Genomic DNA, 120,908 nt, shown 5'->3' with positions numbered 1-120,908 from the left:
TACTGAGTGGAGCTGTGTGTGTGTGTGTGTGTGTGTGTGTGTGTGTGTGTGTGTGTGTGTGTGTATGAGGTGTACTGAGTGGAGCCGTGTGGTGTGTGCGTGTGTGTGTATGAGGTGTACTGAGTGGAGCTGTGTGGGGTGTGTGTATGTATGAGGTGTACTGAGTGGAGCCGTGTGGTGTGTGTGTGTATGAGGTGTACTGAGTGGAGCTGTGTGTGTGTGTGTGTGTGTGTGTGTGTGTGTGTGTGTGTGTGTGTGTGTGTGTATGAGGTGTACTGAGTGGAGCTGTGTGGGGTGTGTGTATGTATGAGGTGTACTGAGTGGAGCCGTGTGGTGTGTGCGTGTGTGTGTATGAGGTGTACTGAGTGGAGCCGTGTGGTGTGTGCGTGTGTGTGTATGAGGTGTACTGAGTGGAGCTGTGTGGGGTGTGTGTATGTATGAGGTGTACTGAGTGGAGCCGTGTGGTGTGTGCGTGTGTGTGTATGAGGTGTACTGAGTGGAGCTGTGTGTGTGTGTGTGTGTGTGTGTGTGTGTGTGTGTATGAGGTGTACTGAGCGGAGCTGTGTGTGTGTGTGTGTGTGTGTGTGTATGAGGTGTACTGAGCGGAGCCGTGGGGTGTGTGTGTGTGTGTGTGTATGAGGTGTACTGAGCGGAGCCGTGGGGTGTGTGTGTGTGTGTGTGTATGAGGTGTACGGAGCAAATATTGCTCCTCGCTCTGACACTGACTGGCACAGGAGACACGGAGGTCTTTATCAGTGGCGTATCACAGCTGCAGCGACGTGAGCAGTCAGCGGCACAGCTGGATGACACCATTCAGCGCCGTGGGAGTGGAAGGGGCCATTATACTGTACCCAGCATCGTGTGTGGCCATTATACTGTACCCAGCATCGTGTGGGGCCATTATACTGTACCCAGCATCGTGTGGGGCCATTATACTGTACAAAGCATCATGTGGGGCCACTATACAGTACGGAGCATCATCTGCAGAACCCAGCGTTCACCCTCCTACCGTGAGTAGCTGGGCTGGTCCCTTCACTGTTCAGACGTGTTAGTACGGGTCATTTAGTATACCTCTCTCTCTTTTAGGGAGAAAAGGTCTCTGCCCCAAAGAACAAACCCAGCCGCAAGTGTGGTGTTTGTGGCTCCCGGCTACCTTCCACTTATAAGAAGACCCTGTGTCAACCCTGTACGGATGACATATTACGTGCTGAACAGCCCTCCCTCCTGGACAGGATTAAAACACTGATGAAACAGGAGGTACAGATCTCCATGGCAGCCTTTTCCGAGCCCCCGGTGTCACAACTTCCCCCCCCCCCCCCCTAAAAAACGGAAAATGGCACCAGTTGAAACCGATTCTGACTCGAGCGAAGTTCATACTTCAGGGTCAGACGATAATTGGGAAAATGAGGGCTCCACATACACCCCTAAACCTGATGGGAAAAGATACTATTTGTCTTTTGAGGATATGGAGGAGCTTGTTTCCATAGTAAGAAACACCATGGAGGTTGAGGAAGTGGAGGAAAAGCATTCAGTTCAGGATGACGTTTGGGGTCTGAAGCCCAAAAGTAAAAAAAGATTTCCTATCCATGAAAATGTTCAAAATCTTATATTTCAGGAGTGGGCTTCCTCAGAAAAGGGCCTTAGCGTTCCTTCAGAATTAAAGAACCGCTTCCCCCTAGAAGGTGACAGTTCTATTTGGGAAGTCCCTAGAGTGGACGTCCAGGTCTCTAAAGTGACAAAAAAAGATGTCTCTCCCATTTGAGGATTCCTCACAACTAAAAGATCCCAGGGACCGTAAAATAGAAAGCCACCTAAAAAAGTCCTGGGAATCCTCTATGAATTTGCTTAAAGCAAATATTGCGGCCAGGGCCCTAGTTCTCTGGCTTCGCAAATTAGAGGAACACCTCTCCCAGAATAAATCCTGGACTCCCTACCTCTCCTTCAAAAGGCGACAGGGTTCTTAGCCGATGCCTCAGGAGAATCCGTTCGAGTGGCTGCTCAGTCCTTAGTCCTCTCTAACTCTGCGAGGAGAGCCCTTTGGTTAAAATCATGAGGAGGTGACATCACCTCTAAAACCAAACTTTGTGCCATCCCCTTTCAGGGACACTATGTGTTTGGGCCAGTCTTGGATGATATCCTTGAGAAGGCATATGATAGGAAAAAATCGCTCCCCGAACAAAAGTTTGCTAGGAAGCGTTTTTTCATCCCCCCACGTGACCCGTCCTTCCAGAAGGAGATCAGGGGAAAAGGTAAATCGGGTCGGAGCTACCCGCAGGGAGGTGGAGGCAGGAATATCCTCATCCCTCAACAGCAACAGACCCCTGATAAACAGTGACTCTCCGGTGGGGGGCTGACTCTCGCAATTTCTCGCCCAATGGCAGTCTATATCCACAAACCAGTGGATCCTCCACACCATACAATTCGGCCTAAAGTTGGAATTCGAGAGTCCCCCCCCCCCCCAATGCTTTAGAATTACCCCGGAACAGTATCCAGACCTCCATGACTCCCTTCTACAAATTCAGGATCTCTTGCGAGAAAAGGTGATTTCTCAAGTACCTCAGGAGGATTTAGGCAGAGGCCATCACTCTTGCCTATTCCTCATAAGGAAGCTCTCCGGATAATGCAGAGTGATCATAAATCTAAAACCTCTGAATCAGTTCATCAGATACAGTACCAGAGGTTCAAGATGGAGTCGATCAGAACGGCAATCCCACTTATCGGACTGGGATGTGTCAAAGACACTAGATATATTCGAGTCCCTATGCTGGATCCCAAATCTCCAGAAGTCGGACCTGCACCCTGCACAAGTAAAAAATTCCTGGGGATTCTCTTAGACTCGGAGAAAAGGGCGTCCTTCCTTCCCGAAGATCGTCAGCGCGACACTTGTCAGAGAATCTCCAGATTCAGACAACAAAGATCACCAACCTTAAGAGTCCATGTCCATTCTGGGGTCCCTAACTTCGTGTATTCAGGCAGTATCCTGGGCTCAGGCACATACACGAACCCTCCAAACTCACGTCCTCCAATACTCACGGAGGTATCGGAATGCTCTATCCAGGAAAATTCCACTTCCCGGACACGTGAAGTCGGCCCTCTCGTGGTGGTTGAAGGCCCGAAACCTTCGGCAGGGGGTAAGCTGGGACCAGCTTCCCCTGAAAGTACTTCATACAGACGCCAGCTGTAGAGGTTGGGACGCCGTGGTGGAAGAAACTTATTTTCAGGAACTATGGTCCCCGGACATAAGTTCCAGATCTTCCAACATGAGAGAATTAAAGGCAGTGGAGGAATCGCTGATAGCCGCTTCATCTCTTGTCCAGGCCCATCATGTCCGTGTCTACTCTGACAACGTAACGGCGGTGGCCTATCTCCAACATCAAGGGGGCACAAAATAATCCAGCCTGAAGTTAGTTGCAGCACGGATATTTCTCTGGGCAGAGAAACACCTGCTTTCAATCTCAGCAGTACATCTGAAGGGCTCGGACAACACCCAGGCGGACTTCCTCAGCAGGAAGGATGTCCATCTTGGGGAATGATGCCTGAACCAAGAAGTCTTCCTATCCCTAACCTTGAGATGGGGGAACCCGGAGGTCGACTTATTTGCAAATGCCCAAAATACAAAATCAAAAACATATTTCTCCCTCGGTCCTATACATGGGGCTCAGGGGATGGATGCCACCAATCCCGATGCTGGCAAAGACCCTGCAGAAGATCCGGTCAGACCAAGTCAAGACAATTCTAATTGCCCCAATGTGGCCGGGACGGAGCTGGTACAGCGTCTTGATGGATATGGCCGAGGAAGGCCCCTACTCCTTCTTCAAAGAACTGACCTCCTTTATCAAGGTCCCCTACTTTACCCAGGGCTCAAAAAGTTGAACCTTGCAGCCTGGCTACTGAGACCGACATCCTGAGAGCCAGGGGCCTCTCGGACAGGGTAATCCAAACTCTCCAAAAGAGTAGGAAACCCGTGACCAATGCCATCTATGGCAAAGTATGGAAGAAGTTCTCTTCCTGGTGTCTTCCCAGTGTACCTGATCCCTTCCACCCCAACATTGCTCAAATCCTAGACTTCCTCCAAAAGGGTTTAGATCTAGGGCTCACCCCAAGTACACTCAAAGTTCAGGTTTCGGCCCTTAGTTCATTTTTTGACGGGACCTGGCCGGTCACCGCTGGATCAGAATTTTCATGACTTTGAGCCCTTGTCTTCATTATCCCTTAAAGTCCTGACGCTTAAGACTGTGTTCCTGGTGGCAATTACCATGGCGAGACGCATAGGAGAATTGCAGGCCCTGTCTGTTCAACAGGCCTTCCTATCTCTGAACTCGGATAGTATAGTCTTGCGCCTAGATGCCGCCTTTATGCCCAAAGTCGTTTCGGATTTTCATAGGGGTCAGATTGTCATATTGCCCTCATTTTGCCCAAATCCTTCCAACACGAAGGAGGACAAATGCCACACCCTGGATGTCCGCAGGGTGGTCCTCCACTACCTGGAACAGTCCAGGCGCTGGAGGATTGACCAGAATCTCTTTATCCAGTTTTCAGGCCAGAACAAAGGAAGGAAAGCAGCTAAGAGCACAATTGCAAACTGGATTAAACAGGTCATCTGCCTTGCATACTCGGAAAGAGACCTCCCTCCTCAGATATCGCTGAAGGCTCATTCCACTCGGTCAGTCTCCACATCGTGGGCAGCAAGAGGGGACGCTTCATCTGAGCTGATATGCAGAGCCGCCACCTGGTCTTCTGTACATACTTTTATCAGACACTACAGACTAAATTTTGACAGGGATCTTACATTCAGCAGACGCGTTCTGCAGGCCGTGGTCCCTCCCTAATGAAATTAACTTTGGTATAACTCCAAGGTGACTGTCGTGGAAGGTGACTAGAGAAAATAGAATTAGTCTTACCGGTAATTTGGAACCTTCCACGACAGCACTAATTTCCCTCCCTATCTGATATTCCTATTGGATGATTCCTGCTCTTTGGTGGTAACTATTCATGCTAGTATGGCCAGAAAAAACACTGGAGACAGCAGGAAGGGAGGGTTATTTAACCTCCTTGTTACCTGTCCCCCATTAGAGCGGGGAAACGACCTCAAAGGTGACCGTCGTGGAAGGTTCCTAGAAACTGAATTACCAGTAAGACTAATTCTATTTTTTGTTTTTAATGTTACTTTTTTTTTCTTTAACGTAATTATCTCTCTCTCTCTCTCTCTCTCTCTCTCTCTCTCTCAATATAATTTTTGTATAAGAGGAAGCTGCAGCAGCAGAAGAGGTGCTTCCAGAAGAAGACCAAAGGGATGGAGAGATACCTGGAATGGGCTCGCAGTTAGTAAGTTTCTTGCATGCATGGTAGAACCACATCATCACACTACACACAACACATAAAAAAACAGATAATTACAGACATCACACTGCACACAACACATAGAAACAGATCATTACAGACATCACACTGCACACACCACATAGAAACAGATCATTACAGACATCACACTGCACACAACACATAGAAACTGATCATTACAGACATCACACTGCACACAACACATAGAAACTGATCATTACAGACATCACATTGTACACAACACATAGAAACTGATCATTACAGACATCACATTGTATACAACACATAGAAACTGATCATTACAGACATCACACTGCCACAACACATAACCCTACATCCAAGCACATAATTTTTAATTTTTTTATTTTTTATAGTCTTCTGATTCTGGTGCTCGATCCAGAGGTGCTCAAAGTGCCTCCCAGGGTTGTCGGCGTGAGCGGCAGGGCGGTCGCCATCGGGTAAGTACCTTTTTCTTTTTTTTCTACTTAATGTTGTTGTTTTGAGTTTATTTTTTTTTGTCTTTTTTAACAGGCTTCACAGCGTGCTCCTGACTCGGATGGTGAGGAGGCCGGGCTAGATATCGACCTCCTCCTCCTGATCCGACAGCGGGAGCCTCTGTGGAATATGGGGGACCACCGCCACGCCAATATCATTGTGACCCATCGGCTCTGGGAGCAAGTATGCCAACAACTTGTGGACAACTGGGAGGACCTCAATGTTCGGGCCCAGAATCAAGCGCGTAAGTATTCACAGTTCAGTTATGTTGCTGGATGTAAAGTGTTGTATACTAACTAATTTGTGCTTTCACTTTTCAGGAGAGAGAATTGTCAATCGGTGGCAGTCAATCAGGGATCACTTCAAGAAGGAGTTCAACAAAGAGATGTGGGCCCCGAGTGGATCTGGAGGACGCAGGAGTAAGTGCAAATATGCAAACGCCCTGTTGTTCCTCCGGTCAACGATGGTGAGCAGAAGGTAAATATTACCCACCCCCTTTAATAAAAAATGTTTACATGTCTAACATCTTTTGGGGGGTTTCAGCCAGGGCCATGCAATATCAATATATTATATATTTTTTTCTCTTTATTCCACAGCACCGTTGGCAGCACTAGGGAGCCTGCAGTGTTGAACCCTTCTGGGGTGATCCCGCAGGAGTCCGCCACCGAGGGACACTTCGACAGTCCCGGCCCATCTGCACCTTCCCAGCCTTCCCTCACATCTGATCCCTCGGTCCCATCCACTAGTGCTGGAGCATCATGGCCGACTGTGTTGCATGAATCTGCTGGTGAGGATATAGCTTTTCCTTTACCCCACCCCTCTGCTGCTGCCACCTCTAGTTCACCTGTGGGTTCTGGGCAGCAGCGCCAGAGGGGTCAGGAAAAGAGCTATACGCCCGAGTTCTGGCATCTGAATGCAGCCATCCAGAACTGTCTCAAACTGTTGTCTGAGCAAACGACCGCAGGATTTAATTTGCTCAGCAACAGTATTCTTGAGTTGCACACACGCCTGGATGGATGCATTCAGATACACGTAAATCTCCAAACCACACCTTTTTGCAGAAATTACTCAAGGGCATGGAGAAGCTATCTTCTGACCAGCAGATGCATGTAATGCAATCATGCCAGTCTGCTCCAGTGCATGTTAGCTCCCAAGCCCTTCCACCCACCCGGTAGTTCCTCCCGCACCTGCCCCCCTCCAGCCACTGCCCCTCCTATACAATACCAACATCATGCCCCGTGCCAGCATCCTGCTCCGTGCCAGCATCCTGCCCCGTACCAGCATCCCGCCGCGTACCAGTTCCCAACCACATCATCCGCACTTCTACACCCTGCCCACTACCACCAGTCTCCTTCAACACCCATCATGCCCCAAACACAATCCTCTTCTCCTCCCACCACCTCTTCTGCCTCCCAATCCATCCACTCCACCCCTCAAACCTTCCAAATTCCCAATACTACTCCCGATTTCATGTCCACCCGTTCTTTCTTTCTCCACCCTTTCACCTGTTTTACCTTCACTACTACCATCACATTCCTCTCTCCACACTCCCAATGTCGGTGTCCCAATTTGACAGCCCATCCAGCATTAGCTCCACCCCACACTATTTAAATTTATAACATTATTTTTGTTTAATAATTTGCTAATAAAAAAAACAGTTTATTGGTTAATAAAAAAACAGTTTATTAGTTAAACATTTTGTCTTTCATTTATTTATAAGGTCTATAAGGTTAAATACATTGGTTAAAACAAGGTAAAATACTGTGGGTAAAGAAGGTAAAATACTTTCGGTAAAACCCAACCAAGTACATAACTTTGGGTAAAGAAGGTAAAATTCTTTGGGTAAAACCCAACCAAGTACATAACTTTGGGTAAAGAAGGTGAAATACTTTGGTTAAAGAAAGTCAATGACTTTTTGGTTAGAAGGTCCAAGAGAAAATTTTCAAACTCTCTCATCCTGCCAGTCTACTCTTCCTTGAGGTGAAATAAAGTATTCAGCAAATTTGTCCCTCATTCTGGAAACTGACACAGAACTTCTATACGTAATGGTCCGATAATCATGCAAGGTGGTTTCTTCAGAGTGGTCATCAATGGAAATATGTTCCTTGCATATCACAAAATTGTGCAGGACCACATAAGCTTTCACCACCTCGTCAACAGTGTTAGTCTTCAGGTTGATAGCGGTCAACAGAACTCGCCATTTGGCTGTCAGAATCCCAAAAGTGCACTCCACCATTCTCCGCGCTCGTGTGAGGCGGTATTTACAAATTCTTTTAGTTGGTGTCAATCCACTACTGGAGTATGGTTTTAGCAGGTGTTCCAATAGTTGGAAGGCTTCATCCCCAACACAAACAAATGGCATTGGTGGTCCAGAGCTTTCAGGCAGCGGTTTTGGGGGTGGAAATTGGAAGGTGTTTCCATAGAGATGACGCCCCATTGCAGACAATTTTAAAACTTGTGAATCATTGGACCGGCCATACATACAGTACGCCCCTATATCCACTTGTATAAATTTGTATTCAGCGATGGCGATGAGCACAATGGAGAAATATTTTTTAAAGTTAAAATATTACGATCCAGATCCAGCAGGTTTCACGATGCGGATATGTTTCCCGTCCACTGCACCCAAGCAATTGGGAAACTGACAGATTTGTTGAAACTTTTCCGCTATTTCAGGCCAACTCTCCATTGTGGGATGTGGTATAAACTCGCCATGTAAAGAGTCCCACAATGCATGACATGGGTGCTTCACAATTCCGGAGACGGTGGAAATCCCAAGTCTGAACTGGAAGTGGAGTGACAAAAGGGATTCTCCAGTTGCAAGAAATCTGTGGAAAAAAAAGGGATAATGAGTACAAAATACCAGCAATAACCTTACAATTATAAGTCAGCTTTAACAGTAGGAGATACAATTAAAATAATTATTAAAAACTACCAGCAACAACATTACAGTTATAAGTGTGCTTTAACAGGAGGAGATACAATAACAATGGCTTACCGAAGAGTCACCATCAGACGCTCCGCCAGTGAAACTGAGAAGCGGCAATACATTTCACTTCTTCGGATGAGGTGTCCAATTCGTTCCACCAATAGATCAAAGTTCTCGGATTTCATCCGCACATATGAGTAAAATGTATCAGGGTTTCCACATAGCTCCATGTACAGTGTAGAATACACCCCACGTGTCATTCTCTGTGCAGAGATGGGGTGGATCCACAAACTACGTCGGCGCAGACGCATGATGCGCTGTCTCTCTCACTCCTCCATAACAATCGCTTTCAAACGATCGCCTCCACGGTGAAATCCACATTAATCTGCAGAATGTTTGCCATCACGTCTTCTATCTTCGTCACTTGCTCCTCTACAACCTGTCACAGATGGGCTGTAGAAACACAGTATATATAGGTTTTCAGTAGCCAATCACTTTTGGGAGCCTCCCATGGGCGGTTTTAAAAACCGGATCTGTAAAAAAAGGATAAAAAAAACCCAGACGAAACGGATGACAAACTGATGAAACGGATCTGGTTTTTGGCTGGTTCCGCTAGTCAGAAAAAATGGATCCGTTTCATCAGTTTTTCACAATTTACGCCGGATCCGTCGCGACGCCGGAATCAGCATGACTGATAGCTGATGTGTGAAAGTAGCCTTAGGAGGTGCTTGTCAGTCTTTTGTATACCGTATAAGATAATGACCACTTGCGCGCTGCTCTGCCTGGGGTCCCTTTTTGCCTCAACAACTTCAACCCTGTGGCTATCTGACTGTCTTCTCTCACTGCTACATCACTAATCTTCACTAAACAGGAAGTGTCATCACTATATCCAACTGCTCTGCACTACACCCATCTATAACTCCTCCCAGTCTGGAAAACCCCTTATGCTAACTATGCTTCTGCTGGGCACTCTCATTCCCTAAGGGTACCGTCTCACAGTGGCACTTTTGTCGCTACGACGGTACGATCCGTGACGTTCCAGCGATATCCATACGATATCGCTGTGTCTGACACGCAGCAGCGATCAGGGACCCTGCTGAGAATCGTACGTCGTAGCAGATCGTTTGGAACTTTCTTTCGTCGCTGGATCTCCCGCTGTCATCGTTGGATCGGTGTGTGTGACACCGATCCAACGATGCGTTCGCTTGTAACCAGGGTAAACATCGGGTTACTAAGCGCAGGGCCGCGCTTAGTAACCCGATGTTTACCCTGGTTACCGTCGTAAATGTAAAAAAAACCAAACAGTACATACTCACATTCCGGTGTCCGTCAGGTCCCTTGCCGTCTGCTTCCCGCACTGACTGACTGCCGGCCGTAAAGTGAAAGCAGATCACAGCGGTGACGTCACTGGAGAGCTGTCTGTGTGACAGCTCCCCAGCGACCACACAACGACTTACCAACGATCACGGCCAGGTCGTATCGCTGGTCGTGATCGTTGGTAAATCGTTTTGTGAGACGGTACCCTAACTCTATGGTGCCCCACTAATCTATTCCCAAGATTATTCTATTCTACTGCTATCCTTCCATTCTATATCTTTCCCTAATCCTATACACAATACATGCAAAGTACATACACATTGCAATAACAGTAAATGAATGCATTAACATTTATAGGGTATGTGCACACGCTGCAGATTTGCCTGTGGATTTTTCTGCACTGAATCCGCATCTCTTGGCAGAAACTGCAGGTGCTTTTTTGGTGCGTTTTTGCGCGTTTTTTATGCTTTTTGAAAGCAAAATAAAGATGTACTATTGAACAAAAAAAAAAAAGATTTGTGATGTCATTTCTTGTCCAACCTCCTCTTTTACATTTGTCCAACCCACACTCCATTATACAGATAGATAGATAGATAGATAGATAGATAGATAGATAGATAGATAGATAGATAGATAGATAGATAGATCTATAGATAGAAGGAATGAGATGGATAGATCTATAGCTAGATATATACATAGATCGATAGATATTATCTATCTATAGATCTATCATCTATCTTATTCCTTCTATCTATTCTATCATCTATCTCTCTAGCTCATTCCTTCTATCTATTCTATCATCTATCTCTCTAGCTCATTCCTTCTATCTATTCTATTATCTATCTCATTCCTTCTATCTATAGATAGATACATAGAAGGAATGAGATAGATAGATAGATAGATAGATAGATAGATAGATAGATAGATAGATAGATAGATAGATAGATAGATCAAAAAATGCAGGAAAATCCAGGTGATTAGATGCAGATTTGTAGTGCAAATTAGCACATTGGTTTCTTCTAATTTACTGTGAAAATGTACCTTGAGAGCTGAGCCTGCTCCATATCAGGTGCCAGCTGTGTCCCATATCTAGCATGTGCTGTTGACAGCAGTGACCAGAGGTGGCACCATTGATGCTGTTTAACCACTTAAATGCTGCAGCAGCCTGGCACAATCATTTAGGCTCCCATGCTGCACAGGAGCCGATGGGTTGTCATGTGCTCCTGGAGCCTAGTGCCAGCAGCTTGATACAACTATGCAGCCCAGTCTGTGATTAGGCTTCATAGGAGATCAGTACTTGCAGTATAGAGTGCAGGTGATAGCAGGTTCATGTCCCCTATAGGGATGGAAAAATACATTAAAAAACTAATTTAAAAGTTGAAATCACCTGCCTTTCACCAATTTAAAAATAAAGAAATTCAAAAGAATAAACATATTTGTTATTGTTGTGTCTGTAAGGCTGTGTGCACACGTTCCGGATTTTTCGCGTTTTTTCGCTATGAAAAAATGCGATAAAACCGCAAAAAAAAAAACCCGCTCACATTAAGCATCCTATTAAAAGAATGCAATCCGCATTTTGTATGCACATACTACTTTTTTTCCTGAGCAGAAACGCATTCCGGAAAAAAGCATAGCATGTTCATTAATTTGTAGAATCGCGGAGATTCCGCACACATAGGAATGCATTGATCTGCCTACTTCCCGCATGGGGCAATGCCCACCATGCGGGAAGTAAGCGGATCATGTGTGGATGTTACCCAGGGTGGAGGAGAGGAGCCTCTCCTCCAGGCCCTGGGAACCATATAATTGCTAAAAAAATAATTAAAATAAAAAATAGTGATATACTCACCTTCTGATGGCCCCCGGAGTCCTCCTGCCTCTCAGCGGTGCACGTGGCGGCTTCGATTCCCAGGGCTATTATACAGTGTGGAGCACTGTGTGGCCATTATACAGTATGGAGCATCATGTGTGGCCCTTATACAGTATTGAGCATTATGTGTGGCCATTATACAGTATGGAGCATCATGTGTGGCCATTATACAGTGTGGAGCACTGTGTGGCCATTATACAGCATTGAGCATCATGTGGGGTCATTATACAGTATGGAGCATTGTGTGGCTATTATACAGTACTGAGCATCATGTGGGGCCATTATACAGTATGGAGCATCATGTGTGGCCATTATACAGTATTGAGCATCATGTGGGGTCGTTATACAGTATGGAGCACTGTGTGGCCATATTTATTTTTTTTTGTTTATAATTATTGTTTATGAAACAGTGTGATCAGCAGTACTAAATGGGTGTGGATATGGGTGTGACTAGTTGTGAAATGGGTGTGGTCAGAGGCGAGGCCTAAAATTTGCCGCGTAGCGCGCCGCAAACTCTATCCCTCTTTCGCTTCTTCAACAGTTAGGAGCAGAGGCGTAGCTAGGGGTTCAGCTCAGGGGGGGCGAAACATGTGAGTGGGCCCCTAACAGGCGGACATATCATTAGTGCAAACTATGTGGCAGCACATGGGCCCAAGAGTTAAGGGGGATTACCTCTCTACCTCTAAATAAGGTGCAATTTTGTATTTTTAGAAGTTCTTGGGCTGCAAAGGGCCCATATATTGTTCTTGCACATGGGCCCTTTTCTGTCTGTGTCCACCTGTGGCCCTTAACCAGGTAACCATGATTGCAACTACGGTGGGTATAGGGGAACCTCAGGAGATGACCGCACTGTTATTGAAAATAAATCTCTACACAATAACCAGCACTGATATTACCGCCATACGGTAATACCATATAGTGGTAGATACCAGTCCTGCATGACATAGAGAGATCACAGTACAGTTATAGATGGTGACTTACAGAGGACGTTCTTTCCGGTGGAGCCATTCACTTTTCCCATCTTTTCCACCTGGCCCAGACTGACAAACTGTGTATACTATTACTTCAACATTTTTCAGTCACCGCTCTGTGTATAGAGAGTGGCGGCTGTAACTGATGCCCCGGGACAGACTGACAGCCGGTACAGAACTATCTGCCACCCAGTAGTTAGGCTTCAATGCTTCATAAGTGCCCACTTAATATTCAGGAGTCCCGCTATGTACAGTAATAATGGCCCCAGCATCGCTGATGAGAGCAGGAGGTCATGTGACGATTTTCTTCTATTGAGAGAAGTCAAACTTGTCTATTCAACACGTGCAAATAGCAAACGTAGTTGCATGACCTCCTGATCACACCAGTGGCCTTATGACGGCAGGTGCACCCCATCATGATTTGGCAGTCTGTAGAGTGACTGCAGACAATTATCCCAAACCTTTAATAACTTAAAAGGAACCTGTCACCCCCCAGGGCCTATTAAGGTAAAAGAGCCACCTTCTTCAGCACTAAGGCTGCATTCTGTGAAGGTGGCTCTTATGTTTTTTATCCCTAATAACGCTGGAATATTCACTTTTATAAATTGTGCGCCATACCTGTATTGAGTCCGGGGGGTACGTTTTCTCCCCCTGACTCAGCCGCCTCGCAGCCTTTCATCATCCCACCGGGCGGCACCTCCTTTCTGTCTTGTGCCGTCACCGGCGCTCTGCAATTATTTCTCGGGCATGCGCAGTGTGCGCTGCCCTGGAACTTATATCAAGTGATGTAAGTAGATCGCACCAGCGGACAGCGCCAGATTCCCAGCCTCGCAGTGTGAATAAATCATAACACACTGTGGGGCGGGATCTCAGTCCAGACGCAATATCAGTACATCAGCTGATGTGAGTTCCAGGGCAGCGCACACGGTGCATGCCCAAAAAATGAGAGCCCAGGCATCGGCACCCGGTGGGATGATGGACGGCTGGGAGGCGGTTGTGTCCGGGGACAAAAGATGTACCCCCCAGATTCAATACAGGTATGGCACGCAATTTATAAAAGTGAATATTTCAGTATTATTAGGGATCAAAAACATAAGAGCCACCTTCACAGAATGCAGCCTTAGTGCTGCTGGAGGTGGCTGGCTCTATTACCTTAACCCCTTCACCCCCGGAGCTTTTTTTTCATTTTCGTTTTTCGCTCCCCTCCTTCACAGAGCCATAACTTTTTTATTTTTCCGTCAATATGGCCATGTGAGGGCTTATTTTTTGCGGGATGAGATGTACTTTTGAATGATACCACTGGTTTTACCATGCCGTGTAACAGAAAACGGGAAAAAAATTCCAAGTGTGATGAAATTGCAAAAAAGTGAAATCTCACACTTGTTTTTTGTTTGGCTTTTTTGCTAGGTTCACCAAATGCTAAAACTGACCTGCCATTATGATTCTCCAGGTCAATACAAGTTCTTAGACACCTAACATGTCTAGGTTATTTTTTATCTAAGTGGTGAAAAAAAATTCCAAAGTTTGCTAAAAAAAAAAAAAAAAAAATTGCGCGATTTTCCGATACCCGTAGCGTCTCCAATTTTCATGATCTGGGGTCGGGTGAGGGCTTATTTTTTGCGTGCCAAGCTGGCGTTTTTAGTGATACCATTTTGGTGTAGATACATTCTTTTGATCGCCCGTTATTGCATTTTAATGCAATGTCGCGGCGACCAAAAAACGTAATTTTGGCGTTTTGATTTTTTTTCTCGCTACACCATTTAGCGGTCAGGTTAATCCTTTGTTTTTATTGATAGATCGGGCGATTCTGAACGCGGCGATACCAAATATGTGTAGGTTTGATTTTTTTTTAATAGTTTTATTTTGATTGGGGCGAAAGGGGGGTGATTTGAACTTTTATATATTTTTTATTTTTTTTATATTTTTAACCACTTTTTTATTTTTATTTTGGCATGCTTCAATAGCCTCCATAGGAGGCTAGAAGCATGCACAACTCGATCGGCTCTGCTACATAGAGGTGACATACAGATCACCTCTATGTAGCAGAAAGGCAGGTGTACTTTGAGCGCCGACCACTGGGTGGCGCTCAAAGCAATCGGCCATCAACAACCATAGAGGTCTCAAGAAGACCTCTGGTTGTTATGGCGATGCACTGCTGACCCCCGATCATGTGACGGGGGTCAGCAGTGCGAGCACTTCCGGCCGCGCGGCCGGGAGCGCTAGTTAAATGCCGCTGTCAGCGCTTGACGGCGGCATTTAACTAGTTAATGGGCGCGGCCGGATCGCGATTCCGCTCGCGCTCAATGCGCGCACATGTCAGCTGTACAAAACAGCTGACATGTCGCAGCTTTAAGGTGGGCTCGCCGCCAGAGCCCACCTTAAAGCAGGGGATCTGCCAGCTGACGTACTATTCCGTCAGCTGGCAGAAAGGGGTTAATAGACCCTGGGGGGGGGGGTGAAAGGTTCCCTTTAATAATTTAATTATAAGCAATGTATTCTTATAACATAGAATGCAGCCTGTGGTTACTGTATTGTTATACTTGTTAGGGGGCAGACAGACGGACGTATTTCTCATGTGAGGATCGCATTGCAATCCTCGGACTGACCGTCGGCTCTCCTGACCTGAGGCTGACAGTTGCGTAGTAATTTATCACGCTGTCAAGCTTATTTCAGGAGAGGTGTCAGGGCCAGTCCGAGGATTGCAATGCGATTTTTGCATGAGTTATACAGTGTCTGTCTGCGCCCTTATGTTAATACTTATCCTTGTTATGGTAATATTAACCTTCTCTGCTATGCTTGTTTTACTAATACTTATAAAAGACCCAGCTCACAATAATAAAAAGCCCCCGACCTCCCCATCTCCAGCCCCCAAGACAGGAACTATTAGGGTATGTTTCCACAGGGCGTATTGCTTGGGTTTTTGCTGGGGATTGGACGCTGTGTACATCCACAGCGTCGAAACCGCAGCTTCCAGATGTTACAGCATAGTTTAGGGGATTTTATGAAATCCCATCTCCACTATGCGTACATAGACGCAGGTGGCAGACCTGCCTAACCGGACATGTGGCGCGTCTTTCTAGACAGCAGCGTGTCTATTTATCTTGTGGAGATGCTCCGTCTCCACAAGATAAATAAAACAGTCTATGAATAGGATGCGGTGATTCCACCTGTGTTCAATGAATATATGCGGAATCACCGCGCGTACAACAGGGGGCGGAGCTTTGGGCAGAGCGGGGTATCTGATGCGTCCAAAGCGCGCCCAATACACCTCGAGGACACATACCCTCACATATGATGGAGTGAATATCTCATAACATTAAACAGTATAATAATAATCAGCCCCCCAGTGCCCCCTCACCCACGTGAGCCCTCACAATACCCTCAAACTCTCCCATTCACCCCCAAGCTCCCTGTCCTCCCCCCCCCCCCCCCCCCACAATACCACCATCCTCTCTCATTCACCGCTACGCTACTGGTTAGGAGGTATGGTACCGCATTTGCCGGATGGCGGCAAGTGCCGCAAATGTCCACAAATCCCATAGGAAATGAATGAGGCCGAACGCAGTGTTGCCATAAGTGATCTGTTATGCTGCAGATGTGGAAAAACTGCCCGATCTCCTGCAAAAGGCGACTTTCACATCAGCGATTTTTGCCAAAGTCACTGCCGATAGTGTCATACTTACCAAAGGGGAGGCAGCACTAAAAGTGCCTAGGGCAGCAGAAACTCTAAATACGGCCCTGTGTGTGTGTATGTTGCAGCTGGCTCTGCTGTGCTTACAGTACAAGGCATTATAACCAGGAGTAGTGGCAGCAGTTAGAGCAATCCAGTGCAGCCTGTTAGTCACAGGCACAGTATGTATATATATATATATATATATATATATATATATATATATATATGTATCCTTTATATACTACAGCAGTTATGGAGTAGAGCCAGGGCCGGACTGGCCATCGGGCAGTTCTGGCAAATGCCAGAAGGGCCGATGGCAGTAGTGGGCCGCTCGAGTGTGCCGCTGTCGGCACACTCCCCACGCTGTCGCGGCACACTCCCGGCCCCACATTCAACTATACCGGCGTCATAGACACCGGTACAGTTGAATGCAATGATGGAGGAGAGAGCGTCTGCTGACGCCCCCTCTCCCATCATTCCCCGCTCTGCCTGCCGCTGACACTGCGGGTGCGCGATGACGTCATATCATCGCGCACCTGCTGTGTGACCGGGCGGGCAGACTGCATCTGCTGAGACCGGAGCAGCGCGGGGCACGAGGAGAGAGGTGAGTAGTGTGTTTGTTTGTTTTTTTTATCAATGATTGATGACTGGATTGTGGAGCTGGGGGGGGCTGCCTGCCTGCCTGCATGCATTACATTCTGTGGGGGCTGCCTGCATGCATTACATTCTGTGGGGGCTGCCTGCATGCATTACATTCTGTGGGGGCTGCCTGCCTGCATTACATTCTGTGGGGGCTGCCTGCCTGCATTACATTCTATGGGGGCTGCCTGCATGCATTACATTCTGTGGGGGCTGCCTGCCTGCATTACATTCTATGGGGGCTGCCTGCCTGCATTACATTCTGTGGGGGCTGCCTGCCTGCATTACATTCTATGGGGGCTGCCTGCATGCATTACATTCTGTGGGGGCTGCCTGCCTGCATTACATTCTGTGGGGGCTGCCTGCCTGCATTACATTCTGTGGTGGCTGCCTGCCTGCATTACATTCTATGGGGGCTGCCTGTCTGCATTACATTCTATGGGGGCTGCCTGTCTGCATTACATTCTGTGGGGGCTGCCTGCCTGCATTACATTCTGTGGGGCCTGCCTGCATGCATTACATTCTATGGGGGCTGCCTGTCTGCATTACATTCTATGGGGGCTGCCTGTCTGCATTACATTCTGTGGGGGCTGCCTGCCTGCATAACATTCTGTGGGGGCTGCCTGCATGCATTACATTCTATGGGGCCTGCCTGCATGCATTACATTCTGTGGGGGCTGCCTGCCTGCATTACATTCTATGGGGGCTGCCTGCATGCATTATATCCTATGGGGGCTGCCTGCATTACATTCTATGGGGGCTGTGCTGCATTATATTGTATGGTGGCTGCCTGCATTACATTCTATGGGGGCTGGCTGCATTCCTTTCCATGGGCCTGTGCTGCATTATATTCTATGGGGCTGGCTGCATTCCATTCCATGGGCCTGTGCTGCATTATATTCTATGGGGCTGGCTGCATTCCATTCCATGGGCCTGTGCTGCATTATATTCTATGGGGCTGGCTGCATTCCATTCTATGGGCCTGTGCTGCATTACATTCTATGGGGCTGTGCTGCATTACATTCTATGGGGCTGTGCTGCATTACATTCTATGGGGCTGTGCTGCATTACATTCTATGGGGCTGTGCTGCATTACATTCTATGGGGCTGTGCTGCATTACATTCTATGGGGGCTGCCTGCATTACATTCTATGGGGGCTGCCTGCATTACATTCTATGGGGGCTGTGCTGCATTATATTGTATGGTGGCTGCCTGCATTACATTCTATGGGGGCTGGCTGCATTCCATTCCATGGGCCTGTGCTACATTATATTCTATGGGGCTGGCTGCATTCCATTCCATGGGCCTGTGCTGCATTATATTCTATGGGGCTGGCTGCATTCCATTCTATGGGCCTGTGCTGCATTATATTCTATGGGGCTGGCTGCATTACATTCTATGGGGGCTGTGCTGCATTATATTGTATGGTGGCTGCCTGCATTACATTCTATGGGGGCTGGCTGCATTCCATTCCATGGGCCTGTGCTGCATTATATTCTATGGGGCTGGCTGCATTACATTGTATGGTGGCTGTGCTGCATTATATTGTATGGGGCTGTGCTGCATTATATTCTATGGGGCTGTGCTGCATTATATTCTATGGGGCTGTGCTGTATTACATTCTATGGGGCTGTTCTGCATTATATTCTATGGGGCAGTGCTGTATTACATTCTATGGGGCTGTGCTGCATTAAATTCTATGGGGCTGGCTGCATTACATTCTATGGGGGCTGTGCTGTATTACATTCTATGGGGACTGTGCTGCATTAAATTCTATGGGGCTGTTCTGTATTACATTCTATGGGGCTGGCTGCATTACATTCTATGGGGGCTGTGCTGCATTACATTCTATGGGGGCTGTGCTGCATTACATTCTATGGGGGCTGTGCTGCATTACATTCTATGGGGGCTGTGCTGTATTACAGTCTATGGGGGCTGTGCTGTATTACAGTCTATGCGGGCTGTGCTGTATTACAGTCTATGGGGGCTGAGCTGTAATGCTGGATACAGCTGTAATTATATGGTATATAGTCGTGTTACACTCCCCTCACTTCTTGTAGCCTACAAGTGTACAAAGATATTATACAGTCACCATGTGACAAGTGGGCCTGTGTGACTTCAAATGCCAGGGCTGAATTTTAGTCCCAGTCCGGCCCTGAGTAGAGCCAGGAGATAGTGGCGTTGTCTGAGTGCATGCAGAGTTTGGAGAGCTGGGACACATTGCAATGTGCAAGATCTGTGAGGCAGAAGTGTGGACACCGACAGGTGGTGAAATCTTTACCTGCATTGTAAGCAGAGCTGCTGGCACACATCTACAGCCCTGACTGTACACTGGCATTGGCATGTGTGGCCATTATAGAGTATTGAGCATCATGTGGGGCCATTATACAGTATGAAGCACTGTATAGCCATTATACAGTATGGGGCATAATGTGGGGCCATTATGCAGTATGGAGTATCATGTGTGGCCAGTATACAGTATTGAGCATCATGTGTGGCCATTATATGGTATGGAGCACTGTGTCGCCATTATACAGTATTGAGCATCAAATGTGGCCATTATACAGTATTGAGCATCATGTGGGGCCATTATACAGCATGGAGCACTGTGTGGCCATTTTTTTCTGTTTAAAATTATTGTTTATGAAACAGTGATCAGCAGTGCTAAATGGGTGTGGTTGGGGTGTAGATATGGGTGTGGCTAGTTGTGAAATGGGTGTGGTCAGGGTGTGGCCTAACATTTGCCACAGCATGCTTGTCCCTCTTTCCCTTCCTCAAAAGTTGGGAGGTATGCTATAACCAAAAAATGCAGGAAAATCCAGGTGATTAGATGCAGATTTGTAGTGCAAATTAGCACATTGGTTTCTTCTAATTTACTGTGAAAATGTACCTTGAGAGATGAGCCTGCTCCATATCAGGTGCCAGCTGTGTCCCATATCTAGCATGTGCTGTTGACAGCAGTGACCAGAGGTGGCACCATTGATGCTGTTTAACCACTTAAATGCTGCAGCAGCCTGGCACAATCATTTAGGTTCCCATACCGCACAGGAGCCGATGGGTTGTCATGTGCTCCTGGAGCCTAGTGCCAGCAGCTTGATACAACTATGCAGCCCAGTCTGTGATTAGGCTTCATAGGAGATCAGTACTTGCAGTATAGAGTGCAGGTGATAGCAGGTTCATGTCCCCTATAGGGATGGAAAAATACATTAAAAAACTAATTTAAAAGTTGAAATCACCTGCCTTTTACCAATTTAAAAATAAAGATATTCAAAAGAATAAACATATTTGTTATTGTTGTGTCTGTAAGGCTGTGTGCACACGTTCCGGATTTTTCGCGTTTTTTCGCTATACAAAACGGGTTAAAACCGCAAAAAAAACACTCACATTAAGCATCCTATTAATAGAATGCAATCCGCATTTTGTATGCACATGCTGCTTTTTTTCCCTGAGCAGAAACGCATTCTGGAAAAAAATGTAGCATGTTCATTAATTTGCGGAATCGCGGGGATTCCGCACACATAGGAATGCATTGATCCGCTTACTTCACGCATGGGGCTATGCCCACCATGCGGGAAGTAATCGGATCATGTGCGGATGGTACCCAGGATGGAGGAGAGGAGACTCTCCTCCAGGCCCTGGGAACCATATAATTGTAAAAAAAAAATAATTAAAATAAAAAATAGTGATATGCTCACCTTCTGATGGCCCCCGGAGTCCTCCCGCCTCTCAGCGGTGCACACGGCGGCTTCCGTTCCCAGGGATGCTGTGTGCGAAGGACCTGGGATGACGTCGCAGTCACGTGACCGTGACGTCATCCCAGGTCCTTCGCACACATCATCCCTGGGAATGGAAGCCGCCGCGTGAACCGCTGAGCAGATCGGGGGCCGTCTGATTATTTTTGTTATTTTTAACATTAGATCTTTTTACTATTGATGCTGCATAGGCAGCATCAATAGTAAAAAGTTAGTCACACTTGTCAAACACTATGTTTGACAAGCGTGACCAACCTGTCAATCAGTTTTCCAAGAGATGCTACAGATCGTTTGGAAAACGCTAGCATTCTGCAAGCTAATTACGCTTGAAAACACTAGTGTTTAGCAGGAATACGCATGCCAATTCCGCATGCGATATACCCGTGGCAGAAGTTGCGGAATTGCCGCGGAAATTTCCGCGGCAATTCTGCAACGTGTGCACTTAGCCTAAAAGTTTCATTTCTGAAGCCATAAAAACATTTAACCCATATGGTAAATATTATAAAACAAAAAAAAACACACTATTTTTCGGTCGTTACTTAAAATATGCAGTATAGAGCAAAACATCTCATATAACCCATGAATGAAAACTGCAGCTCCTTTGGTGAGGCTGAGGCTATGTGCACACGCTGCGGAATGGTGTGCGGATTGTTCCGCATTGTTTTTGGTAAATCTGCAGGTAAACTGCACTGCGGATTTACCGCTGAATTACCGCGGATTTCCTGTGGTTTTTGCGCGGATTCCACCTGCGGTTTTATGCTATGTGCACACGTTCCGGATTTTTCGCCTTTTTTGCGTGTTTTTTCAGCGGCTTTCTGCTGTAAAAATGCTTAAACGCATACATTAAGCATCCCATCATTTTTAATGCATTCTGCAATTTTTGTGCACATTACATTTTTTTCCACGATAAAAACGCATCGCGGAAAAAAACACAGCATGTTCATTAATTCTGCGGATTTTTTGGGGATTTCCTATTTATTGCATTGGAAGCTCCGAAAAAAGCGAAAAATCTGCACAAAAAGCGAGAAAAATACACATGCGGATTTCCTGTGAAAGTAGTCAGGATTTTCTTAGGAAAATTCTGCACACTTTCCTGAACGTGTGCACATAACCTCAGGGTATGTGCACACATTATAAACATACTGAACAACAATCATGTTATTAAACTACGTTGAATCAAGAAGTGTTATTTCTTTTTTTGGGTTAAAAACTTATAGCTTTATTGACATATACAACAACAAATAAAAACACATAGTTAAAATAGTGCCTCTAAACCGCAGAAATATTGTAATAGCAGGTAAGCGTAAGAACTACACAAATCCAGGGAAAATTTCAATCATAACAGTCTCCAAGTAGCATTAAAGTCATGTTAATTAATTAATTAAGGCATGAAAAATATTGATATCCCCAATGGAAAACAATATTGTGTCAGTGACTCATAAAGCATGCTGAGAAAACGCCTCAATGTTATTAATTGTGTTGATTGTTGAAAATTATAACATGAAAGCTATTAAAGTGTTAATGCCTATAAATAATATATAGAGTGTAACAAAACAGCACAACACGTACAGGTTAACACTGATAATACCCCCATCTTAGCAAAACTATGGTTTGGCCCAGGTATAGCGTGCCACTCGGCCATATACAGGGAGCATCACCTATCCAGGTAATATGTGTTTTTAAGTTTCTGCAGCTTAATTCTTTGTGTGTTGGGCAACCACTATTGTCAAACAATGCTGCTATAGAGAACGCTATTCACTGTGTTGTATTGCTCTGGCTTAATGGCTTGTTTGGTTAACACCTACTTTGTATGAGCTTTTGTTAAGGTTGGTGCATTTTCACCATTAAACCTGCATATTCTGATGCCAGTTTTTGTTTGTACATAGTCATCATTTTCCAGATAGACAAATATCCATTCACTGTGCTCTATTTCTCTGGTCTGATGGTGTGTTTTGGGGTTAACACCTATTATGTATAGGCTCCAGTGAAGGTTGGTGCATTGTTACCATCAAACCTGCATATTTTGATGCCGGTCTATGTTTACACACATTTATTATTATTAGACAGACAATATACTCATCATTTACTATCAGTGATGGGCTTTTCTGGAGAGAGGCTCATAGTTTTGCTAAGATGGAGGTATTATCAGTGTTAGGCCGGTTTCACACGTCAGTGGCTCCGGTACGTGAGGTGACAGTTTCCTCCCGTACCGGAGACACTGACACACGTAGACCCATAAAAATCAATGCATCTGTTCAGATGTCATTGATTTTGTGCGGACCGTGTGCGGACCGTGTCTCCGTGTGCCAAACACGGAGACATGTCAGTGTTCGTGGGAGCGCACGGATTACACGGACCCAATAGAGTCAATGGGTCCGTGTAAAACACGGACCTCACACGGACATTCTCCGTCTGGGGTCCGTGTGGCGTGCCGGAGACAGCGCTACAGTAAGCGCTGTCCCCCCCACATGGTGCTGAAGCCGCCATTCATATGTTCCCTGTAGCAGCGTTTGCTACAGAGAAAATATGAATGATAGTGTTTAAAATAAAGATCCATGTGTCCGCCGCCCTCCCACCCCCTGTGCGCCCCCCCGCTGGTCGGAAAATACTCACCCGGATCCCCCGTCGGCAGTCGCTCCTTCCTGGTCTGGCCGCGGCTTCTCTACTGTATGCGGCCGATTACACTCATGAATATGTGGCTCCACCTCCAATAGGGGCGGAGCCGCCTATTCATGAGTGTAAATGAGCGGCCCCACGTGACCGCATACAGTAAGCCGCGGCCAGACCAGGAAGGAGCGACTGCCGACGGGGGATCCGGGTGAGTATTTTCTGACCAGCGGGGGGGGCGCACAGGGGGTGGGGGGGCGGCGGACACATAGATCTTTATTTTAAACACTATTCTTCATATTTTCCCTGCAGCAAACGTTGCTACAGGGAACATATGAATCGCAGCTTCAGCACCATGCAGAGTGGGTACCACACGCTCCGTGTGGTACCCACTCGCCATACGGGCGGCACACGTGTGCCGCAGGTATGGCCTCCGTGAGTTCCCAGGCACACGGACACGGATAACTCCGGTACCGATTTATTCCGGTACCGGAATTATCTGGACGTGTGGGACAGCCCTTAGGGCTCATTTCCACATGCGAGGCACACATCCGTATCTCGCATGTGGAAACCAAGCTCTGGCGCCGGCACTTTGGAGCGGAGCTGTGCAGCTCCATGTGTTCCTATGCGGCCGCACGCTCCGCTCTGGAGTGCCGGCTCCACAGCTTGGTTTCCACATGCGAGATACGGACGTCAGCCTCGCATGTGGAAATGAGCCCTTAACCTGTACGTGTTGTGCTGTTTTGTTACACTCTATATATTATTTATAGGCACTAACACTCTAAGGGCTGTCCCACACGTCCAGATAATTCCGGTACCGGAATAAATCGGTACCGGAGTTATCCGTGTCCGTGTGCCTGGGAACTCACGGAGGCCATACCTGCGGCACACGTGTGCCGCCCGTATGGCGAGTGGGTACCACACGGAGCGTGTGGTACCCACTCTGCATGGTGCTGAAGCTGCGATTCATATCATCCCTGCAGCAACGTTTGCTGCAGGGAAAATATGAAGAATAGTGTTTAAAATAAAGATCCATGTGTCCGCCGCCCCCCCCACCCCCTGTGCGCCCCCCCCCGCTGGTCAGAAAATACTCACCCGGATCCCCCGTCGGCAGTCGCTCCTTCCTGGTCTGGCCGCGGCTTACTGTATGCGGTCACGTGGGGCCGCTCATTTACACTCATGAATAGGCGGCTCCGCCCCTATTGGAGGTGGAGCCACATATTCATGAGTGTAATCGGCCGCATACAGTAGGAGGCGCGGCCAGACCAGGAAGGAGCGACAGCCGACGGGGGACCCGGATAAGTATTTTCTGACCAGCGGGGGGGGCGCACAGGGGGTGGGGGGGCGGCGGACACATGGATCTTTATTTTAAACACTATCATTCATATTTTCTCTGTAGCAAACGCTGCTACAGGGAACATATGAATGGCGGCTTCAGCACCATGTGGGGGGGGACAGCGCTTACTGTAGCGCTGTCTCCGGCACGCCACACGGACCCCAGACGGAGAATGTCCGTGTGAGGTGCGTGTTTTACACGGACCCATTGACTCTATTGGGTCCGTGTAATCCGTGCGCTCCCACGAACACTGACATGTCTCCGTGTTTGGGCTGACCCACACGTCCAGATAATTCCGGTACCGGAATAAATCGGTACCGGAGTTATCCGTGTCCGTGTGCCTGGGAACTCACGGAGGCCATACCTGCGGCACACGTGTGCCGCCCGTATGGCGAGTGGGTACCACACGGAGCGTGTGGTACCCACTCTGCATGGTGCTGAAGCTGCGATTCATATCATCCCTGCAGCAACGTTTGCTGCAGGGAAAATATGAAGAATAGTGTTTAAAATAAAGATCCATGTGTCCGCCGCCCCCCCACCCCCTGTGCGCCCCCCCCGCTGGTCAGAAAATACTCACCCGGATCCCCCGTCGGCAGTCGCTCCTTCCTGGTCTGGCCGCGGCTTACTGTATGCGGTCACGTGGGGCCGCTCATTTACACTCATGAATAGGCGGCTCCGCCCGTATTGGAGGTGGAGCCACATATTCATGAGTGTAATCGGCCGCATACAGTAGGAGGCGCGGCCAGACCAGGAAGGAGCGACAGCCGACGGGGGACCCGGATAAGTATTTTCTGACCAGCGGGGGGGGGCGCACAGGGGGTGGGGGGGCGGCGGACACATGGATCTTTATTTTAAACACTATCATTCATATTTTCTCTATAGCAAACGCTGCTACAGGGAACATATGAATGGCGGCTTCAGCACCATGTGGGGGGGACAGCGCTTACTGTAGCGCTGTCTCCGGCACGCCACACGGACCCCAGACGGAGAATGTCCGTGTGAGGTGCGTGTTTTACACGGACCCATTGACTCTATTGGGTCCGTGTAATCCGTGCGCTCCCACGAACACTGACATGTCTCCGTGTTTGGCACACGGAGACACGGTCCGCACACGGTCCGCACAAAATCAATGACATCTGAACAGATGCATTGATTTTTATGGGTCTACGTGTGTCAGTGTCTCCGGTACGGGAGGAAACTGTCACCTCACGTACCGGAGCCACTGACGTGTGAAACCGGCCTTTGGCACACGGAGACACGGTCCGCACACGGTCCGCACAAAATCAATGACATCTGAACAGATGCATTGATTTTTATGGGTCTACGTGTGTCAGTGTCTCCGGTACGGGAGGAAACTGTCACCTCACGTACCGGAGCCACTGACGTGTGAAACCGGCCTAATAGCTTTCATGTTATAATTTTCAACAATCAACACAATTAATAACATTGAGGTGTTTTCTCAGCATGCTTTATGAGTCACTGACACAATATTGTTTTCCATTGGGGATATCAATATTTTTCATGCCTTAATTAATTAACATGACTTTAATGCTACTTGGAGACTGTTATGATTGAAATTTTCCCTGGATTTGTGTAGTTCTTACGCTTACCTGCTATTACAATATTTCTGCGGTTTAGAGGCACTATTTTAACTATGTGTGTTTATTTGTTGTTGTATATGTCAATAAAGCTATAACTTTTTAACCAAAAAAAAGAACACTTCTTGATTCAACGTAGTTTAATAACATGATCATTGGTCAGTATGTTTATATATTGATTAGAGTGTTACCCATCCCTAGGGAAATGGGGCTGGGTTATATGTTTATATATGTGCACACATTGCAGATTTTGCTGCATATCTGCAGTGGATTGTCCGCTGCGGATTCGCAGCAGTTTTCCATGGAGTTTACAGTACCATGTAAACCTATGGAAAGCAAAATCTGCAGTGCACATGCTACAGAAAAAAATGCGCAGAAACGTAGCGTTGTATATTCCGCAGCATGTCAATTCTTTGTGCGGATTCTGCAGCGGTTTACACCTGCTCCATAATAGGAATCTGCAGGTGTAAAACCGCAGATGGAATCGGCACAAAATCCGCAAAAAAAATTGTGGTAAATCCACGGTAATTCCGCAGTGCGGTATACCTGCGGATTTACCAAAATCAGTCTGGAAAAATCTGCAGAGTAATCCGCAGCGTGTGCACATACCCTCACACCTGCAGATTCCTATTGAGGAGCAGGTGTAAACCGCTGCGGAATCCGCACAAAGAATTGACATGCTGGGGAATATAAACCTCAGCGTTTCCGCACGGTATTTTCTGCAGCATGTGCACTGCGGATTTTGTTTTCCATAGGTTTATATGGTACTGTACAGCTCATGGAAAACTGCTACAGATCCGCAGCAAAATCCGCAGCGTGTGCACATACCCTCACTGAAGAATGGAAAATACTGGATCCTGGAAAAAGGGATGGGAAGATGTAGAGGCTAATGGAAAGGTTGTACTGCCACTGCTGGCATTTCTTAATGGGTAAAGACCTACTTTAAATATGACAGCAGCAGCAGCTCTATCAGAGTGGAGCCCTGTCAGCCATCTTACACCCCAGGCTATCTGTAGTACAGGAATGACTCAGTGTCGCCATAGAAACGGTAAAGGCCAGCACTAGGAAAACACTGCCACTAACAAAGATGGCGACTGCGTCCTCATCAGTATCCAGGTATCAGCCAATCACTACACAGAAGTGAAGACTACCACCCGGTGATGTCAGTCACGTGTTAACATCACGGGAAGCTCCGCCCACGGAAGGGAGTGAGGAGGAGGTAAAGAAAATAGAACCAAAACAAACCGCAGTAAAGTTGTCAGTGAGACTGGAGGACGGACCGGGAAAAGCTGGGACAGGTAACGGGGATGTACAGGCCTGCGGACGGGCGGGTGTTATGGTTGCTGGTCTCATATTCTCTTTTGATGTGATGAAAGATGAGGTATGCCGGTGTAAACTGCGTGTGTGCGCTTCATGCGGATATGGACATTAGGGGGCGCCACTACTGGGTCAGCAGCTCACCCACCCCTGGATAATATGTATAAGAACATGACGGGGAGGCACTTCCTTCCCTGCACCCCGAGGTCCTGACACCCCCAACCCTCCCCCCCGAGCTCCTGACCCCCCTCCCTGATCTCCTGACCCCCCCACTACCACACCCCCGAGCTCCTGACATCCCCCCATCATCTCCTGACATCCCCCTCCCCTGAACTCCTGACATCCCCCTCTCCTGACATCCCCCTCTCCTGACATCCCCCTCTCCTGACATCCCCCTCTCCTGACATCCCCCTCTCCTGAACCTCCCCCCCGAGCTCCTGACCCCCCTCCCTGATCTCCTGACCCCGAGCTCCTGACATCCCCCCATCATCTGACATCCCCCTCCCCTGAACTCCTGACATCCCCCTCCCCTGAACTCCTGACATCCCCCCTCTCCTGACATCCCCCTCCACTGAACTTCCCCCCTGAACTCCTGACATCCCCCTCCACTGAACTCCTGACATCCCCCTCCACTGAACTCCTGACATCCCCCTCCACTGAACTCCTGACATCCCCCTCCACTGAACTCCTGACATCCCCCTCCACTGAACTCCTGACATCCCCCCCCTGAACTCCTGACATCCCCCCCCCCCCCTGAACTCCTGACACAACCCTAACCCCCTGACCCCACACAGGTGACATGTCCGGCCACCTCTGGTATGTTCTCGTGCTGTCGTGGCCAGGGAATGTCCGCTGGCTCCCACATGTCATACGGACAATGTACTGGTCACGTGTAGAGGAATGCAGTTTTGGTATTTCACCTGTCATTATTAGTAATGATATTGAAATGTCCTTATGTAAATGAACCTTGGCTGCAATACCAAAGATGGCCTGCGGAGTTTGTATCTTCTCCCCGTGTTTGCGTGGGTTTCCTCCGGGTTCTCCGGTTTCCTCCCACATTCCAAAGACTGATGGGGAATCTAGATTGTGAGCCCCATTGGCGGCAGCGTCGTTAATGTCTGTAAAGCGCTGCGGAATATGACAGAGCTATATAAGCAAAGCATAATAAATAATAATAAACATGGCACTGTTTTTGGAGTAAAAAAAAAGGTTTTCTTCCTGTTTTGCTTCTGCTACAACCCCCTATCTGCATACCTCCCAACTTTCGAGGAAGGGAAAGAGGGACAAAGTCAAATTTTAGGCCACACCTCTGACCACACCCATTTCACAACTAGTCAAGCCCCAACCACACCCATTTAGCACTTCTGATCACAATGTTTCGTAAACAATAATTGTAAACAAGAAAAAATATGGCCACACATGACGCTCCATACTGTATAATGGCCACACATGACGCTCCATACTGTATAATGGCCCCAAATGATGCTGCGTACAGTGTACTGGCCCCACGTGATGCTCCATACAGTATAATGGGCCAACATGATGCTGCATACTGTATAATGGCCACACATGATGCTCCATACTGTATAATGGCTCCACATGATGATCCATACTGTATAATGGCTCCACATGATGCTCCATACTGTATAATGGCTCCACATGATGCTCCATACTGTATAATGGCTCCACATGATGCTCCATACTGTATAATGGCTCCACATGATGCTCCATACTGTATATTGGCCACACAGTGTTCCATACTGTATAATAGCCACACATGATGCTCCATACTGTATAATGGTCACACATGATGCTCCATACTGTATAATGGCCACACATGATGCTGCATACTGTATAATGGCCACACATGATGCTCTATACTGTATAATGGCCACACATGATGCTCCATACTGTATAATGGCCACACATGTTGCTCCATACTGTATAATGGCCACACATGATGCTCCATACTGTATAATGGTCACACATGATGCTCCATACTGTATAATGGTCACACATGATGCTCCATACTGTATAATGGCCACACATGATGCTGCATACTGTATAATGGCCACACATGATGCTCCATACTGTATAATGGCCACACATGATGCTCCATACTGTATAATGGCCACACATGATGCCCCATACTGTTATGATCCTTAGTGGCTTAGGATCACAAATCTGACCAGCTTAGTAAAGAACATAGGACGAGCTCTGGGGATGTGGTAACTGGACTGACCGCAATCCTGATCCTAACCGTACACACTATAGGCAGCCGTGGAACGTACCTAGAAATCCTAGACGTCTCTTCACAGCCTGAGAAACTACCCCAAGAGGGAAACAAAGCCTCACTTGCCTCAGAGAAATAACCCCAAAGTATAGAACAGCCCCCCACAAATAATAACGGTGAGTAAAGGAGAAAGCACAAACGCAGTTATGAAAACAGATTCAGCAAAGGAGGCCCGCTAATCACTAGATAGACAGAGGACAGCAAAGAGTCTATGCGGTCAGTACAAAACCCTATCCAAAAATATCCACGCTGAGGATGCAAGAACCCCCACACCAACTAACGATCTGAGGGGAGCACCTCAGCACCCTAGAACTAACCAGCGAGCAAAAAATCACATAAAAGCAAGCTGGACTGAACTCATAATATACTGAGAAACGTTTTCAAGGAAATCATGAGCAAAATAAACAAGCAAACTTAGCTTCTCCTAGCAGGAGACTGGTCACAAGGAATATTCAGGAGAGCAATGAATCAGGACTGAATACACCGACAGCAGGCAACAAGTAAAGGTCCAGCTGGCTTAAATAGGCCCCGCTTAGCAGCAAAATGAAACAGCTGAACCAGCCAAGACCAGCCATATCGCTAAAGGCCACCAGAGGGAGCCCAAGAACAAATTCACAACAGTACCCCCCCCCTTAAGGAGGGGTCACCGAACCCTCACCAGGGCTCCCAGGCCGATCCGGACGAGCCAAATGAAAGGCACGAACCAAATCGGCCGCATGGACATCGGAGGCGACAACCCAGGAATTATCCTCCTGACCATAGCCCTTCCACTTAACCAAGTACTGAAGCTTCCGTCTCGAAATACGAGAATCCAAGATCTTCTCCGCCACATACTCCAACTCCCCCTCGACCAAGACCGGAGCAGGAGGATCAACAGAAGGGACCACAGGCACCACATATCTCCGCAACAATGACCGATGGAACACATTATGAATGGCAAACGATGTAGGAAGGTCCAAACGAAATGACACAGGGTTGAGGATTTCCAAAATCTTATAAGGACCAATGAAACGAGGCTTGAACTTAGGAGAGGAAACCTTCATCGGGACATAACGAGAAGACAACCATACCAAATCCCCCACACGGAGTCGGGGACCCACACAGCGACGGCGGTTAGCAAAGCGCTGAGCCTTCTCTTGGGACAAGGTCAAATTGTCCACCACATGGTTCCAAATCTGCTGCAACCTATCCACCACAGAAGCCACCCCAAGGCAGTCAGAAGGCTCAACCTGACCCGAGGAAAAACGAGGATGAAAACCAGAATTGCAAAAGAAAGGTGAAACCAAAGTAGCAGAACTAGCCCGATTATTGAGGGCGAACTCAGCCAATGGCAAAAAAGTCACCCAATCATCCTGATCAGCAGAAACAAAACATCTCAAATAAGCCTCCAAGGTCTGATTAGTTCGTTCGGTTTGACCATTCGTCTGAGGATGGAAGGCCGACGAAAAAGACAATTCAATGCCCATTTTAGCACAAAAGGACCACCAAAATCTAGACACAAACTGGGATCCTCTGTCAGACACAATGTTCTCCGGAATACCATGTAAACGAACCACATTCTGAAAAAACAGTGGCACCAAATCGGAAGAGGAAGGCAGTTTAGGCAAGGGTACCAAATGGACCATTTTAGAAAAACGATCACAAACCACCCAGATGACAGACATCTTCTGAGAGACAGGAAGATCCGAAATAAAATCCATGGAAATATGCGTCCAAGGCCTCTTTGGGACAGGCAAAGGCAAAAGCAAACCACTGGCACGAGAACAGGAAGGCTTGGCCCGAGCACAAATCCCACAGGACTGCACAAAGGAACGCACATCCCGCGACAAGGAAGGCCACCAAAAGGACCTCGCCACCAAATCCCTGGTACCAAAAATCCCAGGATGACCCGCCAACACCGAAGAATGCACCTCGGAAATAACTCTACTGGTCCATCTGTCCGGAACAAACAGTCTCTCCGGTGGACAACGGTCAGGTCTATTGGCCTGAAACTCCTGCAACACCCGTCGCAGATCAGGAGAGATGGCAGACAAAATCACCCCCTCTTTGAGGACACCAGTCGGTTCAGAAACTTCCGGGGAGTCGGGTACAAAACTCCTAGAAAGGGCATCAGCCTTCACGTTTTTCGAACCCGGAAGATATGAAACCACGAAATTGAAACGAGAGAAAAACAGCGACCATCGAGCCTGTCTCGGATTCAACCGTTTGGCAGACTCGAGATAAGTCAAATTCTTGTGATCCGTCAAGACCACCACACGATGCCTGGCTCCCTCAAGCCAATGTCGCCACTCCTCAAATGCCCACTTCATTGCCAACAACTCTCGATTACCAACACCATAATTCCGCTCGGCAGGCGAAAACTTTCTTGAAAAGAAAGCACATGGTCTCATCACAGACCTATCAGAGCTTTTCTGCGACAAGACAGCCCCTGCTCCAATCTCAGAAGCATCAACCTCGACCTGAAAGGGAAGAGAGACATCGGGCTGGCGCAAGACAGGAGCCGAATAAAACCGACGTTTCAGCTCCTGAAAGGCCTCCACGGCCGCAGGGGACCAATTCGTCACATCAGAACCCTTCTTGGTCAAATCCGTCAAAGGCTTAACCACACTAGAGAAATTAGTGATGAAGCGACGGTAAAAATTAGCAAAACCCAAGAACTTCTGAAGACTCTTCACAGATGTAGGTTGAGTCCAGTCATGAATAGCCTGGACCTTGACTGGATCCATCTCAATAGCAGAAGGAGAAAAAATAAAGCCCAAAAAGGAAACCCTCTGGACTCCGAAGAGACATTTAGAGCCCTTCACAAACAAGGCATTGGCACGCAGGACCTGAAATACCATCCTGACCTGCTTCACATGAGACTCCCAATCATCAGAAAAGACCAAAATATCATCCAGGTACACAATCATAAATCTATCCAGATACTCTCGGAAGATGTCGTGCATGAAGGACTGAAACACAGAGGGGGCATTAGAAAGCCCAAAAGGCATCACCAAGTACTCAAAATGGCCCTCGGGCGTATTAAATGCTGTTTTCCATTCATCGCCCTGCTTTATGCGCACAAGATTATACGCACCTCGAAGATCTATCTTGGTGAACCAACTGGCCCCCCTAATCCGGGCAAACAGATCGGACAACAGTGGCAAGGGGTACTGAAATTTGACCGTGATGATATTTAGAAGGCGATAATCTATACAGGATCTCAGAGAACCATCCTTCTTGGCCACAAAAAAGAACCCCGCACCCAAAGGAGACGAGGACGGGCGAATATGTCCCTTCTCCAAGGACTCCTTTATATAACTCCGCATAGCGGCATGTTCAGGTACAGATAAATTAAAAAGTCGTCCCTTAGGGAACTTACTACCAGGAATCAGGTTTATGGCACAATCACAATCCCTATGAGGAAGTAGGGCACTGGATTTGGGCTCATCAAATACATCCTGGTAGTCCGACAAAAATTCAGGGACTTCAGAAGGAGTAGAAGAAGCAATTGACACCAAAGGAGCATCGCCATGAATTCCCTGGCAACCCCAACTTGACACAGACATTGCTTTCCAATCCCGAACTGGGTTATGAGCCTGCACCCATGGCAGACCCAATACAACAACATCATGCAAATTATGTAGCACCAGAAAGCGAATCACCTCCTGATGTGCAGGAGCCATGCACATGGTCAATTGAGTCCAGTACTGAGGTTTATTCTTGGCCAATGGTGTAGCGTCAATTCCCTTTAGTGGAATAGGGAATTGTAAAGGCTCCAAGATAAAACCACAGGGCCTGGCAAAAGACAAATCCATCAAATTCAGGGCAGCACCTGAATCCACAAAAGCCATAACTGAGTAGGATGACAGAGAGCAAATCAAAGTAATAGACAAAATGAATTTAGGTTGTACAGTACCAATGGTGACAGACTTAGCGAAGTTTTTTGTGCGCTTAGAGCATGCTGAGATAACATGAGCAGAATCGCCACAGTAAAAGCACAACCCGTTCTGACGTCTGTAGTTTTGCCGTTCAACTCTGGTCAGAATCCTGTCGCATTGCATAGGCTCAGGTTTCTGCTCAGAAAATACCGCCAGATTGTGCACAGGTTTGCGCTCCCGCAAACGCCGATAAATCTGAATGGCCAAAGACATTGACTCATTCAGACCCGCAGGCGTGGGGAACCCCACCATAACATCTTTAAGGGCTTCAGAAAGACCCTTTCTGAAAATCGCCGCCAGGGCGCACTCATTCCACTGAGTGAGCACTGACCACTTCCTAAACTTCTGGCAATAAACCTCTGCTTCATCCTGACCCTGAGAGAGAGCCAGCAAAACCTTCTCTGCTTGGTCTACCAGATTAGGTTCCTCATAAAGCAATCCAAGCGACAGAAAAAAACGCATCAACATTTAGCAGTGCAGGATCTCCTGGCGCCAGAGAGAATGCCCAATCTTGAGGGTCGCCACGTAACAAAGAAATAACAATTTTAACTTGCTGAACAGAGTCACCAGATGTGCGAGGTCTCAAAGAAAGGAATAACTTACAATTATTCTTAAAGTTCAAAAACCTAGATCTATCTCCAGAGAACAGCTCAGGAATAGGTATTTTAGGCTCTGACATAGGACTGCGGATTACATAATCCTGAATGCCCTGTACCCTTGCAGTGAGATGATCCACACTAGAAGACAGACTCTGAATGTCCATATCAGTAGCTGCATTCAGAACCACCCAGAGATTAAGGGGAGGAGAGAAGCTGAACACAGTGCAGAGGAAAAAAAAAAAATGACCTTAGGATTTCTCTTCTCCCTCTTTTGCTGCATTAACACTTTAAGGCCTGCTGTACTGTTATGATCCTTAGTGGCTTAGGATCACAAATCTGACCAGCTTAGTAAAGAACATAGGACGAGCTCTGGGGATGTGGTAACTGGACTGACCGCAATCCTGATCCTAACCGTACACACTATAGGCAGCCGTGGAACGTACCTAGAAATCCTAGACGTCTCTTCACAGCCTGAGAAACTAACTACCTGTAGAGGGAAACAAAGCCTCACTTGCCTCAGAGAAATAACCCCAAAGTATAGAACAGCCCCCCACAAATAATAACGGTGAGTAAAGGAGAAAGCAAAAACGCAGTTATGAAAACAGATTCAGCAAAGGAGGCCCGCTAATCACTAGATAGACAGAGGACAGCAAAGAGTCTATGCGGTCAGTACAAAACCCTATCCAAAAATATCCACACTGAGGATGCAAGAACCCCCACACCAACTAACGATGTGGGGGGAGCACCTCAGCACCCCAGAACTAACCAGCGAGCAAAAAATCACATAAAAGCAAGCTGGACTGAACTCATAATATACTGAGAAACGTTTTCAAGGAAATCATGAGCAAAATAAACAAGCAAACTTAGCTTCTCCTAGCAGGAGACTGGTCACAAGGAATATTCAGGAGAGCAATGAATCAGGACTGAATACACCGACAGCAGGCAACAAGTAAAGGTCCAGCTGGCTTAAATAGGCCCCGCTTAGCAGCAAAATGAAACAGCTGAACCAGCCAAGACCAGCCATATCGCTAAAAGCCACCAGAGGGAGCCCAAGAACAAATTCACAACACCATACTGTATAATGGCCACACATGATGCTCCTTACTGTATAATGGCCACACATGATGCTCCATACTGTATAATGGCCACACATGATGCCCCATACTGTATAATGGCCACATGATTCTCCATCTACTATATAATTGTCTAAGGGTACTTCCGTCTGTCTGTCCTTCTGTCTGTCTGTCTGTCGCGGTTATTCGTTCGCTGATTGGTCTCGCCAACTGCCTGTCATGGCTGCCGCAACCAATCAGCGACGCGCACGGTCCGGAAAAAAATGGCCGCTCCTTACTCCCCGCACTCACTGCCCGGCACCCGCATACTCCCCTCCGATCACCGCTCACACAGGGTTAATGCCGGCGGTAACGGACCGCGTTATGCCGCGGGTAACGCACTCCGTTACCGCTGCTATTAACCCTGTGTCCCCAACTTTGTACTATTGACGCTGCCTATGCGGCATCAATAGTACAAAATGTAATGTTAAAAATAATAAATAATAAATAAAAAAACCTGCTATACTCACCCTCTGTAGTCCGCTGAGCCGCTCGCGCAGCCCGCCATCTTCCGTTGCAGGTTGCGGTGGCAAAGATGGTATGGCAGAAGGACCTGCCATGACGTCACGGTCATGTGACCGCGACGTCATCACAAGTCCTGCGCGGAAAGGACCTGACGTGACGTCACGGTCATGTGACCGCTACACGGTCATGTGACCGCGACGTCATCACAGGTCCTGCGCTCAGACCAACCCTGGGAACGGAAGCTGCCGTGGACTACAAGGGGCCCTCGGAAAGGTGAGTATATGTTTATTTTTTATTTTTTAACCTGTGACAAATGGGGCAATATACTATGTGACTGGCCAATATACCACGTGGCTCTGTGCTGTATACTACTTCGCTGTGCAATATACTACGTGGCTCTGTGCTGTATACTACGTCGCTGGGCACTATACTACGTCGCTGGGCAATATACTACGTCACTTGGCAATATACTACATGCCTGGACAATATACTACGTGGCTGGGCAAAATACTAGGTGGCTGGGCAATATACTAAATACTACATGGCTGGGCAATATACTACGTGGCTGGGCAAAATACTAAATACTACGTGGCTGGGCAATATACTACGTGGCTGGGCAATATACTACGTGGCTGGGCAATATACTTCGTGACTGGGCAATATACTACGTGGCTGGGCAATATACTACGTGGACATGCATATTCTAGAATACCCGATGCGTTAGAATCGGGCCACCATCTAGTACTGTATAATGGCCACACATGATACTCAATACCGTATAATGGCCACACAGTGCTCCATACTGTATAATGGCCACAAAGTACTTCATACTGTATAATCGCCCCACATGATGCACAATACTGTATAATGGCCACATAGTGCTCCATACTGTATAATGGCCACACAGTGATTCATACTGTATAATGGCCACACATGATGCTCAATACTGTACCATGGCCACACAGTGCTCCATACTGTATAATGGCCACGCATGATGCTCAATACTGTATAATGGTCACACATGATGCTTCATACTGTATAATGGCCACATATGATGCTCAATACTGTATAATGGCCACACATGATGCTCAATACTGTATAATGGCCACACATGATGCTGAGTACAGTATAATGGTCACACATGATGCTGCCTACAGTATAATGGCCACACAGTGCTCCATACTGTATAATGGCCACACATGATTCTGCGTACAGTATAATGGCCACACATGATGCTTCATACTGTATAAGCGACCTGCTGCAGCTTGCAGTGTGCACATAGATGGACCTGCTGCAGCTTGCAGTGTGTATATAGATGGACCTGCTGCAGCTTGCAGTGTGTATATAGACGGACCTGCTGCAGGTTTTTGGAGGAGATGTGTCCCTGTTCTGGGGGTCTGTGATGCTCTGGGAGGTCTGTGATGCTCTGGGGGGGGTCTGTGATGCTCTGGGGGGGGTCTGTGATGCTCTGGGGGGGTCTGATGCTCTGGGGGGGGGTCTGTGATGCTCTGGGGGGTCTGTGATGCTCTGAGGGTCTGTGATGCTCTGGGGGTCTGTGATGCTCTGGGGGATATGTGGTCCTCTGGGGGTCTGTGATGCTCTGGGGGTCTGTGGTGCCCAGGTTGTAGCACCAGGCTGCTGGCTGATGTCGATGAGCATGGCAGATAAGAAGTGCCGCTTATTGCTAGATATATTGGTAATTGGAGACAGTAGGTCTGCTGCAGCACCAGGGTAATTACGGTAATGCAGGAGCAGAGGCAACAGAGTGTGTGAGCCCAGGCACACGGACACTGCCATCTGAGCAGTAAAGTTCCTGGTGTGCTCTCGGCCAGGGAGTGGTGAGCTGTCAGCTGTGATGGAGCGCAGACAGTGCACTTAACTTTCCAGCAGCAGCAGCGTGTGCTGAGTGCAGGAGCCTCCCCTCTCGCCTCTCTTGTAACTTACCCTCCTCATCCTCCCTCCGTTCTCTACCATCGAGGAAATAAATCAGGGAGGAAGCGGAGAGAGGGAGACTGGAGTGGAGATCTCTTCCCAAAGTGTCTCTGATGGCGGCTGATCAGACCTGGCTGCGAGAGTAGCTGTGCTCAGCCTCTGCACGGTCACTGCCTGGAGTTTATTCTTCGCTGCTTCCATCCCATCCCTGCCTAATACAAGGGGGTGTGTCGGCTGCTTCTGCTGTGTGCGGGAGAAGCAGAGTCCCGTGCAGGACTGCGGGGCACAGCCTCAGAATCGGGACAGTCCCGCAGTATGAGGGACGGTTGGGAGCTATGCCTATCTGGCATATTCATACACTTCACCAGTCACATCTGGAGACCCCCAGCTCACTCCCGAGGACCACCCGCCTGCCCTAGTTTAGATGCCGCTGAATCTGGCTGGTTGTAGCGTAGTTTGTCCAGAGGGGGGGAGGCAAAGCCTCCAGGACGATCATGTGACTTGTTTAAATCTGTTTTTCAAATGATGCGGAAACAGAATTGTTGTAGTGACGATCTGAGAACATTCTCCCCTCTGCTATAAAGCAGCTTCAGCTCTTGTCAGGCTCTGAAGACATTTTTGTTATTCCTTAAACCTGTGTCCATGTAATGCAGTGTAAGTGCAGTAATACATTCACTCATCGCCATCTTCCTTTTCTAGCGCCACTTCGGTCCTTTTTTATAGTCACATGACTACAATTCCGGCTCACATTGACCCTCCTTAGGCTACTTTCACACTAGCGTCGGTACGGGGCCGTCGCTCTGCGTCAGCCCGACGTACCGACGCATACTGTGCAAAAAATGCCCGACGTGGGCAGCGGAAGCAGTCTTACGACACTTCCGCTGCCCCATTGCAAGGTCCGGGGAGAACGGGGCGGCATTTCGGCCGTTCATGCGCGGTCGAAAATGGCGGTCCCGACGCACAAAAAAAGTTACATGTAACATTTTTTTGTGGCGGCGGTGCGCCAAAACACGGCGCAACCGTCGCACGACTGTTGTGACGTGTGGCACTGCGTCGCAATGCGTTGCTAATAAAAGTCTATGGAGAAAAAAACGCATCCTGCGGGCAACTTTGCTGGATGCGTTTTTTATCCACAATGACGCATTGCGATGTGCAGTGCACGACGCTAGTGTGAAAGTAGCCTTAGACTTACATTGTAAAAGTGACCTCAGGCTCGCACAATGCGCAGTGTTACCCGACAAATTGGAATATCCGTCGCGTGAGATGATCAGAGCGTCGCTGGAGACCAGGGAAGACCCTGATCTGTGGGTATAGGGCTTCTTTAACATAGCAGTATCAGATAAGCGTCTAGCTTGGTCCACAATTAGTGGAGTAGACGGGGTCTGTATGCAGCTCCGTGCACTCATCCACATCCTGGACCGATAAAGGAGATGCCTGGCGTTACATACAGTAGCTCATCTGTAACACATCCATGGGGAAAACTGCTCATCTGCACTGGCATACAGGCAGCACATGAATGGAAAATACTGTAGTCTGAACTAGGCCTATGTGCGCAGTCGGACATCCGTATGAATCGGACTGATATCGAGCCGCAATGCTCGGACTGGCCTCGGTCAGGAGAGTCGCCGGCCATCTGACTACACCCTAAAAGTAGATGTAGTAGTTGGGGCAGATCACATGCCATACAGCACCCAGGACTGGAGGCCTCTCATATAGTCCTCTATATATGCTCAAACCACAGATTTTTAGGAGAGCCTACTTTCAGACCCACGCAATCCTTTTAGAGAATAGATATATTATTTTAGCACCTTAAATTTCTGCATCCACTATTCTTACTATCGTAAGGCATGTTATATATCTTTTTAAGATTGAGCATCATATGGACATCAGATTTTCACCTGTTCTATCCGTGTTTTTCCAGGATTGAACTCCTATCCCTTATAGTCTATGGGGCTGTACAACACGCACCAATAGACGGAGACTTATCAGATTTTATCCGAATCACAGAACAAACTCGCCAATACAAGTCTGAGTCTGCCCAAAAATTGCCCAGCGATCGGATGCCATCTGTGTAGTCTGATTTTCATGTTTGTTTGAGATGAGAAGTCTTCTCAAGCCTTTCCTACCCGAAAAGAAACGGCCACACACTGAACAAGCACTGATGTAAATCTGATCCAGAATGCTAATGGAAATCCCTGACGTCTGAATGAACCCTAAGGGTATGTGCACCCGATCAGGAATTGGCAGCACTTTGGACGCAGACTCCGCAGTGCGTGTCCGCTCTGTCCAAAGCACTGCCATCTATTGAACACAGGTGAATCCGCATGTGTTCATTGACCCACGAGGATTCACCATGTTCAATACATTGTACGGATGAAATTTATCTTGCGGAGACTGAGCGTCTCCACAAGAGAAATAGACCTGCTGCCGTCTGGAAAGACGTGCCTCATGTCCGTCTCCGTGGGTGAGGCGTGGGCATCTCTGGACATGGGATTTCTTGAAATCTCATCCACTTAGCTGTAACATCTGTCCACTGCGGGTTGGACGCTACACAAGTATGCAGCGTCCAACCCGCAGTGTTTACTGATCGTGTGCACCTACCCTTAAACTAAAGTCGTCTGAACACACCGATATCTGCAGCATCCAGCAATGGTTTAATGTGTATGAGGGCCTCCCAACTCCCCCTCAAAGCATGATGTCTAGAAAAAGAAGGATCTGGCCTGCTGAGTATGAGCGGTCTGTCCTTAGGTTCTTCCTGGAAGTGAACTCTGGGGCTGTTTTTTAGAGAACACAAGAATTGGGGAGTTAGGAGTGATGGCTGACAGCTATCCCCATAGGGAATGAATGGAGCAGCGGTCACACATGTGCACATGTGTCCCAGCAGTCAGGCCCTAACTGATCAATACATTATCACCTAGTCTGTGGATAGGTGATAAACTTGTTTCCACTAGTTAACCTCTTTAGGTGTACTGGCCCTTGCCACAATCACATTAATAAAACAATAAATACAGATTTACTCTGAGATATCCTCCATTCATTGCTCAAGAATAGGGACATGATGCCCACGCTGTACTCCTGGATTTGGACTATTCATAGCATGTGTCATTACACGCTGGGCTGTGGAGTCTGTAAGCTAAACCTCCAGCATCTTAAAGGGCCACTGTCACCCCCCCCCCCCAGCCGTTATAAACTAAAAGAGCCACCTTGTGCAGCAGTAATTCCTCATTCTAACAAGGTGGCTCTTTTAGTTTTTGATTCATTTATTACCTCAAAAAAGCGTTTTAAAAATTGGCCACACATACCAGATATTGTACCAGGAGGCGGTCCGAAGCGTCCTGTATGAATCCCCCAGGTAATAAATGAATCAAAAACTAAAAGAGCCACCTTGTTAGACTGCAGCATTACTGCTGCACAAGGTGGCTCTTTTAGTTTATAACGGTTGGGGGGGGGGGGGGGGGTGACAGTGGCCCTTTAATTTCCCTGACTCCCGACTCCACAGCCCTGGTCACTACTGAGCATGTACAGTGCCTACAAGTAGTATTCAACCCCCTGCAGATTTAGCAGGTTTACACATTTGGAATTAACTTGGCATTGTGACATTTGGACTGTAGATCAGCCTGGAAGTGTGAAATGCACTGCAGCAAAAAAGAATGTTATTTCTTTGTTTATTTTTTTTTTTAAATTGTGAAAAGTATTTTCAGAGGGTCATTTATTATTCAACCCCTCAACCCACCAGAATTCTGTTTGGTTCCCCTAAAGTATTAAGAAGTAGTTCAGGCACAAAGAACAATGAGCTTCACATGTTTGGATTAATTATCTCTTTTTCCAGCCTTTTCTGACTATTTAAGACCCTCCCCAAACTTGTGAACAGCACTCATACATGGTCAACATGGGAAAGACAAAGGAGCATTCCAAGGCCATCAGAGACAAGATCGTGGAGGGTCACAAGGCTGGCAAGGGGTACAAAACCCTTTCCAAGGAGTTGGGCCTACCTGTCTCCACTGTTGGGAGCATCATCCGGAAGTGGAAGGCTTATGGAACTACTGTTAGCCTTCCACGGCCTGGACAGCCTTTGAAAGTTTCCTCCCGTGCCGAGGCAGTGGGGACATTGGTTTCAGTCAATACCATAAGTAACGTACTCCACCGCAATGGTCTCCGTTCCAGACGAGCCCCTAAAGTACCTTTACTTTCAAAGCGTCATGTCAAGACTCGTCTACAGTTTGCTCAGGATCACTTGGAGGACTCTGAGACTGACTGGTTCAAGGTTCTCTGGTCTGATGAGACCAAGATCGAGATCTTTGGTGCCAACCACACACGTGAGGTTTGGAGACTGGATGGCACTGCATATGACCCCAATAATACCATCCCTACAGTCAAGCATGGTGGTGGCAGCATCATGCTGTGGGGCTGTTTCTCAGCCAAGGGGCCTGGCCATCTGGTCCGCATCCATGGGAAGATGGATAGCACGGCCTACCTGGAGATTTTGGCCAAGAACCTCCGCTCCTCCATCAAGGATCTTAAGATGGGTGGTCATTTCATCTTCCAACAAGACAACGACCCAAAGCACACAGCCAAGAAAACCAAGCCCTGGTTCAAGAGGCAAAAAATCAAGGTGTTGCAGTGGCCTAGTCAGTCTCCTGACCTTAACCCAATTGAAAACTTGTGGAAGGAGCTCAAGATTAAAGTCCACATGAGACACCCAAAGAACCTAGATAACTTGGAGAAGATCTGCATGGAGGAGTGGGCCAAGATAACTCCAGAGACCTGTGCCGGCCTGATCAGGTCTTATAAAAGACGATTATTAGCTGTAATTGCAAACAAAGGTTATTCCACAAAATATTAAACCTAGGGGTTGAATAATAATTGACCCACACTTTTATGTTTAAAATTCATAAAAATTTAACTGAGCAACAAAACTTTTTGGTTTGTAAGATTTATGCATCTGTTAATAAATCCTGCTCTTGTTTGAAGTTTAAAGGCTCTAACTTATTTGCATCTTATTAAACCTGCTAAATCTGCAGGGGGTTGAATACTACTTGTAGGCATTGTACATAAAGTGCAGCACAGATTCATCTCAGCTAAAAGCCGAGATCAGGAACAGAACAGACATTTATAGGACGTTTCAGAACTTTCCCAAATTATTCTGAAAAAATGTACAGCACATCCTGTATTGTACGACTGTACCCAAATTATGTGTTTTAGGAGTCAGTCCAATTTATACCGACTCCACAACCCTGACTACACGCTGATATCTCTTCCAGTATTTGTGGATAACGCATTGTGATTGCCTTAGGGACAACATGTTATGTTAAAGCACCCCAGAACAAACAGGGAGGGCCTAATATTCAATCAGTTAAAAATCTCACGATTGCATAGGTTGCCACTTAAAGTTGTGCTTATTAGTCTATAATGTGGTATTGGTCAGAAAATGTAATGTGAATGCATTTTTATGCTAAAGTTAAACAGTTGTCCAACACGTTAAACTTCTATCACGAATGCACATATGGTCAAAATCAATGTTATATAATCTGTATTTGTGTTTTATGAATCATGTGAAATATTTAGCATTTATTACAAGGATCTAGTGATTAGTTTTATGACTGTAGCACATACAATAACAGCTCTTGGTTATTGTATAAGAAGTAGAGTGTGTAATCTGATTATATGTAAAGGAATGGAAATAATGTACTGCATTCCAGAGAATGGGTGCAGCTTGAGAAAAGCCTTGGGAGTCGGAGGTTCAGATTATGAAAGATGTTAAAAGGGTTGCCCGGTCCAAATTGATAAGTCTGTATTCACTCTGTGTGATTGCACACTTATGAATCCCCCTAGCGCACACTGTGCTCTGCAAGGATTCGCCGATTTCAGACCAGTGACCAGAGGGTATGTATGTGTTATACATACCCCCGGTGGGTGGACGTGGCCTTGATCCATATACTTTCATTGAGCGAGGCTGCACCCTGTCTAGTGATGTGGGCGGCCAGTGGTTATGTCGGACTAGAGAGCGAGGCCACGTCCCCGTCTGGGAATATGTATAATGTATACATACCCTCCTGTCCCGGGTCTGAAACCGCGAATCCCCGCAGTACATAATGCGTGCACTGGGGGATTCATAAGTCTGCAGTTACACAGAGTGACTGCACTTATCTGTTTGGACTAGACAACCCCTTTAATATTCAATCCATAACTGAATGGAGAGTATGAGTATGTTGATAGATGAGTGGTGAGATGTCGGATGATACAACACTGTGGAAAGCTTTGTATGCAAGTGTGATAAATTTATGTTGTATTCTATTGCGAAAGGGAAACAAGTGCAATGACTGGGACAGGCTGGAAGCAACGGTGTTGCGGCTGGACAGAAATATCAGCTTGGCTGCTGTATTCAGGATGGATTGGAGAGGAGAGAGTTTAGTATTAGGCAGACCGATTAGTAGAGAGTTGCAGTATTCATCATTTGCACAGTTCTGTTTGTTTGTTTTTTTTTTACTTGGAGTTTTTGGTGTCATTTTTTATGCCAATTTAACCCCTTCACCCCCAAGGGTGGTTTGCACGTTAATGACCGGGCCAATTTTTACAATTCTGACCACTGTCCCTTTATGAGGTTATAACTCTGGAACGCTTTGACGGATCTTGGCGATTCTGACATTGTTTTCTCGTGACATATTGTACTTCATGTTAGTGGTAAAATTTCTTCGATATAACTTGCGTTTATTTGTGAAAAAAACGAATATTTGGCGAAAATTTTGAAAATTTCGCAATTTTCCAACTTTGAATTTTTATGCCCTTAAATCACAGACATATGTCACACAAAATACTTAATAAATAACATTTCCCACATGTCTACTTTACATCAGCACAATTTTGGAACCAAAATTTTTTTTTGTGACGGAGTTATAAGGGTTAAAAGTTGACCAGCAATTTCTCATTTTTACAACACCATTTTTTTTTAGGGACCACATCTCATTTGAAGTCATTTTGACGGGTCTATATGATAGAAAATACCCAAGTGTGACACCATTCTAAAAACTGCACCCCTCAAGGTACTCAAACCCACTTTCAAGAAGTTTATTAACCCTTCAGGTGTTTCACAGGAATTTTTGGAATGTTTAAATAAAAATGAACATTTAACTTTTTTTCACACAAAATTTATTTCAGCTCCAATTTGTTTTATTTTACCAAGGGTAACAGGAGAAAATAGACCCCAAAAGTTGTTGTACAATTTGTTCTGAGTACGCTGATACCCCATATGTGGGGGTAAACCACAGTTTGGGCGCATGGCAGAGCTTGGAAGCAAAAGAGCGCCATTTGACTTTTCAATGCAAAATTGACTGGAATTGAGATGGGACGCCATGTTGCATTTAGAGAGCCCTTGATGTGCCTAAACATTGAAACCCCTAACAAGTGACACCATTTTGGAAAGTAGACCCCCTAAGGAACTTATCTAGATGTGTGGTGAGCACTTTGACCCAACAAGTGATTCACAGAAGTTTATAATGCAGAGCCGTAAAAATAAAAAATCATATTTTTTCACAAAAATGATCTTTTCACCCCCATTTTTTTATTTCCCCAAGGGTAAGAGAAGAAATTAGACCACAAAAGTTGTTGTGCAATTTGTTCTGAGTACGACGATACCCCATATGTGGGTGTAAACCATTGTTTGGGCGCATAGCAGAGCTCAGAAGGGAAGAAGCGCTATTTTACTTTTCAATGCAAAATTGACTGGAATTAAGATGGGATGCCATGTTGCGTTTGGAGAGCCCCTGATGTGCCTAAACATTAAACCCCCCCACAAGTGACACCATTTTGGAAAGTAGACCCCCTAAGGAACTTATCTAGATGTGTTTTGAGAGCTTTGAACCCCCAAGTGTTTCACTACAGTTTATAACGCAGAGCCGTGAAAATAAAAATTATTTTTATTTTTCACAAAAATGATTTTTTAGCCCCCAGTTTTGTATTTTCACAAGGGTATCAGGATAAATTGGACCCCAAAAGTTGTTGTCCAATTTGTCTGGAGTACGCTGATACCCCATTTGTGGGGGGGGACCACTGTTTGGGCGCATGACAGAGCTCAGAAGGGAAGGAGCGCCATTTGGAATGCAGACTTAAATGGATTGGTCTGCAGGCGTCACGTTGCATTTGCAGAGCCCCTGATGTACCCAAACAGTACAAACCCCCCACAAGTGACCCCATATTGGAAACTAGACCCCCCAAGGAACTTATCTAGATGTGTTGTGAGAACTTTGAACCCCCAAGTGTTTCACTACAGTTTATAACGCAGAGCCGTGAAAATAATTTTTTTTTTTTTTTTTCACAAAAATGATTTTTTAGCCCCCAGTTTTGTATTTTCACAAGGGTATCAGGATAAATTGGACCCTAAAAGTTGTTGTCCAATTTGTCCTGAGTACGCTGATACCCCCTATGTGGGGGGGAACCACTGTTTGGGCGCATGACAGAGCTCGGAAGGGAAGGAGCGCCATTTGGAATGCAGACTTAAATGGATTGGTCTGCAGGCGTCACGTTGCATTTGCAGAGCCCCTGATGTACCCAAACAGTACAAACCCCCCACAACTGACCCCATATTGGAAACTAGACCCCCCAAGGAACTTATCTAGATGTGTTGTGAGAACTTTGAACCCCCAAGTGTTTCACTACAGTTTATAACGCAGAGCCGTGAAAATAAAAATTATTTTTTTTTTTTCACAAAAATGATTTTTTAGCCCCCAGTTTTGTATTTTCACAAGGGTATCAGGATAAATTGGACCCTAAAAGTTGTTGTCCAATTTGTCCTGAGTACGCTGATACCCCCTATGTGGGGGGGAACCACTGTTTGGGTGCATGACAGAGCTCGGAAGGGAAGGAGCGCCATTTGGAAAGCAGACTTAAATGGATTGGTCTGCAGGCGTCACGTTGCATTTGCAGAGCCCCTGATGTACCCAAATAGTACAAACCCCCCACAAGTGACCCCATATTGGAAACTAGACCTCCCAAGGAACTTATCTAGATGTGTCGTGAGAACTTTGAACCCCCAAGTGTTTCACTAGTTTACAACGCAGAGCCGTGAAAATAAAACATATTTTTTTTCCCACAAAAATGATTTTTAGCCCCCCAAATTTTTATTTTCCCAAGGATAACAAGAGAACTTGGACCCCAGAAGTTGTTGTTCAATTTGTCCCTAGTACGCTGATACCCCATATGTTGGGGTAAACCCCTTTTTGGACGCACGGGAGAGCTCGGAAGGGAAGGAGCACTGTTTTACTTTTTCAACGCAGAATTGGCTGGAATTGAGATTGGACGCCATGTCGCGTTTGGAGAGCCCCTGATGTGCCTGAACAGTGGAAACTCCCCAATTCTACCTGAAACCCTAACCCTAACCTCACCCCTAACCGTTTACTGAACATTTTCTGACAGTCATAAATGCCACGTATATAAGTGCCACGTATATAAGTGCCACGTATTTAAGAGCCACGTATTTAAGAGCCACGTATTTCAGGCACTGAAAAATACGTGGCACGTAAATACTTCAGTGCCACGATATTTCAGTGCCACGATATTTCAGTGCCACGATATTTCAGTGCCACGATATTTCAGTGCCACGTATTTCAGTGCCACGTATTTCAGGCACTGAAAAATACGTGGCACGTAAATACGTGGCACTTAAATACGTGGCACTTAAATACGTGGCACTTAAATACGTGGCACTTAAATACGTGGCACTTAAATACGTGGCACTTAAATACGTGGCACTTAAATACGTGGCACTTAAATACGTGGCACTTAAATACGTGGCACTTAAATACGTGGCACTTAAATACGTGGCACTTAAATACGTGGCACTTAAATACGTGGCACTTATATACGTGGCCACTGAAATATCGTGGCACTTATATACGTATATAAACGTATATTTCAGTGCCACGTATTTCAGTGCCACGTATTTCAGGTTAGGGGTAGGGTTAGGGGTAGGGTTAGGGTTTTTTGTTTTTTTTCTTGTTTTCTTGTGTTTTTCTATAAAAACGCATGCGTTTTACCGCGTTTACATGCATTTTTTCACACATGTGGTTTTTTTAAAAAACGCATGCAGATAAAAACGCAAGTGTGAAACCAGACTAAAAGACGCTTTTTATAGCAAAAAAGTTTTTGCGTCTCCACATTTTGAGACCTATAATTTTTCCACATTTTGGTCCACAGAGTCATGTGAGGTCTTGTTTTTTGCGGGACGAGTTGACGTTTTTATTGGTAACATTTTCGGACACGTGACCATTTTTTATCACTTTTTATTCCGATTTTTGTGAGGCAGAATAACCAAAAACCAGCTATTCATGAATTTCTTTTGGGAGAGGCGTTTATACCGTTCTGCGCTTGGTAAAATTGATAAAGCAGTTTTATTCGTCGGGTCAGTACGATTACAGCGATACCTCATTTATATCATTTTTTTATGTTTTGACGCTTTTATACGATAAAAACTATTTTATAGAAAAAATAATTATTTTGGTATCGCTTTATTCTGAGGACTATAACTTTTTTATTTTTTTGCTGATGATGCTGTATGGCGGCTCGTTTTTTGCGGGACAAGATGACGTTTTCAGCGGTACCATGGTTATTTATATCCGTCTTTCTGATCGCGTGTTATTCCACTTTTTGTTCGGCGGTATGGTAATAAAGCGTTGTTTTTTGCCTCGTTTTTTTTTTTTTTTTCTTACGGTGTTTACTGAAGGGGTTAACTAGTGGGCCAGTTTTATAGGTTGGGTCGTTACGGACGCGGCGATACTAAATATGTGTACTTTTATTGTTTTTGTTTGTTTTTTTTAAATAAAGAAATGTATTTATGGGAATAATATATTTTTTTTTTATTATTATTTATTTAGGAATTTTTTTTTTTTTTTTTTTTTTTACACGTGGAATTTTTTTTTTTTTACTTTTTTACTTTGTCCCAGGGGGGGACATCACAGATCGCAGATCTGATAGTGTGCACAGCACTCTATCAGATCTGCGATCATACTTTCATCGGAGCAGGCTGCAGCTTTCATCTGCAGCCTGCTCCGACCCGGAAGTGCTCCCTGCAGGACCCGGATACAGCCCCTCGGCCATTTTGGATCCGGGGCCTGCAGGGAGAAGACGTTCGGTACGAGGTGAGTACATCACCTTGTACCGATCGTCTCAGGGAAGCACGCAGGGAGCCCCCTCCCTGCGCGATGCTTCCCTGTACCGCCGGTACACCGCGATCATGTTTGATCGCGGTGTGCCGGGGGTTAATGTGCCGGGGGCGGTCCGTGACCGCTCCTGGCACATAGTGCCGGATGTCAGCTGCGATATGCAGCCGACACCCGGCCGCGATCGGCCGCGCTCCCCCCGTGAGCGCGGCCGATCGCGTATGACGTACTATCCCGTCGGCGGTCATGGGGGCCCACCCCACCTCGACGGGATAGTACGTCTGATGTCAGGAAGGGGTTAATCAAAATTATGATTCTCCAGGTCATTTCGAGTTCATAGACACCAAACATGTCTAGGTTCTTTTTTATCTAAGTTGTAAAAAAAATTCCAAACTTAGCTAAAAAAAAAAAAAAAAAGTGCCATTTTCCGATACCCGTAGCGCCTCCATTTTTCGTGATCTCGGGTCGGATGAGGGCTTATTTTTTGCATGCCGAGCCGACGTTTTTACTGATACCATTTTGGTGCAGACACGTTCTTTTGATCGCCCGTTATTGCATTTTAATACAATGTCGCGGCGACCAAAAAAACTTAATTCTGGCGTTTTGAATTTTTTTCTCGCTACACGGTTTAGCAACCAGGTTAATACTTTTTTTTTAATTTTTTTTTAATTGATCGGGCGATTCTGAACGTGGCGATACCAAATATGTGTAGGTTTGTTTTTTGTTTTTTATTATTTATTATTTTGAATGGGGCAATGGGGGGGTGACTTGAACTTTTATGTATTTTCTATTTTTTTCATATTTTTAAAAACACTTTTTTTTGCTATGCTTCAATAGCCTCCATGGGAGTCTAGAAGCTGGCATAGCCTGTTCGGCTCTGCTACATAGGGGCGATCTGAGCATCGCCCCTATGTAGCTGAATTACAGCATTGCTATGAGCTCTGACCACAGGGTGGCGCTCACAGCAATCTGGCATCAACAACCATAGAGGTCTCCAGGAGACCTCTGGTTGTCATGCTGACGCACTGCTGACCCCCGATCATGTGACAGGGGTCAGCGGTGTGCGCGTTTCCGGAATGATGGCCAAAAACGCTTGTTAAATGCCAGAGTTTGACAGCGGCATTTAACTAGTTAATAGGCACAGGTGGATCGCAATTCCACCTGCGCCTATTGCGGGCACATGCCGGAGCCCACATCAAAGTCACACATTTTTCAAAATAATGTGCCAAAATAATTGACTTACATAAAATCACTGCTGAGGGTACGGGGTAGAGTTGCATCAAAACGTTTTTATTTTTTAAGTCGCCTTTAATGAATCTGTCTAAAGCATCTGGAAGAGTCGCATTGAAGTAAAAATCAGAAAGCTAGCTAAACTGTGTGACTAATTTGTCACAAATCAAAAAGTCATGAATTGAGAGGTTTTCATGCCCAAAAGAATAGCAGAAATGCAATGATGGATTGGGAACTAAGAGTTTTTGTAGCTTCAAATTTAAGAAAAGCGTGGATTCTGGAGATGGTTTTTAGGTGAAAGTGACATGAGTGAGTGACTGGGTAAGTTCTAAGTCTAAAATAACCCGCCAAGACAGCGGGCGTGCTGAATGGGAGTTATAGTAGTGCCACACAGACCGATTAGTAAAGGGAGGAAATACCAGAAGTCCAGTTTGGAAATCTGTTTCAGATAGAGGGAAGACGTGATGCTACAGACAGCGGGCAGACAATTTCTGGGATTTTGTGGTACAGCCGGGGTGATATTAGGAGTATGTATAACTGGGAGTCATCGGTATAGATATGATACTGAAAGCCAAATCTGCTAATAGTTTTTCTAATTTGCTCTGCATTTTATTAATCCAAAGCCTTTAGGTAATATTGTAGCATAACAAATTTGCAGATAGACATCCCAAATCATAGTCTTGATCCGAGCTAAAACCCTAATGTACACCATAACCATGGCACAATGAGTTGCCTTAGGCAGGTGTTTTGCGCCTTGTACGGGGCTGTAGAGTTCAGATCAGGAGACCCACCATCAGTCAGTATTTCGCGGTCTGTACATTGACCACAAAACCCGTCATAGTCTCTGTTTACGTCTACAGTCATGGACAAAAATTTTGAGAATGAGACAAATATTAATCTTTCCAAAGTCTACTGCTTCATTTTTTCTAATGGCAATTTGCATATACTCCTGAATGTCAGAGTGATCAGCTTAACAGCAATTACTGTACTTGCAAAGTCAATATTTGCCCAGAAAATGAACTTTAACCCCCAAAACCCATTTCAACATCATTGCAGTCCTGCCTTAAAAGAAGCAGCTAACATCGTTTTAGTGATTGATCCATTAACACAGGTGTGGGTGTTGATGAGGACAGGGCTGGCGATCAATCAGTCATGATTAAGTAAGAATGACATCACTGGACACTGTAAAAGGAGGCTGGTGCTTGGTATCATTGTTTCTCTTCAGTTAACCATGGTTATCTCTAAAGAAACACGTGCAGCCATCATTGCACTGCACAAAAATGGCCTAACAGGGAAGAGTATCGCAGCTACAAAGATTGCACCTCAGTCAACAATCTATCGCATCATCAAGAACTTCAAGGAGAGAGCTTCCATTGTTGTCAAAAAGGCTCCAAGGCGCCCAAGAAAGACCAGCAAGTGCCAGGACCGTATCTTAAAACTGTTTCAGCTGCGGGATCGGACTCCCAGCAGTGCCGAGCTTGCTCAGGAATGGCAGCAGGCTGGTGTGAGTGCTTCTGCACGCACTGTGAGGCGGAGACACTTTGAGCAAGGCCTGGTTTCAAGGAGGGCAGCAAAGAAGCCACTGCTCTCCAGAAAAAACATCAGGGACCGACTGATATTCTGCAAAAGGTACAGGGAGTAGACTGCTGAGGACTGGGGCAAAGTCATTTTCTCTGATGAATCCCCTTTTCGATTGTTTGGGACATCTGGAAAACAGCTTATTCGGAGAAGAAGAGGTGAGCGCTACCACCAGTCTTGTCTCATGCCAACTGTAAAGCATCCTGAAACCATTCATGTGTGGGATTGCTTCTCAGCCAAGGGAATCGGCTCACTCAGTCTTGCCTAAAAACACAGCCATGAATAAAGAATGGTACCAGAATGTCCTCCAAGAGCAACTTCTCCCAACCGTCCAAGAGCAGTTTGGCGCCCAACAATGCCTTTTCCAGCATGATGGAGCACCTTGCCATAAAGCAAAGGGGATAACTAAATGGCTCATGGAACAAAACATAGAGATTTTGGGTCCATGGCCTGGAAACTCCTCAGATCTTAATCCCATTGAGAACTTGTGGTCAATCATCAAGAGACGGGTGGACAAACAAAAAACAACAAATTCTGGCAAAATGCAAGCATTGATTATGCAAGAATGGACTGCTATCAGTCAGGATTTGGTCCAGAAGTTGATTGAGAGCATGCCAGGGAGAATCGCAGAGGTCTTGAAGAAGAAGGGTCAACACTGCAAACATTGACTTGCTGCATTAACTCATTCTAACTGTCAATATAACCTATTGGTACTCATAATATGATTGCAATTATATTTCTGTATGTGATATAAACATCAGACAAACACTAATAAAAACCAGAGGGCAGCAGATCATGTGAAAATATAATTTTGGTGTCATTCTCAAAACTTTTGGCCATGACTGTACATAGTGTGACACAGTCTCTGGTAAAGTGCGGGAAGGGAGATATGTTATTAATCAGATTTTTATTTTTGAAGGATAATACCAGACTTGTGTGTGTTTTAGGGCGAGTTTCATGTGTCAAGTTGTGTGTGTTGAGTTGCGTGTGGCGACATGCATGTAGCGACTTTTGTGAGATGAGCTTTGTGTGGCAACATGCGTGTAGCAACTTTTTGTGTGTCGAGTTGCATGTGACAGGTTAGTGTAGCAAGTTGGGTGCAGCAAGTTTTACGCATGGCGAGTTTTGCACGTGGCGAGTTTTATGTGTGGTGCATTTTGAGTATGTGCAAGTTTTGTGTGAGGCAACTTTTCCATGTGTTGCAACTTTTGTGCATATGGCAATTTTTCCGTGTGCGAGTTTTCCATGAGGGAGTTTTGCACGTGTGGCGAGTTTTGCGTGAGCCTAGTTTTGCATATGGCTAATTTTGCGCGTGGCGAGTTTTGAGCGGTGACTTTTGTGTTTCGACTTTTATGTGGCGAGGTTGGTGTATGTGTGGTGAAATGTGTGCTGAGGGTGGTATATGTGTTCAAGCATGTAGTAGTGTGTGGCGCGTTTTGTGTGTGTGTTCATACCCCCGTGTGTGGTGAGTATCCCATGTCGGAGCCCCACCTTAGCATCTGTATGGTATATACTCTTTGGCGCCATCGCTGTCACTCTTTAAGTTCCCCTTGTTCACATCTGGCAGTTGTCAATTTGCCTCCAACACTTTTCCTTTCAATTTTTCCTCATTATGTAGATAGGGGCAAAATTGTTTGGTGAATTGGAACGCGCGGGGTTAAAATTTCACCTCCCAACATAGCGTATGACGCTCTCGGGGTCCAGATGTGTGACTCTGCAAAATTTTGTGGCTGTAGCTACAATGCACACACACCTTTATATATTAGATCTATATATACAGGTGCTTCTCATTAAATTAGAATATCAGAAAGTTAATTTATTTTAGTTCTTTCTTTAGAAAAATTGAAACTGATATATTTTATACACTGCGTGTAGAATTATTAGGCAAGTTGTATTTTAGAGGATTATTTTTATTATTGATCAACAATAATGTTCTCAATCAACCCAAAAGACTCGTAAATATCAAAACTTAATATTTTTGGAAGTTGTAGTGTTTTTTTTTTTTTTTAGATTTGGTTATCTTAGGAGGATATCTGTTTGTGCAGGTAACTATTACTGTGCAGAATTATGAGGCAACTTAATAAAAACCAAATATATTAACATCTCACTTGTTTATTTTCACCAGGTAAACCAATATAACTGCACAAAATATAGAAATAAACATTTCTGACATGCAAAGACAAAATCCCCCCAAAATTAGTGACCAATATAGCCACCTTTCTTTATGTTGAAACTCAGCAGCCTTCCATCCATAGATTCTGTCAGTTGCTTGATCTGTTTACGACCAACATTGCGTGCACCAGCCACCACAGCCTCCCAGACACTGTTCCAAGAGGTGTACTGTTTTCCCTCCCTGTAGATCTCACATTTTATGAGGGACCACAGGTTCTCTATGGGGTTCAGATCAGGTGAACAATGAGGCCATGCCATGATTTTTTCTTCTTTGAGACCTTTACTGGCCAGTCACGCTGTGGAGTAGTTGGAGGCATGTGATGGAGCATTGTCCTGCATGAAAATCATGTTTTTCTTGAACGATACCGACTTCTTCCTGTACCGCTGCAAGAAGTTGTCTTCCAGAAACTGGCAGTAGGTCTGGGAGTTGATCTTCACTCCATCCTCAACCCGAAAAGGTCCCACAAGTTCATCTTTGATGATACCAGCCCATACCAGTACCCCACCTCCACCTTGCTGGCGTCTGAGTCGGAGTGGAGCTCTCTGTCCTTTACTGATCCAGACTCTGGCCCATCCATCTGGTCCATCAAGAGTCACTCTCGTTTCATCAGTCCGTAAAACGTTTGAAAAGTCAGTCTTAAGATATTTCTTGGCCCAGTCTTGATGTTTTATGTTTCTTGTTCAAATGTGGTCGTTTTTCAGCCTTCCTTACCTTGGCCATGTCCCTGAGTATCGCACACCTCGTGCTTTTTGATACTCCAGTAACGTTGCAGCTCTGAAATATGGCAAAACTGGTGGCAAATGGCATCTTGGCAGTTTCACGCTTGATTTTCCTCAATTCATGGGCAGTTATTTTGCTCCTTTTTTGCCCAACACGCTTCTTGCGACCCTGTTGGTTATTGGCCATGAAAAGCTTGATTGTTCGGTGATCAAGCTTCAAAAGTTTGGCAATTTCAAGACTGCTGCATCCCTCTGCAAGACATCTCACAATTTTGGACTTTGGACTCAAATCTCTCTTCTGACCCATTTTGCCAAAGGAAAGGAAAGGAAGTTGCCTAATAATTAAGCAAACCTTATACAGGGTGTTGATGTCATTAGACAACACCCCTCCTCATTACAGAGACGCAAATTGCCTGATTTACTTAATTGGTAGTTGGCTCTCAAGCCTGAACAGCTTGGAGTAGGACTACATGTATAAAAAGTATCATGTGATCAAAAATACAACTTGCCTAATAATTCTGCACGCAGTGTAGAGTCATTACAAACAGTGATCTATTTTAAGTGTTTGTTTATGCTAGTGTTGATGATTTTGGCTTACAGCCAGTGAAAACCCAAAAATCATTATCTCAGTAAATTCGAATACTTTATAACACCAGCTTGAAAAATGATTGCATTGCTGAGGCATTATGGAAGCCCAGGTTGCTTTGATAGCAGCCTTCAGCTTGTCTGCATTGTTTGATCTGGTGTCTCTCATCTTCCTCTTGACAATATCCCATAGATTCTCTATGGGGCTAAGGTCAGGTGAGTTTGCTGGCCAATCAAGCACAGTGATACTGTTGTTTTAAAACCAGGTATTGGTAATTTCCTGCTAGATGGCTGCGCTGACTTTGGTCTTGATTAAACACAGTAGACCTACACCAGCAGATGACATGGCTCCCGAAACCATCACTGATTGTGGAAACTTCACACTAGACCTCAATCACCTTGGATTGTAGCCTCTCCAGTCTCCACTCTTCCTCCAGACTCTGGGACCTTGATTTCCAAATGAAATGCAAAATTTACTTTCATCTGAAAACAACTCCTTGGCCCACTGAGCAACAGTCCAGTTCTTTTTCTCCTTGGCCCAGGTAAGACGCTTCTGGCGTTGTCTTTTGGTCATGAATGGCTTGACCCAAGGAATGCGATACTTATAGTCTATGTCCTGGATACGTCTGTGTGTGGTGGTTCTTTAAGCAATGACTCCAGCAGCAGTCTACTCCTTGTGAATCTCGCGAAAATTGTTGAATGACCCTTTTTTAACAATCCTTTCAAGACTGCGGTTATCCCGGTTGGCTGTGCACCTTTTTCTACCACACTTTTTCCTTCCACTCAACTTTCCATTAATATGCTTGGATACAGCACTGTGAACAGCCAGCTTCTTTAGCAATGACCTTTTGTGGCTTACCCTCCTAGTGGAGTGTGTCAGTGACTGCCTTCTGGACATCTGTCAAGTCAGCAGTCTTCCCCAAGATTGTGGAGCCTACTGAAACAGGCTATGGTACCTTTTTAGATACTTAGGAAGCCTTTGCAGGTGTTTTTTGTTAATTACCGTATTCTAATTTACTGAGATAATGACTTTTGGGTTTTCATTGGCTGTTAGCCATAATTATCAACATTAACAGAAATAATCACTTTACTTAGATCACTCTGTTTGTAATGACTCTATATAATATGAGTTTCACTTTTTGTATTAAATAACTGAAATAAATTAACTTTTTGATAATCTACTTTAGTGAGAAGCACCTGTATAGCTCAAATATACTTGTGCCATATAGTACTGTGCACCCAATGCAATGTAAATATAGCTTATACAGTGTAACAACTCTGCTGGCATCACGGCATGGCCTCTCATCTCTCACACTATCTTGCCCACTGCTCCAGGTCATGTTGTGGTTACTGTTTCTTGCCAGCTCCATATTCTGTGCCTCTGCTCTCTGCATGCTTCCTGGCTGTGTGCATAGGGGGACAGCACCTGAACTCTCTGGTTCTTTTAGGAATCAGGTGCACCTGTCTAATCTGTTCCTGACCAATTACCAAGAGGCCTCCAGTATTTAGTGCAGCTCCACCCAGTGGACTGGGCCTGTGCAATGTGTTAACTCAGTTTGTGTTTTGCTTCTGAGCTGCCAGGCCTTGCTCTGTGTCTTGCCTTCTCTGAAGGCTGTTCTCCTTGCTTTGCCTTGTATCTTGTTTGTCTGCCCTCCAGGAGGCTGTATATCCTGGTCCCTGTGTCTTTGTTCTTGTACCTTGTCTTGTTCCATTACCTTGTCTGAACTTTGTCCTATCTCTGTTTCCTTGTCTGTGGTTTCTTTCCCTGCAGTGCCTCTCTGCTCTGCTCTCTGCTCTGCGCTCTGCGACCTTGCTTTGCTCTTGGCTCTGTGCCTTTGCTTCGCACTTGGCTCTGCACTCTGTGCCTTCACTCTGCTCTTGGCTCTGCACTCTGTGCCTTCACTCCGCTCTTGGCTCTGCACTTTGTGGTTCTACCCTTGTCTCTCTTGCAGCTTTTACCTCTGCTCCGCACTCCTGCGGTTCTGCTCCATTATACTCTGCTCCTCTCCTGTTGCTGCAGTAATCTCTTGCTGCAGCTCCTCTCCGCATTCCTTGCGGTTCCGCTCTGCTTAGCTTCTGTTGCTGCGCTATCTCTTGCTGCTCTACCGCTCCCATCCGCACCCTTGCGGTTCTCCTCCTGTGTGAACAGGTCCCAACCTGTTCCTTCATACTGTACGTCATTCCTTCCTGCTTGTTTCCTTACCTTCACCTCCTGTGTGAACAGGTCCCTACCTGTTCCTTCATACATCATATCCGTACCTGCACCTCCTGTGTGAACAGGTCCTTACCTGTTCCTTCATACACCACACCAACATGCCCTGTGTCTCTGCCGTGCCTGCCAGCCCTGTGTCTCTGCCGTGCCTGCCAGCCCTGTGTCTGTGCGTGCCTGCCAGCCCTGTGTCTCTGCCAGCTGTGTCTCAGCCGTGCCAGCCTACTCGTCTGAGTTTCATCCGTGCTCTTCTGCCAGTCCTACCTGATGCCCGCACCAATCCTGGTGTTTCTGTTTTCCAAGTGGGATCAGCAGCCACAGCCAGACACCACCCTGGAGTAGCACCTGGCAGCTGCCTGCCGCACAAGCCTGACCTCCTCATCAGAGGCTCCAGTGAAGACCAAGGCAGCTGTCATAGTCACGCCCCTTCCAGGGTATGTAAAGGCACAGATGATTGGCCTCGGGGAGACCAAAACATCCAACACCGCGGAGACACCATCACGTGTTTCTCAACGCAGTGATCCAGAACACTGCCCCATCCCTTATGGGAAATATGCAAACGCACGTAGGATAGCTGCGGAGACACCATCACGTGTTTCTCAACGCAAGCAGTGAATAGCCAGACCTTTCCCCGGGAAGGAACAACCACGGGAAGGGCAGCATCCAATAAAGGAAAACATCCAATACAGGAAAACCACCTATGCCAAGCATGGTATCCATCCACAGACAGCTGTTTCGGGGTGTTTGCCCCTCATCACGATGAGGGGCAAACACCCCGAAACAGCTGTCTGTGGATGGATACCATGCTTGGCATAGGTGGTTTTCCTGTATTGGATGTTTTCCTTTATTGGATGCTGCCCTTCCCGTGGTTGTTCCTTCCAGGGTAGTCTGGTTCGTGGCACAGTGGGGCCACAAAACCCCCAAGCTCACGCCCACCAGTCAGGGCCCCCCGAGCTCACACCCACCAGTCAGGACGTGAGCGTGACATACAGTGGCATGTAAAAGTTTTTAAAAAATTGCAGAAAGGAGCTAATCAAATCACGTATATGTATCAACAGTTTGTGTCAATATATTAAATGCTAAATCTAAGTAGGATAATATATATCAACTGTAATATAATCACATAAAATTAATGTTTTCTTAAAGCATTTGGTATACATTGTTCCCTGGCACATTGTTGTCTTCTCATTTGGTCATGTTCACAATAACCGTAATTTTGACCAGGGTTGTGCAAACTTTTACATGCCGCTGTAGGTTGAGCTCGATGGACTTCTGTCTACCTTTAACCTTTAAAACTATGCAACAACCGTGGCGGAGCCTGATCAACAGAACTGTCCTGAAGCGCACAAGGTCTGTTTTGTGCTTGCAAGTGTATATGGCCATCATATCCAACTGCATTATTAGCAAATGCCACAATTTTTTGCTGATGGATTCACACTGAATTCAAGAGGAAATATGTAATTTGATACATCCGGGGATAAAGTGGGGCTCCATAGACTTCTGTGGGTGTGCTGGATTACAGCTTGGTCGATCTTGTGCATGAGGCCTTGGTTCTCACTTGTGCCGAGGTCCCAGGACAACTGATGTGCTTGTACCTTGGTATTTACATCTTGCTTGTTGGTGTAAGAACATGTATATTAAATATTGGGATGTATAAGCCTTGATATTGTGATTGTCGGCATTACCTCGGAATCACGTGACAGCAGATTCACTGGTTATGTAGTGTTTTCCTTATTCCTCTGTGTGACAGCTTGCCCGGAGCATGCTAGACTGTAAGCCACTTACTCCTGATCCCGCATGATTTATGCGAGGAGAATTGAACTGTTCATCAAGAAAGAAATCTTTACATACAACTTTAATCCGTCTAATCCTCTAACCAAGAAAATCTGCGTAACAAATCTCTTGTATGCGAACCTTAAATAATGGGATGCATTAACTGCAGGCTGGTGAAGGGTGGTTAAGGGTTATTCACATGCGGCAGATTTCTTGCAGTCATTTCTGATTGCAGAAATACATGTCCATGATGCAGAAGCGGCCCCCGTCATATGAACTGGATTTTTAGCATACTTATTGTGACACTCCCATGGGAAGTATTGTGGAGTCTCCATTTTAATCTGTATTCAATTTGTTTCAAAAATATTTTCACACAGCCGGACAGCCATCTTTAATTTATAATCTCAGAATAACCCCCTTAATGTTCTGGGCCTAAATATAAACACCGCAAAATGGAACTAGAATTATATTTGTTTTTCTGCTATCTTTTAGGATCAGAAATGGATCCTGACAGTCTGTGCCTTGAATCACTAACGATAGATCCTAATAAGCTGCATTTAAAGTGAGTATGGCTTTTATTTGATTTTTTTTTTTTTTAAATTCACTTGCTGTAATAATAGAACTGATTTTTACACACACACAAAAAAAAATCTTGGACATAACGTGGGAAAGTTCTTTCAAAGGGGGTCTTCTCTTTTGGGCTGACTTAGTCTCCAGTGCCTGCTTTTGTCATTGGTATGTTCTGGGACTTTGACTTTTACTATAAGGGCTCATTCCCACTTGAGATCCATTTAGTCGAGAGCAATCCTATAAAAAATTGGATTGCACTTGCCCTAATGTTTCTGTATGGTGCAGCTCACATCTACCGATTCGGCATGCGAAAACAATCGCAGCATGCTGCAATAGCACCCGAGAATCGGATCGCGCGCCCCCTTATAATTCTATGGGTGTGTGTGAAACATCGCGCTGCACTCAGATATCACCCGAGTGCAGTGCGAAACCCGCCGGCAGCAGAGGAGATGGAGAAATGACTTTCTCCGTCTCCTCCACAGCAGTGCTGCGATTCTCTCATGTGAGAGGATCGGAGCACTGACAATCGGGTCACGGTCACAGCAGAGATGGAGCCGAGGGTCCTTAGCATATCACATCTGATGCTCTCACATGAGAGAATCATCAGATGCCATATGCTAATGGGAACCCAGCCTAAGTAGCACTCTGTAAGTAATGTATTGGTATTTACTCAGCATTACCCCTTGTGGGATCATTATTATGTCTGTGCTTTATACATACTGTAGATACCTTTTTGGTGCTTTTTGTGACGCAGTGTTACCATTAGGCCGGCGTCACACTTGCAAAAACTCGCACGAGTCTCGCATCAATACCCGGCACTTCCGCCGGCACTCGGCACCGGAGTGTTCGGCCTCTTGTATTTTTATGCAGCTGAGCGCTCCGGTCCGAGTGCCGGCGGCAGTGCCGGGTATTGAGTCGAGAAAATCGTGCGAGTTTCTCGCAAGTGTGACCCCAGCCTTAGGGTATGTTTCCACGTTCAGTTTTGCTTCAGGCTTTGGTCAGGATTTTATGCAGGTAAAATCCTGACCAAAACTGCACCTGAGGTCACTGGCAGGTCACCTGCGGTGTACCTGCGTGTTTTGCTCATAGTAGCAACATGCTGCGTTTCGAAAAAACGCACCACGCATGCGTTTTCGCGGCAAAAACGCATGCGTTTTTTAACGCATAGTGGAGTCTGGATTTCATGAAATCCTATCCACTATGCTGTAACATCTGGACGCTGCGTTTTTGACGCTGCGGAAAAACGCAGCGTCAAAAACGCAGCGTTTCCTGAACGTGGAAACATACCCTTAGTGTGAAATTCATGCTTATTTTTTTTATATATGCAGCAGGCACCTTATTGTGATTGTTCCCAGTTTCTGATATTTCAATTTAGATCTGTCGACCTTTGGCACCTGATGTAGTCATCAGCCAATTTGCTGTTTGTTATGTTCTTTAATGTCTATTGTATGTTATACATTATTTTTATCATTTGTACTAAAAATTGTTAGATTTTGAAGCATTCTAAAACTCAAAATATCCTCCTTTGAAATGGTTGTACTTTTAGCATAACAAAATATTTGATCAAAATTAATATATTACAAGTATTACTCACTCACCATATTGTATACATGTTATGATCTCACCTGGAGAGGTGGGTTCTCTAAGCTAGGGCGGAGCGAGCAGCACGGACCGGAGGCAACAGTGCAGTGGAGCTGGTCCACTTAATGGTCTCACTTGTATCAGCTCAATCTAAGAGGACAGGGCATGTGGATGGGCAAGCCAAGCAGGTAGCACGGATAGGGGGAGGTCCCCAGATGCTTTCCCCCGATACATTGTCGGAGGTTTGTTTCCCTAATCGTCGGTCAATGTCTCTGCTCTCCTGCTCAATCTATGGAAGTGCATGTCTGCACAGAGATCACCCACACCCAGGACCTGTCTGCAAGTCGGAAGCTTGTTCAAGCCTGTACCGCAGTCTGTTTATTGGGTTATCATAGAAATCCGGCATGGACATCTGGAAAGGACAGCATCTATTGGAAAGGAACCAAGCCTGGTACTTGTGTTAGAACAGCAGGCGGGTAACAGTACACCTTTCCATTTTAAGCATGAACTATCCTGAGCAAAATTGGAACATTAATATACTTTTAAGAGACTCAGCATTTCTCTTATCTGTCTTCGGGATGTACTGTTTCCAGTCTATCAAGTAGAAGAGATTCCCATGAACCTTCTTAAAGTTCAGTATTTGGTTGACATCATATGTCAGAACGTGCACCAAAACTCATCTCACTGCTAGTGTGTCAGGACATATGGCCTTCATGGACATCTGCCTGGATCCACAGACCTGGTGGAAAGAATATTTTGGAGAAGAAACCGCAGGGAGAATTTTTAGACTGAAGAATTTTGTGAAATGACTGCTTCACCTAAGACAATAGAGGTATCCACTTCTAGGAAGAATGGCTTGTTAACATCAGTGTGGCGTGAGTATTGGTTTCTAAAAAGATTAGGATGTTATCCGGACAAAGGCATACTGATACAGGTCATCACAAATTATTTTATTATCGAAAAGCAGGAACACAGTTGGTGCATTGCATAATGTGAAAGGCATAATGAGAATGTACAATATAGGTGTAGAACACCGTCTCCCTTTTGTCACTCCTTACCGACATATGACATGCTGTGACTGCAACTGAACCTGTGCAAGTCCCCTAAGCAGACTACAAAATACAGTAAAAATAAATAAATCTGAACCCCTCCTCCCTTTTTCTTTTCCCATATTAAAAATAAAAGCGTTTTAAAAAATACACATGGGATCACGATGTACATAGATGTCTGATCTATGAAAATATAAAATTAGATAACCCAATCAGTAAACGACGTAATGAAAAAAAAAAAAATGGCCAGAATTGCTGTTTTTCAGCCACCCCAATAGCTGAAAAAATGCAATGGGAAGCAAGCAAAGGCAATGCATCTACCCAAAAATTATATCAATGAAAACATCAGCTCAGGGTGCTAAAAATATTCCCCTAACACAGCTCTGTCTACCAAAAAATTAAACTGTTTTGGGTCTCTAATGATGGTGACACAAGCGGAGGCTCTGCCGACATTTTGTGAAAGCCCAGAGCCCCCACACTTACATGGCTTATTATGCGGTGGACTCCGGGAAAAATGGCTGCCAGGGGCGGCGCATGCGCAGATGGAGATCTCAAATCAACAATTTGCCAAAAGGCAACTAATCCCTAACTAACGACTTAACATATACAGTGGGGCAAAAAAGTATTTAGTCAGTCAGCAATAGTGCAAGTTCCACCACTTAAAAAGATGAGAGGCGTCTGTAATTTACATCATAGGTAGACCTCAACTATGGGAGACAAACTGAGAAAAAAAAATCCAGAAAATCACATTGCCTGTTTTTTTATCATTTTATTTGCATTTTATGGTGGAAAATAAGTATTTGGTCAGAAACAAAATTTCATCTCAATACTTTGTAATATATCCTTTGTTGGCAATGACAGAGGTCAAACGTTTTCTGTAAGTCTTCACAAGGTTGCCACACACTGTTGTTGGTATGTTGGCCCATTCCTCCATGCAGATCTCCTCTAGAGCAGTGATGTTTTTGGCTTTTCGCTTGGCAACACGGACTTTCAACTCCCTCCAAAGGTTTTCTATAGGGTTGAGATCTGGAGACTGGCTAGGCCACTCCAGGACCTTGAAATGCTTCTTACGAAGCCACTCCTTCGTTGCCCTGTTGGTGTGCTTTGGATCATTGTCATGTTGAAAGACCCAGCCACGTTTCATCTTCAATGCCCTTGCTGATGGAAGGAGGTTTGCACTCAAAATCTCACGATACATGGCCCCATTCATTCTTTCATGTACCCGGATCAGTCGTCCTGGCCCCTTTGAAGAGAAACAGCCCCAAAGCATGATGTTTCCACCATCATGCTTTACAGTAGGTATGGTGTTTGATGGATGCAACTCAGTATTCTTTTTCCTCCAAACACGACAAGTTGTGTTTCTACCAAACAGTTCCAGTTTGGTTTCATCAGACCATAGGACATTCTCCCAAAACTCCTCTGGATCATCCAAATGCTCTCTAGCAAACTTCAGACGGGCCCGGACATGTACTGGCTTAAGCAGTGGGACACGTCTGGCACTGCAGGATCTGAGTCCATGGTGGTGTAGTGTGTTACTTATGGTAGGCCTTGTTACATTGGTCCCAGCTCTCTGCAGTTCATTCACTAGGTCCCCCCGCGTGGTTCTGGGATTTTTGCTCACCGTTCTTGTGATCATTCTGACCCCACGGGGTGGGATTTTGCGTGGAGCCCCAGATCGAGGGAGATTATCAGTGGTCTTGTATGTCTTCCATTTTCTAATTATTGCTCCCACTGTTGATTTCTTCACTCCAAGCTGGTTGGCTATTGCAGATTCAGTCTTCCCAGCCTGGTGCAGGGCTACAATTTTGTTTCTGGTGTCCTTTGACAGCTCTTTGGTCTTCACCATAGTGGAGTTTGGAGTCAGACTGTTTAAGGGTGTGCACAGGTGTCTTTTTATACTGATAACAAGTTTAAACAGGTGCCATTACTACAGGTAATGAGTGGAGGAAAGAGGAGACTCTTAAAGAAGAAGTTACAGGTCTGTGAGAGCCAGAAATCTTGATTGTTTGTTTCTGACCAAATACTTATTTTCCACCATAAAATGCAAATAAAATGATAAAAAAACAGACAATGTGATTTTCTGGATTTTTTTTTCTCAGTTTGTCTCCCATAGTTGAGGTCTACCTATGATGTAAATTACAGACGCCTCTCATCTTTTTAAGTGGTGGAACTTGCACTATTGCTGACTGACTAAATACTTTTTTGCCCCACTGTAACTTGTAATTGAACTACTAAAGGAACTTGTAAGGTTAAAAATGCACTAATTAGCTTGGTAGTAAGAGAACACTAATACCTTGTGTTGGTGCCGAGATAGATCTCTATCTGCATATGCGCCGTCCCTGGCAGCCATTTTTCCGAAGTCCACCACATAGTAAACGATGTAAGTTCGGGGGCTCTGGGCTTTCACAAAATGTCGGCAGAGCCCCCACAGCACTGAACACCCACAGCGGCGCGCCACACATCTGAACACCCCCTCATCCCAGCCTGTGGCAACGTTTCACCCTTGCTTCTACCAGCAGCGACCCTGGGAATCTTGCCACACTGCGGGGTATATCCATACTATAAGATGCACCCCCATTTTCCCCCCAAATTTGAGGGGAAAAAAGTGTCTTATAATCTGAAAAATACGGTATGTAATCACCTACCAACCAGCAAAAATTTCAGCTCTCACAGACCTAATCATTTTTCTTTAAGAATCCCTCCTACTCTGCACTCATTACCTGTATTAATTGCATCGGTTTGAACTTGTTACCTGTATAACAGACACCTGTCCACAGACTCAGTCACTCTCCAAACTCTCCACCATGGCCAAGACCAAAGAGCGGTCTAAGCACATCAGGGACAAAATTGTAGACCTGCACAAGACTGGGATGGGTTACAGGACAATAGAAAAGCAGCTTGGTGAGAAGGCAACAACTGTTGGCACAATTATTAGAAAATGTAAGAAACACAAGGTGACTGTCAATCATTTATGTAAAAGTCATACAATGTGATTTTCTGTTTTTTTATTTTTAGAATCTGTCTCTCACAGGTGAAGTGTACCTACTATAAAAATGACAGACCTCTCCATTCTTTGTAGGTTGTAAAACTTGCTATATCGGCAGTGTATCAAATACTTATTTCCCCCCTGTATGTACATTGACCTAGCCATTTGGGTATATATTCACAAACTGCAGATTTTTGTTGCAGATGCTTTATCTGAGTGAGTTGTTACAGAAGAATGGGGCAGTTGCAGAGCTTTCTGCAACAGATTTAGCAGCGCAAATATACAACGTTGGGGTATGTGCACACATTAAGTACTTGCTGCAGACATTTTTGACTCAAAAACGTTTCTCGACAGGAACAACGCTGCATGAGTTTTTGTTGCCGGTTTTAATATTTTTTTTTTTCCTCTTTCATTAGAAAGTGTATAAAAAGGGTGTAAAAGCGCTGCTTCAAGTCTGCAAAGGAAAAAAAAAAAAAGCAACATGTGCATGAGATTTCAGAAAACGTATTCACTTTGCCTGGACAGTAAAATGTTGTGCTTTTCGTAGCAAAAAAAAAAAAAAAAAAGCATGACGTGTGAACCCTTAGGGTCCTTTCCCTTAAGTCAAATACTTAATTTACAGTTGCAGGTTTACTTTTGTGAAACCCAGTAGCTGCTGCATTATGAATGAAATTTAATGACATTTTTTGCACATTCTATATAAAATCTAGGCTGCGTAAATTGACTGTGACTTTCCTAGTAAAAGTGACTTCTGTCGGTCCACACTTGAAGACGCCGTTTGTTTCGGCATGAGAGTCACATGAAACAGAGATGGTAATGGACTGAATAGTGAGAGACAACTGGGTCACAAGTACACTTATATGGATGAAAGTATTGTGTTCCCTTCATTACACCTTCAGGAGCTTTTATGGCTCCCCTTTCTCAAGTCGTTGACATTAATATGGAGTTGGTCTTCCCTTTCTTGTTATATCCGCTTACTCTCTTTTGAGGAATGCTTTCTGCAATATTCTTTAGTGTCTTTAGCAATTTGGGCCAATTCTAGGTCTGGTTATTAAGGGTTAAAGTAATATGGACAGTTAACTGATGTGTTTCCATGGGCAGTAGGAGAATTCTGAAAGGACAAAACTGTATAAAATGCGATGGATATGTTTCATACTTTGTAACATCTATTGTCCCCTGGAAAACCTGATGAGATCATTGATCTTCAGTTATAGTTTCCTTTGAGATATATAATTAGCCAGACAAATGTATAGCTACAATGCTGGTTGTTTTGTGAGTTCCCAGCACTGTGGATATAACCCGGACATGATAGATCTCATGCATGACCTGCACAACGCTGTGGAATGTATTTTTGTGTAAGAAGTGTAATAACCGAGGCGTATGATTAGTGGCTCAGCCTTTGTGCTATTCCTATTCAGTTCCCTATTAGTGAGTTCATGTAGGGAACAAATGATGGGCGATCACAAGGAGAGGCTTACAAGTGGCAGAGTTTAGCTGGCGTTTAACGAGGAATCTGGGACAATTTGCCATACACAGTACCTGCTGCTGATGAATATGGTCTTTGTATTCCTCCAGCTCTTATGAGATACGGTTGTGTGAAAAAGTATATCCCCCTTTCTGATTTCATTTTCTTTTGCATGTTTGTCAGACTGAAATGTTTGGAGATTTGAAACGAGTTTAAATATTAAAAAGATAACACAAGTAATCACAAAATGTAGTTTATAAATGAAGGTCTTTATTATTAAGGGAGAAAGAAATCCAAACCAACAAGGTCCTGTGTGAAAAAGTGATTTCCCCCTAAACCTAATAACTGGTTGGGCCACCCTTAGCAGCAACAACTGCAATCAAGTGTTTTCAACAACTGGCAATGAGTCTTATACAACACTCTGGAGGAATTTTGACTCGCTCATCTTTGTAGAATTTTTGTAATTCAGCCACATTGAAGAGTTTCCGGACAAGAACCTCCTTCTAAAGGTTATGCCACAGCATCAATCAGATTAAGGTCAGAGCTTTGACTAGGCCACTCCAAAGTCTTAAATTTGTTTTTCTTAAGCCATTCAGAGGTGGACTTGCTGGTGTGTTCTGTATCATTGTCCTGCTGCATAACCCAAGTGCACTTCAGCTTGAGGTCACAAACACATGGCCGGACATTCTCCTTCAGGATTTTTTTTGTAGACAGCAGAATTTATGGTTCCATTTATAACAGCAAGTCTTCCAGGTCCTGAAGCAGCAAAACAGCCCCAGACCATCGCACTACCACCACCATATTTTACTGTTGGTATGATGTTCCTTTTTTGAAATGCTCTGTTATTTCTACTCCAGATGTAATGGGACATACACCTTCCAATAGTTCAACTTTTGTCTCATCAGTCCACATAGTATTTTCTCAAAAGTCTTGGGGATCATCAAGATGTTTTCTGGCAAAACTGAGAGGCGCCTTTATGTTCTTATTGCTCCGCAGTGGTTTTCGTCATGGATCTCTGCCATGCAGGTCATTTTTGCCCAGTTTTTTTTTCTCTGTCCCCCATGACGGCACCACGGAGAGAGGGGATCCGCCCATCAAGGACAGGAAACCTACAGATAAAAAGGCGGTACCTCTCTCCCGCATCAGTTTGGTTTCCTGTCCTTGACGGGACCTGCAGCAGATCTTACCTCAGATCGTCGTTGGATTCCGGGGCCAGTCAGACCAGTTCAGGCAGCGGGGGTTCCCTGCCTCGGCTAGGCTGGGCCACCCGAAGCGCCACCGCTGGGATCAGTAGGTCTCTAGGGTGAGCGGGGGACCGCAGCAGCAGCGCTGCGGCTCCTAGAGGAATCCTCACTTGGTGGGGATTCCACATGGCACACCCGCGCGAATTCCACTGTGAGGGGTCCCTCCATAGGTGGAGCACGGCGCGGCAAATGCGCGCTCGAACGGCGCATCAGGAGACACCAGCGGCGTGTTGCCGGACTTCCTGGTTGGTAATGCGCACGCGCGGGTGCCGCAATGACTTCTTGTCGGTACAGGGCATTCTGGGCGGCGCAGGGCTTGCTGGGACAATGCGGGGCATGCTGGGATTCGCGCATGCGCACTGCTAAGTGTCGGGGAGCGCGCGGAAATCGGAATATTTAAATAAAGCTGACTCCCTGGCTAGTTGCGCTAATGGAGTACAGCCAGCGTTCCCCAGCAGCTATGAGTGACCCCGAATTGCAGGGCTCACCAGCGCAACAAACGCAGGCACCGCAGCAGCAGCAGAAACGCCGACAGCAGGGGCAAGGGACCTCTCATGTCCAGCGGCGTGGAGCTGGAGCACGGTCTGGATCTCAGCACAGCAAAAATTCTAGTGCTGCATCCGGATCAAAGGAGCACCAGACAGTTGATACGGACCATCCACAGCCGGTACTGAGGGTACACCAGGTGGTGAGTGATCTCCGTGAATGCTCCGGCTAATAGAGCCTACCTTTCTCTTGCTTGTTTTAGGGAAGGAAGAGCGCAGGGAAGTCCAAACACAGGATCTGCGCACTTTGTAAAGAAGATTTACCGGCCTCATGGGAAAAAAGATTATGTAAATCCTGTATGGAGGAGACTCTCTGTGAAGGGCTTCCGGGGTTCGCCACAGAACTCAAAACACTAATTAAAACTCAGGTGGAAGATACCTTTAAGTCTCTCCAGGAGGGTAAAATACGTAAAAAAATTAAACAAAAAACCCCTATCTCTGATTCTAGTGACTCGGATAGCGGGGAGATTAGTTCAAATTCCTCCGATTCTTCATCATCCTCTTCTCAGGGAGGTCATAGTTGCTTCCCATTAGAAGAAACGGACTCCCTAATTAAAGCGGTCAGAAGTACCATGGGTCTTGCTGAATCCCACACTAAAAAAACAGTCCAAGATATCATGTTCGGTGGACTGGAGCAGAAAAAAAGAAGGGTGTTTCCCCTTAATGATAAAATACAAGCCTTAATAAACAAAGAGTGGAAAAAACCTTTAAGAAAGGCCCTGCTTACACCCAAAAGGAAATACCCTTTTGAAGACCCTAAATGCTCCTTTTGGGAAAAAGCACCCAAATTAGACGTAGCAATCGCTAAAGCGTCAAAAAAGTTTGCCCTACCTTTTGAAGACATGGGGGTCTTGAAGGATCCCATGGATAAAAAAGCGGATGCTTTCTTAAAAAGTTCCTGGGAAGCAGCAGGAGGGGGCCTAAAACCAGCGGTGGCCGCAGCTTGCACTTCCCGCTCCCTTATGGTGTGGCTTGACCAGCTGGAATCCCAGCTCAAGGTTAAAGCATCCAGAGACAGTATACTAAATACTCTACCAGTAATGAAAGGGGCAGCCGCTTTTCTGGCCGATGCGTCAGCAGACTACATCAGGCTTTCGGCCAGATCAGCTGTATTCTCCAATGCAGCCAGAAGAGCCCTCTGGCTCAAATGTTGGCCCGGAGACCTCCAAACAAAGACAAAACTTTGTAATATTCCTTGTGAGGGAGAATTTCTTTTCGGCTCTACTCTGGATGATATTTTGGAAAAGGCAGGGGACAAAAAGAAGTCCTTTCGCGTCCTGCAATACCCATCTTACAAACGCCCTTTTCGGAGCAAAAAATTCTTCCGTAGGAAGCCCCCTAGGACACAGGACAGATGGGAAGACAAAAAGAATAAAAATAAAGGGTTTATTTTCAACAAAAGCCCCACCGATACCAAAAAACCCCCGCAATGAACTTTTGCCCCAGGTGGGAGGAAGTTTGGCCCTCTTCCTCTCAGCCTGGGAAAAGATAACCAGCAGTGCCTGGATTCTGGACTTGGTACAATCGGGACTGAAATTAAAATTTCTTACCTTCCCTCAGCCGTCCTTCCTGGTGACATCTCAGAGAGCTTCTCCACAGGAGCGGATAGCTCTGGAACAGGAAGTCACAACATTATTGAACAAAGGGGTTCTTCGGGAGGTCCCCCTCCAGGAAAAAGGGAGAGGGTTCTACTCTCCGATTTTTCTCAGGAAAAAGCCAGACGGGTCTTTCAGGACAATTATCAATTTAAAAAACTTAAACAAACACCTGATTGTGGAACCTTTCAAAATGGAAACAATAAAGACAGCAGTCAAAATGTTGTTTCCGCATTGTTTCATGGTAGTACTCGACTTAAAGGACGCATACTACCACGTCCCCATTCACAAAGACTTCCAAAAATTCCTCAGGGTGGCAATCGAAATAGGAGGGATGGTAAAGCATTATCAGTTTACGGCCCTACCATCCGGTCTCGCAATAGCCCCAAGGGTATTTACCAAATTGATAGCGGAAGTCATGGCAGACCTGAGGAAACAAAACACCCTAATCGTCCCTTATCTGGACGATTTCCTGATAATGGGCAACTCTCCCCAACATTGCAAAAACCAACTAGAGTTAGTTATGGACTCTTTGGAAAGCTTGGGGTGGCTCCTGAATCTGAAGAAGTCCAGACTAATACCGAATCAGATTCAGGAGTACCTGGGAACCACGCTGGATTCCATCTCCCAGGAATGTCGCCTACCCCAGGAAAAGATCCAAAAGATGGTGGGGTTAGTGTCCAGGGCAAGAGATCTCCCCTCTATATCGCTTTGAGAAGCAATGTCTCTCCTCGGGTCCATGACAGCCTGCATTTCTGCCGTCCAATGGGCCCAGTCACATACAAGGGAACTGCAATGGCAGATATTAGCAGAAGAAATTTCCCTGAAGGGAAATTTAGAAAGTCAGTTCACCTTCTCGTTAAATACAATTCTCTCTCTAGATTGGTGGACAAAAGACAGCAATTTGGGCCGCGGTCTACCATGGGTAATCCCAGTGTCAAAGGTGGTAACCACAGACGCAAGTCCCATCGGCTGGGGGGCTCACCTACACTGTTGAGGGAGGATCTAAAGTGATCCTTCACGGTTAACCCAGTGATTTCCAAATTAATATACAAGGTGTTGCCGGCAACTGAAAATGACCAGACGGAGACGTGTGTCTCTGTATGGGGGATCGAGCAGATCTCTGGCCCCCGTTTATTTTGTATATGAGTTTTCATTGTCATAGAAATTATACTTCAACCAATCAGCATAAGAACACGCTCACAGTTCTTAACCTATAAGAATGCAGGAAAAACTTAACCCATGAGGATACAGGAAAAATGGAAACTACAGATATGGTCATGTCTTTTGGCATAGTATGTGTTTTTCTAACAGATGCCTCAGTCTTGTATAGTGATACACCCCCGAATCTATTATCTGGCTCGAGACAGAAGACTCAAGGTCTTTATACCAATTATGAAACATAGCCTAGTTGCATACCAGGCTTATAAACAACAAGATAAAATTACTTCATGGCAGCTGTAACCTTTTACCTAATTAAATAACAGAATTTATCTTTAAGCAACAAGAAAATGGAGTCAAAAACACAAAATGGAGAATCTAGCACAAAATGGAGAACCTTTCATAATTTGTTCCTTCACATTCCCCCCTAGATAAATTTTGTTAATTAATGTCCAGCATCAGAGATACTATCCCAAGCTCTAAGCTCGAGGGGTACTGGTCTTCACATGACTGGTGCCATGTTACCAGCCATTTTAAATACAGTTTCATTAATATCTACAAGCGAGGGAAAAATCTTATTATTTCACAGTATAAGATATAGCAGTACAAAAAGTATATAAGAAAATATATTTTCACCTTGACAATCCCCCCTAAACACTAAGTTTTTCCCTTAAAGAAAGATCCTTCGAGACTGTCCATGTGATGGGAAAAGGGGAGGTGGATTTCTTCATCCAGACACCTCAGAAACTCTCCCCTAGCGAGAGGCCTCCAGGCAGCTGAACCCTTCACTAACCTCACATGGAGTTCTCCCACTGTCCCTAAACTAAATCTCTTAGCATCATCTGAGAATGGGGGGTTCTGTCTACTCTCTTGAGGGGGACATACTTGGGGATCTCCCCTGGATCAGTACCATCGTACTCTGGTGGGTCTACTTCTTGATTGAGGAAGGTGCCAGTCAGGATTGCTTTCACTAACTACCTAGGCCTGCCCAGGTGTACTTATACATCTATCATATTGTCATTATTTGTTTGTAAAATGAGAAAGGTTGGTTCTCAGGGTCAGCCAATTGTTTTTGCATAGCTAGCTAGTCAGAGGGCCTCCAGGGATAATATTCCTGTATCTGTCTTGCCCTACCTGATGTGGTTGGTTCTCTGGTGGTGGGGGGCGACCTGACATGCTGGTCTACAGCTCCTTCCCAAAAGGATTACTGTCAGCCTACTCCCAAAAGTTAATGTCCCCACTATCCACCAACCACAATCCTGTGTCAGCTTCTTATATCACTGCATGTGATCTTGTCTGGACAGGATTCAGTGTAATTCTCTTAGGTCGGGTTGCAGCACGGGTCATACAAGTGTTAGGGCCCAAATCCTCAACTATACCCTGGAAGGCATCACAGCTATAATTGACAAATCTTTGTTCACTGTAATATATATATTTGATCCATTCAACATTTTTATTAATCTGCACTTGTGGGATTATAGAAGCAAAGCCAGCATAAATCTGGTTCTGGGCTTTAAACTGGTCAGGCACCCCCCTTGGCACTCCAATGGTATCAATATATACTAGTGGATCTTCTTCATAACTCATGTGGAGCTGATCAAAACTTCTCCTCTTTCTGGTAGGTTCATCAGGTATCTTTGGTGTACATATATTGTGTATGTTTAATTAGCAAATCAGTATCTAGAGAACTGTTCTCTTTGCAGAAACTTGTCTTGAAGATCCCTACTGGTGTACCTGTGGTGTCGTGGGAATTATAGCAGGTGTAATTGTCAGCTAATACGGTTACTCCTCCTGGAACCTTTAGTTTAGGTTCCTTATGAATTAGTGGGACATAATCTGGGCAATCAGTGGACTTCAAACCTTTCAACAAATTCATGACACAGGCGGTGGTGTTGTCATCAGGAAAAAGCAATGCATGTGTGTAGAGATGTGTATTCGCAGCAGCACAAGCAATACATCCTACAGAGATATTCTGGACTCTTACATTGTATCTCACCCATTCTAACCACAGGTTTTTCCTTGGGGCTGTTTGTGTTTCTATGGAGAAAACTTCTTGCCAACTGAGACCTGGAATGGGGATCACTTCATTAACTACATTTTGCAACCGCTCACCTGGGCTTGTTTTAGGTGTACTGGTAACAGGGGCTTTGGTTGGTCTGAAGCTAATATCCCGGAGCTGTATATGGCCTAAATTCCCATGGTATCCACTACTAAATACATAATTATAATGCCTTCCCAGTACAAATGTCTGCAGGTCAGCAGATTGGGGGCTTTCAAGGTTTAGGAGGAGGGGGTGACAACTTTTACCCCATTTACAGCCCCTAAGTGGTTGCAGAAGGGCTGTTAGATGCATTCTCTCACGAAGACTCCTACCCGTCCCATCCTTGGGAACATGGCTTCACTAGGTTTATATCCCCAATCATCTCCCGTATTCCAGGCAGCATCGGGGCTGTCAGGGTTACCCAGAGAATAGTGGGACCAGAATTCTTATTTTTGCAATAGGGGCCGAAAAGGTAGGGGCGAGGATAGCCCTCAGTTCCAGGATCAAAAACAACAGTCTCTTTTACAGTGTGAGGCGTGGATCCAGGTGCTCTTTCCTTCAAGTTTTACTGCAGTGGGGGTGACCAGAATCACCGTGTGGGGTCCTTCAATTCTTGGCTGGAGACAATCTCTGCACACAAACTTTTTCACATACACCAGGTCTCCTGGCACAAAGGGATGGTGTCCAGAAACCTTGTCTGGGTCTGGAAGAGAACTGAAGACGGTTAAATGCACTTTGGCAAGGTGTCTATGTAAGGCCTGCACATAGCTAGTCAAGTCCTGGTACTTGAGTTGCAACTGTTGTGGAAAGAAACATTCAAAATTGGGGCTCCTGCCAAACAGAATCTCATACGGTGACAGTCCTGTCTTCCTGTTTGGGGTATATCTAACTGAAAACAAAGCTAGAGGAAGGCATTCTGTCCATGGTTTACCAGTCTCTGTCATTGCCTTCTGGATTTTAAGCTTAAGAGTTCCATTTAGTCTCTCCACTCTTCCACTGTTCTGTGGACGGAGTATGCAATGCTTGACTTACCCCCAGTGCTGCCATTACCTCTGACATGATCTCTCCAGTAAAATGGGAACCCTGATCGCTTTCAATGACTTCAGGAACTCCATACCTGCATATGATCTCAGCCATCAGTTTCTTCGCCGTTGTCTTAGCCGTAGCTTTGGCAACTGGGTAGGCTTCTGGCCAACCTGAAAATAAATCAATGCAGACCAACACATACTCATACGTCCCTACCCTGGGTAACTAAACATAATCAATCTGCAGTCTCTGGAATGGGTTAAAGGGCCGGGGAGCGTGTTTGGATGGGGTTTTCACTGTCCTGCCCTGATTATGTGTGGCACATATCATGCAGCTCTGTACCTGCCTTTCTGCGCAGGTGGAAAATCCGGGGGGGGGGGGGCAATCCATTGTTTCTGTAGGGTGTCACACACGGCCGTCTTCGAGTGGTGCACATTCCCGTGCAGAACCTGTCCCATCATTGAGTACAGTACCTGTGGTAGGCAGACCTTTTCACCCCTTCCCCATAGTCCAGTGACGGTATCAGAGCAAGCCCCTATCTTTTGCCACCTATTTTTCTCCTCCTTACTTGCCTGTTCTTGTAACCGGGCTAAGATGTCTTTCAACACAAGTGGAGATGGTGGGGTGTCTAGGTGATGTACTCTAGAGGCCACAGGAGTGCTTGCTGCTTTCTTGGCAGCCTGGTCTACCAGTGCGTTACCCTTTGTCCGTCCACCAGTGCCTTTGGTATGTGCCTTTACCTTTATGATGCCTGCTTGGGTGGGGAGCTGTAGTGCATTCATAAGTTGCTGGACTGCCTCAGCATGTTTAAAGGGGTGGCCATTTGCTGTCAGGAAAGCCCTGGCTCTCCAGATAGGCCCATAACCGTGTGCAATGCCAAAAGCATACCTGGAATCAGTGTAGATATTTACAGTCTTACCTTCTGCTAGTTTGCTCTGCTTCTTGTGCAGACATATGAGCTGGCATTGACTCTGCCTTGATTACCTCATGTTCTGAGACCACAGCACATCTGGTACAGTAGCGTCCTTGGTCATCTTGGTGACGGGATCCATCTACAAAAAGCTCAAAATCAGCATTAGAATAGGCACACTAGAGACTAGCCGTTTCCTGAGACATCAATTCTAGACAATCATGTGGTTTGGAAACCTGATCTTGTTCCTCTGGATCCATTCTAGAAAGAAAAAGAGTGTCCTTTTTTCATGTCACCTACTCCTCCCCCCTTTGGATCCATAGGAACTAGGTGAAGGGTAGCGGGGTTCAGGACAGTGCACCTTTTCAAAATCACATTGGTAGGCATGAGAATAGCACACTAAAGTCGCAGCTGTCCAGCCATGGACATATGGTTAGGTTATACTTGGTTAAGGATACTATGTACATCGTGTGGACCATAGCTTCTCCTGGTTGCAAGGGGCCATAAGTGGCAAGGTAGGCCTGACACTCTTGGGCTATGACTGGGCCTCCCTTGTTAGCTATCTGTTGGGCCAAACAACCTCTATGTGACAGGGTAGAGTTGACTGGGTTCACTATGGCTCCTACCTGGTGGGTACCGTAATTATGTCCCCATACCTCACTGAGAAAAGAACCTGGGAGCCCTGAGGTGTGATGTAGTAGCGTGAATGACAGGGGAACCAACTTCAGGTTCTTGGAGAGTCTGGCCTTGTAAGTGTGAAGGTTTCACGGGAAGAGGAGATCTAGGGGCCTTTCCGGGCTGGGGGGTCTGCCATCTACACCGATTAAAAAATGCTCTTGGTCTGAGAATTGAATAGGGATATCCGTAGGTACATCTGATGACCTGATTATAGAGTTGGCCGCCCCAGTGTTTACCATGAACTTAACAAGGGTGTCCCCAACAGGAAACGTGACAGATGAGCATGCCCCAGGTTTGGTGAAGGACATTGTGATAGCAGATTCTGGTTGGCCACCCCTTCAGTATGGGCGATTATCAGGATATTGAGGCTGTCTGTAATTGGGGTATCCTCTGGGATTCCCTGTATTCAGGTTGCGACTGGAAGGGGGAACTTGAGGGTAGCATCTGTCAGCAGGGGTGTGACAATCTCTCTGAAAGTGACCGGGCCGGCCACAGCGCCAACACTGCAAGCGAGAACTGGTGCTGCGGGGCTGGGGAGCGATACCTCCAGACATAGGGTTAAAAGAAATATTTGAGTAGGGGACTGAATTCGTATAAGGTGGGAGGACTGGAGTTAGAGTTTGCTGCTGGGCAGGCCACTGATAAGGAGCTAGCTGCATGCCTGTACCTGGGGTGGGGGCTGGAATTGGAGCAGAGACTGCTGTGGCTGGTTTTAACCCTTGATTTTCCTGTTGATGCAGAACGTGCTAAATTCTTTTGAAAACTTTTAATTACTTTTAATGCATCATCCGGAGTGGAAGTCTCAATATTGGGTCTGACCGACATTATTGCCTCTTTCAATTCAGATTTAAGGCCGGACATTAAAGCTGCCACAAAAAGGTGTGAATGGGCTTTATTATACAATGAGAATCCCAAATCTTTAAACACTACCATAAGACGCCCATAGAACTTCTCGGCAGTCCAGGATATATTGGTGCCTTGGGGTTAAGGGGCATAGGGCTTACAGTCGGGAGTAGAGGCTTAATTTCCTGGGGAGGGACCATATTATCCAGCAGGGAGACCCCCCCCCATCCCAAATTTTTAATTGCTTGCTTTACTCAACTCTTTTACCAATCTTTCAATTACACTGATACAAATTTCCTTATAAAACCAGGCACTATATTTCACTTTCAAATTCCAGATTATAATATTTCTTTATACTTAAAAACAATGTTGTCGCTTTAAACAAGACACAGATCTACCAGAGAAAATACAGAGAACACAGTTACAGTATGTGCTCTCTCCATTCCAAGGACACAGAGATAAGAGAGATCACAGCATTCCTCTACACAGAGAAAAGAGACAAGCAATAGCGCAGCTACGCGACCCCTCCCATCGGATATTTCAAAGACAAACACAAACGAAATACAGTAGTTCTTAGACTTAATTTCTACAAAATCTTCATCGCACAATTCACATACCAGAACACCTTAGAAAAACCAATGATTGAGAATATTTTCCCCGTCTTTGGGCAAACAATATCAGATTCATCACACAACTTCATAGACTTCTTTTCCTTCCACAAAAAAAACAAACGGATTCTCCTTTAGAGCTTAATATCCTTACTAGTTGTGCATAATACCGACGGCCTTACGGTTTTATTCCACTGGGTCTCTCTGTCCCCCGCTGGGACAACCCAAAAACGCGGTACTCAGTGAAAGGAGGAGGGCGTCTTAGACTTAACCCTCCGGACACCCCTGGAAATATTTAAATCAATATATTCCGGAGTTACGCATCCTACCCAATCTTCGATCACCTCACCGCGCCTGATTCTAACAGTGATCAGGAATTCAGGATATTTTGACTGTAAAGAGAATTACATCACTGGTCAATCCGGGGTGTCCATCCCTTATGAGGTACGGTTCGAGCACTGGGCTTCCAACGGAACTACACCTCTATATGATTCCACCCAAGAATCATCCCACCTCCGGGGACAAGCCTCAGATCCTCTTTGCAGCAACAAACACAGGAAAACCACACCAAACGGTCAGTCTGGACAGTATAACTGCCAACTTACCGTGGTTGTTGTGGGGGATGATCAGTCCCAATTTTCCAGTGCCTGCGTCCGGTCCGAGGGTCCTTTGTCTTGTTGTCCTCCGGGCGGCAGAAGCGTTCCTGCTTGGAGCCCCACGTTAACGGGCGCCAACTGTTGAGGGAGGATCTAAAGTGATCCTTCACGGTTAACCCAGTGATTTCCAAATTAATATACAAGGTGTTGCCGGCAACTAAAAATGACCAGACGGAGACGTGTGTCTCTGTATGGGGGATCGAGCAGATCTCTGGCCCCCGTTTATTTTGTATATGAGTTTTCATTGTCATAGAAATTATACTTCAACCAATCAGCATAAGAACACGCTCACAGTTCTTAACCTATAAGAATGCAGGAAAAACTTAACCCATGAGGATACAGGAAAAATGGAAACTACAGATATGGTCATGTCTTTTGGCATAGTATGTGTTTTTCTAACAGATGCCTCAGTCTTGTATAGTGATACACCCCCGAATCTATTATCTGGCTCGAGACAGAAGACTCAAGGTCTTTATACCAATTATGAAACATAGCCTAGTTGCATACCAGGCTTATAAACAACAAGATAAAATTACTTCATGGCAGCTGTAACCTTTTACCTAATTAAATAACAGAATTTATCTTTAAGCAACAAGAAAATGGAGTCAAAAACACAAAATGGAGAATCTAGCACAAAATGGAGAACCTTTCATAATTTGTTCCTTCACAACACGATCTAGTGGTTCAGGGGACATGGTCAGACGACGTAAAAGAAGCATCCTCCAACATGAGGGAATTACTGGCAGTAAAATTCACTCTTACAGAATTCCAAAAACCCCTTCACTCACATCATGTAAGATTGTTTTCAGACAACAGAGTGGTAGTGGCCTACATAAACCATCAGGGGGGAACACACTCTCAACCACTGATGGAAGTGACACATTCAATCTTACAGATGGCCGAGAAAAATTTAGCATCCTTGACGGCACTTCACATAAAAGGGGTGGACAATTTCAAGGCAGACTACCTGAGTCGGGTCTGCCTAAAACGGGGAATGGGAACTGAACCAGTCCATATTCAATCAGATAACGGACATGTGGGGATCTCCGACAATAGATCTCTTCGCAAACAACCTAAATCGGAAGGTGACCACCTTTTGTTCCATAAACCCAGCAGGGAACCCGGTGGCGCTGGATGCTTTCATGATTCCTTGGAAGCACAAACTGGCTTATGCTTTTCCCCCTATCACACTGATACCAGCGGTTCTGAGGAAAATAAGGGAGGACAGCGCCCGGGTGATATTGATTGCCCCTTTCTGGCCGAAGAGAACTTGGTTTTCCTGGGCCAGAAGGATGTCCATAACAGACCCTTGGATACTCCCAGACCTGCCCAATCTCCTATTCCAGGGTCCAGTATCACACCCGCAGGTAGCGAGGTTACACATGACTGCTTGGAATTTGAGAGGGGGTTACTGATAGAGAAAGGCTTTTCTCAAGGTCTAGTGTCAACCCTCTTAAAAAGTAGAAAATTAACAACTACTAAGCAGTATGGTAAAATCTGGAAAAAATTCCTCTCTTCCTCAGGGGCTAAAGTCTCCGAAGGAATCCCTCTCAAATCGGTGTTAGAATTTCTGCAAAATGGGCTGGAAAAAGGCCTAGCCACTAATACACTGAAGGTTCATATTGCCGCACTTGGGGCACTGTTTAATTACAATCTAGCAAAGAATCGATGGGTTTCCAGATTCGTTAAGGCGGCAGAAAGATCTAGGCCTCTACCCTCACGTAGAGCCCCACAGTGGGATTTAAATCTAGTTCTCACAGCCCTTACCAAAGCCCCCTTTTAGCCCTTAAAAGAACTTCCCTTAAAGATTCTATCCTTTAAAACCTCCCTTTTGGTAGCCCTCACTTCAGCCCGAAGAATTAGCGACATACAAGCCTTGTCAGCCGGGCCACCCTGCACACTAATATTGGAGGACAGGGTGGTATTAAAAACTGATCCGGCATACTTACCAAAAGTGGCCTCCCGGTTCCATAGGTCCCAAGAGATCTCTCTTCCCTCCTTTTGTCCTAACCCTAAAAACGAGGGAGAAAAATCACTACACACATTGGATGTTAGAAGGTGTCTCATCCATTACCTGGAGGCTACTAGGGAGTGTAGAGAGGAAGGATCTCTCTTTGTGTGTTTTCAGGGCCCTCGGAAAGGCAAAAAGGCCTCCAAGGGTACATTGGCAAGATGGATCAGGGATGCCATCAACCTCGCGTATACCTCAAGCGGGATGCCAGCTCCAGGGGAAGTTAAAGCTCATTCAACTAGGGCGATGGCGGCCTCCTGGGCAGAGAGAGCCGGAGCAACAATAGACCAGATATGTAGAGCTGCTACTTGGTCTTCACCTTCAACTTTCTTTAAGCACTATCGGTTGGACTTAACTTCTTCAGACCTTACCTTTGGTAGAAGGGTTCTGGAAGCGGTAGTCCCTCTCTAATGTACAGTCTCTGCAATTCTCTCCGTGGTGCCGTCATGGGGGACAGAGAAAATAGTAGTTACTCACCGATAACGGTGTTTCTCTGAGCCCATGACGGCACCCGTACATTCCCTCCCTCACGCGTGGGTGTGCACATTCTTACAATGTTGGTTATGTATATAATCATTAAGCACGCGGTATCTTTATTAAGGTTTAGTAATGTTGAAACATTTGTAATCATTAACCTGATGTTCCCTTTATGCTCTGTTAACAAACTGATGCGGGAGAGAGGTACCGCCTTTTTATCTGTAGGTTTCCTGTCCTTGATGGGCGGATCCCCTCTCTCCGTGGTGCCGTCATGGGCTCAGAGAAACACCGTTATCGGTGAGTAACTACTATTTTTATGATGGAGTCATGAACACTGACCTTAACTGAGGCAAGTGTGGCCTGAAGTTCTTTGACTGTTGTTGTGGGGTCTTTTGTGATGTCTTGGATGAGTCGTCGCTGGGCTCTTAGGGTAATTTTGGTCAGCCAGACGCTTCTGGGAAGATTCACCATTGTTTCATGTTTTCGCGATTTGTGGATAATAGCTCTCACTGTGGTTTGCCGGAGTCCTAAAGTTTTAGAAATGACTTTATAACCTTTTCCAGACTGATAGATCTCAATTACTGTGTTTTTTCATTTGTTCCAGAATTTCTTTAGATCAAGGCTTTTGAGAATCTTTTGGTCTACTTCAGTTTGTCAGGCAGGTCCTATTTAAGTAGTTTCTTCATTTGAGAACAGGTGTGGCACTAATCAGGCCTGGATGTGCCTAGGGAATATGAACACTGCTTCCCAAAAATGTGATAAACCAGAGCCCTTGTGTTTTCAGGGAGGGGGGGTCAATTTTTCACATAGGACCCTGTAGGTTAAGATTTATTAAAAAGCAGCGCCGAGGAATAAGGCACCTTAACTTCCGCTGATAAAAGGTGTATCGGTGGTCATTAAGGGGTAGACCTTCATTTAAAAACTGCATTTTGTGATTACTTGTGTTATCTTTGTCTAATCTTTCAATTTGTTTAGTGATCTGAAACATTTAAGTGTGACCAACAAGCAAAAGAATAGGAAATTAGGAAGGGGGCAAACACTTTTTCACACAACACAGAAGTTCTCTGGCTTTCACCATTGGAAATAAATAGCATTTATCAACAATATAGAATAGAAGATAAAGACCTCTTTGCCTTGGGTGGGGGGGAGCTAAAGTAATATAGGGGGACGGTTCAATTAACGACAAACTACCTCTTTAACAATGATTCGGGAATCTGTCAAGTATTGTCCCTAATAATATCATCTATATATATAATTGTCTAAGGGGTACTTCCGTCTGTTTGTCTGTAACTTCCGTAACGGAAATCCTGGGTCGCTGATTGGTCGCTGCCGGCCGATCAGCGATATTGGGGCGGGATTTAAACACCACTTCACTTTTTACTATTGATGCTGCCTATGCAGCATCAATAGAAAAAACAAATACGGTAATGTTAAAAATAATAATTATAAAAAAACATTATATTCTCACCTTCCGGCGTCTGCGGCACCCTTTCCCGCTCCTCGCGACGCTCCGGCCCCAAGAATGCATTGCGGCAATGACTCGAGATCACGTAGATGTCTCACGAGATGGTGACGTAGCAGTTATTGCCGCAAGGCATTACTGGGAATGGAGCATCGCTAGAAGCCTGGGCTGGATCCGGGGGCCGCCGGAAGGTGAGTATATAACTATTTTTTATTTTAATTGTTTTTTTAACAGGGATATGGTGCCCACACTTCTATATACTACTTGGGCTGTGTTACATACTACGTGGGCTGTGTTACATACTACGTGGGCTGTGTTACATACTACGTGGACTGTGTTACATACTACGTGGGCTGTGTTACATACTACGTGGGCTGTGTTACATACTACGTGGGCTGTGTTACATACTACGTGGGCTGTGTTACATACTACGTGGGCTGTGTTACTTACTACGTGGGCTGTGTTACATACTACGTGGGCTGTGTTACATACTACGTGGGCTGTGTTACTTACTACGTGGGCTGTGTTACATACTACGTGGGCTGTGTTACATACTACGTGGGCTGTGTTACATACTACGTGGGCTGTGTTACATACTACGTGGACTGTGTTACATACTATGTGGACTGTGTTACATACTATGTGGGCTGTGTTACATACTATGTGGGCTGTGTTACATACTATGTGGGCTGTGTTACATACTATGTGGGCTGTGTTATATACTATGTATAAGAGGTTGTCCACTACAATAGTAGGCAGGTCGATATAAAATGTGTAAATAAGTTTTTGTTCAAATAACTTGCGTTTCCAAATATACCTGTGAGCGTCGCTGTCACTGTTTGCTCACCCCCATCACATGTTTCCCCCCGGCTGCAGCTGCCTCTGGTGTCCAGTGATGTCACGTCAACTTCCGGAATTGAAAGCTGACCCGGTATCACGGAGGCGGTACCCAGTCTCCCCAAGTGACTGGGCTGTGGGAGGAGCATCGCTTCATGTCCCAGCCCAACACCACGCACTCTCTCCTGCACTGCTTTCATTAACAGAGTGCCGCAGTGAAGCTCCGCACACATCCCAGTCACTCAGGAGCTGAAATTCCCTTGGCACTGAGGGCATCGATCATTCCACAAATATCAGTATTTCATTGTTGAAAATACTTAAGCCAATTTTATCAATGTTTAATGCCAGTTATCGTCCAGTGTTTAATGCCTATGTCAAAACTTAAAAATGATGAGTAAAGTGGTTAGTGTTGGGAAATAAACATCAATTTTTAAAAAGATGAGCGAGGAATAAGTTTCATATGCTCCTGGTGACCTCCGTGCAGCGGCCGCACATTATTGGAATGCTATTAACCTGCAGATTAACCCCATATCTGCATGTAAATAGTGTTTGAGATCAGGACAGGTTCTCTTTAATGAATTTTGTGCCTGTTAATACAGCGCACTGTTCAGCAACACTAGTGTGCAAAATGCTAGTTTTCATGAATCGGGGCCAAAATTTACAAAAATGCAGCAAACAAACTAGGTGGGACTTTATTGACTATAACATGCTAAAAACTAGAAGAAACTATATCAGAAATACAGTGTAACTCATTTCGGCCATAGACTTCAGATTTTGGAATATGGGAGGCGAGGAGATGCACCAAATTCATTAAGGCCGGGTGCACATGATCCAGAAGTGTCAGCGCTTTGGACGCAGCGTCTGTTCGCTGTGTCCAAAGTGCTGCCGTCTATTGAACGTAGGTGAATCCGCATGTGATCACTGAGCCGCACGGATTCACCATGTTCAATACATTGTATGGGTGAAATTTATCTTGCGGAGACTCGTGTCTCTAAAAGAGAAATTGACATTCTGAGGTCTGTAGAGAGACTCGCCGCATGTCCGTCTCCGCAGGTGAGCCGTGGGCGTCTTGGGCATGGCATTTCTTGAAATCCCATCCACTATGCTGTAACATCTAGCTACTGACTCTGTAAGTACGCAGCATCAAACCTGCAGCGATCAGTGATCGTGTACACATACCCTTAGCGGTGTGCACCTTTTATTTGGCACATTTTACTCCATTCTACTTTTCTTTAAGACTTCCTAAGAAATCCCTTCATTTTTATCTCTCGCAATTACACTACCTACAGCTTAATCGGCTTCCATTTAAGATCGGCCCTGGTGAAATGCCAGCAGTAAAAACTATATAATTGACATTTTCCATCTAGAATACTTTAATTCTGGTGGTAGAAAAAATAATTTAGATACCACATATTTTCCTTCCTTTTCAAGTCCTGACTTTCTTACCAGCAGCAATGTATTTAGCAATCATTCGGCCTCCCAGCTGCGATCAGGCTTTTGCATTCAGCATAGGATAAACATTTCACTTTTCAAAAGCTTCTAATGTTGCATCCTGTTTTCTAGGAGGTGAGTTTAAGGAGACATCTGCAGGGTAAATAAGCAAAATAATTGCTGCTGTAGTTTCCTCCAGCATTGCCGGGAATGGTTTTTCTAGAGGGCAGCTTCAAAGCTTAGCACAGAGAGGCCGGTACATTTCACATTATTAAACCACAGATTAAAGCCGCACAGATGCTTAGCAATGGTTAATGCCATGCTAAATTGTGCTGCATTTTACAGTGGATTCTGCAATGCCAGGCTCTTATGTCCCTGTCCCATTTTACATATTGTGTGCCAGGGACAATGACCATTCTTAATGATTTTTTTAAAATCATATCACATAAAAATCACCGTGCTTTGACGTAACAGTAATTGTGTGTAGATCAGACTCTAGGGAAGTAACATAGTGACATAGTTATTAAGGTTGAAGGAAGACTTTAAGTCCATCTAGTTCAACCCATAGCCTAACCTAACATGCCCTAACAAGTGGAAATGATGTGTTGTATTCATGCAGCGGACACCATGAGGATGGCTCGATGGTTTTATTGGCTTTTCATGTACACTGTCCTGGGTAATTCTGCAGTGAGTACGGTACTTTTGCTTGTGAGAAAGTGGTTTCTTAGGAAAAGATGATGATTAGTGATGAGCGATCCTGATCGGATTAGATGTTATTCAAGCATGCTTAAGTGCTAGTAGAGCATCTTCGGCGTGCTCTAATATCTAATAATATGTTCTGGTCCCCATGGCTACATGTCTCGCTGCTGTTCGACAACCACGGCACATGCAGAGATTGCCAGATTGCTGCTATCAACATACCGGTACTTCCTTCTATTTAAGACCTAATTCTGATGACACAGTCTATATATCATTCATACACTGTTATAGCCTTTCTCAATGTCTGCGTATTCATATATTTTTCCCTGTCCGTTATATCTTTGATTCCTTTCCGCTTTTTCTATTAATTATTCTGGCTTTTATCAATCTCGTAATAAAGTTGTCAGGCAGCTCAAGCATGCCCCTCGTGCTTCCAGGCATGCTTCAGCTCCCCGGTGGTTTGGCTCTATGGTTGTGAGGGTGGTGTGATGCCTTTGGGAAGCGGGTCCTGTGCGGGGGCCCTGCAGTATCATTGTACTCTGTTCCAGGGGACCTGCCTCAGGGTGTGGTGTGCTTGGGAGGCAGGATGCCATAGCTCCCAGTACTGACACAATTCAGGGATGCCGGGTTCCCCAGCGTCAGCTGTTGCCAGGAGACATGGGACCCTATGTCTCCTTCTTCAGGTATGTGGTGGGAGGCTCCTTTCTCTCCTCCCTGGACAGAGTGTGGAGATTTGGCGTTATCTCAGCGGTGTCAGGTGATCCATGAGTGGGATATTTAAGCCTGCCTTATCCCCTACGTCAGTGGTACGGTTGGTAGCTCATTGGTGGGTGTTTTTGGTTTGGCTCTGGTGTTTGACGTCCTCTGGTTCCTGCGTCGCTGTTTATGCTCCCTGACCTTACAAGTTTAAGTTCATTCCTTCCCAGGTGTGTTTTACCCAGCCGTGGCCAGTGTGCCCAGCCACCCTGCTATTGGCATCTGAGATAGGCTCTGCAAAAGTCCCCCTCTGGGAGCGGGGGAAGAGTACCCCGGCTGTCAAGGGTGGGCAATTAGCGTGACTGCTTGTGCCAATCGTGTCTGGCATACTGCTGGTGCTACCCTTCAGTCCAGTCATCGCATCATTACTCGAGTGTTACAAAAGGATAAATATTTATGACGTGCTCCCCCATCTAATTTGTGTATATCAACAATCATCAACGCACGTAAACAGGGATGTGCTGCTGATAAACGTGAACAAGCAGTTGCACCAATATTTATTCAGTGACTTAAAACATAATCATTTGTTGCGAGGTGTGGGATCACTAATTGTCTTACTACATGCCGTAGTTGTTTTGTTTTTGTTTTGTTTTTTTTTGGGGGGGGGATTTGGACCTTACTTTGGTCAGGAAATCTGCTTCTGGACACTCATTTATACTGGTAGTGTTCCTCTATATTTTCATAGGGTAAAATTCCTACTTTTTTTTTTCTTCTAAGTATTTAAAATGCCTACTGCTACTGAAAAACCTCTTATTAATGGGCCCATGAAGGTAAAAAAAAAACAACAAAAAAGTTTGGTACTCGCCTTTCACCTCTGCCCCTGAACTGACCCCTCCACTCCATATTTGGTTTTCAGTATCACCTCTATGCTGATGACACACAGATCTACATCTCTGGACCAGATATCACCTCCCCACTAACCACAATACCTCGATGTCTGTCCACTATTTCATCCTTCTCCGCTAGATTTCTAAAACTTAACATGGACAAAACAGAATTCATCATCTTTCCCCCATCTCAAGCGACACCCCCCACCCAACGAACCTATCCATTGCAGTAAATGGCTGCCCACTGTCCCCAGTCCCACAAGCTCGCTGCCTCGGGGTAATTTTTGACACTGATCTCTCCTTCAGACCACATATCCAAGCCCTTTCCACTTCCTGCCGCCTTCAACTCAAAAATATTTCAAGGATCCGTACATTCCTAAACCAAGAATCTGCAAAAACCCTAGTCCATGCCCTCATCATCTCCTGCCTCGACTACTGTAACCTCCTGCTCTGTGGCCTTCCCTCTAACACTCTCGCACCCCTCCAATCTATTCTAAACTCTGCTAATCCCATCTGTCCCCCCGCTATTCTCCGGCCTCTCCCCTCTGTCAATCCCTTCACTGGCTCCCCATTACCCAGAGACTCCAGTACAAAACCCTAACCATGACGTACAAAGCCATCCACAACCTGTCTCCTCCATACATCTGTGACCTCGTCTCCCGGTACTTACCTACACGCAACCTGCGATCCTCACAAGATCTCCTTGTCTGCTCCCCTCTTATCTCCTCTTCCCACAATCGTATACAAGATTTCTCTCGCGTATCACCCCTACTCTGGAACCCTCTACCACAACACATCAGAGTCTCACCTATTATCGAAACCTTCAAAAAGAGCCTGAAGACCCACCTCTTCCGACAAGCCTACAACCTGCAGTAACCACCGATCGACCAAACTGCTGCATGACCAGCTCTATCCTCACCTACTGTATCCACACCCATCCCTTGTAGACTGTGAGCCTTCGCGGGCAGGGTCCTCTCTCCTCCTGTACCAGTTATGACTTGTATTGTGTAAGATTATTGTACTTGTTTTTATTATGTATACCCCTCCTCACATGTAAAGCGCCATGAAATAAATGGCGCTATAATAATAATAATAATAATTTTTGCCACTGCTTTCCCCGCTGATCTGCTGGGATCAACATCTGACCGGGGTGTAACATGAGCACAATGGTCAGTCAGCAGCCACTAATCTGCTCAGCATTCCCCTTTGCAGAACAACGTTTCCTCTGCTCTGCTGCAGTATTTGCATTTTTGTCCAGTCTCTGCCGCGCTAATGTGAAACCCCTACTAGATGGTGATCCCAGCAGACTAGATGGTGATCCCAGCAGACTAGATGGCGGACAAATGACCCTGTCACAAGTAGTGGTCCACATAATGTAAACATGACTGCACTGACCATTGTATATTCATATGTAACTTTTGTGCAGCTTTGTTATTTAGGCCCTTACAGTTCTGTGTCGTGGACTGGACACCTAGAGAGAGACAGGGAAATGGTTGCCGAGGGGGCTTAATGTGAAAACAACACTTTAATATCCTGTTTTATTAGTAAAAGCACAAACTTTATAGCCTTACATGATTTAAAATGGCCGTACCCTTTTAGATTAATGTTGTCCAATCCATCAATTTCATGGCGTCCTGCCAACCATTCAGTATTCAATATTGAATGGAAGGATGAAACATCTTGAATTTCGGTTCCTAATTCTTTCATTCACAGTGGAATTTGTCAGCAATTTTCCTTCCTCTGCTTATTAAAGGGGTTGTCCACTACTTTTACCATAAACCAGTGTGTGGATACTATGCACTCCAATACAAGAATGATGTTGTAACCTCCGTCACCATAAGCATAGGATTTTTGTTTGGTAATGTTGCACACAAAGGCTGTTATTGTGCGGGGATTAATCAGGTTTCCGGTACAGCATTTCTTTGGGAATGTCAGATTAGCCAACTCTTAGATCTTTCCCCTTCGCAATTAGTTTGACTGTAACAGGATGGAGAGACACGGCGACGAACGTTCCGTTATGGATTTCTTCTCTGTGCCCAATGTTGAGGTCCGTGTGCGCTCGGATAGCCTGGGCAGCAGCGGTTCATGCGGCAAGGTAGTACTGCGTCAAAGAGTGGCTCAGCTGATGACCTGCGTGGAAGACGTCAGCTCTGATGATGACCTGCAAGAGGAGCTCTCTCGCTCAATTGATCAAGCATTTCTAATCTGTGGCAAAATGCTTCCCCCGAAAATGCTGGATTTCAGGTTCACTTAGGATACTTTCTCATTCTCTGTCAAACGTGATCCACACTGAGACTTTTTTCTTGTTGTATCATATGTGCTGTATATTTTCCCATCCTCTTTATTTGTATGTTTATGGTAGATTGTTTGTTTTGCTTTGATACACGAGTAATATTTAATGAAAATTGCAACTAATCATTTTCTTTTTCTTGAAGATTGCAAATTGTTACTTGGAATGTGGGATCAGCAGCGCCCCCTAGAGACCTCAGCTCTTTATTGCTGCTTGACTCTTCAGGTTCAAATATTGATCTGTATGTTATTGGGTAAGTATTTGTATTAGTTTATCATATATGGAATATACTTAATGCTTCGATAAGTTGGAAGGTTGTGTTGTTTTGTATTACTCTATATTGGCTTTATAGCCCTTTACTTTCTGCATTTATTTAAAAAGAAAATGAAAAAAATGCCTAGAACATCATATATTGACTGAAAGTGAATATTAATAATTATAATGAAAGTCATTTAAATATAACCATAATCGTTATAAATAAAGGTGTTGTCCAGCCAAGTGAGTACTTTATATAACAAATAACAACCTCCAGGTCCCCTGATTGTCACCTAGCCACTAAGGTCCCAGAGACTTAATTTCCTGTCTTGTTCTTGACAAATGACGACAGCGTTTCCTGTGTCTGCACATGACCCAAGCTCTTTATTAAGGGAGCAACTCTCTGTTAAGGCCGACTGCTCCTTTCTGGCTTAGGAATTGAAATGAGCACTGGTAATTAGAGCACAACTACCCAACGGTTGGGGTACCTGACGCTTTATTTCTTTAGCTGGATTGCCTCTTTAATTCTTCATACTTTAGGTGCAGTCTTTTGAAATAAACTATGTAATGATAATTAAGATATTTTTTGTACTGCGTCTCCTTTTCCCCTTCTCCTTTCACATGCATGTCCAGTATGAATGAAAAACGCTTAAGTCTCATCTGAGAGAAGCATAATGTACGCAAAGAGAAGCTGAATCCAACGAGGTATCACTTAGTTTACTGGGTGCAGCCGATCTGACACAATCATGGCTTTTAGATTTAGCAATGCAGCAGAGCTGAGGAAGCTAACCCCGTCCCTCACCAGGCTCTGCATGTAAATATGGTCATAGACAGTGAGCTGCCAATCACAGGAGGGGGTGTGTCAGACTAGCATACATGTGCTGCTGTGTCCAGTAATGATGAGCCCCTGGTGCTAAAACTATCATTGTAAGCAAGCAAAACCACAGAGCTTGATAAGAGAGGCATCCCTGAAATCTATGTTTTAACCCCTACAGTATGCTGTCTTCAGATTACATAGCAAAAACCTGCTGACAGATTCCCTTTAAGACTTTTGGCATGACAATAATTAATGGAATAAACCATTTTAAAAAGTTAATTCCATAAAACAATGAGAACAGTGTGTGAGTTTCCCAGTCAGCCCTATTTAAAATGAAATGAGCAGCGTTGCATATGATTTCCATGTCATTCCCAAATGCAGTGGGGAAGACAGGGAAACCATATTTTCTTTTTTTTTTTCTGGAGAACCCTTAAAAGACATATATCTATACATATGTTTATAGGATGATTACACAACACTGATAAGATTTGTATGTTTTAGGTTGCAGGAAGTAAACTCTAGAATAGTCAACTTTCTATCAGACTTGGCTTTCGATGATCCCTGGAGTCTGTTTCTTATGGATGTTTTGGCTCCTCTTGGCTATGTCAAGGTAACCATATATTTTGTTTTATTTGTATACCTGCTGTATATATCCGTCGGCTCTGCTCCTCTTGCTGTATATCATTGTCTGCAGATCATTCTTCAGTCACCCCTTTGCATCGGGGCAGAAGAGGTATCATGATAATTATTGAATACTGACCTACAAATCGCTACCTTTCATTTCAAGGCCTGCCTAAAACGATTCTGATAGGAGGGGTTGTCTCTACTTCCTTTCTTTAGAATTTCACCAGCCCCCACTTCCAGCTGGAAAAAACCATACCGGTTCTATCCGTGTGCCCTCCATGTTCACCATACAGACACCCCCATTACTAACCCAGTAATCCAAAGAAAAACACACAGACTCGCACTCAAAAAATACTTTTAAAAGCTGCACTCTGCGAGACTCCTCAGCTCTGATGAGCGTTGTCGTCACAGCCCGGAGCCAGCAATTAGTCTGTCCCAACATTGTTGTGAATTGACCTGTAGGGTCCTGTTTCTGATTATGTAGATGTACTTCATATTCCCGAGAGGGAGCCCCGAGCCGAGGGCATCATGCACACATCTACAATGCAAAAAAAAACATTATAACAAATCAAAGGAATGAAGAGGATTATTAATAAGAAATAATTAGCAAAGTTGCTTTCTAACTTTAAAATAGCAAAGCTCTTTGCAATTTTTGCCAAATAAGAATTTAGCACAACCCCTTTAAGTCTCATTATTTTAACACCGTGCAATTATTCCCTTATTCTTGTATAACAAACTGAACAGTTCATGTAGACCAGATAAAACGGTAATGGGGATATTGGGTATATGCAATGTCTTCGCAGCACGTGACATCAGAGGGCGGCGGTATGGAAGATGCAGTTATGAAGTACATAAGTTATGGCTGAGACAGACCTGCTTATATATGTGTCACCAATACCCAGTCCTCATATTGTAATGTGCACCTCCTGCTTTCACTTCACAGCTTACAATGAATATAATTCTTCATTTTTTTTTCTCTTAGATTTCATCTATTCGAATGCAAGGTCTCCTCCTGTTAACGTTTGTAAAGCACAAGCACATTCCCTTCATACAGGACATTCGCAGCAATTACATCCGCACTGGGCTCTATGGCTATTGGGTAAGTGCCGCAGACATTGTATGTCCACATCTGTATTGGGAGGGTCCATTAGGATCTTTCACTGCAGGTTTTGTCATTTTTAAGAATTGCAACTCGTGCAGCTGTACCATGACGGTACCAGACTGAATCCATTATAGTAAATGGGCTCCATCGTGCAGCAGGTCCAGCACTACCTTATGGTCTGTTGTCTTAATTTTGCAAGTTATCATCTATCGCATGGGTAGGTTATAACTTGCTGATCGCTAGGAGTTCACTGCTGAAACCCCTACTGATGCACAGAATGGGGATATTTACCTGTTTCAGATCATGTAATAACAGTTTATGTCATACTGGCACAGTGGGTGTATGGTGCAGTACACTGCAGGTGACGGCTGTGTTATACAGCCAGCGATAACCTGTAATAGCACCGACTGGTGCTAGCTCCATTTGCTCATGTTTAACCATTTCCATGGTGCTGTCAATCCCTGACAGTGCCATTTAAAGGGGTGTTCTCAAGTTTGAAATTTATCTCCTATCCAAAGTTCTGAACACTGAGATTCCAAGCAACTAGGGCTCCCAACGATCCTGAGAACTGGGAATCTGAAAAGCTCAGGCTGAATGGAGCGGTGGTTGATGATGTGCACTACTGCACCATTCTAATAGTAGCATCGAATATCAGCTGAGCGCTGCGCTCAGCAGTCTCCGGTGCTTCCAATGAGAATGAATGGTGCAGTAGTCCGCATTATTGACCTCCGCTCCATTCAGCCGGGAGGAGGGTCTGTTCAGAGCCCTGGCTCTCTGTGGGGGCCTCCATGGTTGGACCCCCAGAAATCAGAAAGTGAACCACACACACCACTATCTTCCCATAATATGCTTATGGGGTGCCAATGGGTTTCCATGGCAGCTGGGGGCTTTCTAAATGCCCTAATCATTGCCAAATTGGTCCTTCTATGAAGCCTGGCCTGTGGCTGAGCAGAAGTAGAAACCAGTTCAATATATACTGCAATAATGTAGTAAGGGAACTAAATAATAAAGTAATTTGAAAAAAAAAATGTTTTAAAATATATAAAAAATATAAAAGTTTAAGTGAACAAACATATTTGGTATCATAATGTCCGTAAAAGTCCATTTGATCAAAATAATTAAATTCTACATGAAACACTGGGAAAGAAAAAAAAATAAATAGGAACGCCAGAATTTATGTTGTTTGGTTTATGCACTTCCCCCAATATACTAAAAAGTGATCAAAACATTTTGTTTACCTCAAAATGGTGTTAATTAAAACATCAGATTGCCACTCAAAAAAACAAGCCCGTACATGAGTCCATCAGCAATAAAGTTAAATTGTTACGGGTCTGAAAAAGTGGAGACACAAACCAAGTTACCGTAATAATAATTATATGAGTTTGATATTGTTGTAAGTGTTCTGACCTGTTGCGAAGTCAATGAATGTCTTCACAATAAAACCCAAAAAAACAACTGTGGAGTTATGTTTTTTTTTTTTTTTTACATTATTGCACACTTGGAATTATTTTTCACCATTTTGCATATAGAGAGCAAGCAGCGGATGTACTGTAGCTGCACCCCCGGCGCTGACTGACAGCCGGACCTAATTACGAGCTGCTGTCAGTCAGTGCCGCTGGGGTGTTTACAGCTGCTGCGCTCTATACACAGAGCGGAGACTGAACTCGTGCTGGCGCCACGCCGATGACTGGAAGCAGAACGCTGCGGGGGAAATAAAGCTCATTTCCTCCCGGCAGCGGGGCTCTCCATTCCACATGGTGTCAGAAAGCTATTAACCTGCAGGCTTTGCTCACAATATTGTTCAGGAATTCTATTGGGATGTCACCAAACTTTCTGGCAGGATTGTTAGTCCGCAGCACAGCCACAAATACTTCTTAGTCAATGAGGTTTGTCATTGTGCATTAGGGTTTTTTGGAAAACAGATCTGTCACAGTGTGTGTCTCTGCTGTAACCAAAAGTCGTAAGGCCAGTGTGCACACAGCCTAACCTAGGTCAAAGAGACGGTGGCGGGGGATTGTCTCCCTACATAGGGACCAGTTGGCATTTGTATCACTTCAGTGGAGTTTCTCTGTGCCTTTCAATTTGGGTTGACCCCATTTGTAAATTAAAGGGGTATTCCCTTCCCTAGGACACCGATCAGTCTTCAGAATAAGGGTCCCTGTTGGTGCACAGTATCCAGAAGTATAGTAAATGGAGAGGTGCCCATATAAGTGTGCATATCTATTCATTTGTGTGCAACCTAGGGAAACACTAAAGCATGGGGCCACCTAAGCTGGGACAGGGGTCAGGGGACCCCTATTTCAATGATATGCATGTCGCATAGTTGATACCTGCATCCTTTAGACATTTACCACATCTGCCATAAATATCCAAGGTGAAAATTCCCCATTAATTAAGATTTGTTCCAATTAACTTTGTGGCTAATTGTTAGTGAAGAGCCACAAAAAAATACCTTTCATATTCACTATAATATTTTTCTACACTATACTGTATGTTCCCTGCAATCCGCTCCTGTTAAAGGACTCTCAATATTTCTATACATTTTTTTAGCAAACAACTGTCTCCCTTTATTTGTACATTTTTTACAATTTGTGACCCAGTAATGGACTTTGATTATATTTCTACCCACTAGGGCAATAAAGGAGGGGTGACGGTACGCCTGTCTGTGTATGGCCACATGCTCTGCTTCGTAAATTGCCATTTGCCTGCTCACATGGACAACACGAACCAGAGGCTGGATGACTTTGAGAAGATGCTTGAGGCGCAGCAGTTTGATGGGGAAAGCATTGGCAGCATTTTGGATCATGAGTAAGTCGGCACATTAAATGTTCAGCACAGCTATTGCTGCGGGGAAACCTACATAGAAGTAGTGACACCCCTGCATATCTCCAAAGTAAATGCATCAAATGACAAAATAGTGTTTCATTGGGAAACGACCAATTACGTCTGACAATAGTGTTCACAGAAATAGTCCTGTTTGCATAATCACTAAAATGATGTTTTATGGCCTTTTAAGGCATTTTGAAACCCTCCTAAACACCAAAATGTCTGTTTTGTTCTACCACGTAGTGCGGTGTTCTGGTTTGGGGACCTCAACTTCCGGATTGTGGAATTCGGAATTCACTTTATTAGAGAAGTCGTGAATGGCAATCGATATAACCTACTTTGGGAAAAGGACCAGGTAAGCCATCCCTGCCCCTACAACTTAAAGGGAAACTATCATCAGAAAATTACCTATTGATTAAAACAGCGTTTTGTGTATTTAATGTGTGTGTGTATATGTGTGTATGTATGTGTATATATATATATATATATATCTTTTTTTTATAGGGTACCACACCTCTCCATCTGTGGTGTGTGAAATTACACCTTCACTCATTTGAAGCGAATATATGTTCTTCCGTACCATACAAAACCTGTGGGAGGGGGAGGGGGGGAGAAAGCAGCCATTTCCTTTATAATCCTGTAGAACCCCCTGAATTATTTCATGTTAGTATTTAAAGCATGGTATTTGGGTACGGCTGATTTGGGGTCATGTCCTTGCACTGAGGCTTCTTCTTCCAAGTGTACTGACATGCCCTTAGTGCACTGCCAGCCTGATTTGCATTTGACTTCGATGCTATAATTCTCGTGACTTTCACATCAAATCTTTGCAAAAAAAAGTATTTTTATGGAACAAATGCCTATACCACCACTTATATATGTTAAAAAAGTGCCAAATTTCTTTCAAGCTTATTAATATATATAAAATCTTTCTCAACTCTTCTTATTATAAAATTCTATATATTTTTTTTAATAACGACACACGGTATATGTTCAGAATCCTGTTTGGTCTCAAAAAAATCCATCTAGAGCAGTGTTTTCTGTGCTGTTTTTGCAGAACACATGACCTGTAACATTATAGTACAGGAGACAATCCAGATTATAGCTCTGGGCGAGAAAGGTACAAGGCTTTACGGCCCCCTTTTCTACCTACTTTGAGGCAGTTATGGGAGTAGAAGTTCCCTAGAAACTAGAAACGTTTTAGAGGGTCCCCATACTAATAAGGTTGGTAATCACGGGTCTATTACTGTGTAGGAAATCGTAGACGGAAGGTGACATTGAAGCTAAATGATAGAGAAGTAGTAGAAAATGTCAAGATTTCTAGTCGAGGGCCATAGTAGAGGTGGAAAGCAAGAAAGTCCATCCTAGTAGAGGGAGCATTACATCAGGAAGAGCCTTGGAATTTAGATTTTTGAAAATGCTTAAGGAAAAAAAAAAATCTAGGATCCGGGCAAAGCGATGGAAGAAGTTATGCAGGTTTGACGTAAGCTTACTGGCTGCACCACAACTGATATACATTTGCAATTTTTTGGTACATTAATAATAATATTTTGGATTTAAATCACTTATTTACTATTTGATAAACATTTCCGTAATCAGTAATTTTGTTTTGACGTTATCCATGCTCTGACGTGCACAGTCGTCATATAAATCAATTCTGTAGTCATGAGTCGGCAACCTGCGGCATTCCAGCTGTTGTGAAACTACAACTCACACCATGTACTGGCAGCTTGTGTGTTGTAGTATCACAACCGGGCTGCCGCAAGTTTGAAAAACAAAAAAAATGAGTGGGAAAAAACATAATCAATTTTTACCCAAAGGCTTTTTTTTTCTGCTTTTATAGTTAAATATTGCAAAGAAGAAAGAACGATTTCTCCAGGGATTTTTGGAGGGGCCACTGAAGTTTAAGCCAACGTACAAATTTGACTTGAACTCGGACGTGTATGATACAAGGTAAAGTTATCAGCAAACTGTACGGTTATAAAGAAAAAAGTGTCAATTCACAGTCTGGTGCATGCGATTAGTCCCTACATGTCTAATGGCATGATCTATAAGATAGCGTAAACTTTAAAGTGTGGCTAAACCTTTTAGCAATTTTATCTTTATATTTTTTTATTCTTTTTTAATTGCTTGCAGATCGGTGGTTGTCCTTTTTCTGGTACGCTCACCGATTGTTCAAAGGATCGCTGAGAAGTGCGCAGCTTGGATGTAATAGAAGCTGTGGACTTTCAGGACCTGGACCCCTGCCGATCCACAAGCAATTAAAGGACCTAAAATTATATATAAAAAAATTGTTAAAAGTTTAGTGACTTTTCTCCTTCGCCACATTGGGGGACACAGAACCATGGGTGTATGCTGCATAAAATCTGCAGAAATAGGTCACAATTAAAATAGGGATTTTTGTGTACTCACCGTATAATCCTCTTCTCCGAGCCACTCATTGGGGGACACCGAACCATGGGTGTTATGCTGCTGTCGCTAGGAGGCTGACACTAAGTTGAGACAAAAGAGTTAGCTCCTCCCCTGCAGTATACACCCTCATGCTGGCTTCCAGAGACCCAGTTCAAGCTTAGTGTCTGTAGGAGGCAAGGAGGGTCTGCTATTCAGACCAGAATTTCTCTTATTTTTTTACTATTTAACCTTTCTACCCGGACGAAGGGGCGACGGAACCTTTCAAGGCTCCGATCTCCCCGAACCAACAACAGGCGAGCACGGGAGTGTTACCTCTCCGTATCCTTTCCTGTGACGTGGGATGCCACTGCCTGGCCTGATTCTAGGCACCCTCCATCGTGGCATACGTGCAGCCCCCACTGCATCACCACTGAAAAAAGCGGATGATGGAAGGAGGCGGACAGTTCTTCTCCACCCCCCTTTTAAGGGGATGGTGGATGGAGGCTCCCCAACCCTGCACCGTCCTGACTACCCCGGGCACAGCTCTGTCCTGGGGCATCTGCCATCCCCTTCATATCTGGGTAAGTGCCACCCGGGAGGGGTCATTTTCCGGCGGTCATAGGAGGGCTCCATAGGTGCAGGGACTCCACAGGGCTCCGTGGCATCTTTCCCGGTGGTCCGCGGGTGCACGCCGGCCGAAGCCATAAACTTAGTCCCCGGCTTCAGTCTAGTGTGGGCCGCATCCCGATAGGCCCCGCCCACCGCTCGCATCACTCTTGCGGCTTCGCCCCAGACCTGGCGCTTCTCGCTCCTTGCGAGACTGCCTCCCAGCTCTCGGCAGCCATCTGTCCCCACTGCACAGCAGCTCTGCCACCTTCTGCACGTGTCTCTCTCCCAGATGCCGGTCTTCCCCTAATCAGCGCCATCATCATCAGATTGCGGGACACAGGACCTGGGTAAGGAGACTGCACTAGGTGCTTCCCTGCAGCTTTACCCCACATCGCTTCCACTAGCAGTGTTTTTTACTTATATTGGGGTACATCATGTCGCAGTCAAGGTTTAAAAAGGCTACAAAGGTACATACCACCTTTTTCACTGCGTGTACCACCTGCCAGGCTCCTCTCCCTTGGCCTCAAAGCTCCCCTCTCTGCTCAGCCTGTGATGCCCTATGTGCCCAGGAGCCCTCCGCCGCTACCGACCCCAGTGTATCTAGCCCCCCAAGTGGGCGGCGTCACTGTCACAATCCATGGCTTCGTTGGCCAAAGCGATTGAATCCCTTCATGACCCCTCTGGGGAGCGGGGCACTCATCTAGCTGGGTTAAGAGACCCCTCCCTTACAGGGGATTAATCGGCCAGCAGGGGCCGCTCTCACCTGAAAGAGGTACGGACATCCAAAAAACGGATCCGCACTACCTCTCCTGAGCATTCGCCACGCCATTCAGCCTCTGGTAGCTCCACTTCTCGCTCACCCTCTCCAGGGGTTCGCAGCGATCATGACTCTGAGTATGAGACTGAGGCATCCTTGGACCCGGATTCTCCGGCGTTTCAATCAACTGTGGATTCCCTCATTGAAGCTGTCAATCACGCGGTATCTTTTAAAAGAACCAAGCGATCCCATAGGGTGTTCGCCTCTCATCCGGATTTTTTAGATATAGTCCGGTGACACAGGGAGCGACCGGATAAGCGATTTACGGGGAAAAAAGACCCTGGAAACGAAGTATCCCTTTTCCGCAGATCTTGTCAAAGATTGGACCTCCACTAGTAGATCCTCCGGTAATGCGTTTGGCTACCAAAACGCTTTTATCCGTACCTGATGGGGCTTCAATTAAAAATCCCACTGAAGGCCAAATAGATTCCCTGGCTCGCTCAGTATATGAAGCCTCAGGTTCCTCTCTATCTCCTTCCTTCGCTGCGGCATGGATCGCAAAAGCAATGGTTTACTGGGCAGATGCCCTTGCAAAATCCTTTCAGGACCAGGCTCTTCCGTCTGAGGCGGCGGATCTCGCCAAACAAATTTCTATGGCTGGAGACTGTGATGTATGCGTCTTTAGATGCAGCAAACTGTGCTGCAATTGCTGCCTCAAACGCCGTCACCATTAGGAGAGCACTATGGCTTAGAGAGTGGCGCGCAGATTCCTCTTCTAAAAAGTCTTTGATTTCTCTGCCTTTTCAGAGCGGACATCTGTTTGGAGAAAAATTAGACCAGCTTATTTCTGATGCTACAGGAGGGAAAAGCAAATTCCTCCCGCAGCACAGGCCTAAAACTGCTTTTCAGCGTCAGCAACATTTTCGCTTTCGGCCTTTTCGCAGTAGCCCATTCTGGTCCACCTCCACAGCCTCGTCCAGATCAGAACGATCTCCACATACAGAGAGAGACCCTCGGCCTTCATACAGGCCGAATCGGTCCTGGCGAGGTAAGCCTAGGCAACCCAGAACCAGGGGATCCAGGCCCTCCAGATTTCCTTCACAATGACTCGGGAAGTTTTCCGGTCGACACCACCAAAGTAGGCGGACGCCTTCTTCTCTTTCAACATGTCTGGCTTTCCGTCATCCACGACGAATGGGTCAGAGACCTGGTGTCTTCTGGTTTCAAAATAGAATTCTCCGCTTCCCCTCCGGCACGTTTTTTCCCCTCTCGTCTCTCAAGTTCAGGAGCTCAGTCTCCTGCACTTCACCGCGACATCGAATCTCTCCGCCAAAGCGGGGTTATTGTTCCGGTTCCAGAACACAAGAGATTCAGAGGTTTTTACTCAAACCTCTTCGTCGTTCCAAAAAAGGACGGGACGGTGCGCCCTATTTTGGATCTAAAGCTCCTAAACAAGTATGTGAAGGTCCGGCACTTCAGGATAGAATCCCTCCGGTCAGTCATCTCCTCAATGGAGAGAGGAGAGTTTCTAGCATCAATAGACATCAAAGATGCTTATCTCCATATCCCAGTCTTCCTGCCACATCAAAGGTTCCTGCGTTTTGCCATCCAGGAGGATTATTTTCAATTCACAGCCTTACCCTTCGGCCTTGCCACCACGCCCAGGGTATTCACAAAGGTCATGGCGGCGGTCGTGGCCATTCTTCACTCCCGAGGAGTGGTCGTGTTACCATACTTAGGACGGACCTTTGAACAGGCGGTCATCTATCATGCCTGCGAAGCAAGCGTCTGCATTACCTTGGATACTCTTTCACGCCTGGGCTGGCTGATCAACTTGGACAAGTCCTCCCCCCATTCCAGCCCAACGGATCTCCTTCCTAGGCATGATCCTGGACACGTCCAAGGGGCTGGTCCTGCTTCCTCGGTCCAAGGCCCAAGCGCTTCAGCAGGGAACCCGGACGCTTTGTCGTCCGTTTCCTCATTCCATTCAGTTTGCCATGAGGATCCTGGGGAAAATGGTGGCCACAGTGGAAGCGGTTCCCTTCGCCCAACTGCATCTTCGCCCCTTACAACAGGCTCTGCTGGACAATTGGGACAGGAGTCCCTTATCCCTCGATCGACCATGTCCACTGTCCCCGCTGATCAGGCAAGCGCTCAAATGGTGGACTTTGGAATCATCTCTCAGCCAGGGGAGGTCTTTTCTCCCAATTCACTGGCTGGTGGTGACTACCGACGCCAGTCTCCTCGGTTGGGGAGCAGTATTTCGCCACCTCACTGCCCAGCGGCGTTGGACGATTCGGGAGTGGAGTCTTGCGATAAACATCTTGGAGATTTGAGCGATCAGATTTGCCCTGAGACGTTTCCACTTCCTCCTCGCGGGTCACCCAATTCGAATTCAATCAGACAACGTCACAGCTGTGGCATACATAAACCATCAGGGGGGTACCCGCAGCAGGGCGGCGATGTGGAAGGTCTCCCACATTCTCTGTTGGGCTGAGAACAACCGCTCCACCATTTCTGCAGTGCACATTCCAGGTGACGAACTGGGCGGCGGACTTTCTCAGCCATCAGGGTCTCGCCTCGGGGGAGTGGGAACTCCATCCGGAGGTCTTCCAGCAGATTTGCCTTCACTGGAGGACCCCGGACGTGGATCTGATGGCGTCCAGACTGAACGCAAAAGTTCCCAATTTCATAGCACGTTCTCGGGATCCCCAGGCCATTGGGCTGGATGCACTGATATCCCCATGGCATCAGTTCCACTTCCCGTACGTGTTTCCTCTGCTTCCTTTACTACCGAAGGTAATCCGAAAAATCAAGATGGAGGGGGTTCCTTTGATCCTAGTCGGCCCAGATTGGCCACGTCTCGCGTGGTACGCGGAGCTCATTCAACTCGTATCCGAGGTTCCCTGACGGCTACCAGATCGCCCAGATCTGCTTCGCCAAGGGCCGATCTACCACCAGAGCTCAGGGGCCCTACGTTTAACGGCTTGATTGTTGAAACCTGGATCCTAACTCAAGCTGTTTTCTCCCAGCAAGTCATTGCCACCATAAGCGCTCGCAAGACGTCTTCCGCTCGCATCTATCACCGCACCTGGAAAGCCTTCTTGTCATGGTGCAGGCTCCGTGGACGTCGTCGTCCTCATTTTTTTCAATTCCCTCCATTCTGGAATTTCTCCAGTCCGGCTTGGATTCCGGTCTGGTGCTCAGTTCCCTCAAGGGTCAGATCTCGGCAATATCCATGTTGTACCAACGTAAGATTGCTGCTAACTTGCAAGTCAAGACTTTTGTTCAGGGGTCTCCCACGTAGTACCCCCCTATAGAATGCCGATAGAGATCTGGGATCTCAATTTGGTCCTGAGTATTCTTCAGGAGTCCCCTTTTGAACCTCTGCAAGATGTCTCGCTGATTATTCTCTCCTGGAAGGTCACCTTGTGGCAGTAACCTCTGTCAGGCGAGTCTCAGGCTATGTTCACACACTGCGGTTTTTGCTGTGGATCCGCAGCGGATTTGCAGCTGCGGATCCGCAGACGTTTTCCATGCAGGGTACAGTACAATGTTACCCTATGGAAAACCAAAACCGCTGTGCCCACTTTGCTTTTTTCCGCTTGAAAATCCGCGCTGATTTTCTGCGGAAAAAAAGAAGTAGCATGTCAATTCTTTCTGCGGATTCCGCAACGGTTTTCCACCTGCACCAATAGGAAAGTGCAGTTGGAAACCCGCAGTGGAATCCGCAGGAGAAACTGCACAAAAAACCGCAGGGAAAACCACCGCGGTTTTGCACTGCGGTTTTTCCAAATCAGGACCTGAAAAATCCGCAGCAAAAAAAGGATAGTGTGAACAAGCCCTTAGAGTTGGCCGCCCTGTCCTGCCGGGCGCCCTTCCTTTCCTTTCACCAGGACAAAGTGGTCCTATGTCCATCTCCGTCTTTTCTTCCCAAGGTGGTTTCATCCTTCCACCTTAATGAAGAAGTCGTTCTTCCCTCCTACTGCCCACAGCCAAGACATAGGGTTGAAAAGACCCTTCACACCTTGGACGTGGTAAGGGCTTTCAGGAGGTACATTTCTAGGACTGCCCCCTTCTGCAAATCGGACTCCCTCTTTGTGCTCCCTGAGGGTCACAGAAAGGATTTAGCCGCTTCTAAAGCCACGATAGCCAGATAGATCTGATCAGCTATTCAAGAATCTTATCAGGTCAGGGGCAGACCTATCCCGGCAGGGATTAGGGCACACTCAACTTGGTCGGTGGGTGCTTCCTGGGCCATTCGGCACCAGGCGTCGGCAGAGCAGGTTTGCAAGGCCACAACATGGTCCAGCCTGCATACTTTCACGAAGCACTACAATGTCCACACTCAATCTTCTGCGGATGCGGCCCTTGACAGACGTATTCTGCAAGCGGCCGTTGCGCATTTATAGTCTGTGGGTACACTGAGTTATTTGGTTATATTGTTCCCCACCCAGGGACCTCTTTGGGACGTCCCATGGTTCTGTGTCCCCCAATGTGGCGAAGGAGAAATAGCGATTTTTGTGTACTCACCGTAAAATCCTTTTCTCCGAGCCATTCATTGGGGGACACAGCACCCACCCTGTTAGCCTTATGGCTCGTTCCTTTTTTTGGCTTTTGGCTTACTCTGACATGTTATTGTGTAATATTATGTTATATGATCTCCTACTGCTTTTACACTGAACTGGGTCTCTGGAAGCCAGCATGAGGGTGTATACTGCAGGGGAGGAGCTAACTTTTTTGTCTCAACTTAGTGTCAGCCTCCTAGCGACCGCAGCATAACACCCATGGTTCGGTGTCCCCCAATGAGTGGCTCGGAGAAGAGGATTATACGGTGAGTACACAAAAATCCCTATTTTAATTGTGACCTATTTCTGCAGATTTTATGCAGATGTTGAATAACGCTTACTGTTTATTTACTGAATGTATTATTGTAGGCAAAAAATATATAAGGGTTGTTTTTTTAGAAATTTAGAAACTTTATTTTCATACATCCAAATTGTCTCTTCAGAGATGAAGAGGACTAGAACTCTAGTGCCACCTATTGGAAGTAGCAATCCTAACAGTCAATGTCGACCCTTTAACGAGCCTTGTCACATGACTTGGGATAAAAGGCAAACCAGAATCTCAATTTGCAGACACTGTGTTTCGGGGTACTGCCCCTCGTCAGTGCAAAGCGGAGATCTGGTTTGGCTGAATGAGAGGCGTCTGACCAGGATCCAAGAAGTATCGTTTCTCCTTGCAGATATATCCAGGGACTTTTGGATTAAGAGAAGGGATTCAAAAACAGCACCACACCTGTCCACAGGCTACGTGCAGTATTGCAGATCAGATCTTTTTCTGTCAGTGCATTTAAGCTGAAATACCAAAAACAATAAATTGCATGGTGTAGCATTGTTTCTGAAAGAAACCAGCTATGTGTTTACAATACTATGCAGTCCCTTTAATTTCTCCATGGTGGGGCTTCAGGGAAATTTATATGCTTACTGGGTTACCCCAGAGATACTTTCGAATCCGCTTATTGAGCAGGAACCCTTCTGACAAGTATAGGTTGTTCATCACTGTGGAGAAATCAAGCCAGGTTTAGACAAGTCTAGAACGTACACGACCAACCATATGAGTCTTCTAAGCCGTACGCATTAGACTAATGTCAGTATCGCCAAGTTCAGCCGGCAGTCTATTGTGTATGGGGGAAATATCTATCCGGCATGTCTGATTTTAGCCTGTTGATCTTATTGTCTCCCAGACATAAGCAGCAGCCAGACATATCTGGCGACTGCTCTCTGGTGTATAGGAGGGCCGGCCGAGATGGCTTGTGGCCAAATGATTGGTCAATTGTGGTTTGACTAACAGCTATCTAATGTGTTTGGCGGCGTTTAGTGTGGTCCACTTACTGAACAGGGAATTGCTTCCCTATGATTTTAGGCTCAGGAGCAGTACATGTACTAGAAGTCTCCTTACACTTACATGTCAGGCATGTCACTCTCCACAAGGAGAGACGTTATAAGGCATTGCTATGCTACCCCAGGGCCCCCTATATTTAGTATAATAACCACATTGCGCCTCTATATACAGTATTAGGGCCCCAAATCTTCCCTACACAGTTTGATGGCCCAGATTCCTCTACATAAAGTATGAGGGCTCCACAGCTCCCCACATACAGAATGATGGCCCCACAGCTGACACCAGATTTATTGCAACGGAGTCCTATACATTTTAGTGCAGCTGAGCTGCAATTCCTCACACAACCTATGAACTGGTGTGGTTCTGTTACTGGAAGAATACAGCCGTGATCTACTAACCCTGACCAACTAAGGAGTCTAAATGAGCGACTTTTCCCAGGGTTCTCCTGAGAAGCCTTCAAATTGTCACCAGTCATTCGCTCATGGTTTTAGTGTTATGCTTGGAAAGAGGGATTCTACAGTTCTGTGATTCTGCAGTTCTATCCATGATATTTTTGTCTCGTATGTACTGATTTCTATGCTTTAATTTTAGATGGAAGAAGTCACTATTGGGATTTAAGTAAGAGTAAAACCTTTGTATTCCCTACTAAAACTAGTTGTAGATTGTACTAATATCAAACAACCATATACTGACACGTGCTAGATGCCATTCCACGTGTTACTTACGCTGATTATATATTGTCCTTGTATTGTTTCTTTTTTGAATCATTAGAAATAAAAAAAAATTTCATTTTGTTAAGACACTGATTTTTACAAAATCAACTTTAAGAAAATTTATCTTGGATATTAAAACTACCCAATATTCTTTTATCACATATCTGTTGTCGTTTTGTGTACACAATTAGATGACTTTTTTACCCGTGTGTTACATTACATCTACCAGTTTACAGTTAGGTTTATTTAGTTTTTTTTTTGTTGTTTTTTAATCAAGAAATTAAGATAAAGTCTTTGCAAATGCAATGGTGGGGTCCCCACCATGGGGGGTGGCCAGAGTTTTCCAATCTAAATGCTGATTTAACTTACACCAGGAAAACTGGCTTACATGCCATGTGCTTTTTTCTATATTTTTTTTTTTATCACCAGATTTTTTAAGCCAAGCATAAGAAAACAATAAATGGTATATTTTTGAACTTGACTGGAAAATGGCAGCAAGAAGAAAACATTTTTTTTCTATGCACAGGAATTCAGTACCAGCTCCTGCAATTTTGCTTAAACAGTATTCGCCAGATTGGTATTTATGACGAGACCTGTAATTGGTGGTCGGGACAACATCGCTTTGGGTCCGCTGGAGACTGTCAGAGCAGCAGCTACATTTACATCATTTTCAGTGTGTAGTTTACGCAGCAACTATGTGAACATGTAGCGATGATGAATGAAGCAGCTCTTTCTTACCCCTCTCACAGCAGTAACTTCCAGCACAAACTCAAGCACCAATTACCAGCTGTATTACATCCATCCAGCTAATTGGCTGCATGTAAATGTAGATATTTGTCTTTAAAGCTCACTCAGGCGGATTCTGGCTGTAACCAAGGTTGTTGAGTCGGTAAGCCAAACCTCCAACTCCTCAATTTCCACGGCACCAACTCCGACCCCACCAAAATGGGCCACGACTCCGACTCCACAGCCCTGCTGTAATTCACCTGAGAAAGTGCTCGATAAATGTTAACAATAAGGAGCACATGCACTGCAATATTAAAAAGGCTCGCTGTGCATTTGTTTCGTCTTTTGTAACTTCTTTAAACTCTTCTTGCTTCAAAAGTTGTGAAGCAACTAAAATAAGTTACTGGTGCATTTTTCACGCCGTTTATCTTTGAAGCCGCCACTATGGTATATAAGATGTTTTTTTGTTTTTTTTAAATAATGTTGGCTGCCTAATCCCATGCAACAATAACAAATGAGATGGCAAAGAAGATGCTTCAGGAAAATGATTAATGCATCTTCTGCTTCAAAAGACGCCATGACTCCACTGAACAGCCTTGCACAACAGAATGCCATCCGCAGACTCTGTGATTAGAAGAAAGTTTGTGTTTTGCTCCACTTTCTCCTTTGCGGACCACTGTATCCTAATATTGAATTTTATCAGTTTGGTTAGTGCTAGAACAACTCATCAGAATTAAAAAAAAAAAAAAAAAAAGAAACACAAAGTGTAACTTTAGGGTATGTGCACACGTAGAAATGGCCCACTGCGGATTTTATAAATCCGCAGGGCAAAAACACTGCGTTTTTCCAGCGGATTTATCGCAGTTTTTGTGTGGATTCCACTGTGGTTTTACACCTGCGGTTTTCTATTATGGAGCAGATGTAAAACCGCTGCGGATTCCGCACAAAGAATTGACATGTTGCGGAATGTAAACCGCTGCGTTTCCATGCATTTTTTTCCGCAGCATGTGCACTGCGGATTGCGTTTCCCATAGGTTTACATTGTACTGTAAGCGCATGGGAAACCGCTGCGGAAACACTGCGGATCCGCAGCAAAATCCGCAGCGTGTGAACATAGCCTTAATATCCAAGAGGCATTCTCTTCTATCAATAAATTTCATGTCCCTGTTACATAGTTATTAAGGTTGAAGGAAGACTTTAAGTCCATCTAGTTCAACCCATAGCCTAACCTAACATGCCCTAACATGTTGATCCAGAGGAAGGGAAAAAAAACCCATGTGGCAAAGAGTAAGTTCCACATTGGGGAAAAAAATTCCTTCCCGACTCCACATACGGCAGTCAGACTAGTTCCCTGGATCAACGCCCATTGTATGTTGCCGTTATCTATAAATTATGCAGGTAGAAAGTTCTGAATGCATGTAGCATCCTTTTGTGAAAATTATAAGGTATATTTATTTAATTTTCATTTTCCTTGGTCCTCCAGTAGGAACGTTTAGTAAATCCTAGTCAAGTTAACCTGTCATGAGATTCATACTGCCTGCACCACGGGCAGCCTGGACCACGGGCAGCCTGGGCAACGGACAGCCTGCACCCCGGGCAGTATGAATCGGACATTGGCAGCACAATTGCAGCCAGGTATGGTTTTTGCTTTTTGTTTTCTAAAATGCTAATCTTAATGATGGGCTCACTGGAATGCGATTCATCTTATTCATTTAGATGCGCTCACCACTTAATGAATTTAGCGCATCTTATTAGTATTATATGCCTCTCCAGAAATGCTATTCATGCCCAGTATAAAGTGCCAGCACTTTTGCTAAATTTTATGGGCCTGGCATAGTTGCACCCCATTCCACCATGCCTCCTCTCCAGCTATGCCCATTTTGGCAGAGTTGCTTCAAACTGGTGGAAAACTTCAAAAATTGCAAGATTTTTTGTTTTTCGAAACGCAAAGGTCATGGCATGACCGGCAACATCTCTACATTACAGACAGCATCTCTAAGCCCAATTCCTTCTGGACTACATCTTTCCAAAGGCACAACAGCAAAAACCACCGCACAGCACCAAACATGTGAACAGATGAAGTCCTTACCTTTCCATGAGGCCTTCTTCCTATGAAACCTTTAGCGCCATGTATTGTGCGCACAGTCGTCTTCTGCATTGTATGGGACTATACAGTTTCCTAGTGCAAAGCTATAGGACCTGCTTTTGGGCACCATCTGTAGGGAATCTTGCCTCCTATTCAGGAGATGGGAGTCTGACTTTTTTTTTATCTGGATTCATACAGAATGCATCGGTTATAAAGAACAAACCTTCTGCATGCTTCTGTATGAATTTGGTTCTGTAATGGCCCCATATATTCCAAAACGGAGCTACATTACAGCTGTGTGTGTAAAGTTTTATGTTGTTTTCTACTGTTTAAGAACCCTTTTCATGGGTCCAGAGCAGAGTCCGGAGTGTGAAGAGCCTCACTGTACATGTGACCTACGGTGAAAAGCAGATTTTTTATGATGTGACGATTCTTCAATTAACCTTCTATATATAATTTAATATTTTCTAGTGGAAAAAAACGCAAACCAGCTTGGACTGATCGTATTCTATGGAAGTTGAAAGAGGATTCAGAAAGTGAATTAGATGAAGCTGCCGGCACAGATTTTGAGCATATCTTAAAAGTCCATTTAGAAAAGTATACAAGTCATATGAGCTATGGGATTAGTGATCACAAGCCGGTAACGGGAACCTTCACAGTACAGGTGCATTCTTTATACACTACACTAAGTATTGATGCTTAATAAACAGTGGGGCAGTGTATAATTCATTTATGGTTGTTTTTCTGCGCAGTGGGTTGCTATCCACTAGTGGTATACAGTGTGTGATGTGTATCTCCGCATGTTTTTCTAAAGGGAACCTGACAGCTGATACATGTTGCCCATGCATCGGACAGCATGTATCAGACGCTGGCTGCATGATCTCATCCAGATATGTTTGACGGGTTGACGCTGCCTTGGATCTCTTCCTATACACGCACGCCTGTCGCTCAAGTGGAGCGAGTGGGGAGAAGCCGACGACGACGCTCCTCTCCAACTAGTCTCTTGGAGTCAAACATACGTGGCTGAAATCATGCACACCGTGTCTGATACATGCTCCCTGTAGATCGGACAGCATGCATCAGCTGTCAGGGTCCCTTTAAAGGGTTAATCTGAAAAGAGAAGAGTTTTTTGTGCAAATCCATAAGTATGATAAATAAAAATGTGAAGACAATTGTGATTCCACTTGATGCTCTGGATCAGCAGTTTGGCCTTATATGCAGGGCTGTGGAGTTGGAGCCCATTTTGGTGGAGTCTGTGTCATGGAAATTGAGGAGTCGGAGGTTGGGCTTACTCCACAGCCCTGCTTATATGTCATGTGGATTCCCATGGAAAAAGACGATCACATACAATTAACTTTTTAAAAATCCAGTTTTGGAATAAACCACTCATGTAAAATGGCAACCCTTTACTTCTGTAATATGCGATTTCTGAACTGGACACCTAAAAAATGTTGATGGCTAATGGTGCAGTAATCTATGACTTTCTCATGATCTGAGTAATCTGTAACATTACTTGTAGATGAAGCCTCTGATCCTCGCACCATCAGTTACTCTGACAGCGGAGGGAGAATGGAACGCCGATCACGACTCTCTCATCAGCTATTCCGTGAGCAAGGACTTTCCCAGCAGTACCTGGGATTGGATTGGGCTCTATAGGGTATGTAATGGTTCATGCCATTAGTGTAAATCAGATCAGCTGACAGTAGACACTTATGATCATTCATGTAGTAAACCTTTCATAGAATACAAGCAGTTTTATACCAAGTTTTGTTACTTGCATTGCATTGACAGAATCAGTGTTTCTTCCCTGGAGAGTCATTGCTTCGTTTCAGTTTATCATAGATATATAGATAGAAACCTTCTATTTCTCATAAACACATGTAGTTTGAAAAACTCTTTCTGCTACTTATGGTGTGTTGACTAAAGTGTGGGCAAATAATGCACAAAATAATAATTGAAAAGATCAAAACAGCCCCACATTGTGCTTGGTCTAGTTGAAAAAAAAAATAGATATCTGTGCCGGTCTCAGGAGCACATTCTTTGAAATAGGATCTGATTTCCAGTAGTTGGCATTGCCCGAGGAGCAGGCCTGTTTAATGTTCACATTCAGCCACTGCTGGGTATCGGACCCCCACCGATCTGATAATTCTTACCCATCTTTGGGAGAGGTCATCAATATCCAAAGAACCCTTTAAAGTGTAGTTTTGACCATCAAGGTCAGAAGGCTGTAATGTGTGTTTCCCTTCTAAACCTATTTCTGTAAAGTTTTGACCAAGTCTTTACTAATTGGTTGGTAACAATGATTTCTTTGAGATCGGTTCTGTGTAGGTTCTCCAGCCTAATACCAACTGGGATTGGACCAACGAGAGCTGGGCTCACTCTTCCCAAGGACCCCATAGCAGTCTCATGGGCCATCTCGCTCTGCACAATTTTTTGTTCTCTTTTACTACACATAGTTATGTTTCTAGTTCTTTTCTTTGTTAATATTTTTACATGTGGCTGTCACCGGCAATGTTTGACTGATGCACTATAGGATCTTTAAGGACAACTACATTCTTTAGGAATGTTTTTATATATTCTTCCTGTTGATAGTTTTTATTTACACAGACCCAAAACTCTAAATAAGTACGGTAGTTTTAGCCAATTAGCATAATGAAAAATTGTGTATGGTTTTAACTGTAGGCACGACAATTTGTAAATCCCATGCCATGTTTTTTGGTTTTTTTAGGTTAACTTTAGACATACAAGTGACTATGTCACTTATGCCTGGGTTAAAGATGATGAAATATCTTTTAGTGAAGACTGTAATCAGGTAAGAAAAGAATAACATTTTCATGTATTACAGCATCTACATGTAGCACATTTCTATCTATCTATCTATCTATCTATCTATCTATCTATCTATCTATCTATCTATCTATCTATCATATATCTGTCTCCACTCTGCATTCATTCATAGCCCACATAAACCTTCCCCAGTCCCATGGATTTCTAGGACCACTGAAATTGGTTATTTTGGTGAACATGAATGCATAATATATTGATGTAATATAATTTTTGCAATTCCTGATTGTATAGGACAGGTAATCAGGTGATTCACACATACGTGATTGTATAAGATTCTTCATTTCATTTTGCTAAAATGCGGAATTAAGTTGTTAAATGTAACCTTGTAATTGTTGCCACGTTTTAGGTTTACATTAGTGCTGATGAAATTCCACTTGATGGAGGTGAATTTCTGTTGGGCTATTTCTGTCACAATTTGCAATGCTTGGCTGGCATCAGTGAGCCTTTTCAGGTATGTACGCCAGTATGATAGTCTGTATTGGTTAGATACAGGGTTAGAGGTTGTCCACTTGTCTGATTGACTTGTCCGACTCTGGCACTCCCACTGATCAGCTGTTCTCGGAGGCAGCGGCCGCTTGCTGGAAATGCTCAATAGCGGAGCTGCTCCGTCTTCTGGTAGTGGCCGCGGCAGGGTAGTACACATCCGTGTCCTATTGATTTGAATAGGAGGCGGATGTGCGGTAACAAGCTGTGGCCACTATCAGAAGACGGAGCGGCTGTGCAATTGAGCATTTTTGGCCGGCGGCTACAGACACCAAGAACATTTGACTGGCGGGGGTACCGGTTATCCTAAGGATACAGTGCCTAAAAGTAGTATTCAACCCCCTGCAGATTTAGCAGGTTTAATAAGATGCAAATAAGTTAGAGCCTTCAAACTTCAAACAAGAGCAGGATTTATTAACAGATGCATAAATCTTACAAACCAAAAAGTTTTGTTGCTCAGTTAAATTTTTATAAATTTTAAACATAAAAGCGTGGGTCAATTATTATTCAACCCCTAGGTTTAATATTTTGTGGAATAACCTTTGTTTGCAATTACAGCTAATAATCGTCTTTTATAAGACCTGATCAGGCCGGCACAGGTCTCTGGAGTTATCTTGGCCCACTCCTCCATGCAGATCTTCTCCAAGTTATCTAGGTTCTTTGGGTGTCTCATGTGGACTTTAATCTTGAGCTCCTTCCACAAGTTTTCAATTGGGTTAAGGTCAGGAGACTGACTAGGCCACTGCAACACCTTGATTTTTTGCCTCTTGAACCAGGCCTTGGTTTTCTTGGCTGTGTGCTTTGGGTCGTTGTCTTGTTGGAAGATGAAATGACGACCCATCTTAAGATCCTTGATGGAGGAGTGGAGGTTCTTGGCCAAAATCTCCAGGTAGGCCGTGCTATCCATCTTCCCATGGATGCGGACCAGATGGCCAGGCCCCTTGGCTGAGAAACAGTCCCACAGCATGATGCTCCCACCACCATGCTTGACTGTAGGGATGGTATTCTTGTGGTCGTATGCAGTGCCATCCAGTCTCCAAACGTCACGTGTGTGGTTGGCACCAAAGATCTCGATCTTGGTCTCAACAGACCAGAGAACCTTGAACCAGTCAGTCTCAGAGTCCTCCAAGTGATCATGAGCAAACTGTAGACGAGCCTTGACATGACTCTTTGAAAGTAAAGATACCTTACGGGCTCGTCTGGAACGGAGGCCATTGCGGTGGAGTACGTTACTTATGGTATTGACTGAAACCAATGTCCCCACTGCCATGAGATCTTCCCGGAGCTCCTTCCTTGTTGTCCTTGGGTTAGCCTTGACTCTTCGGACAAGCCTGGCCTCGGCACGGGAGGAAACTTTCAAAGGCTGTCCAGGCCGTGGAAGGCTAACAGTAGTTCCATAAGCCTTCCACTTCCGGATGATGCTCCCAACAGTGGAGACAGGTAGGCCCAACTCCTTGGAAAGGGTTTTGTACCCCTTGCCAGACTTGTGACCCTCCACGATCTTGTCTCTGATGACCTTGGAATGCTCCTTTGTCTTTCCCATGTTGACCATGTTTGAGTGCTGTTCACAAGTTTGTGGAGGGTCTTAAATAGTCAGAAAAGGCTGGAAAAAGAGATAATTAATCCCAACATGTGAAGCTCATTGTTCTTTGTGCCTGAACTACTTCTTAATACTTTAGGGGAACCAAACAGAATTCTGGTGGGTTGAGGGGTTGAATAATAAATGACCCTCTGAAAAGACTTTTCACAATTAAAAAAAAAAATAAACAAAGAAATAACATTCTTTTTTGCTGCAGTGCATTTCACACTTCCAGGCTGATCTACAGTCCAAATGTCACAATGCCAAGTTAATTCCAAATGTGTAAACCTGCTAAATCTGCAGGGGGTTGAATACTACTTGTAGGCACTGTATATAGTGGACAACCTCTTTATGATGGCAAAGTTAGAGATGCAATTAAAGGACTTTCAGTGCTTTAAAACATATTTGCTGATCACCCAGGTAAATAAAGGACTTGCAGGAACCCTACAAATATTCTTCATAAAAAACATTCTACCATTTTGATGCTGCAAAGTTGCTTAATTTGCATTTGGGAAATAATAATAAGAAAAACCCAGTGTATATACAGTGGGGCAAAAAAGTATTTAGTCAGTCAGCAATAGTGCAAGTTCCACCACTTAAAAAGATGAGAGGCGTCTGTAATTTACATCATAGGTAGACCTCAACTATGGGAGACAAACTGAGAAAAAAAAATCCAGAAAATCACATTGTCTGTTTTTTTATCATTTTATTTGCATATTATGGTGGAAAATAAGTATTTGGTCAGAAACAAAATTTCATCTCAATACTTTGTAATATATCCTTTGTTGGCAATGACAGAGGTCAAACGTTTTCTGTAAGTCTTCACAAGGTTGCCACACACTGTTGTTGGTATGTTGGCCCATTCCTCCATGCAGATCTCCTCTAGAGCAGTGATGTTTTTGGCTTTTCGCTTGGCAACACGGACTTTCAACTCCCTCCAAAGGTTTTCTATAGGGTTGAGATCTGGAGACTGGCTAGGCCACTCCAGGACCTTGAAATGCTTCTTACGAAGCCACTCCTTCGTTGCCCTGGCAGTGTGCTTTGGATCATTGTCATGTTGAAAGACCCAGCCACGTTTCATCTTCTATGCCCTTGCTGATGGAAGGAGGTTTGCACTCAAAATCTCACGATACATGGCCCCATTCATTCTTTCATGTACCCGGACCAGTCCTGGCCCCTTTGCAGAGAAACAGCCCCAAAGCATGATGTTTCCACCACCATGCTTTACAGTAGGTATGGTGTTTGATGGATGCAACTCAGTATTCTTTTTCCTCCAAACACGACAAGTTGTGTTTCTACCAAACAGTTCCAGTTTGGTTTCATCAGACCATAGGACATTCTCCCAAAACTCCTCTGGATCATCCAATTGCTCTCTAGCAAACTTCAGACGGGCCCGGACATGTACTGGCTTAAGCAGTGGGACACGTCTGGCACTGCAGGATCTGAGTCCATGGTGCCGTAGTGTGTTACTTATGGTAGGCCTTGTTACATTGGTCCCAGCTCTCTGCAGTTCATTCACTAGGTCCCCCCGCGTGGTTCTGGGATTTTTGCTCACCGTTCTTGTGATCATTCTGACCCCACGGGGTGGGATTTTGCATGGAGCCCCAGATCAAGGGAGATTATCAGTGGTCTTGAATGTCTTCCATTTTCTAATTATTGCTCCCACTGTTGATTTCTTCACTCCAAGCTGGTTGGCTATTGCAGATTCAGTCTTCCCAGCCTGGTGCAGGGCTACAATTTTGTTTCTGTGTCCTTTGACAGCTCTTTGGTCTTCACCATAGTGGAGTTTGGAGTCAGACTGTTTGAGGGTGTGCACAGGTGTCTTTTTATACTGATAACAAGATAAACAGGTGCCATTACTACAGGTAATGAGTGGAGGAAAGAGGAGACTCTTAAAGAAGAAGTTACAGGTCTGTGAGAGCCAGAAATCTTGATTGTTTGTTTCTGACCAAATACTTATTTTCCACCATAATATGCAAATAAAATGATAAAAAAACAGACAATGTGATTTTCTGGATTTTTTTTTTCTCAGTTTGTCTCCCATAGTTGAGGTCTACCTATGATGTAAATTACAGACGCCTCTCATCTTTTTAAGTGGTGGAACTTGCACTATTGCTGACTGACTAAATACTTTTTTGCCCCACTGTAGCCTCTAAAATGTGTCAGTTTGTAAAATGCTTTACAGCTGTACAGATAACACCTGCACAATAAGCCACCATAGTCAGAAAACTACTCAGACTTCCAGGGAGTGCTAGAGGCATGATCTGAGGCATGTACTTAACACGGAGAAGGTAATAGTCACTTATCAGCTAGACGTGTTATATTGTATTGTGATCCTGCCTGTAATTATAATTAGATGAATACTAAAAGTGAGCTTTATAAGACTGGAAGGGTCAGCATAGTGAGTGAAAACTTTCCAATTTATGCGTCTTCACACATCAGAAAGGATTCTCATGCAGGTTATAAGCCAAAGCTTGCATGTATTTTACCTTTCAATTATTTCAAAGGAAACTGTCTCTGCTATTCACACAGGACAGGTTTTTGCATGAGCTGATTGAAAATCGCATTGTGAAAAAAAATCTAGAATGAGAGTATGTGCACACGACGTGTTTATAACACCGGCGGAGCCACCAAGGTTTTCCTAGGCAAAGCTTCTTTGCTGACTGATTTGTCATCTTTTTCCGAGTGTCTTTTGTCTGTACTATGAATTGTAAAAAGAGGGCGGCTTCCAAACAAATCCGCCTGAAGAACGAACATGTTACTACTGTCAACCAGTTCACAATTTCTGAACCTTGAAGCGGTTAAAAGTAACAAAAGACTGAACATGTGCACAGCAGTGTCGTTTTTATACTGCTTCTGTGCACTGTATTCTTTTTTTTCTGCAGCTTTTTTCAGGTTGATTTTAAGCGGAATCCACCTGAAAAAGACATTGTGTGAACATACCCTTAAAGTGTCAAGATTTGACGCAAATTCTGTGCGGAAACTACCTTTAGTAACTTTGCCTGGATTAACCTCAATGAATGGAAATAAATCTATACGGTTCAGCCTCAGATTTCTCTTGGATTTTCATTCCTCCGTGTGATCTTGTGCCTCTTTTTGTTATACAGATACAACCAGGAAGGAACTTGCCAGCAAAAGACGGCAGCGAAGACATTACTGACGATTCCACCAAGTCGGACATGTTCATGGGAGCTGGCTTCTAGAAGTCTTGCGACGTGCTATGAGGTTCTTGTATGTGAATGCCTTGGCTCAGCTTACCTGCAAGGCAAGAACGGCATCTGCTTAGCTTTCTCGTAGTGTCAGCTAATGTGTTTACACCCTCAAAGGAGAATATATCATATTATCACCGGATACAGCAAGACACCAATTCATAATTTAGGGGGTTTTTTTTTTTAATCATTTCAGTTTACAGAGTGGTTTCTCTTTACCTAGAATGTGTTGTTTTTAATTTGTAATTGATTGAGTGAATAGATCTCAATACATATAAATGCAGTCAACAGTTACTTTTAGCCAAAACTGCATTGGTTATATGTATCTGTGTGACCTCTGCGTATTGTATCTTACATAGAGATATTGTCACCGTTACCTTTTCATAACTTTAGCTAGTGACTCTTATTTCTGCGAGACAAACTATACGTTCACACATTGGCCAAGAGCTGCAGTTTGCATCCTAACCGCTGGGTAGCTACACATAACAGAAACATCTTCCGGCAGAGTATCGGAAAACTAGAGCTATTTTTCCGAAAGCAGGACACTATTCTTAGGATATGTTTAGCCAGGAGGAAAGGTACGTAAAGACACATACGTATATGTCCATGTTATTTCCAGAATGTGTATCTGCTACTGATGACAGTCCACAAACGGACTCCGTAGTTTCCCCAGTGAGCTCTGTGTTTTATACAACTTACAATCATATGTCTTTTAGTGGCATTACCACGCGTTTCAACTGCACTTATCAAGAGATATCCTAAATGTTTACAGAATATTCAGATATTGTAATATGGGAAGCCCAAGAGTTTATATTTCACATCATGAAACAGTTTATACTGTCCAATATTAAACTGGATTAGTAAATGTGCCCCATTATGTCTCAGTATAAAAAGGGTAACTGTCGCGTTTCCCCATCTGCTTTATCAGGGGACCAAAACTATACTATGATGTCCAGCTACAACGCTGAGAGCAAAATCAGCAACATTTAGAAAATAAACCTGTAACGCCACTGTTGGGCAATATACACACTCCGTTTTTGCAGCATGGTTTTTTTTTATTGCAGTTTTTTATTAAAATAAGCTGCGGTTCACAGTACCAGCAAAAGCGCAATTAGATTTCAGAAATCTCATGCACACGCTTGTTTTTTCTTCCTGACCAAATTTAAAAAGTGCAGCGTTTTTTAATCTGCAGCATGTCAATTCTTCAGCTTTTTTTCTTAGAAAGCAATGAGAAAGTGCAAAAAATGCAGCAAGGAGGATTTGTTCTGTAGTCCCATCCCCTGATCATGCCGCATCTGCGGTGAAACATGTTGGTGGAACATGTGCTTCAGTAAAAACTGTCCTATCTACCTTATAATGTTGACACCCCAGGGTGTCACAAAGTGATATTTTGGCAATCACCTTTCCACTATATATTATTATTATTTATTTATATAGCACCATTAATTTCATGGTGCTGTACATGAGAAGAGGTGACATACAAATATCACTTACAGTAAACAAACTAACAATGACGGACTGATACAGAGGGGTGAGGACCCTGCCTTTGCGGGCTTACATTCTACAGGATAGTGGAGAAGGAGACAGTAGGTCGAGGGTTGCAGTAGCTCTGATGGTGTTGAGGTGGTCATTACAGGCTGTAAGCTGCTTTGAAGAGATGGGTTTTAAGTTTCCGTCTGAAGGATCAAAATGTGGTGTATAACCGGACGTGTTGGGCACAGAGTTCCAGAGGATGGGGGATATTCGGGAGAAATCTTGGAGGCGGTTGGGTGAGGAGCGAATTAGCGTGGAGGAGAGAAGGAGGTCTTGGGAGGAGGCCTGGAGATTACATGAGGGAAGATATTGAGAGATTAGTTCAGAAATATATGGAGGAGAAAGGTTATGGATGGCTTTGTAGGTCAGTGTTAGTAGTTTAAATTGGATACGCTGGGAAATTGGGGGCCAGTGAAGGGATTTGCAAAGAGGAGAATCAGGAGTGTAGCGAGGAGAGAGATGAATTAGTTGAGAAGCAGAGTTAAGGATGGACTGGAGGGGTGCGAGAGTGTTAGAAGGTAGGCCACAGAGGAGGATGTTGCAGTAGTTGAGGCGGGAGATGATGAGGGCATGCACAAGCATTTTGGTATACTGAGGGTTGAGGAAAGGACGGATTCTGGAAATATTTTTGAGCTGGAGGCAACAGGAGGTGGCGAGAGCTTGGATGTGCGGTTTGAAGGACAGGGCAGAGTCGAGGGTTACTCCGAGGCAGCGGATTTCCAGGACAGGGGAAAGTGTGGATTTATTTATTTTGATAGATAGATCAGGTTGGGAAGATATGCGTGATGGAGGAAAGATAATGAGTTCAGATTTGTCCACATTGAGCTTGAGTAAGCGAGAGGAGAAGAAGGATATGGCTGATAGACACTCCGGGATTCTGGACAGCAGAGAGGTGACATCTGGGCCAGAGAGGTAGATCTGAGTGTCATCCGCATATAAATGGTACTGGAAGCCATGGGACTTTGCATTGTCCCAAGCCAAGGGTATAGATTGAGAAGAGAAGGGGTCCTAGGACAGATTTAGAATCGTTTAGGCAGTATAGGGCCAGATTGTTTCATGTTTAGTATTACCCCACTATTTTAATTCATAATAAAAATTAAGTTTTAGAACTTGTTAGACAGGGTTCTTGTTGGGTTATCCCAAATTGTAAAGAATTTTTATAGTGACTGAAACTAACTTTATTAAACGCACTTTAGACAAATCACACTTGTAATCTGCAGCTAAAAAGTGCTGCAAAAACTGCATTTTGAATGCAGCGTTTTTATTGCCAAGAGAGCAGATTTTGGCTGCCGAAAGAAACACTGCAAAAATGCTGTGTGTGAACATAGCCTAAGGGTATATCAAGACATTGCCGAGTTCCTCCTTACTATTTCCACAGATGCTGTAGAAAACTGTAGGATTTCTGGCGCAAAAACGAATCCTCAGTAATCTGAGGATTTTGATGTACATTTTGCAGAAGGTATGTGTGGAAATCAATGCAGAATTCCAGCTGTGGATATGTCCAGAGAACTCCGAAATAAAGTTTTCACTTAAACATAATGAAAATTAAGAGATTAAAAAGGTGGAAACTGGATTTATGTGTTGGAAATTTTAAAATGTCAAGACTTTGCGGAAATGCTGGATTTTGCACTCTCCATTAAAGTCAATGGGCTAAAACCACAGTATATTCGCTAAAAATACGCAAAATAAATTGACATGCTGCAGAGGGGAAAAACAAATCTGCAGAGTGTGGCAATTTCTGCAACTGCAAACCCTGCTGCTTGTGGATGAGATGTTTCCAAATCTGATTCCCTTGGCTTGATTTCTTATATCATGATAAAACCCAGACCGAATATCCGGAGATAGTCCACTAAGTGTGAGCACAGGCTTGGTGTTGGCCATGCGATCACTGCTGTACAAGGCTCTGAAGCCTAGCTGAAGATCTGCGGCAGACTAGCGCAGTCTATGATGCAGATATCGGAGGACTTCAGACAATTTTACTCAACTTTTAAAGGGCTTTCAAGGACCAAATAATCAGTGCCTTGCCTTTTTACTGTGGGAAAAGTGATGAGCGTTACCTACGCTTGCTCAGACTATGGTGTAACGCATCCTTTGATCTTGCTTTACACATATAAGGTTTACATGTGTTCACCATAAGGTGTCTTGCTCCAATGCCTTTAACAATCCAGTTTCTCAGACATCTGTCTGTAATGAGGCAGGCTCATCTGGGTAAAGTACATGAATAGGTTGCATTTTTCTCCATGCTGATGTCTATAAAAGCAGTTTCTGGCTTCGAGCCCCATGTTTCTTTTTTTGATCGCCCTTCCCCCATAAGGTTATCAGTGCTAGATTGTGTATAATGCATACAGGGTATACCGACATTTCTCAGTAATGCTGTGAAGCTGCCATCATTATTTAAAGGGATCTTCCAATTTTAGACAAAACGTTACCTGTCGTGTAAAATAAGGAGATCAGATAGTAGTCTATCTCCCCGGGTCCAACACCAGCTCTCCACTGCTGATCCTGTTGGCGTATTGGCTGCTGCGGTGACCTCACATCGCCGATCCTAGCGATATGGCCGGGGTAGACGACACAAGCCGCTGAGCTCAATAAATGGCTGCAGCAGTGATGAGCCACCAACCTGATGTCACAGTTGGGTCCAATGCAGGGACAAGGGCAGCAAGGGGGAACTGGCTTTGGACCTGGGGAGAGTGAGTACTGTATAATTTTCTTATTTTACATCACAACATTTTGAGGTCCACTCTTCTGAAAGTGGAAAACTTCATAAACTTCTCAACATGAATTTAACTTTTAAAGGAGTGTTCATACCGTGTACATTTATGGCATAGCCACAGTATAGGTCCTCTTGGTGAAACTCACAAGTACCGTATCTGAAGAATAGGGCCCCCATCGTGTGCTGCTTTCAACAGAGTTTGTCCCATACAAATGAATCGGTATTCCCACTATCTCTCCACTGACAGCGGTGCTGGTCAGGACCCCCATTATCAAGATAGATGCGGGGCTCCTTGGTGGGATCCACATTTACTACACATTTATGGCATATCCTGTGTATATCCATTGTATGAGATGGGAATATCCATTTAGGTTTTTATTTAGTATCTAACCTGATAGTTATGATC

The 120,908-nt window shown here is 45.0% G+C and overlaps 2 protein-coding genes across 3 annotated transcripts; both read left to right on the top strand.

The window, feature by feature from the left end:
• Positions 1-5,210: 5,210 nt before the first annotated feature.
• LOC143817984 (uncharacterized) lies at positions 5,211-7,508 on the top strand. The gene is made up of 5 exons (XM_077299444.1): positions 5,211-5,325; positions 5,715-5,798; positions 5,872-6,079; positions 6,156-6,312; positions 6,432-7,508. The coding sequence occupies exons 1-5, from the start codon at positions 5,311-5,313 to the stop codon at positions 6,946-6,948; spliced, it is 981 nt and encodes a 326-aa protein (XP_077155559.1). The 5' UTR covers positions 5,211-5,310; the 3' UTR covers positions 6,949-7,508.
• A 20,199-nt stretch (positions 7,509-27,707) lies between these two features.
• On the top strand, positions 27,708-117,118 carry INPP5K (inositol polyphosphate-5-phosphatase K). 2 transcript variants are annotated; one of them, XM_077294456.1, is made up of 14 exons: positions 27,708-27,826; positions 60,076-60,145; positions 89,477-89,584; positions 90,905-91,013; positions 92,010-92,126; positions 94,762-94,937; positions 95,199-95,310; positions 96,796-96,905; positions 105,205-105,231; positions 108,610-108,802; positions 109,658-109,795; positions 110,867-110,950; positions 111,332-111,436; positions 116,155-116,399. In XM_077294456.1, exons 2-14 carry the CDS (start codon positions 60,084-60,086, stop codon positions 116,248-116,250), a joined length of 1,437 nt encoding a protein of 478 aa, XP_077150571.1. In that variant the 5' UTR covers positions 27,708-27,826; positions 60,076-60,083; the 3' UTR covers positions 116,251-116,399. The 2 variants fall into 2 exon arrangements, with proteins under 2 accessions (XP_077150571.1, XP_077150572.1); XM_077294457.1 differs by lacking the exon at positions 105,205-105,231 and having other exon boundaries at positions 116,155-117,118.
• Positions 117,119-120,908: the final 3,790 nt, after the last annotated feature.

This window comes from Ranitomeya variabilis, chromosome 3, assembly GCF_051348905.1.
Source record: "Ranitomeya variabilis isolate aRanVar5 chromosome 3, aRanVar5.hap1, whole genome shotgun sequence".
NCBI lineage: Eukaryota > Metazoa > Chordata > Amphibia > Anura > Dendrobatidae > Ranitomeya > Ranitomeya variabilis.
Note: the sequence above shows the minus strand (reverse complement) of the source record. Positions and strands in the feature narration are given on the sequence as shown.

Bases quoted from the DNA above. Each gene is read 5' to 3' on its own strand.
- LOC143817984 (XM_077299444.1), top strand. The intron at 6,080-6,155 runs GTAAGTATTCAC...TTCACTTTTCAG, and splicing joins TCGGGCCCAGAATCAAGCGC to GAGAGAGAATTGTCAATCGG. The intron at 6,313-6,431 runs GTAAATATTACC...TTTATTCCACAG, and splicing joins TCAACGATGGTGAGCAGAAG to CACCGTTGGCAGCACTAGGG.
- INPP5K (XM_077294456.1), top strand. From the start codon at position 60,084: ATGGATCCTGACAGTCTGTGCCTTGAATCACTAACGATAGATCCTAAT. The intron at 108,803-109,657 runs GTGCATTCTTTA...CATTACTTGTAG, and splicing joins CGGGAACCTTCACAGTACAG to ATGAAGCCTCTGATCCTCGC. The intron at 111,437-116,154 runs GTATGTACGCCA...TTTGTTATACAG, and splicing joins GCATCAGTGAGCCTTTTCAG to ATACAACCAGGAAGGAACTT.